At 42.1% G+C, this 126,142-nt stretch overlaps 2 protein-coding genes across 3 annotated transcripts; both read right to left on the reverse strand.

Annotated features, from left to right (window-relative positions):
- Nucleotides 1-18,430: 18,430 nt before the first annotated feature.
- On the reverse strand, nt 18,431-46,137 carry EDEM1 (ER degradation enhancing alpha-mannosidase like protein 1). Of its 2 annotated transcripts, XM_045808128.2 has the most exons (12): nt 45,522-46,134; nt 39,287-39,359; nt 36,271-36,374; nt 34,828-34,999; nt 33,653-33,836; nt 31,734-31,908; nt 30,147-30,267; nt 29,504-29,674; nt 27,619-27,692; nt 26,672-26,768; nt 24,943-25,146; nt 18,431-22,423 (listed from the first exon to the last, which is right to left on the reverse strand). In XM_045808128.2, the coding sequence occupies exons 1-12, from the start codon at nt 46,040-46,042 to the stop codon at nt 22,334-22,336; spliced, it is 1,986 nt and encodes a 661-aa protein (XP_045664084.1). In that variant the 5' UTR covers nt 46,043-46,134; the 3' UTR covers nt 18,431-22,333. The 2 variants fall into 2 exon arrangements, with proteins under 2 accessions (XP_045664084.1, XP_087722965.1); XM_087866839.1 differs by lacking the exons at nt 18,431-22,423; nt 27,619-27,692 and having other exon boundaries at nt 25,009-25,146; nt 45,522-46,137.
- Nucleotides 46,138-53,141: 7,004 nt separating this feature from the next.
- Nucleotides 53,142-102,286, reverse strand: ARL8B (ARF like GTPase 8B). Its single transcript, XM_045808127.2, has 7 exons — nt 101,974-102,286; nt 66,995-67,075; nt 65,393-65,466; nt 64,765-64,858; nt 61,695-61,762; nt 60,742-60,812; nt 53,142-55,254 (listed from the first exon to the last, which is right to left on the reverse strand). The coding sequence occupies exons 1-7, from the start codon at nt 102,094-102,096 to the stop codon at nt 55,205-55,207; spliced, it is 561 nt and encodes a 186-aa protein (XP_045664083.1). The 5' UTR covers nt 102,097-102,286; the 3' UTR covers nt 53,142-55,204.
- Nucleotides 102,287-126,142: the final 23,856 nt, after the last annotated feature.

The raw sequence follows: 126,142 nt of genomic DNA on the forward strand, positions 1-126,142 counted from the left end.
GGGAGTGAAGCCCAGCAATCTCTGCTTTAAGAAGCCTTCCAGGGGATTCTATGCACACTAAAGTTTGAGACCCACTGTACTTTTCTACCCACTTGGTCAGAAGTCACACACTGAAGAGTCGTGCTTGTACAGTGAGCCGTCACTCCTGGAAACAAACAGTCTTAAAATGAGGATCATCCAGCACTTAGAAATGCCTTCCCATCATTTCTTAATCCCTAAGTGGGCCCTGCTATGTGTCAAGCACTGAGCTAGATTCTGCATATCCAGAGACAAACATAGAGCCACCTTAGTCATACAGAACCAGAGAGTTTCAGTCTAGAATGAGCTGTCTAGATGCATTATCACATTCCATTGATAAGATTATGAAACGAGACCAGCCTTCTGGAGAGCAATCAGGCAATATAGACCAAGAACCATCAACATCTTTGTGCCCTATTAATTCAACTTCTAGAAATAAAAATTCCTGGGAAGCAAACAGTGATGTGAATCAAAGGTTATGTATAAGTCTTGGTAGCATTGTTCATCGTCGGAAATAATGAAGGCACTCGGAATAGCCGAGGTAATAGGAAAACAGCTAAATAAATTATGATCCATTCGTGAAAAATCACATTCATGACTAGTTTTTAATAGCTTCAAAAATGATTACCATATGATACTACCTTTCATAGAAGTACAATATTGGCTCTGCCTCAGTTTTTATTTCCCGGACTCTTTATATTAGTGAGCTCCTGCTGTGTAACAAATTGCCCACAAGCCTAATGCCTTAAAACAACACCACTGATCCTATCACAGTTTCCGTGTGTCAGGAAATTGAAAGTGGCTGAACAGGGTCCTCTGACTCTGGTTTCCTCACCAGGCTACAGTCATATTAAGACTCAAGTAGGGAAGGACCAGCTTCCAAGCTCACTCCAGTGGTTGCTGGCATGATTCAGCTGCTCATGGGCTGTGGGCTAATGCCTCCTTCAGTTTCTTATCACATAGGGCAATTCACACCATGGCAGCTTGCCTCATGAGAGCAAGCAAGAAAGACCGCCAGCAAGACAGAAGTCACAGTCCTTAATAACTTAAATGTGGAAGGCACATCCCATCACTTCTGCCATATTCTATTCATTAGAAGCCCGTGCTGACAGGTGACTACTCTGTGACAAAGTCTTGCAGGCAACGTCGCAGTCCCTTCCTGAGCTTGAGGGTGAACCCATCGTCCTCAGGAGTTGTACTAGCAGATTATGCTTAGGATCCCCGGGAGCTCAGGGAGACCCCTAAGTCCAGCCCACACACAAGATGGGAGGACTACACAAGGCCATGAATGCCAGTAGACCAGGATCGCTGGGGGCCTCGTAGAGCAGCCTGCTTCACCTTCAACAGTCAGCCAGAGGCCTGCAGCCTGAAGCTCGCCTCACCTTTCCCACCACCCTCATCAAGGTCAGGGGAACAGAGAAGATTCTAAGCACCTGACGGTTTGAGCCAGACACCAAGGAGAACATGGAAGCAGCAGATGCAAACAGGGAAGAATGAAACATTTGGAAAGATCATCGTGTGTAAATACAAGAACTTCAGATGACAAATAGGGGAAAAGCACAGATGAAGCAGTCAGAGGAGTCAGGTCTCTCATGGAAGTTTAGCCCCAGAACCAGGGCCTCGGCCAAGGTCAGAAGTGACTTTTTCAGAAGCAAAGCAGATACTTACCCAGGTGCACAGAGCCAGAGGCTCTGTGGCACCCCACCCAGATCTCCCTTCCCGGAAGGGGCGCTAACCGCCTTGTCCCCCACAGCACCCAGTGGGAATGGTGGCCACTAGAGGTTCAGTGCTCCCTTCTGTAGGAAGTCCCTTCCCCCAGGAAGTTGCGTGTATATCCCCCCACCCCAGGTGGCCCACTGCCTGGCAAGGAGATGGCACCATGCTGCCAGGGCCAGACTCCCTGGATCTCCAAACTTGCCCTGTTCTTTCCTCTTAACTACATGGCTTCCCTCCCTCCCTTTCATGCTTCCCCCCAACCACCCAAGGAATCCAAATTCCTATTTCAAGTTATGCTTCAGGGGACTGAACGAAAATAGTGATGAAAGATACAAGATGGCAGGCACTGTTGAAAGGGCTGGTCCCCCAGGACATGTGACAAGTGCTGGAACACTGCTGCAGCTGGAAAAACCCAAATATCCAAGCAACAGGGTTTGGGATGGAGGAAGTAAAAACAGTGGCCCTGAAAGGAGTATTTGCCGTGTTGGTGTTGGCATTACAAACTCAGGTACTTAAAAAAAGGAAGAGAATGTGGCTGCTATTCTCCTTAAGGGTCTCGAGCACTCGGTTAAGGTATTGATCCCAGGCCACCTTTGCACCATGGTCACCAAAAGCATCATGTAGACAAGGGTTCTGCTCCTCACCCCCAGATTGGTAAGAGAGAAGCATAATCAATTAGCGATAGTCGATCTCAACACAGGAGCTTAGCACCAACACTACATGCCTTGAACAAGCCTCCTCTGGACTGTGGAAGTGAGAATAGGCTTTTAACACAGGGAGGCCTGTGTTAAAACTCAGGAACAGCTTCCTATTAGCCCTGGCGCCTTAAGCAAACACTCAACTCCTCCTTCTCAATATATTAACTTCCTATGGCTGCTGTAACAAATTCCTACCAACTTGGACACTTAACACAACACACATATTCTCTTACCATTCTGGAGGCCACAAGTCCAGAACCAGTTACACAGAGCTAACATCAAAGTGTAGGCAGAACTCGTTCCTCTGGAGGAACCTCGTGGCCCCTTCCTCCATCTTCAAAGCCCCTCCTTCTTATCTCTGCTCACATTACCTCCTCCTCTTCTGAGCCAAATCTCCCTCCACTGCCCTCTCATACAGACACTTGTGATTACATTCAGGAGCAACTTGGACGATCCAGGATACTCCCCCAGCTTCAAGATCCTTAACTTAATCATATCTGCGAAATCCACTCTGCCGTATAAGGTAACGTTCAGAGACTCCAGGTATTAGGACTTGGATTTGGGGGAGCCTCCCACACTCAGTTTCTGTGAAGAAAGAAAATGCCTTTCTTCTCATGGTGTTGTTCTCATGATTATAACACTCAAATAATAGGCCTTTTCTCTTCCACAAGGATCCAAATTGTCTTTAAATCCCAGCCCCACCACTGCACAGTAAACAATTTGGCCTTACCCTAAGGGAGCTCTGGACTTTGTCTTCAGCTTCTGGAAGGTAATCCATGTTGCACCTGATAGGAGTGTCTTTGTGGAGGACAAGGACTGGCCATCCTGGATCTTGGAGGGGGGCTGGCCATGCCTGATAGTCAGGGGTGAGGGATGACCATGTCCAGAGAAACAAACCAGGTGATTTCTATTGGGGACTTTGGTCAAGCTTTATCAGTTGCCCTGGAGACTGAGTTGAACCACAGGAACAATTAGTCAATCAACCACTCATGCCTATGTAATGAGGCCCCAATAAAAACTGGACACCAGAGTTTGGGTGAACACTCCCCGGTTGGCAATACTCCATGAATATTGTCACACATTGATACCATGAGGGTAATGCACCCTGAGGACAAGAGATACTTCCCATTTGAAACCTCTCCACACCGTGCCCTATGCCTCTCCTCTTTGGGTTGATTCATCTGTATCCGTTCATCGTAATAAATCGTAACCATGAGTATACTAGCTTGCAGTGAGTTCTGTGAGTCCTTCAAGCTAATTATCAAACCTGTGGATGGTTTGAGAAGGGGACCACTCCCTTTCATTTTGTAGTTGCCCGAAACTCCTTATATCTGGTGTCAAAAATGAGGGACATCTTGCATGGAAACTGTTCCCTTAACCTTGATGTGGAGAACAAAGGCAGAAGAAAAAAATTAAACCTCTTTTCAACTTACAGCCCACTAACAGGTCCTTGAGAAAGGCAGAGGCAGAGTGACCTTCTTCTAGGAACTCAACTGCCTCAGTGTTAATACTTTGTTAAGGGCAAAGTCAATGTTAGCCTAACATTAACGGCAAAGGCAAAAGACAACCTTAGCTTAACATTAGCCCAACCCCCAGGATCCTATGTCTCCTTTAACATATAAAAATTCCTTTGGAAACTTCTTTTATCTCTACCCCCCAAAATAAAGGTTAGCAATCATCCACCAAGCATATGGCCCACTGATATACACCTGATGAGGGAACGGAGGGCAAGTTGAGGACAGGGCAGAAACTGACACCCTGCAACCCTCCCCCCCAAGGGATGTACATGACATTCCTCAGGCACTCCTGGCTGCCCTAAAGGACAAAGAAATTGTTAACCTATAGATACCACAATCCTGCAAGACTTAAGTCTCCCTCAGTTTACAAATGTGTTAGCAGTTTACAAGAATGAAGCATTTCTATCAATAACCTAGCTTCTGGAAGGGAATGTAGATACAATTAAATGTCCTTATAATCTGCAGCCTCCAGGAAGTTCCCAACCATCTTAATGTTAATAATGCCTTCCTAGAGGGAAAAACAACCTTAACTTGACAATGGCAAGGCCTCCTTACCCTGTGAGTCTTCTTTAACATATGAAAGTATTTCTCAACCTCCCTTTTTCCTTATCTCCCGGAACCCCATGGTATATAATCAGCCACCCCTCACAACCCCTGTGCCGCAGCTCTTTCTGCCCACGGGTCCTGTCCCCGTGCTTTAATAAACCACCAATTTTGCACCAAAGACGCCTCAAGAATCCTTTCTTGGTCGTCGGCTCTGGACTCCACCCCACTGAACCTCACCTATATCCCACAACCTCATCACACCTAAAGGGTCTCATGACTAAGGGTTTACTAGAGAGTAGTAAATGACCTTTTCCTAACAACAGCTAGCCCTTCAAGGTCCTGGAAACCTTTCTTCCAAATTCCTTAGAGATTTACGCTGTCCCTAATCCTCTCCCAACTTGAAAGTATATAATCAGTCACCCCTCACAACCCCAGTGCAGCTCTTTCTGCCCGTGAGTCCTGTCCCTGTGTTTCAATAAACCATCTCTTTGCACCAAAGACATCGCAAGAATTCTTTCTTGACCATTCACTCCCAAAGCCCAACATTTTCACATCAACATCAACCTTTGCAGTTTAGACTTGAAACAAACACCTATTAGTCCTATGACTTTAGGCATTTCTCTGTGCCTCACTCAGCACCCCAACTCCAAAATGGGGATACCTGGTAGGGTCACTGTGAGATCTGAATTAGTTAATATAAGTAAGCACTCAGAAGGGAGCCTGACACACACAGTAAACACGGAATCATGCACCCTTAATGGAAACAATATCACCAACAGGGCAAAAATGGTTCTTAGAGGTAAAGGAAAAGAAACTTACAATTTTTATGGATAAAAATTTATATCCAATACATAAACAGATAAATAGTATATCTATGGTATTAAAATTTCATAAGGGGGGATTAGAAAAACTCTAGGGGCGCCTGGGTGGCACAGCGGTTGAGCGTCTGCCTTCGGCTCAGGGCGTGATCCTGGCATTGTGGGATCGAGCCCCACATCGGGCTCCTCCGCTGTGAGCCTGCTTCTTCCTCTCCCACTCCCCCTGCTTGTGTTCCCTCTCTCACTGGCTGTCTCTATCTCTGTCGAGTAAATAAATAAAATCTTAAAAAAAAAAAGAAAAAAGAAAAGAAAAACTCTAAAAGGCTGCTTAAGAGGGGCAAAATGCAAAATGCAAAAAAAAAAAAAAAAAAAAGGCTGACGAACTCGGCCCTGCACAAGACCACCTACAGTGACAGTGATGACACAGCCCAGGCGCTCCAAATGGCCGAAACACAGAGATGGGCTCTTTCTGAAACATGGGTAGCTCCCCAGTCTAGGGACAGGTCAGTCCAGATTGTTTCTCCAAAACCCCCATTCCCTTCCCAGGCTGTTCCTGCTGCGATGGGTGAGGCTAGCTAGGCTGAGGAAATGCTTCCTGCCTCCCTCAGCTAGCAGCACCTTTATGGGATGCCAGCCTTCACCCCCATCCTTGTTTTGCATATTATTAAAGCCAAATCATGCGGATGTCTGAACTGAGAGAATTTTACTTTTTTCCCCTTTCAAATCTATTTTGAAACTGATGGATGTGTAAAAAAACACATGCAATGTAAATTAGCCTCAAAATGACTGATTTTTCAGTAATTCTGAGAAAGAAAAAAAAAGAAAGTGTTGCCCTCAGAAGGTGTCATCTATCTGCATACAATTTGGGTTAGAAAAAGAAAATCCTTATCAGTACTTTATTATATAGCTCTCAACCCAGCGCCAGGAAACAGTGTAATTTGAGACAATGAATATCATCAATGCCATGAATTCAATGTAATTGTATTTCATTGAGAAAAGGAAAAATGTGTCTCCTGGCATACTTGTGCGTTTGAGTGAGGAGAAAGGGAACGACGAGGAGCAAGAGCACTGTACCATCTGGACTGTCAGAATAAAGATGAAAAATAGAACAGCCACTCACCCCGGCATTGGGAATTCAGTCACACACTCCTGAAACACGAAATATGAACACCATTAAGCTAAGGTCAAAAGAAATCAGCTCGAGGCTGGTTTTTCTCTACAGTCCAGCCACCCCTTAGTGAACACCTCCCTTGCAGATTCTCTCCCCCTGCTGAAGCTTCAGCCCTTGTAACAGAAGAGGTGAAGACTCCACCCGTAACGGTCAGAGTTGGGGCTTGAACCCACCTTCCCTGAGTCTCATATTCTAACCCTCTGGCTTTCAACAGACTGAAGCGGGTTCCACTCAAAAAAGGAAAGGATTGGTGCACCATGCTAAACAGTCCAGGTGGAAAGGCTTCAGGCATGGCTGGATTTAGGGGTTCGAACAACATGGTCAGGGCTCTCTCCTGCCTTCTGCTCTACATAAGAGCTCAGCGCTGACGCCTCAGTTTGGGGGGTAGGGAGATGAAGGCTGATTGGCCCTAGGTCATGTGGCCGCCCCAACAGTGCGGGGAAAGAGAGTGAAACCTTCTGAACTGAATGGGCTCTCCCAGAACAAGGATTAAAGGACAAAATATAGTCCTCTCTATCATCCAGGGAAAAAAGAATAGCCCATGCCCCTCCCCATCCCCTCGTCCACCCAGCATGCCAGCCTTTCTCCCGGCTCTGCCCTCATGTTCTTGCCATGCTCTGACATGACAGCATAAACTGACTGATTTCTGGGAAAGCACAATCCTATCACCACACCCTAGTACCCAGAAGAGTCCCTGGCACCTAACGGCTGTAAAGTATTTGTTCACTTCAACGAATGAATGAATCAGAAACACCGAACCTGCCCTCAACTAGAAATGACACGGTTTAGGTGACAAGGCGTGCTCCAGGGGAGGAGAAATGACCAGCACTCTCAGTAGGCGCTTCATACACGCTCAGCAGCGGCACACTCGGCAAAGTGGAGAACGACCCCGTCTCCCACCTCTCCCAGCCCAAGAATGGCAGAAAGCGGATGGATTCCGGAATCTGTTCCACGTGGTTGGGACGAAGACCGATCCGCCCTCGCGGGTGGTCGCCTGCGATTCAAAATCCAGAAACGTTGGGGCGCCTGGGTGGCACAGCGGTTAAGTGTCTGCCTTCGGCTCAGGGCGTGATCCCCGCGTTATGGGATCGAGCCCCACATCGGGCTCCTCCGCTGTGAGCCTGCTTCTTCCTCTCCCACTCCCCCTGCTTGTGTTCCCTCTCTCACTGGCTGTCTCTATCTCTGTCGAATAAATAAATAAAATCTTTTAAAAAAAAAATCCAGAAACCTTGTCAAAGCGAATTGCCCAATGCCCCCCCCCCCACCCCGCCCTGGAAATCCTGGAGATTCCCATTCTCTAAGTCTTGGGTAGAGCCCATGAGTTTCTAACAAGTCCCCGGAGGTGCCGCGTGGCTGTGTTAGGAACCGCACTGTGAGAAGGAGCTTTCCCAACAAGACAGCGTTTTCCAGCTGTACTCCAGAGCGGCGGGCAGCTACCGGGTGGCAGGAGTCCTTGGAAGGGTACAGCAGGAAGCAGCCTCGATGCGCTGCATTTGCAAATGTTATTACATCCGTCCCAGAGGTAAGCCTTGAAATGCAGGCTGTGGCGCCGTTTCCCCCCAGCAAACTCCCAGGCCGTGCAGTATTCAAACGGTGGTCCTCTGACCACTAGCCTCAACCGCCTCCCCCGCCCTCGGCCCCAGCGTCTGTTGAAAGGCAGACTGTGACTCAGGGCCATCGGGGATGGTTTAGCAATCACACGAGGGTTTGTGTTTGTGTTTTTTTAGATATATAGAAGGATTTATTGTGAAGGATTGGACTCACCTGAGTATGGAGGCTAACTTCTCCCCGGCTCCCAATCTGCCGGCTGCAAGCTGCACGCCCAGGAAAGCCGCTGGTACAGTTTCAAGTTCAAGCCCAAAGCCTGAGAACGAGGGCAGCCAGTGAGGGAACTCCCAGTCAGAGTCCTGAGAGCCAGAAGTCCCGGTGTCTGAGGGCAGGAGGACATGGACGTCCCAGCTCGGCAGAGAACAGATTGCCCCTTCCTCTGCCTTTCTGTTCTGTTCAGGCCTTCAACAGACCGAGTTCTGCCCGCCGGGGTAGGGCCATCTTGTTTGCTCAGCCGCCTCCCAGTCGCGGAGGTGGCCGTGAGAGCCAGTGGCCCGCCATGCCTCCACGACGGCGACCGCCAGAGCCCCAGCCCGGTCAGCCATCTTAGATTGAACGGGGGATTCTCATTGAAATGTTAGAACCACTGCCCCACCCCAAGGGCTGCAGGGTTGCAGCAGAACGTAATTAGGTCTGTAATGAATATTCTGTGAGTCCTCTCCGAACCAGGGCTCACAACCACACACGCAGCCCATCTGAGGGTGAGGGAGGAAGAAAGGGAAGGATATCCCCACAAACCCCTGTGAGATGTGTATAACTAGCCGCATTTTACAGATGACTAAATTGGGATTCAGAGAGGCTTAATAACCCACCCAGCTAATAAGGAGCAGAGTCCAGATTTAAACCTACAGTGACGACTCAATATACCGCCTCTGTCTCCCAAATTGGACAACGGAAACCGAAGGCAGGACAATAACTGGAATGGAGGGCTCAACAGGACCCAGAAGTGTCTGACATCCAGAGTAAAAGTTCAAGGGGAGAAACTGTGAGGAAGGAGAGCCTAAGGAAGCCGTCATCTGGGAAACTCCCCATTGTGCAATGCACTGTGGGTGCCCAAGTTGCACCTAGCACTACTGGGTATCTCCCCAAATTCACAGCAAGCCGAAAGCAACCTCACAACATGAAAATTAAACCACCCACCGAACACCGAGAAGACTTGGTGCACTTCCCGTAGAGGAGGTCTACATTTTCCCTTTTCTTACCTACCCCTTGTTCTGAAACATCACCATCTAATAGGGCAGCTTGTGGTATTTTCCTAGTCTCACGCTCAGAAACCGAGACCCCAAGACACATGGCATTGCAAGTCTTCACTGAATAACTATATGAAAGAGTTTGCTCCCGGGAGGAAGACCCCATAGAGACACCCGATGCCATCATTGTCATCGTCACTTACTCATGTTTCAATTAGGAGCACACACCAAGAGTTCGATACAAGATTCCAAAAGACCATGAAATTACATTTTTGCACGCTGAGTTTAAAACATGCCAACACTGTTTATTTCTGTGCCGCTGGTTGTTAAAACTGTATTTTTTTAAAAGTTACCGCTAGAAAAAGTGAAGCAAGAGTGGCCTCTTGTGGAAGTGACGACACCTACAACAATTTGTCGAGCTGGAATGGCACAGGGTCTTTTGAAGCCCGCTGGAGGGAAATGGCCTATTTTCCGGGTGGTTTTTGAAAGGGCGTGCCTAAAACCTGAGGCCACGCCCAGCAGCCTTTCCTCCAGGCCATGAAAAGTTGCATCCCTCCCTCCTGTCCACCGCCGGCCTCCCCACTCCACGCTCCGCAATCGCCCAGGTGCGTCTCTAGCAGGTGTTCAAGAAACATGCTCTGAGATCCAGGGTTCGACTAGTTTTCCCGGCATTGTGTGGTGTGGACCACTGTTTTCTTCAAATATCACTCTCGGAGCGGGGGAGGGGGGAGGGGTGGGGGGGTTTGCGCATACAACTTAAAGACCTTCCCTCCTGGACTCCAATCCAAAACTGCCAACCCACTGACAAGCCCTCTTCTGGGTTTGTGTCCATGGAAGGAAAAGGAAGACTAAGGCTAGCATAGGTCAAACCAAACTAAAAGGGTTGAGGGGAGCCCAAAATCCTTGGTAGATTTCTCCACTAGATGTATATGATTTTATTTTTCCCCGTTTTGCCCAACATTTTGCCACTTTTCACACGGTAGCAGAACAAACTGAATTATGACTTCTTTTTCACAATTTGGGAGACCAGTTTCACCTACGATGTTAAAATTCTTGTATTACAAAATTTGATAAGCACACTGAAGAACATCTAAAACATAGGGACCATATAAAGAATAAAAATAAACAGCCAGCCAGCTAACAAGGAACCCAAGATAAAAATGGACGTTGCCAGCAGCCCTGTGTGCCTGTTCACCAACATATCCTCGTCACACTCATGGATGGCATGACCCCTCTGCTAACTTCCACGATCATCATTTGTTTTTTTTTTCTTTGTAATTTTCCGCATGTGTTTACACACCTAAGCGATAAATTCAGCTTGAGTTGCTTTTGACCGGTAAATAAATGGACCATTGTGCATTGCATCTCTGCTCTATGATCTCCCAATATACAGATCACTACTTTTGATGGACGTTTGGGTAGCCTCTCCGTTTTTTGCTTTGGCAAACCATGCTGCTACGAACCATCTCAGTAAGTGTCACCAGGTTCTCACATGCAGGGAATCCTCTAGACTAGATGCCAGCAAACATTTTCTGTTTGTCAGAGAGTGAATATTCGGGGTTTTGCGAAGCAGATGGTCTCTCACAACTATTCAACTGTCATCGTATAGGAAAAACGTGTGTGACCAAATGGAAACGAATGAGCCTGAATGTGCTCTAATAAAACTTTATTTAACCATACAAAACCAGACAAAAACTGGCGGCAGCTCGGATTTGGACCATGGTCCAATAGTTTGCTGACTCCTGTTAAAGATGACTTCCTTAGGCGTGACCTTGCCAGGGCCACCCCATGGCACAACTCCATGGCACCCCCACGAGGTGCGGTGCACAGCCCGGCACCACCAGAAGCTCGGCCACAGTGCGTGTTCCAATCAACTCTGCTGGGTAACACCAAGCTCCGCCCCCAACCAAGTTTGCATTCCCACGAGCAGTGTGGCAGTGTCCCCATCACTCACATCCTTACCAGTACCTGGTATCCTTAATTTCTGCCAAACCCCTGGGTGTGCAAGAATTTTGTGTTGCAGTTCACTGAAACATAGCTGAGTCTTGAGTTCATGTATTTCTGACAGAATGACTGCTTTCTGTTAAACTGAAGAGAAGACATTTCTCTTTGGGCCCTTAAGTGGCAGAAGAACATAGTTTTGTATCATCCTCTTGCCCCTTCCCCCAAATCCATGCTTATCCACTGCTGAGGCAACTGTTTGGGTCACTCAAATCATGCCTTTGAACTTGAAAAGATCCTCCTACTAATAAAAGACAGGCAACCAAGACTGGCGGTTGAGGCTGAGGCTGTTTTTGTGGAAGACTACAGACCATACTAAAACCTGAAAAATAAAAACCCTACTAATGAAGGAAGCAGAGTGAGTGGCTATCTCCGTGATTCTTGGGGACCCTTAGTTCTTGTAAAGCAGAGCTGGTTGGAGGAGGTGAGAAGTTCAGGGTCCCCATTCTTTCCCATACTTAACTGGAGCTACAAGTTTGCAGGGTTTGGTTTTGTTTTTTTCATCTGTTTTATAAATTCAGCCACTACATTATATTTTATTTGAAGAATTTTATAAGCTCTTTAAAAAGGCTACAAACCAGACTGATGAATCACAAACCTGTACCCCTGAAACAAATACATAATATGTTAATAATTAAAATTAAATTTTTAAAAATTTAAAAATTAAAAAAAAATTTTAAAAAGGCTACAAACCACTATTCAATGTTTATCAACTTACAGAGAGCTAACACGAAAACTGCCCCACATGGAACCTATATGATACGGCCAGAGGCTCATACCCTGGGTTCCGATTCTGACTCTGCCACTTCCTGGCAGGGTGACGCTGGGCTGATGCTACACTTCTCTGAATCTGTTTCCTCACGTGCAAAATGGGAGTAATGACTAAAACTCCCACCTCAGCTTAGTCCAAGTGTTAACTGAGATAATGACTGGGAAAAGCTTGCTATGGTACAGGCATGAAATTTAAGAAATGAACACTAGCTATGGCGATCTTAGTTTTTAAAAAATGTAATCGGGAATATAGTGGAATGTCCCTTCTCCAATTCTCCATAAACTCTTCAGGCTCAGAACCACTTGTCTTCTAGTGAAGAAGTAGGTTTCGTGTGGCTAGACAATGAGAGGCCAAGGATCCAATTACTTTCTTTGCTTTCACTGCCAGGAAGCTGAGGGTCTATAACCAGGGGGTTGAGGGTTTATGTTAGAGAAGGGTTATACAAATGTGAGACACAAAATATATACAGATTGATATAAGTATAAATACAAAGAATAATCAAAACGTATATAACCAAAAAGTGTAGGAAAAGAGGTAAATCGGGTAATTTTCATTAAACCATTATAATTCGTATGGAATGTTATTGTATTTGCCAACTTTTTAATATTTGTGATTTGTTGTGATTTTTTCTCATCCTACATACATATTTACTTTTGCATTTCTAATTTTAAGTTCATAATTCTGTTTTTTTTTTTTGTAAAGACATCCCTCCAAAACCCAGATCACCCTCCTGTAAAACATGGAAAAGTTCCTTTGTACTGGAGGATGCTCCAAGGGGAAAGCTTTAAGCAGGATTCTCAAACAGTGGTCCCCAGATTGGCGGTAATCAGGCTCACCCATTTTTGATGGCTGAGTAATATTCCTGTGTGTGTGTGTGTGTGTGTGTGTGTGTGTGTGTGTGTACCACATCTTCTTTATCCATTCATCTGTTGATGGGCATCTGGGCTCTTCCCACAGTTTGGCTATTGCGGACGTTGCTGCTATAAACTTTGGGGTGCAGGTGCTCCTTCGGATCACTACATTTGTATCTTTGTGGTAAATCCCTAGGAGTGCAATTGCTGGGTTGTAGGGCAGCTCTATATTCAACTTTTTGAGGAGCCTCCATACTGTTTTCCCAGCTTACATTCCCACCAGCAGTGTGGGAGGGTTCCCCTTTCTCTGCATCCTCACCAACATCTTGCCATTTGTGACCACATGGATGGAAGTAGAGGGTATTACACTAAGCAAAATAAGTCAATCAGAGAAAGACAAGTATCATTTGATCTGACTCATACATGGAATTTAAGAAACAATACAGAGGATCATAGGGGAAGGGAAGAAAAATAAAACAAGACAAAATCAGAGAAGGAGTCAAACCATAAGAGACTCTTAATCATAGGAAACAAACTGAGGGTTGCTGTAAGGGAGGGTGGCGGGGGAAGGGGTAACTGGGTGTTGGGCATTAAGGAGGGCACGTAATGGGGCACCCAGGTAGCTCAGTCAGTTAAGCATCTGCCTTTGGCTCAGGTCATGAGCCCATGGTCCTGGGATCGAGCCCTGAGTCGGCTCCCTGCTCAGCGTGGAGCCTGCTGCTCCCTCTCCCGCCTCCCCCCCCCCCTCCCGCCACTCATGCTCTCTCTCGCTGTTTGTCTCTCTCTCAAATAAAATTAAAAAAAAAAAAAAAAAAGGAGGGCATGTGATGTAATGAGCACTGGGTGTTATATAAGACTGATGAATCACTTACCTCTACCTCTGAAACTAATAATACACTATATGTTAATTGAATTTAAGTTTTAAAAAAAACATGCCTCCCCCCCCCAAAAAAATCAGGCTCACCCAGGAGCTGATTAGCCATGCAGATTCTCAGGCCCTGCCCCAGACCTACTAAGTCAGAAGCGCTGCGGCGGCGCCCAGCCATCAGTGTCTCTGCAACCACTCCAAGGGACTCCAAGGAACTCTGAAGTCTGACAACTGCTGTCTTTAAAGGAGTTTCCAAATCCTCACCACACACAACATAAAAGTACGCGTGTGTACTTTCACCAAAATGGCTCGGCTTGAGGCTTGACCTGTGACCTGCCGGCTCTCAGCCCCCAGGATCCCTCTCCAACGTGGTGGGCGGGCCTGCCTCTCACAGACCCAGAATCTCAGCGCTCTGTGCGCACAGCCCTGGCGTGTAGAAACCTCTGGAGCACCAAAGGGTCCGCGGGAAATATTCCTCAGGAAACAAGCTGCCTCGTGCCTTCCTGGCTTGTTGGCAGCAGGGCCTCGATCGGAGGCTCGAGTGCCTCCTTCTGTTCCTGTAGCAAACACAGCAAAACTTTGCACCACCGCGCTCCATGCTAGGATGCAGACGGTAGAGGGCTCGCGGGTTAATGAACACGTTTAGCAGGACCGAAAAATGAAATCAGACTTTTCCCGTCAGCAAATAAGCCCGCTAGGGCCAAATAGCTTGAAAACAAGGACTGGCTTAGCCAATTAGGTTACATGGTGGTTATTTCCTCTGAACTGTGTTAAGACTACAGCTCCAGGGTTTGATGTAAATATATTTAAGGGAGGTGACAAGATGAAGGCATTTATATTTTAAATGTATTATCGAGATATGTCAAAGCTAATACTAATTTTCTAGCACTTTTGAGTATTTCAGGTTCTGTAAGATGCCTCTACATTTAAAAATAGCAGGTACATGGGAACGCACGCTGGTGCAGCCACTCTGGAAAATAGTATGGAGGGTCCTCAAAAAGTTGAATATAGAGCTACCCTATGACCCAGCAATTGCACTCCTAGGGATTTACCCCAAAGATACAGATGTAGTGATCCGAAGGGGCACCTGCACCCCAATGTGTATAGCAGCAATGTCCACAATAGCCAAACTGTGGAAGGAGCCCAGATGTCCATTGACAGATGAATGGATAAAGAAGATGTGGTCTATATATACAATGGAATATTACTCAGCCATCAGAAAAACTGAAATCTTGCCATTCGCAACAACATGGATAGAACTAGAGGGTATAATGCTAAGCAAAATAAGTCAATCAGAGAAGGCAATTATCATATGATCTCACTGGTATGTGGAATTTAAGAAACAAAATAGAGGATCATAGGGGAAGAGAGGAAAAAATGAAACAAGACAAAACCAGAGAGGGAGACAAACCATAAGAAACTCTTAATCATAGGAAACAAACAGGGTTGCTGGAGGGGAGGGGGTAGGGGGATGGGGTGGCTGGGTGGTGGATAGTGGGGAGGGTATGTGCTATGGTGAGTGCTGTGAATTGTGTAAGACTGATGAATCATAGACCTGTACCCCTGAAACAAATAATACATTTTATGTTAATATAAATAAATAAATAAATAAATAAATAAATAAATAAATAAATAAAGCAGGTACAATGAATAATCATTTGATAAATCTTGAAAGACCTTTCTGGGATATATTTTATCTAAGAGAATGACTCTAATAACATAATAACAAATCCTTTTTGCAAAGGGGCTTTCTGTTGGTTGGAGGGAGGGCGGGCTCACTGCCTCTTGCACCCCCCATGCTGGCACAGAAAATATTCTGATTTGTGGAATGCAGTGCAGCTTCTGGACGTCTTGATTCTCAGAAGCGGGGAGGGCCACGGTGCCTCAGGCTGGGGTCCCAAGAATCCAGAAGCAGGTTTGCTGCCCTATCCCGACCTCCACCTTCCCCCTCCATGGGAGGGGCCACTGGGGTCTCAGAACAAGGATTGAGCAATATCCCTCTGGAAAGGGCCCAAGGTAGCCCCCACAGTAAAGACCCCCTTCTCTCCATCCTGGGACTAGAGCCAAACTATTTATCTAGTACTTAAGAGAACTTGAAGTCACGGGTTCAGGGTGGTTCCACTGTGACCTAGGGCAGGGTTGCTTACCTTCCAGTGGCCTCAGCTGTAAAAATGGAACAATAGAACTTACCTCCCAGGATTTTGGTGATGCTTGAATATGGTAGGCTTTAAGCCACATGTACACACACACACACACACACACATACACGTTGGAGGCCTATTTGTTTGATGTGCCAGTGAGGAGCTGACTGTGCCAGGCACTTGCCCACAATTCCCTGGGGAGTGTGGGGCACAGGTATCACTCCTAACCACCCTGCACCTCATGTTCTGGCATTGTAAGATGGACAGGACGGCAGTGTATTCTGTTGGTGGGAACGCACGCTGGTGCAGCCACTCCGGAAAACAGCATGGAGGTTCCTCAAAAAGTTGAATACAGAGCTACCCTACGACCCAGCACTACTAGGTATTTACCCCAAAGATACAAATGTAGTGATCCAAAGGGGCACCTGCACCCCAATGTGTATAGCAGCAATGTCCACAAGGGCGAAACTGTGGAAGGAGCCCAGATGTCCATCGACAGATGAATGGATATAGAAGGTGTGGTTTATATATTCAATGGAATACTACTCAGCCATCAGAAAAACTGAAATCTTGCCATTCGCAACAACATGGATAGAACTAGAGGGTATAATGCTAAGCAAAATAAGTCAACCAGAGAAGGCAATTATCATATGATCTCACTGGTATGTGGAATTTAAGAAACAAAACAGAGGATCATAGAGGAAGAGAGGAAAAAATGAAACAAGACAAAACCAGAGAGGGAGACAAACCATAAGAGACTCTTAATCATAGGAAACAAACAGGGTTGCTGGAGGGGAGGGGGGTGGGGGGATGGGGTAACTGGGGGATGGACACTAAGAGGGCACGTGCTATACTGAGCACTGGCTGTTGTATGCAACTGATGAACCACTGACCTCTACCTCTGAAACTAATATTATCTGTTAATTGATATTAATTTTTAAAAAATTTTTAAAAAACAACCAAAAAAGGTAACATACTATTTTTAAAAAGGAGAAGAGAAAAAGCACAGCCGTGCATTTTCCTGATTAAACTGACATGAAGATGGTAGCTGCTGGCAGCTCACCGGCTCTGACAAAACGTAGCTCGTCCTGCTCTCACAAGAACCTGCGAGTTAAGGTGCTAGTGTCCGGCTTTGCAAAAGAGGAAATAGTGTGAAACCCTGATCCAAGCTGCTGACCCAGAAGGACAAGCCTGGGGTTCCAGCCCAGGCCTCTTGGTGCCAGTCCACGTTCTTATCCCTCCTCAGCGTCCCTGTGTAAAAATCCTGCAGCTTATCCTGGGAATCAAATCCAACTTGACCCTAATTGTAGGAAACGCACACACACAGCTACTATGTGCCAGGGGCCATTCGAAGTACACTACACGGCTTAATCCACCCAATCTACCTTTTTTGTGTAAGGACGCTGCTGTCAGTGCATGTAATAGACGGGGAAACTGAGGCCCACGAGATTATTTACCTTGGACAACTTGGCGCAAGGCTCACCGGTAGAGGTAGGACTGTACCTCACACAGTGTGGGTCCGGAGTCCCCCTCTCAGCCCTGGCGCTCCCCTGCAAAGTCAGGAGAGGATGCTCCAGGACACTCGCCACGGCCCCTCTCAAGGCTCTTCCGCTGCCCCCTTGGCATTGGGGCCCTGCCTAGCCTTGTCAGGTGGTTATAAACCCATGAGACTTCATAGACACAACTACCACCGACCCTTACAAAGCAGCAGGGTGTTTTCTTTTTTTTTAAGTAGGCTCCACACCCAGCGTGGAGCCCAGTGTGGGACTTGAACTCACAACCCTGAGATCAAGACCTGAGCTGAGATCAAGGGTCAGACCCTTCACCAACTGAGCCATGCAGATGCCCCCAGCCAGTGTGCTTTACGACCAGCAATGTACTTCTGATCCCAGGGCTCCCTTCCTCTCCTTGCCGCAATTCAGTTTTTTAAAAGCCCCATCAGAATTGCCTAGAACACAAAGGTGGGACACCAAGGTGTCACAGGGGCAGAATCAGCCATCTCTTCCAGACCTCATCGCAACTCAGGTAGCAGTAGGGAGGGAGCTATCCCGCTGAAACCCTCCTGGCTCATGCCTCCCCCAGACCATGCACCCCACGCTGACCCCATGTGCCATTACCCCCACTTAGCCTCCAAGAGGTCAGGAGAAATGAATCACCTTGCTTAAGATAGTGGAGAATGGGTTCCAGAACCTAGAGAGACTCAGATAAAAGGCAACAAGAACTGAGAATGAGTTGGGGCCTGGGATAAAGGAAGTAGTTGCAGAGAGGAGGGGAGGGACAGGATGAAAATCGTTACACGAGGCTCTAAGCCACATGGCAAGGACAGTTCAACAGAAGGTGTGACGGACAAAAATGGAGCAGTATTACTCAGGGCTCAGCTATAAAACACACATACGCACACAAAATAAAGTTTTTATTTGTCTAGTTTTATAGTTTCCCTTAAAGGGTTTTCCCCCTTTTTTGTCCTGCATGTAATGTATATGTGTGAGTATATAAAGAAGAAACAAAATGACAATTCAAAAAAAAAAAGAATCTTTTAATAAAAATTACTCATAAAAATCCTAATAAATTTCAAAGAACAAGATATTTCTTAGTACATTTATAAAAGAACATTTGGTCCTTTTACAAAAAATCTCCCTCTTAATTTAAATACATTTCTTATTTACAGATTAAACATAAAATATCATCTATAGTTGCAAAGCATATTGCACATTACAGAGAGAGAAGCATGTGTATATCTCAACAGGTTTTCCCAGAGTTTCCAACTCCAGATTTTTTTGTAAAAACAGATTTACCTTTCTTGTGCATAATAAATAAAAATGCAGCTTGTGTTTTGCTATTTAAAACTAAAACAAAATACCTTTTAAAAATATTATTTCTCTGCCTCTCAGAAAGAGGGAAAGGGGGTATGAATTAGGAAGGTCCACAGGTACATTTTCCCGGATTCACATCCAAACTCCAGCAGGAACAGAACCCTGAGCCCTGCAAAACCTGGGGATACACAGCCCAGCCAGCCCACCTTCCCTCTTTCACAAGGGTCCCTGCCCTGCAGGGAAGAGGCACTAGAGACGGAGCTGGATGTCTGGGAATGGAAAAGGAAAGACCAAGATTTTCTTCAAAAGTCCCTGCTCAGGTACTCTAGTTAGAGCAATCATTCAGCCCTACCTTTTCACCAGCATTAAATTTGAAAGCATCAAGAGAAAGACCTCTGGAGCCCTCCAGAGAGAAGAAAAGGACGTCTGATGTTCAGTCCACAAGATCTGAAGCAAAGGATCACAGTTTGCAAACATTCGGTGAACTGAGCTAAGGAAATAGCTAAGAGGGTACTTTTCTTTGGTGGGGGAGGGGAGGGAAGGAGGCGGAGCCACGTTCAGGCCCTTGGATTGCACAAAGAGCCTCCTCTAAAATTCACCTGCACAGACACACCCTGATGCAGAAACACACAATGACTTTAGTGACATGTGCGTGCCCCCCCGATCCAGGACAACCTGGGAACCTGGGATTTGGAGGCACAGACAGAATTCGGGTACAAGAGCTGGAACGAACGGTAGGAAAAGATGTGAACATTGGAAGCTGGTTCTTCACAAAGGCCAGCACAGCTGGAAGCCAGCCAACACTTCGTCTGTCACCTCCCATTCCGGAAATGAGTTCCTCGGTCACATCACCGAAAGCAGCAAAGTCTGCCCTGTATGGACTGAGAACTCTGTGGTAGGAGATTGAGACGGCCCAGCCTAACTACAGGGCAGCTTTCTACGAGAGTTTTGCAAAACCGTATTCCTCGCGTCGACCAAAGCCGACTCCAGACGCTAGCTACACAGGGGAACTTGAGGATGGTGCAGGCTCACGGCTGTTCCAAAGGATGACCTCTGTTCAGAATCAGGCCAGGCCTGGGGCACAGCACTGAGCGAGGGAATCTCTTCGACACTCCCCTCCCTGGCCCTTCCCTATCTGATACCCTGCAACACAGAATGGAAGAAAACAGCAAAAGCCCTGCAAAATATAACACAGTTGTTGACATCCTGATTTCCAAAAAGAAAACAAGCTTTGAACTTGTCTCAAAGAACCTTCGTTTCATGACTGGCACTAGACAGTATTCTGCCTCCAGCCCCACAGATCACGGGCAGCATCAAACTTTAGACCGGCTAGTCTGGAAGCTCAACCACCAGGATTCGTCTGTAGTAACACCCTCACCCTCCGTCTCGCCAACTGGTACAAGTCAGTGCCCAGAAGTCAAGGGGGTTTGAGACTTCACACAAAACACATATCATGGCAGCCGGTGGCCCCTGGCGTGCGTCAGTGGCCCTGAGGCACAGGTCCCTTTCCTGAGCATGAGGGGGATGGAATGCCAGAGCGGGACACAGGTTAAGGGCCTGGATGAGAGGGTGGTGTTGCAATGCTACACATCGATGTTGCCCCAGAAGCTGGAGAGGGCACCCGGCAGGGCCACGAGAGACAGAACTGATGCCCAGAGGACAGACTTCCTTCCCTGACATGCCCCATCCCCCCAGACGGGACATTTATAGTCCTGCCTCGGTTTGCCTGGAGTAAAGGTAGGGGGACGCTGTGCCTGGGTGTACCTGCGTATGTCAAATGAACATTTTGATTTTACTGAGTCAACGAAAACTCCTAAAATATACAGTGTTCTCAAAGAAAATGTTCTATTCAGGAGATGAGACAAGGTCGATTAAGAGAATGCTTCCAAAATGAAGAGAAAAGGTAAAACAGAAGCTTTTGATTTTGTTTACTTTACAACAATCTGCATAGTAAATACTTAAAAGACAGAGGTCATGCATTTATTACTGAAAATCCCTTTTGCAAAAATCTCCAAGAACTGAATTCTGTATCTATTTAAAAAAAAAAAAACAGTAACACTGAAATTTCAAGAAGGAATAAAACTTCTCCCTTTGATTGGTATATGGAATGGCTCAGACCACACTTCTGGTTTTAAAAAAATGAACAGGAAATCATTTGAAGCGTGCAAGCAGACAGGTGAGCAACATGACAGGTAAGGTTGGAGGTTAAGAGACTCTACCAGGATGTACCAGGATGCATCTCAACCTCAGACGTTATACGGAAGCCAGGCTGAGGGTTCAAATCCACCTCTGCTCTGTAGGAGCATTCAGCCTAAGGTCAAAGAGAGATGCTTCTGTTCTGGCTAAGGAAACAATAACAAAGAAAGAAGGCAGTGTAGCACAACTTCCTCCTAAAGTCGGTTTGCTTAAAATACCAGGCTGAAAGGCAAGGACTGGCCAAGAATTTTCCAGACTCTTACTAATACTCATCCCTTCCCCTTTTTCACTGTGGTCCCACCCCGTGACAATACAAAACGAGGCCGCTAAAACCAGAGCAGCAGTGGCCCCAACCCAAATCCTGTAAGGCACTAAGCTAAAGCCCGCAGTACAGAGAAACGGCTCAGGGATGCCAGAGAGCCGTCTGACCATTTCTTTCTCCCTGACGAGAAACGGCTCAGGGATGCCAGAGAGCCGTCTGACCATTTCTTTCTCCCTGACGAGAAACGGCTCAGGGATGCCAGAGAGCCGTCTGACCATTTCTTTCTCCCTGACTTAGCTAATTGGCACTAGACACAGAAAACAAAAACAAAACAAAATTCTAACCCAAAACGGTCAGAATTGAGAATCCTTGGTTAGTAAATATGAGATAGATGGAAGCTCAGACATTCTTGGGTATTTTTCTCTCCCTAAAAGGCACCTGGTCCTGGAACTATGGGAGTTCTTCAGGTAAGGTCAAATTAAATGTAATATACCGTCCCAAAGATCTAGCTGTGTGACAACTTAAGAGACTGCCTTTTGAAATTCAGATAAAAGTTATTCATAAGCAATTAACTTGTAACATTGTGAAGATTATGTGGGGTGCAAATGAAAAACTGAATGATTTTCCTCCCTGTGATCCAAAATTGTGGGTGGAAGCAGAGCCAATTATCTAATGAGAGAGAGAAAGGATAACAAAATGCAATAAATAGGGACGAACTTCAGGCCCTTTGCACGGAAATGTCGTCCACAGTCCTCTAACAGAGAGGTAGCAGGTACTGCAGTCACGGCAAGTGCCAGGGGCAGGGACGCGCTTGTTGGATCCCAAAGTGGGAAGCTGCGAAGCCCCATCCAGAGATGCCCCATCCACACTGTGCTTATAAAGTCAGCATGTCCTAAGAAGCCAACTCCTACGTACCTTCTTACTTCAAATTATACCCTTAAGAAAAACGGGGCATTTTATTGAACAGAAGAGAAACACTAATGTATGCAAGAGTCTGCTAGATGTGTGTGAGGAGCTGGACAGAAATCCCTACACCATCACAGACGGCCAGACTTCCATCCTCTTCCGCTTCAGACTGGATCTCTGCACAGCGTGGGTCGGGCTGCTTCCATCCGGGTTCAGATGAGGCCCCACGGAGGAGAGCAGATCAAATCAAGCCAACCATCTGGTCAATCTGCCGCATGTAGATGCTCTTTAAGGGCAGGGAGTATCTCCTCTCGTCAGGAACACGATTGCACTAGAAAGGAAACAACAAAGAGGAAATATGTCAACTTTGCATTAAAAATCCAAGTATTGATTGCTCAGAGAATAAACGGGTTTCTCCACCTGGGCACTGCTGACACGTGGGGCCCTCTCGCGTACTGCAGGATGCTTACCAGCATCCCTGGTCTCTCCCGCTAGATGCCCCTCACCCCTACCCCCGAGTCATGACAACCCAGACTGTCTCCAGACATTGCTCGCTGTTCTCTGAGGAGCAAACCACCCCCAGTTGAGGATGACTAACATCATTTAATACCTTCACAGGGGAAGAAATGGAGACCAAGGAGGCTAAAAGACACCCACCCAAGGGCAGAGTGACCATGAGAAGCTCATCCCTTGCGTCCTTAACTTAATCCACCCAGAATTTCAGAAAACACCGTAGCTGTTTGGAAACACAGCTGGCCTTTGAACAATGCAGGGTTCAGAGCACTGACCCCAGTGCAGCTGAAAACCCACATGTAACCTTTGACTCCCTAAAAACTATTGACGGCCTGCGGCTGACCGGAAGCCCTGCTGGTAACTTAATCAGCAGATGCTACACTTCGTATTTTGTATGCTGCGTGTATTACACACGATAGTCTCACAATACAGGCAGCTAGAGAAAAGAAAATGCTATTAAGAAAGTCAAGGAAGAGAAAATACATTGACAGGACTGCAATGTACTTATCAAAAACATCCGCATGCAGTTCGGACCTGCATTGTTCAAGTGTCAACTGTACTGTGGCTTTTCCCAGCCACAGCTAAAACCTAAGTGCTTGACAGAGGTTTTTTTTTTTTTTTGTTAAGGAAAAGCCCCTTTCCCCCCTCAAAGGAGATGCGAATTTGAGAACCAAACACGTTTATCTGCCGACAGTTTCCACATACATTCATGACACACTCGCCTAGGAGGAAGCACGTTCCCACTGCTCTGTGCCACCACCGAACTCACTACCCCCTCCCCCACCCCGCATCCCCTGAGATCAAGGCCGCAGGTCCTTCAGCTCGTCCCAGCCGCTCCCCAGCCGCGCACTTGCAGGTGCCATCCCTGCTGCCCGAACAGCCCTTCCTGCGAAGCTCCTCCGCATCCCTCACGGATCTTCTGAAAGGAGACCTGGCCCTTATTTCCCCCGGCAGACTGACTCCTCCGACTCCTCCCTCCTCTGTGTTTCAGCAGCACTTCCTGCGGCGCCTTACTGACAAACACCGGGGAGGAGCCGGTCTCCCCACGAGCCCCCTCTGACGGACCCACATCGCCAGAGCCAGGCACAGGATCAGGTCTAAGACGAGTGTCTCCTTCCAGTCCACCTCCTGGCTCCAATGTGCGACCAGAAGCTCTCTGTGCCTCCCTTTCTCCACGTGTAAAATGGGAGGCCAACGGCACCTACCCTTGAGGGGCCGCAGTGAGACGTTAATGGGCAAGACCAGCTGGAAAAGGGGCCTGGGCTGTGGGAGGCGTTATACACGAATGCTGTTGTTACTATTTCCCTCCCCCCAGCTCTCCTCCTTCTCTTTCCTTCTCAATTGGGCTGTGTTTGCCTAGTCTACACCCCATGGCCTTCTGGAGATTTGGGGGACCAATCTCTGCTCTGGTCCGTCAACGTAGTTCACAGACTGATGGTAAAGACCTTCAATGAGACGCTGAAGGCCAAGTTCAGAAGCAGAGTCTGGGACCAAGGGGTGTCCCCGAACCAAGGCAGTTTGGAAGTAGGTGGCAGGCCTCTTGACAACAGAGGCTTTTTCTGAGCAGAGATGCGGCACCCAGGGCACGGTGGGATAACCCAGTTTGATATTTCAACTGATACGGGGTCTCCCACTTCCAAACCATTCTGACTCAAATCAGTACCACTACCTAGGACTCCTACCAGGAACTGCAGGACTGGTTTCCAAACCTTTCCCCGTGTTCATCAGGACGGTGGAGGCATGCTCAATGAAACCTTGCTTTAAACGAAACTGAGTTCCTCTGCACTTCCAAGAGCATTACATTAAAAATCACAATGACGCATGACTGCTCCTTCCCCCTCTCTGCTGGTGGGTGATTTGGCTGATCTCTTCCATTTGTCCTTCCAGATCCACTCTCTGCCCTTCCCCATTCTGCTCTGGCCCCAGAGGCCAACCTGATAGATTATACCAAAAGTCCCTGTGGCCTCTGACGTCTGGTGAGCATTGGCACTGAGAAGCTCCCACAGAGGAAAAGGCAGAAGGATGGTCAAGTGTTCACTCTGCTGGCTCCCTTCCTGCAAGGTCGCTGGAGTCAGCTCAGAACGAGGCTTCTGCCAGGAGCCCCCTGCCCCAGCACGCCTCTCTCCACCCAGGTTCCGGGGACCACGAGCCCCTGCAGCTAGGATGGACAGCAGCGCCAGTCCCAGGGGTCCCCACTGTCAACGGTCTTTTGTGAAACTCTTCCCCAGTGACCCAGTCTATGTGTGCCACCAATTTTCTGTCAGGGACTCTGGATGACAAGTTTGTATTATTTTCTCCTCCTCCACATGCCAACCACCCCTGGAGAAAGCAACTTACGTTGGAGCTGGAGTTGATGACTTTTAAGTCCGGTGATTTAGGCCTGTGCACAGACTTCCCCTCTTGGTCCTGCCCTCCCTCTTCAGAAAAGAATTCCTTCCAGGGTGATTCCCGAAGATGTTTATCCACAGATACAATGTGTCCCTCAGTTGTAAACATGTATTTGGTTCCGGATTTGTGGACTGGATTCTCCTCATCAAATAGCTAGTGGGAAAGGAAAAAGAAAGAAAAAAAAAAGATACAACTGGTAATTGTAGCACATTTGGAACAAACTCAGTTGAGTGTGTCCCAGACTACATGGGGAGCAGAATTTGCTGGGTCCTCGGGCTTTTCAGTGACAAATGGGTGAAAAGGTGGCTCCCAACTCTGGATGCAAATCAGAATCACCAGTTTTATTTAAACCCAAATGCCTGAATTTCCCCCATTCCATCCCACCCTGCTCGGACCCAAAGATTCAGAAATCCCAGGGCTGAGACCCGAACTTGCATAGTCTATAAAAGCTCTCTGGATGACCCCATTCACTCCCCTGACAGTTGTGGCACTAGAATTCTAGAACTAACCCCACCTCACATACACCTAGGCCCTCAACTAGAAAATGCCGGAAGGGAAGAAGCACACGCTCTATCCTTCACCATATCCCAGGGCCTGGCCATAGAGCCTGACCCCTGTGCCACCACCCGACTGACTCCTGTCAGAATACGGGCCGGGCTCTAAGGACAGAGGGCAGTGCCTTCCTTCCACAGGAGGCATGAGGCAGGAGCGTCCAGAAAGAACACCGAGCTGAATACAGGACAGGTCAGTGGGTGGAGAAGGCAGGTGTCCAGTAAATGTTAAATGAGTGAACATTTAGGACAGAAATCTCAGTGATAGAAGAAACCTTACAGTCACCTGAAGTATTGTACAGATGAGGAAAAACGAGACTTGGCACAACCTGTCTGTCTTTCCACAGCTAACAGAAGAATGGGGTAGGCCGAGGTTTTCTGGTCCCAGACCCTATGTTCCTTCCTCTAGAACAGCCTAGGAGGTCTCCTTTATTCGCTCTAGAACTCGCCCGCGACCACCCCAGGCACCAAGGGCTGCTGAACAGGATGCACGCAGGGCTCCTATCAGCCTGCAGAGGGCGGCCAGCCTGGCCCGGAGACATGCACTGAGAGGGAGGCCTAGGCCCCCGGGGGGACCTGACTGAGGCGTCAGCTCTGCCATGCAGCCACCCCGAAAACCCACACAAGTCACCTGACGTCAGCTTCCATAAGGGGAAGAATGAATGTTGACAATGATCCCTTAGAGGTTTCCTCCAGGTCCCGTGACTCTGTCTCTCTCCACACACCTGAGAACGTGTGTGTGGACAGAGAGCCAAACGGGCTGGGGTCTCAGCCAAACTCACACGCATCAAAAGACGTAAGGGCGGGAGACACTGCTCTCTTCCTCAGAGACGACCTCCCCGACCATCCCAACTCACGTGCGCAGGTCCTCTAGGAACCGTGACCAGCACTTCATACCGGCTGTAATCGGAAGTTCCTTTGTTTACTTGACGATGCCTCCCCCACAAGGTTAGAAACCACGGCAGATGACAGCAATACGCTCTTGTTTTGATAGCACTGGGTCCCCGGGCCAGCACACGCCCAGCACAGAGCCGTGCCCGGTGAATGTATGCTACATGGAAGACCGGATGAACGCATGCTCCGAGCATTAATAAACATTTCTTGGGTTAACCTTCTAACACACATACCAGATACAAGTATTTACAGGTCTCACTGAGAAAGAAGCTCTCCATCCGGTCCTCTTTGGATTTGTCTATGACGTGATGCAATGTCGCATACCCACACCTATAAAACAAGTTTCCAGTTAGTCCTGCCTCTGCTCCTTCCTACCTGCTTATTAATTTAAGAAGCGGAAATAGTCTCTTAACAGAATAATCAGCCAAATTATCAAATGCCATATGAAACACAAATTAGGTTAGGTTTAAGAACTATGTTTTTTGAGCCTAGATTATTTGCAAATTTATGAAAAAGTGGTGTGGCTGCTAAATCATCAGGTTAGTCATAGGGGGAAGAAGGTGGGACTGGTGGAGGGTACTTGCCAAGCACTTAACATGACACCAAGAAAATGACTGGCAACAAATTTAGGACTGATTGAAATTTTTTGTCCCAGTATCTGTAGAACTGACTTATCATTGGATAGCCTAAAATATTTTGTAAGAGAATACTTAAGATATACTGCTAAGTGAAAAAAGCAGGTCACGAAATTGAAATATAGTTTTTGTTAATATATACGTATATACACACGTTATATGTACAACTACATGAAAATGTTGGCTGTGGTTACCTACACATGGAGATTACAATGACAAGATTCTACCTCCACATCTTCTGTACTCCCTCAACTTGTTAGTACATGTATTATTTGTACAACTAGGAAAAATAAGTTATTTAAAAAGAACATACACAGTCTGCTGGAACCTTACAGAAAAAAAAGGTGAAAAAATAAAAAATAAAAAGCAATTCCCACTGTAATGGACTGGTCCTGCTACACAAGAAGTAAGCAATTTTCCTACAGGATTAACATTAATTGACCTGTTCTATAAATTAAAGTGCAAAATAATTCTATTTTCCCCGGAACAACTGAAAATAAATCAAAAGTGGCCAACGGAAAAAGGAAGGAACTTAGGAAACTAACTTGACTCTTGTGTACTTTTCCAGACTCTGCAGAATATCCATTCCTACATGGAGGTAGAAGGGATTCTTGGTTGCCTAGAGAGAACATGAGAGAACGTGATCCGGCGAGGGCCTGGGAAACAAGCCATCAACAAGTATCATGGTGACTGCAGCAATCTCCCGAGAGGCGAGTCACTGGCCAAAGGCAGGCACAGCGCCCAGCTCACGTTACCTTGAAGGGTCACACGTGTCAAAGAACTAAGGTGTTCTGCTGGTTCACGTCAAAGTACATCTACAGTCTGTTTAACCGCAACGTCGGCTGAGACAATCCGCTCCAGGGCAGAACGATGCCCTGCTCTGGCTCTCCCGGTCCCCATCATGATCAGAAATGAAAGAATGCCTTGTTGATGGTACCGTATGTGAGCCCAAATCTAGTTTCCCTCTTGCCTCCAAACTCTCAAACTTAAGATGCAGGCCCAAGGACGCAGGACTTTGCCCCCATTCCACTTACAGCATTCTGAGGAAAAGCTAAGAGGAACAAGAAGACTTTCACACAGGAGGCCCCCACACTTTCCTCTCGAGCCGCCCTACGAACTCAGTCCTGAGGGTTGCTTACTCTGCTGTCACATGCTCTTTCACGGCTTCACTAGGAAACCAATTCTCTGAGAAGATGAGACCTGTACCCCACACACAGTGTAAGAGCTGGGGCTCATCTTGAATCCACGCCTAGTGCCCGCCTGCAGCGGCAAATGCAAACTACCGTGGCTGAGGGCAGCGGTCTGTGTGGGAAGAGGGCACAGGGAGAGGCCTCAGAAGGCGGAGCCAGGAAGCTGAAGGGTTCTCTGACTTCGAAGAAAAGAGTCAACGGGAGGAAGAAGCTGAAAACAGGAAAGAAGAAGTGACGAGAAATGAAGAGGTATAAACCCAAAGGCAACAGACCGAAGCTTAAGAGGAGAACTTGGGCAGCACCAGGCACAGCATCCTCGGGGCGCACGGAGCCGGGCTGACCACCCAGCTCAGAGAAGCAAACTCGGAGGCTATCCGTGCCCTCCTCTGAGAGGTTATCTAGATCTCATGAACTCTCTCTTTCATGTGAGGCCTAGGACCAGTTTCATAGGATTTCTCCCTTTTTCGTCTAGAAGCAAATGGCACGATTCAGCATTAATTTTTTCTTCAATAAATCCAAACCACAGTACTAATCCTACTACCAGAACTCAAAAATGTGCGGGCTTGCCCCTGCAGGCGTTTGTCCCCGGTCGGCTGAGGTGCACTGCAGGCTGGCTTTGCAGAAAGCTGCTGTATCTGTGAATGGATGCAGACTCTCCGTGTGTATAGATGGACGGTACGCTCAGAGGTATAAATACCTGCCTTCGACTGCGGGGGAGACTTCACAGCTAAAGTGACAATCCCTCTGGCATGAAATTTCATGGAAAAACGAACACTATACTTTTTTTTAACTATTAAACAAAAATAGACATTCAGATGAATCCCAGATGATTTCCTTTATCCAGAAAAAGAATTCCTTTGGTCTGAATAATGATTACACAGACCAGGGTCTCACAGTGCATGAGTACAGAACTGTATCTCAAAAAAGAGTTCTTTGGCCAAATAAATCTGGAAAACACAGAGTATTAAGTCCTCTTTCATGTATAAGGATGTGAGAGAAAAGCCCTATGGTACAGGCTCAATGGGCTTTGCGGAAGGTTAGGTTCAACAGCTCCGTGTGGGACCGCAGACGCCTTCTCTGTCCTGTAGAACCAGGAATCCCACTCGATATCAAGCCTACGGTTAGGCGGCAACCGTATCGGAGTCACAAAGAAACAGCACAGTTCTACACCAATCAGCCACTGTCTGCTAAAAACCACCTGCTACAGGCCCTGCTAGCGCTGAAACACAGAGTCTAGTACCTGGTAGAGGAGATACGTAGACTCCACTAACTCCGGTCTCAGCGGGTAGAAGAGCACGTCGGGGGCCTGGAGCTGCCAGTTATACCTCTCAGGGAGGGCCCCGTAGCGTTTCCAGATGGCGTAGTAAAAGGCATGGAGGCAGATGGCATCTTCCACATCGCCTATCAGAACCTAAGGAGAAGACGCTTTTCTCAGAGTGGCAAGATGTGACACGCAGGCCCTGGGCGCTCCCTCTGCCCCCCACTTCTTATCTGACCTGGTTGGAGACAAAACCAACCCAAAAGTAGCAACTCAGGGGAAAGGGTGCCCTCCCTAACAGACTGTCAATGCCAAACTGATGTGAACTGCATAGGGCAAGATGTTAACTGTACTTAGGAGCAAAGAATAAACAACTGAGAGACAGATGACCCAAAAATCACGTACGGTCACTCTCCAGCCATGGTTTTACACTTACTTAGTATGGCTCTGTTCCAGATCCTGACGACTAATCTCACAAACAGAATAATCAAGACATATTGTGCTACTAATCTCCCAAATCCGGACGAGCCCGAGAATGCTCTGGTGTCACAAAAAGAAAAGAGAACACACAGAAACCCGTGGTGGTAATGGCCACGTCTTCTCGGCAAACGCGGTGGCTACCTACCTGCAGTCCAGGGAAGAAGGCCTGCAGCGAGTCAATCCAAGTGTTCATCAGCTGCCCGCTGAACATGTTCACGTTCACGTACAGCGGCGGGTCTCCTTCTCCTTCGTTACAGGCTTCCCGGCTGGCGGGCCAAGCAGAGCAGGCAACGGTGAGAAGGCTCGCTGACGGCCCTCCAGCCCTCCTCCTCCCGCAGCCGCGGGTGGTTTCACTTCAATGGCATCAACATTAACGTTTTCTCCTAACTCGTTCTTTCAAACCTCTACCTGTGGATACCAGACTCTAGCGTCAGGTAACATCTACCGTGGAATAAAAGCTCTGAACTTAGCCATTGTAACTTATCAGGGACTTCACTGTATTTTGCAGAAAGCACTTGGACTTTCTGGCTTACGAGTACTGCCACGTAATAAGGTATCTAGCGTGGGTCTTTGTTGGTTTTGACCTGAGTGGAAAAGAGTCTCTTCTCTAATAAGGTCCTACACCAGGGGCCTGAAGGAACGCATCAGAGCAAGATGCTCAGGGATTACTACTCAATTTAGGTTGGGACTTTAAAAAGCAAAAATGACTGAACTCTGGCCAAACGGCCTCTTACTAAAACACAGCACTCACATAAGGGGTTCCTACAACAGCTAACGTAATGGGTCCAAGAAAATCTCAACATGCAGAAACTCAGTACCTATCACCTGCACTGGACACTTAACCTACAAAGGCAGACAAAGACCTAAGGAAGTGAGGCGACCTCGGGGTAGAAGCCACTGTCACTCTGAATGGCACTTCTCTCCTGCCCTCCTGACGGAACACTGGGTAGCAAATAATGCTGTTTTAAACAACAGAGGGGGAAATGTGGTAATTGTCCTTTCTCTCATTAGGTATAAAGACCAATCCGAACAATTCATCAGTAATGGTCCGAATTACAGCTCTGTCTGCTATTAAAGCAACAGCGAAACACAGGCACGTGTCACTCCTTGCGGCAGCCAGTCTCCACCATGGCCCCCCAAGATCCCTGACTCCTGGCAGTCACAGAGGGTGGGCCTTGTACAGCCCTCTCCCACACTGTACCAGGTTTGGTCTGCGGGGTCTACAGAGCAGGGCAGCAGGGCTGGTTTGTCATTCCAAACGTAGGTCACAAAAGCACACCTCTGACCTCTCTTTCTACCTCTGTCAGATCACTCACTCTGGGGGAAGCCGGCTGCCATCACCTGCCTACAAAGAGGTCCACGTGGCGAGCAACTGAAGCCTGCCAACCACCACAGGAGTGAGCCTAGAGGTGGGTCCTCCGGCCCTGACCCACCCTTGACACGGCTGTAGTCCCTGCCAGTAGCCTGGTGACAACCTTGCGAGACCCTGGGTGCGCTCAGCAGCTCTTGGCTTCCTGACCCTCAGGAACTGTGTGACATAATGTTTGCCGTGTAAGCCACTAAGTGCTGGGGTAATTTGCGACGCCACAGCAGAAGGCTAATACAGCTCTTCACCCCAAATGCCTGCCCAGCAACCAGGAAGCGGGAAGATGACTGCGGAGACCACAAGACGCTGTGGAGTCAGGTGGAGAACACACCCTGGCTGTTCTACAGGGCAAGGGAGGAGACACACCCTCTTCTTAAGTAGTTCTGAATACTCCGGTACGCAGCATTAAACATCTCGAGGTCTTCCTTTTCTCCAAAGAGAATGTAAGATTTCAAGAGGTATTCATAGAAGGAGTCCAGGCCAGCGCCCAAGCCGCTCTGCTTTCCAACCCAGCGGCCCGTCTGAATGTTCACCACGTTGCCTGCAAAAACAGATAAAGCCCGTCAGGCCCCAGGTATCTGGAGACGGCTCCTCCTCCAGGGTGCCCTCCTACTCTGGCCCCACCACTCTCCCGCACCCTCAGCCTTGGCAGAAAAGAAGGAATGAACGCTTCGCCCTCACATTTTTATCAGTCCCATCAGCGGCACAGCCAGCCAGGAAATCTTTCTCAATATACGGTGTTTAAACAGTGGGACAAAACTGGGGAAAACACTTCAGGCAAGAGAAAAGTAAATTTGTCATTTTGCCTTTCCAGATTAAGTGCATTTCAAACGCCAAAGGAGTGTTCAAATCTTTGACTCGGTAATGCCATTCCTAGGAATTTATCCTTTGTGAAAAAAAAATGTTTTTAAGAACAAGTATTGTGTTGTTCATCAAGAATTATGAACTCTATGATTTATATTACCTGTAAAATGAGGGGGGAAAAGAAAAAACAGAAATATTCCAAGTGTCCCACAGTGGAAGAGTTAAAGGACTCTATGTAGATTTTAAAGACAGTAGCTATGAAAGCAAGATAACAACCTGAACAACCTGAACTGCCAAATGTAAAAATGTCATGGTGACACTGGCAAACCATTTGGTGGTGGGGTGGCGATCTGGGCAACTTGTTTATTTCTACCATTGTTGCCAAACACAACAAATATGTAAATAAACTTAAAAACTTAAGGAATAATCAAAAATCACTTGTAGGGCACCTGGCTGGCTCAGTCAGAGGAGCACGCAACTCTTGATCTCAGGGTCGAGAGTTCGAGCCTCACACTTGGCATAGAGATTACTTAAAAAAAAAAAAGTCATTTTTAAAAAGGCAGCGCTCTTGCAATGAAGCTCTATGGCCCTCCAACAACTAATCAAGGTACTTCTTGATGACAAAATAAATTTTTCTGGGGCGCCTGGGTGGCTCAGTCGGTTAAGCATCTGCCTTTGGCTCAGGTCATGATCCCAGGGTCCTGGAATCGAGCCCCACATTGGGCTCCCTGCTCAGTGGGGAGCCTGCTTCTCCCTCTCCCTCTGCCCCTCCCCCCTGCTTGTGCTCTCACTCTCTCTCGAATGAATAAATTTTTAAAATTTTTAAAAATTTTTCTCAGTGTAAAACCCCTTAAAACTAGTATTTTGAATTAGCAAAAACTAGTAATTACTGGAGATGAATGATGAGTACACAGGGATTCATTATTCATTATACTTTCTTCCTACTTTTGTAGGTTTGAAATGTTCCATAATAAAAATTTTTTAAATAACATCTTGACCAAATATTTTCGAGAGGGAAAAAAAAGAACCCACCTAATGTAGGTTTAATCTGGCCTTTCAACCTACTACCACATGCCTAGATTTTTTAAAGGAGAAAGCTACTCCACCAGTAACTCCAAATGCCTATATTTAGAGCCTTATGCTGAAACAATACAATCTGCCTCAGAGGCAGTTCTTTTTATAACATTTCCATTAATAATTATTTTCAAGTGGAATATGCTAAGGGATTCAAATCAGAAGGGAACCCTCAAACAGCAAAAGCATTCTTCTTTCCCATCAAACCTTACAGCCTCACTCAAAGCAGAAAGTCCCACAGAGAAACTGGACATGGCAGACACGAAGGGCCATTCTCTCTGAGGTGTCCACTGTCAGTTCGGTGGTAGAGACAGAAGGAGTGGACAGTGAGGAGAGCCCCAGAGAAGAGGAAAGGAAAGGGGGCCACATGTACCCAGTCCCAACGGCCTGAGAAGGTGCCACCACACCTAATAATCCTGTGTCATTGCTCCGCAGGTTCCAAAGGGCTTTCACAGCACGTCTGGCCACCCACTCAAATGTAGAATCCCCCAGGAGTCGGCTCAGAATCCCAAATTCCACCAGGAGGGAACCGGCGCCCGCTGTGCAAGTCTCATTATTGCTGTCAGGGGGGACGCCTGTCTTTAGATTCACCTGGGGACAGGAAGAGACAAAGGATTTGTGGCAAGACTTGTGAGGAACCCTCAGGGCTAGAAGGCCAGGTCACAGCCACTAGACTCAACTACTAAACCAAACTTACTGCAGTATGACGCAGCTCACCGCCTCCCATGTCACACCTGAGACAGGGGAGTTAAGCTTCGAAGACACAAACAAGACAATCAGAACACCACGGCCTTGTTTTAATAAGAGCAAGTCTTAGGGGAATGGTTACAATGCTATGCACTAATCCACGTCTTTCCATAACCGGGCTTTGGCATTAGAAACAAAGGCCAGCTGTGGGATCCCTTATCAATTTTAAGTGAGCTACTAGGAACTCACCCCTGCTCAGTGAACAGAAATCACAAACCGGCAGACAAGGGAGACACTGGAAGAATGTGACAGCCTGTTTCATCACTGAGGCTCCGTGGGCTGGCAATTCTCTTCTGGTTACCTAAAAGGCTGACTCAATTCCCAAGGGAGTTCTGAGCTCAGCAAATTGGGTGCCACAAAGATATAATCGCATTCCAAATCTTGCATTTAAATCAGCAGCTCACTGGCTGGGCTGGGCAGGCTTTTATTTGAAAGATCCAGGTGAAGCACTCCCAAGAACATTCGCCAGGACCCTACAGTGCACACATGAGGGTCTCTGGGGAAACGTACTCGAGTCAGAAATAAAGACAAATTCCCCATGCTGTTTTGTGGCAGGGGACATAACTCTCACACGCAGAAGAACTTCAGAATACTGAGTACAGGAACATAAGTTCCTTAAGGGGAAGAATCACGTATGTCAACCGTATGCCTAGTATGCAGTAGGTGCTCGGTAAATGCTGACTGAATTAAAAACATTTACATCACATTTAGGGACAAATTCTCTCAAGGACACAGCTTTCCTCTTTCACATCACTTCTCTCCTCCCCCCAAATATATCAATCAAAAAAGAGTTTTAATTCAGGAAGATGCTGAAACGTCCAACTACTCTACATACCCGAGGATAGGGGATCCCTGTCTTGGTGTTTTCAAAGGCCGGCAGGAGCCGCACGGCCAGGTCATGAGCCATGTGCAACAATTCGTTATCATAATCCTTAATTGTCATGTCACCAAAGGGCTGCTTGGAGTCAGTTATTATTCTGTGGGCAGAAAGGAGGCTTCCTAGGACCCTAAAAGACAGGATGACAAGAAGAACACAAAAACAATACAATCACGTGGCTTGTCAATGCGCACAATCCAGTTCAGACTGAAAGCAGCAGCCTCAAACCCCTTGAACTCAGAGCTGCCTGGAATCCCAGGGACTGACCTTAATGGCTTCTTGAAGTTCTTTCCAGCCCTGATAAATGACCGATTCTTAATTACCCACATTACTGGGTAATGGGGGGACAGAGAACCATTCACCTGAGGCCACCAAGAATAATCTCACTTAAAGTAATAACTAATGGCCAGCAGTCTCAATCATCTCATCTGAAGGGAGGGTACCAGCCATTCTCAGAATAAACATTACCTTTCAGTATTAATAAAGGACTCGGTTTCTCTCATATGGGGAAAACACTTAACCATATGGGAAACAGGAGAGGGCAAGACAGCAAATACTAAGTAGCTCTCCTAGTTCAGGCTGCCAAAGTGCTGAGAAATTCTCCACCTTCTGGTGAGGAGGCAAGGTGAGGAAGAGGAGGAAAAGACCCGCTCAGAGGCAGACGGCCACCAGCTCAGGCTCAGGTCTATGTCCCTACAGAGCCAGGAATCCTGCATCACCCCAATGATCTCAAGCTGATCGTGATGTTTGCTGGTACGATTGTTGTTTGAAGTTATGTTTTCATAACTTTCATTTTAAATAAATGACACATCTGAAATGCTATGTAGTAACACAGTTTTCAAAAAGTTTAAGTAGTAAAATAGTCACAATACATCAGCCTAGAGATGAAAGATACAAAACTGAGTATGGAACATACGCCCAACTACCTTGGTGGGGGGAGGGGGGGCAGCGGGCACGGGGTGGGGGGTGGGGAGAGAAGTTAGAGTGGCCCATGAGAGGGAAATACACCCAAATGGTAAGCAGTGGTCCTCTGTGGGTGGTAGGTAAGATGGGAAACTTTCATTTCCTTCAGAAATGTTGTAGGGGTTTTCCTAGGACACAGTGAAGGAAGGAAATGAGACCAGACACCAAGTGACAGTGAAAATCTGCATTAAAAGGACATCCGTCTCCCACCTACATTAAAGCTTAAGTGAGTCTTTCTTTTCAGACCCCAATGTAATTACTTTGAAATGTCAATTGTTCCACTGATGATGAAGCCCAAAAGGGAGAGGAAGAACGACACGGCGCCCATAAGGTCCCCGGTGGACTCTCTACCTGGATCTCGCAGCAGGGAGAGCCTCAGGAATTTTGCTGCTCACACCCAGAAAAGAAGCCTTCCATCCATTTCATGTACTATTTTACCTTATCGTGGCCTCAAAGACTTGGACGGTGGAATCTTTGTCAAATGAAACTGTGTCGATCACTAACTTGACTGCTTTCTGGAACTCAGACGAATTTCCCATTATCTTTAAAAAGAGGAACACAAACCCTTAAAACAGCTTGAAATGACACGGAGGGGCCACTTCATCTAAATGTCTGTCCGCGGTTTTGCCACCCATGGAAGGAGCGTAAACACAATACGTAGAAACACAGTTATCTCTTAGAATATATTCCAGGACAGAAGGCAAGCCCATTTCCCGCAACTCAAGAATCCTATCTCCTAATGGTCAAACTGTGAAATAATTCCTCATGAACCATTAGTACCCCTCACCTTCCCACTAGACTCTCCCTCAAACTTCGTCTGATTTAGCATGCAAGGCGCTAGAGTTCCTAAAACTCTTGAAATGAGTAAAAATAAATCCAAAAACCGAAGAAACAAAAATATAACTTCCCCTATGCTCTTCAAATAAATCGACAGCTTGGGTGCTTGGCTCCCAGGAGACCGAAACATCTGGAAAGTGGACTTGTTGCTGCTTATCCAGATGTCCAAACACTTTAAGAAATAGCAGCATTATCTTTTGGAGCACAGCATAAACCCAGAGGCACTCGAAACAAACAAAACATACAAATAATCTGCTCCGTGTCCTTTTTAAAGAGTGATCTAAAATTACGATTCCTATTTTGGGTGCCTGAATATGATCTCATGCTAAGCCACTCTCTCCTATATGAAGTGCAAATTGGGAATAAAATTTTACAGATTAACTCAACCAAAATGCTTTCATTCTGTTCGAAAATTTAGGACAATCCTGGGACTTTAAGGACATCATAATGATACACACACAAAGGAAAAACAAATAATTTCATCCAGACACTATTTCTTTCAAGCGTGCCTGAATTCCTAGTATTTATTGGGCTAGCACATCTTTTTATCTCCCTCTTTGTTGTTATTATGCCATAAACACCCAGAGCAAGTACAGACGTTTCTTTCCTGGCCTTTAGTTCTTTCTTTTTAAAAGATTATGCAATAATGCTACACGTTGCAGCCAATGGTCAGGGGACTGTTATCTTCCGAGTGTTTCTACAGCACATCTGTTAGAGCCTGTTTAAAACGTTAGCAAGAGAACAAGAAAACCTCAGCTGAAGTAACACCTGAAAAATAAGCCCGAAGTGCTAGCACAGTGAAGACCGGATATTCTACAATGAAAAACCACACAAGTGGCTTTGTTTCCTTACAGATGCTCACCAGTGACAATATCTGTTAGCAGCTGCAGAGGCTGATATGATCTCAGATCGAGTGGAGGATGGTGAAGGAAGCCAGCAACTTTCAATTACATAGTCCGATTTACCGTTTTAGTCACACAGCTACAGAGTAAGCAGGCTGTGAAATCATTTGCTCAGGCTTAAGAAAACCTGGACTGGACAAAGGAGTTAAATCGGGTTCTTTACTGCAGGACTTCTCAGAGCCTTTGAAATGCTGGCATACATTGTAGCTCTCCAATAATGGGACAGCCATGCAGAAATTCTCAAGGCTCACTTGGAAATGGAATTCCTCTTTTGGGGAATATACCCTTGGAAACAGTGTTGGGAAATGCTGAATTTGGAGAAGTTCATTTTTTCAACACATATTTGCAGTCCTACTATGTATCAGACACCATTAGGTGGAGAGTACAGTGAATAATACAGATGAGGTCTCTGTACTTAATGAGCATGGCAGAGGGATAAAAAGACACAATGAGGGCCAAAAAAGAGAGGTCAGGGACGAGAGGCACTCCTTCATAAGGTACGTGAGTTTTGGGAGACCCTCCAAGCAACACCTACAAGGCTGAGTCAGCCTCCGGTATCTTCAACAAGATAACTCTAATTAGGCTGAGCAGACTTGTCCCGGCACATTGTGATCGCCGAGGATGGATGACTGAAGCGGAGCAGCAAAAAGCCCAGAAGGAGAAACTGGGCCACTAACATGCTGTGCAACCACAGGCTGGCAGAATGAAAGCCCAGAGGCCCCGCAGACCCTGGGCCCAGGAGGGCACAGAGACCGCTCGAGCTCCTCCCAAGTCCTAGCGAGTCTCCCGCCAGCGAGCTCCTGGGCAGCTGTAATACTAACTTAGCTAGCATTACCCACTTCCAACCCCTGACAGCTTTAAACTCTTCTCAGGGAAGTTAAAACAGACAAGACTACATTAGTAAATGCAGGATTTGGGCTCGAAGACGGGAAGAATTCTCTAATGGTAAAGGCGTGCTGGACAATGAAGCGGAGCAAAGAGGTTTGCGACAGCTTCACGAAGGAGGATTTAACATGCTACGCTGAAGTACAGTCCCGTGGAAGCAAAGCGCCGAGAGGCAGACCGCGCACACGGCCCGCACGGAGTGATGGCAAGTACCAAGCCAGCGGCGTCCTGCTTGCAGCGAGCGTCTTCCTATCTGCTCAGGCGTCTCCAGCTCCCGGACTCCACGAGGAAACCATGGGATGTTGGGGGAAAAGGCAGCGCCCATATTGGCAGCCTCGGTGTGGACAAGACACGGAGCGGCACGCAGAGAAGAGCGTTTCTAGAGAAGGTCTTGCGCAGGGGCCCGGGGCCAGGGCTCAGGACACACTCCCGGGGAGCAAGCAGCCAGATGCTACTTCAGGGGCCCACTGACCCGGAGCTTGTCTTTACTTCTCAAATCTTAACTACAGTAACTGTCAACTTGAATGGAATGCTCTATTGATTCCTTTATCGAATAAAATAGTGGGAAACTGGAAGAAAAATAGGTTCCCCCAAAACAATCATTTCTTCTCCATTTTTTTTTTTTAGGGGAATCACATTTCCACTCCTTTAACCTTGAATGCCTTTCTCACCCTCAGCATTAAGGTCATTAAAATAAACAATGGCTATCAAAGCTATGAATACATTTTGAGTATCAGGTTTCCTGGAATTCCCATCCCTGGTAGAAACTAGAGATAATCAATCCCGAAATATCTTAATTAATGAAAAAAATAATAAGGCTAAACACTTACCGCAAGTGTATCCAATGCATCAACAAGAGTCAATGAATAATTCCCTAGGACATCATTGATGTTCAGATTTGAACTGAAAAAGAAATAAAATTAAAATTAAAGAAAGGTACTTTATTTTAAAAGAAAAAAGGGACAATAACACTAAACACCCATCAGAAACTGAAACTGTTGGCAACTCTCACTGATTCAGGGACCATTATAGGTGAGTCAGTTTGGCAGTGGTCTTTCTGTCTCATAAGTGACTATTTCTAGAGTGTTTGCAAGTGGACTCAAGTCACACAACAACAGAGACACACCAATCACACTACTGTGGGAAGAACATGCAACAGGAAGTCCAGAGGTGGTGAACCAGAGTCGTGTGCCCTCTCTGAGGTACAGTTTTATCACCACAAATCAAGCTCTCTGGCCAGCTTCAAAGAGCTCTGATTTCAAAAACATTAGGAATGGAAAAAGAAAGACCCTGTCGTGTGACCTGCCCATGACTCTTCATTTTTTTTTTTAAGATTTTATTTATTTGTTTGAGAGAGAGAGAGAGAGAGAGAGCGCACAAGCAGGGAGAGAGGGCCAGAGGGAGAGGGAGAAGCAGGCTCCCTGCTAAGCAGGACTCGATCCCAGGACCCTGAGATCATGACCTGAGCTGAAGGCAGATGCTTAACCAACTGGGCCATCCAGATGCCCACCCCCATGACCCTTTAATACAGAACTCAGCCGCTCCAGCAGGTTACCCACAAAAAGAAGCAAATACCTTCCATGACAGCCTGATTACCACTCAGCTGTGCTTTGGTTGGGGAATAAATTAACCTCTTGATCTCATTTTCTCATTCACATCTCAATGAAAGAATCCCATCACCTCCACCAACTCTGAGGAGCTGAGCCAAGGCAGGACTTCTCTGCGCTGGAGCTGCACCCACGTTTCTGCCCATACCTCCTGTCTCCACAATCAACACCGATTTCCCTTTCTGAAGCAATCTTAAGACACCGACTTCAGGCCTGCAGTGAGGGTAAAGCTCCCAGTCACTCAGAAGTAAGGAGAGAAGTAGGATACCTGCTTACTTTCACTAAAGACCAAAGTCAAAAAGCCCTGGCTTTATCTTTGACAGCAGATTCACTGAAATTATGGCATCTTCCAGCACATCCCCAGACCACTGTGGCTAGTCCTTCAGTCACTTGAATGGGACTGGTCTCGCTTCCCTGTTCTGGATGGCCTGCTCTGCTCTCTGAAAGCGTCCCCCCGCAATGTGCCTGGGTTGGGTGAATGGCCTTACATGACGCAGGCAAACAGAACTTCAACATGTCACAGCTGATCTTACCTGAGGCTTCCTTCCTGTTGCTTTGTTGTGTGCTGTGTTACCCCACTAAATCTAGGACAAAGAATTAAGAGGTAACTTTTACATACATTGTTTCAAACAGGCTACATAGAAGGGGCTATCTGGGAACCAGGTTATCTCGCCCCTCACAAACCATGAGGCCAGCACACTGCACAGCTCAAACACAGCACCTGCTTCTTCGATCTGTAGATTCTTTCTAAATAAAGTTATATAATTGCAAAAGGTCCTCTAGCCGAGAGCTGTGGGTTAAAATAAGCACTTCAAGGGCACTGCCAGCCAGAAAGGATACAGGAAATGCAGAAAGTTGGAGGAGAAGGTCAGAGTAGACAGGGAGATCCTTGTGCTCAATTCTGCCAACTCCAGAATATTCTGTTGGGTTTAAATATTTAACTGCATTGCTCTGTGGCTCAGAAACAGAGTGGGTTCCCAGGACCCACCTCATTAGAAAATGGCTCCCTTGGGAGGCCTGGGTGGCTCAGTCGGTTAAGCATCTGCCTTTCGCTTGGGTCATGACCCCAGGGTCCTGGGATCGAGCCCCACATTGGGATCCCTGCTCAGTAGAGCCTGCTTCTCCCTCTCCCTCTGCCTGCTGCTCCCTCTGCTTGTGCTCTCTCTCTGTCAAATAAATAAATAAAATCTTAAAAAAAAAAAAATGAAAAGAAAGAAAATGGCAACCTCACCACTTAGCAACACCCCAACTGCCCTCTCCTGAGCTGTACCCTCGTCTGGGCCAAGGTCACCCACTCCACCTGCACAGGCCCGTGGAAGGTAGTACGAATTTTGACTGCTAAACTGCTTCACATGTTTTATAGTACTTTTCCTTTTAGGCCATCACTAAAAAGGACACAACTTTACAATACCTCTCAATACAGTGCCCAAGCAGTTACTCACAATGAACAGTTATAAGCAACGCTGCGGTAAAAAAATAAAAATTTGGAATAACTGGGTGGGTTCCTTCTCTTCACTAAGACCAATCACCTGAAAAATCTAAGGTGTGCATTAAAACACTTTTAACTATTTCCTACCAAGTAATTGCTATACACTCTTTCAAAATGTGCCAAAATAGAAGAAAAGAAAAAGGGGTGTGAAGTGGAACGTAGATTCCATAAAACCCTCTTGGCCTAACAGCACCATACTACTGTGATTCCATTTACACCAGCTCACGATGTAGGTATAAGACTGTGGCCTTGTTCTTTGTAGATATTCTTGATCGATGGCCAGCCTGACTTATCTGCTAAGTGCCTCAAGCCAAGAACTAAATCTTCTAGTACGGGGCTAGGCTCCCAAGTACACATCTTTTCACATCACCAGCTGGCTGAACCACGATGACCCAGAATTAAACTCTCCACTTAATTTACCACGTGTGACTGTTCATGACATTCACCCCAGTGTGAATTTGTAAGGTTATCACCCCAAAACAGAGCTGGAAAAAACTACAACCTTTGACAGACAATTTTTGATTATGTAACTAACAAAATCAAACATACAGTAAAAAAAAAAAAAGTCTCCCACATATATTTAACCTGTACCAGCTGTTCGGAAATCTACCTGCTGCTGGGTAGCACTGAGGTAATATAGGAAACAGTCTCTGTGCCAAGGGATTGACAATCTGGAGAGACAAGACAAAGGGAAAGGAAGGTGAACACACAACAGCACTCAATTCTCAAATGATGTTGAAATGTGGGAGAGCAGCTCAAACGGAAGAAACTGAAAGGAGAACCAAGTAAAGCAAGGAAAATTGTTTTCAAAAGTTCAATGGCATCGTAGAAAAAGACTTAGGTCTGACTGTGAAGTGAGACAGGACATTAGAAAGAAAGAAGAATGCACAGGAGGCCACCTTATACTAGCGGTGCCTCGGAACGGGTCGGTTTGGGGCCAGTATCAGTCGGGGTTGTTCACAGGTTTGCTTTTTTACTTGAACAGCAATATGGCCATGCAGGAAGCAAAGAAGGATCATGCGCCCAAGGCCTGAATTATCGTTATCATTCACAAGATGACAAGAAATAGAATATCCAAATTTATCTGAAGAAACTTTTGAATTCGGATCCTCCAACCCAAATTGGGGATATGAGAGTAACTGACTTTGCACAGTAATCTGTAGCTGGGCCAAAAGATTAGCTATTTTAAAGTGTTCAGGTTTCATTTACTTCACGTTAACTCCTCACCCTAACCTACAGTCAAACAAGACATGCAAGACAAGCCTCAAGTAAATGTGACTAAAAGGAAAAGAAACACAGATTGAGCACCCATATTTTGTTTCTGTACTTTCTACATACAATGGTTATGTCACTCTATATTTTAAATGCATCATTAGAATATGCTTGACAACTATCATTAGAATACATTTGATTTTTTTAAATCTGAAAAACTTTGGGGCACCTGGGTGGCTCAGTCGGTTAAGCATCTGCCTTCGGCTCAGTCATGATCTCGGGATCATGGGATGGACCCCTCATCGGGCTCCCTGCTCAGCTCCCTCTCCCTCTGTGCCCTCTCACTCTCACTCTTGCTGTCTCTCAAATAAATAAATAAAATCTTTACCCCCCACCAAAAAAAAAAAGATATTAAAGAAATAAAAGAAAATCTGAAAAGTTTTTATTGCAGGTTATCTATTTTGGGGATGTAAATGTATCCTATTGTTTCAGAGCCAGAATGACAAAGCTCTCGTTCTAAACGTTTCTTTGAAAATCCTAGTCTGAAAGGAATTAAGTTAAAGAAAGGAGAGTAAAAAAAAAAATTAGCCTTTCCACTCTTTGGAAGCAGCCAGTGTGAGGGTCTATTCAAAGCCACCATTACCCAGAGTTCTTTCACCTCCTCAAAGACACCAAAGGTTTATCAACCGAAAGGTTTATTAACCTCTGGGAACAACCCTTCCCAAATGGCATCTGCTCAATATTTCAAACTCCATCTTTCCAACAACAATACATCTGTCTCAAAGCAACCTGACTTCAGTTTACCCACACCGCCACTGTACAATCAAACCAAGACACTCATCAGCAGACTTCATCCTGAAACAAAGCCTATGCCACCTGGAACTACCACAGGGACCAGCAAGTTAATCAACTGCCACGTCACCTTGCTGGAGAAGGGCTCCAACTCTCCAAAGGGTTCCTAACGGTCTTTAAGAAAAGCATCAAAATGTCATCAACTCACTCTCCTGACCATCATATTCCAATTGAAAGCGTTATCACAAGTCCTCATTAAACTATTTTCCTTAGGTCCACACCATAAAAGGAAATCTGAGGAAAAAGTGAGAGAGAATAAGGGCACTTACTCAAAGTATCCTCTCCCTCCTTGTAATACCATGAGCATTAGTGAGAAAATACAAGATCCAAAATATGTACACACACTTTGGTTTCAACTATGTAAAATATGTGTAGGCATATGGGCAGGAGCTGCCAGGAAAAATAAATTAAAAATAACTGTCTGGTGGGGTTTTAGGCTTTTTTAGTTTTTTTCAAATTTTAATCTTTTTTTCCTCCAACAACAAACAACAAAAAATGAGATCCAAAGAAAATACATAGGTATAAAGTCTGGTACAGTTAAGGACTAACAATTAGCTCACTAATTTCCTAATATCTGGAAAGGCCCCAGTAATTTTTATCAAAACTTAAAAATTTTTCTCAAAAAAAAAAAAAAACTGAGATAGAAAATATTCATACCCATAAAGCCTGATACAGTGAAGCAAGAAAAATAACTCATCAGTTTCCTACAAATTTAAAAAGGCCCAGTCCTTTGAAACTAGCTTGGACTGTGCCCCTCGCTTCACTGAAACTCATGCTCCTCAAATTGTCATTTAGGATATGACTTTGTAGATAACCAAACCATTTCTTTAAATTCTTTAAACCCCTTTAGTATATGGGCTTCCTTTTCAGAACTTAAGGACTGGACTCTTCCTTTCACCAGGTGAAGGAAGATATATCCCTCAAAAGTCCAAAAGCACCCATAGGATGTGGGGCCAAGGCAATGGGCAGCCCATCTCCTCTACTCCCATCACCCAGAGGAAGGTAGTCACCTATCCGGTCTAACAGGGTCAGTGGCAAAGCACACCCATTCTCTCCAGCTGGAAGGTCCTTAGCTGGGTGTGCTGTCCTCCTGGACTCTGATGTCAACACCAGTGACCCTGGAAGCTTGGCCTCCACAGACAAGGCTGGTGGAAGGGGAGGACTGGCTGACCTTACTGGACAGTCCGGCCACCAGAGTGGAGGAATTTATGGGGCAGATAAAGGTGACAGTCAATTCAGCGGCCAAGGAATCAAACCCTGAGTATCAAGACCCCAAATCTTGGCCAGACAGCCAAGACAGAGTCTCTCCCTTTCCTGTAAGTTTCCTCAGCCTAAGAAGCAGTCCCCATAAATGAAGGAGAAAGGTTGGAGACCCGCTCTGCGTCACTATCACTGGCTGGCTTTGGAAAAGTCCTTTCCTGGAATCAACCCCTGAATTTTTATATGGTGATAAATCGGGGGGGGGGGGATGAGAGACTGTTTTGAAGCTCCGTTTACAAGGGATTTCATTTTGATTATATATATGTTCATCTGGAGAGGGGTTATTGGAGATGAGAGTCTAAAGCCCCCGAAGCTCTCCCCTTGGTACCTGCTACCGTCCCTTCCAGTCTGAGCCTCAGTTTCCCCATCTGTAAAAGAGACTGCGCTGAACAGTTGTCCTGTAACTCAAGAGATTCCGGAAGAGGACAGCCACCGGCCCATCCACACCACCCCCCCAAGTCCAGGGGGACGCCCGGGGCGGGGGGCGGGCCAAGGCACTGGGCGGGCGGGTGTGGCCCCAGGCCCTTAAACGCCGCGGCAGCCCTTGGGGAATCCGGAGGTCAGAAGGCTGCACCCTGACCCGGAGGACGGAAGGAAGCGCGTGGGGCGCGCGGCTGGGGCGTCGGGCCAGCGCCGACTACTTACGGGTCCCCGCGGTCAGGCCCTCGGCCGCGGCAGTGGATGGGGTTGAGCTCGTCCTGGGGAAAGGCGTGCGCCATGTAGTTGTCGTAGCCGAAGACGAACATGCCCCGCGCCAGGTCGCGCATCTGGGCGCGCAGCTGCGGCGGGAAGGCGCCGCTGTAGCGCTTCTCGTACTCGTCCGGGCCGCGGCCCCGGCCGCCCAGCACGTAGCCCCAGTGGGCCGGGCCGCACACGCCCGGCTCCGGCCGCCGCGGAGCCCGCCGTCGTCCCGCCGCCGCAGCCCCAGGGAGCGGCGGCTGCATCCACGACGGCCCCGACGGCCCCCCGGGCGTCCCGGGCCGGCCCGCGGGCCCCAAGGCAGGAGACTCGGGGCCGTCGGGGGCCCTCAGGCGCTGGAAGCCGAAGCTGAGCGGAAAACGCTGGTAGAAGCCCATGCTGGGCCCCAGCCCGAAGACGAGCCACAGCACTCCATGGAGGCCAAGCCGGAGGAGCACCAGCCCCAGGACAAGCGCTCGCCATTGCATGGTCGCGCGGGCGCCGCGGGCATTATTTTAAAGCGCGGGGGACCTCCCCCGCGGACCACCGCACCCCGCACCCGCCCCGTAGCCCCGCTCACTTCCCCTTTAAGGAACTCCCCCGTGACGCACCAGGAACCGGCCCATTGTCCCCCACCCCCAGTTCCTCGGGCCGGCCGGCCCGGCCCCGCGTTCGCCCGCCCAGTCGCCCGGGATTGGCCCGGCCCGGCCCGGCCTCGTGGGGCGCGGCCGGGGACTCCCTCCCGCGCCATAGGCCGCCCGGACTTCCGCAGCGCCGTGAGGCCCCGCCCCATCCTCCCGCCCCGCCCTCGGGGCCCCGCCCCATCCTCCCGTCCCGCCCCCTGGGCGGTCGGAGTCCAGATGGGCTGGCGTGGCGAGTAGGGGCCGCTCGGGCTACTGGCGAGAAAACTTCCAGCCAATGGGAGCGCTGCACGGGAGCACCAGTCGGACGCCGGACAGAGACTTGGCCCCCAGCCCGCCGGGCTTTGGGTAGAGCTTGTCTCCCGCCTGGCTGGGACCGGAGAAAGCCACTCCAGCCCTAGGTTAGGGATGGTGCCAGTTAAAAGACGTAAGGAAGAGGAGGGAAAGGGACATTTCCTTATAAAAGGAGCTACTTTTGCATTGCACGGACACGGTTTTTAAGAAGATGGTTGTTTACGGTGGGGGTGGGATACTCCTAGTAGCTCCCGACGACACAAAAAGGTATCCTGAATTCTCTTATCAGAACACCCTAATTTGTAAGAATCGCGCACTGTAATTGTAAAACACATATTCCCAGATCTTATACTAGACCTAGCAAATGCCAATGGGGAGGGTCCTGGGAATTGTGTGTAACAAGTGCTCTTGGGCGATTCTTAGCATCTGGCAATTTCAGGAAATGCTGAATTAGGTTATATTGCCTTTGTCTCGGAAATAGGAGCTTTAAAAAAAAAAAAAAGGAAAAGTCAAGGCCGCCGGTAACACCGAATTATTTTTGCCTAATCTATTTAACCAGGTCCCCTCCCGCCTCTGCTACTCCCACCATCTCTCCTGTGCACCACAGTACGGACCTAACCTTTGGGTTCCTAGAATAGATTCCTGGTCAAATCACTTTACCCATTACCACATACCCATGTATCTACTTATAATTAAGAAGGTTGAGAATATCAGCTCTGAAGGGCTATGGCTCTCATATAACAATTCAACAGTTTAGGGGTTTTGTTTTGTTTGCTGCATTTGTAGATGTCTGTTAAGATGTTCCCTCAAAGTTAGACCATGTGCTTGTTACACCAAGGTTTCTGAAAAGCACAGGAAGCAAAAACTGATGAATGGCCCAAATCAGAGACTGGCTGAGTGACCAAGGAGTGATTAAGAGGATGATGAAGTTGTCATGTAGCACAATCATCACATTCTGAGTCAGGGGGCTTTTTGCAACATTGAGGAGGTGTATGTAATGGGGACTCAGGAGCCCAGAGAAACATTTTATTACAACACAAGGTAACTGGCACCTACTAAGCCCCTCTTTTTTGGCTGAGCCTTATTCTTCCCCCCAAATCCTGAGAGATAGGCCTGCCCAAGCATCAAAGAGTATAAAGAGAGCTTGAACCGAGGTCTTTTGCCTATGAAGATTCTTTTACTCCTCTGTGAAAGGCAGCTAGGAACCATGCTAGAAATCCAATCTTGATTGGGCTTGATCCTGGACTTCGCGGTCTGCCTTCCAGGAACCTGAAAACTGAATGTGAACATTAGGGTATGTGTTGTTGCCTTCGTTAGCTATTTTATTGCAAATTTAAAAAGTTTTAAATTTGATCTTGCTCCATGGTCAAGTGCACTCCACATTAATGACAGCTCCTGTCCTCACATTTGGAGACAAGCTCCAGTAAAAACAAAACCAAATTTCTTTTCATAGGCAGAGAAAACCATCTAACTTTTGAAAGATGCTTTTCCTGGTAAAACTGACAGTAGCTGCCAGTTATGTATGTCTTATGGTCTTCAAAACGTGTTGTCGTTTAATCTTCACAGAAAGCGTTGTTAGGCCTATTCCACAAGCCATAAGGGAAGAAATCAGGTTGGAAGGCTTAAGTTCTCTGAGCTACTTACTGTAGGCAGAAAAAGAGCTACCACCCAGGTCTCCTGAACTTTAGCAGAATTTACCAAAACTAGCTGGCCGTCAAAGCAAATGAAGACTGGTTTTTCTACTCTTCCCAAGTCACCCACTGGCAACATTGTTGACATTAGTGCCCTGCAAGGTGCAGCCAAAGATTTAGGGGCCAGGTTCAGAAAGTGTTTTGCCTCGAATTAAGCTGAATCAAAAGAACACGGAATATCTCATGATAGCCTTTTAGATTAGCCTAGGACTCCCCTTAAGGTAAATGTGGCTGTTAAGATTGGGACAACACCCCTATCAGAAAACCTCAACCTTAAAAATCAACTCTTTATGAAAGGCTTTTCTGTACAGTCTCACAAGAGCATCAGGGGACTGATTAAAAAAAAAAGAAAGAAAGAAAGAAAAGAAAAAAGAAACGTACTATGGTAAAAATGGCTTCGCTCTGGGGGACGCCAAAGAGACAACAGCTAAGAACCCAGACTCAGAAGCCCCATTGCCAGATGTTCAAATCATAGCTCTCGCCTCTTGAGTGACCTTGGGAAGTTACTTTTCTGTACCTGGTTTTCCCATCTGTAAAATGAGGGTAGTAAGAATAGTACTTAGAGCATATGGCAGTTTTGAGACCTAAAGTATTGAATGTATATAGTGTACCTACAACGGTGTTCTGTAGTGAGCCCTGTTACTACTCATGAACTCTATGAACTGACCAGCATTTAGTAGAAGTACCTGGTACATATAAACCTGAGGTCTGCTGGATGAATTAAACAAGCCCTATCCTATTTTCAAAGCACTATTTTAGGAGAAAAATGTGTCTAAGGAAACCAAATACGAGACTGGACAAGGACTAAAACTCACCACAGTCCAATATCGGCTCAAAGAGCTGTGAATCCTCACGTCTACTTAACATGTTCCAGCTTCTATACCTCGTGGCCCTAAATCTCTGTGATTTGGAATTATACCCCACAAGGTGATCCAAATTCAATCTCCCTCGTACTTTGAATGTTGAAGGGAAGTGACCTAGGAGGTATATTTTGGTGCCTTTAAGATATCCTCCATTGTAAACAAACAGGCAGACATTCCAGTTTTCAGAATCAACCTTGTGAGTCTGAGTGAATCACCGCACTAGGTTCCTAAAACTGCAAAGCCAGAAAATGACCTCAAAATGTACAAGGATACTTGCAGAGATTCCTATGTTAAATATCAGGGTTAATATAGTCTCATAAAAGGAGGATTTTTCTGCTCTAAAAAAACTATAAGGGATTTATTATCCAAAGCAATAATGTAAAACGAAACAAGTGATGTAATGATGACTTTTAAAACTGAGTACTGCTTCTTTCTGAAGCAATATATACTTGCTTTGTAAAAGGCAGGGTGGGGGGGGAACTTAAGAAAAAAAAGGGGGAATGAGGAGGAAATTACGTATAATCACATTAATTTGGTGGAGATCCAACTGCAGAATTAAGGTAATATCATCTCCTCAGCTGGGTAAGAAAAGCTAAATTTCACTTGTTTAAAATTGTATTTAATTATCATTCCCACTTATCTGATGGGCCGAAATCCTGAAGTCTGTCAGCACACTCTGCTAAGACATGGGGGACAGGAACTAGTAGAAACAAAAACTGGCATATCGTCTGTGAAGGGCAGTTTGGCAACTCCTGGCCAAAGTACAAACCCATTTACCCTTTGACACAGATATGCTTCTGTGAATTGCTGCACACATACGTACTTCACTGCAGTAATGGTTACAAAAGCAAAGGGTTATAAACAACCCAAATGTCTACCAACAGGGGACCAGTTAGGTGAACTACGGAATCTGGAAGTGAAAAACACATACACAATGAAATGAGAACTATGCTGCTATGAAGGAGAATGAGAAACTCTCTATACTTTGATATGGAAAGATCACTAGGACAGAGTAATTGGATAAAGTCATGTTCAAATCAGTATGCTACTTTCTATGTAAGAAAGTGATTAAAAAATATATATGTATTTCTATTTGCTTTTTGTATTTTGTATAAAGAAAACACTAGAAAAATAAATAAGAAAGTGATATAAGGATTACCTGTAAGGCCAGAGTGGTGGTGGGAAGGGTGGTTACTCAGTCATGGATCAAACCGACTGTTCATGTTTCTTTGGATATTTTCAATTTTTGAATCATGTGACTTACCTATTAAAAACCATTCAAAAAATAAGTGGAACCTAGAAAAAAAAGTGGTAAGCTTCCTTTCCTCAGCTGTTCTAACTACTAAACCACTAAATCAAATGCAGTGATTATCCATCAAGAATTTATATTCACCATTCATATGCCATGCCCCACCCTTTAGGTTATTGATGTTTCCAGAGAAAGTAGATAACAATTGTTAACCTTCTTTGAAGGATGAGAGCTTGTGCTTTCATAAATCAGTTAGTGGTATGATAAATATTAATTTTTTTCCTTAGAAAATGATACAAATAGAAAAAGGAGTTATTTAATTCAAATATTGGGTAACTGGTAGACAGAAATGGTGGACTTTTAATATGTAGAAACAAGAGAGCACATTGTGTGATAGACTGTACAAAACTGAGGTTAGGCCAAAGCTGTATATAAAAGCTGGTTGGAGGAGATGCCATAATTGGCAATCTATTTATGTTCTATTTCCCATGTTCAAAAGGGATTACATTGACTTTGTTGGGGTATTCTCCCTCCTCTCATTACTTTGAAAAGAAGTATTTTCTAACTGTTCCACTGTTCCAGTATTCTCTAAGCTCCAAATAAATTCTAGCTGAACCCAGTAACAGGGCAGTTATAAAGCGTTAAACATTGGCTCTAAAATAGTTTGCCCCCAAATTGGTAGTAGGTATGTATTTTTCCACATTGTATAGCAGAATAAACATATTTCTCTAGTCTGGGAGAAATACTTTAAATTTTTTAAATGATTTCAAATTATAAGCCTGTATATTTTATAGCATTTCCAAGTTATTGTATCATTCTGTAAAATGTGACCTCCAGCTCTTGTGTTAAAGTGATAAAATGTAAATATTTGTGCTTTTGGATTATTTCCAAGATGAAAAACATGCAAAGTTAACATATTCACTAGGCTGAGTGGGCCTTTTCATCTATCTTCTCTGCTGTTTTAGCATCATCCACATCTCTTGGCTGCTAGAACGGTAGTCTGTTAGGAGAAATAGTATTAGAGATCCTCTACTCTTCAGTTTACAGATAGAAAACTACAGGGCCAGAGGGAATTCAGCAACTCACCACACAATCAGTTAATAGCAAAGAAAGGAACCTATTTTCTCCAAATGTCAATCCAGCACTCTTGACAGAGCCAAACTACATTAGCATTTTAAACTGACAAATTATTTTCCTACCACATCCCTTCCTTTTATAAATTCAAGACCTGCAAGCCCCAGTAAAATGAAGTTAAAGTATCTTTCCCCCTCTGATTCCTGTTAGGAAATCTGCATTACCTAAGTTACCAGCTGCCTTGCAGTTTTAAAATAGAAATTACCTTACTGAAGAGAGGGCTTGTTAATGAAATGGAATAATGAATGACAACTGCTATTGCTTAGATTAAGAAACTTCCCATTGCAATCTATCTAGCATGTCAATGACTTGCTTCTGTTTCCTAAAAACAGCAAGAAGCAACAATTACAAAAGCACCCACTTTTATTAATAGCTGAGTTTTAAACAGAAATTATGTGGAGGCTATTTACTAATCAACAGGAAACACCTGCAGTGAGCCACACATTGTAGAACTGCAAGCTTAAGGGAAGTTGGCAAGGCTAGTGTTTGCTTTACTGTTTTCCTTTTCAAGCACCTTCACAGGCATATATGTTCTTGAGGGCTCAACAGTTCAAGTTTTTAGTAAAGAATTTCAAACACAACATGGTGGTTTCCCCACGATGGCATTTTTAAAGTATTTGGCCAAGTGGATGTTACATTGTAATGCTGGCTACAGTAAATTCAGACTTCCACTCCAGTTCTCAATCTACCAGACCATGAGGCTGGAATTACCAAATCAAGAGGATTTCAGTGTAACTGGATCCTGTACGGATAGAATTACACAAGGCAATTAGTTCCTCAGTCAAAACAATGAATACTGAAGGAGCCACAGTTCCAACACATCCAATTTACTTGACAGAATCAAAGGAAACAATTTTAGAAGTCTCAATTTTTGAAAGCAGTTATAAACTTAAAATCAAGGATTCAGTAAGCTAACCTTATATCCTCCCCACCCCTCTCCCAAATATCACATTCCTCCTTCAAAAATCGCTTTGGTAGAAGGGTGACAAGAAGAGGATCAAGTTAACTCCTTGACTAAATATCTCCACCAACCCCATACAAGAAATGAAACTGGATATCCTAGAGACTTCTGTCCTAGAAATGCTAAATCACACATCCAATTGGCCAACAAGGTTTGGCTGTACAGAATAACAGTACGGATATAGAGAAAAAGCCAAGTTGAACTTTTCTTCAGTAAAACTACATAAAATCATTTCTGCAATAGCTTTGATGAGATAAATGTTCACTTTTATAATGCAAAAGATAACTCACTAGCAAAGCAGGCCAAATGGCTTTATTTTAAAAATGTGCTTCTGTGGGAAAACCACGTTTGATATTTAAAATCTTTTCATTCTGGAACTGAATTAAGTAGACCGGCCCTGCAATTTCAGCTTATTAGACGACTTTTGTTAAAATTTTTAAAACGAATAGATTATAAAATGCCTAACCAACTACCTCCTGCCACTTCTAAAAGTCCTAAATTTGATATATCAGGACAGTTTACAAGTAATAGCATTTCCTCCATCGTCCCCCCCCCCCCAAAAATCGCAATATCAATCCTGTGGATATTTTAAAAGTTTATTTCTATTTTAACTAGCCCACAGACCCAATTCTTTGAGAAATGAGCTGATTTCTTTCTAACACATTGTCTGTGGACCTTGCTCGTGGTAACTTTCCTCCCATCCCCTTCCCAAAAAGTCAGCACCTTCCATCATGATGCACATTTTAAGTTAAAATTGTCAATACAACCCTCAAAATGCAAGTTTATTGAATAAAGCTGAGAAGAGCAGTAAACAGACAAAAAATGCATCACCTAAATAAAAAAATTCACGTATTTACAAAGTTCAGTAACTGTTAAGTTTTCACATGCAGAAGTTAATGCACAGGAAAATGTTGGTAGTAGAGTTTGGATGTCTTGAAATGCTGAAAGCAATGAACAGACACACAAACACGTTAAGTTTTAGCTATAGGTCAATTAACGAACCTATGCAGTCCCCACACAGTCACACACTTTAGTTCCAATTCCTCCTTTTAGGCACAAGCAAATTGCCACATTCTTTGTAATGGTTCAGAGTAACCATTAATGGTGTTGAGCTACTGTAACAAGTTTAAATATCCCTTCATTTACAGAACCATCCATCCCATCAGGGAAGTATGCAACATGCTTCAAAGAGTAAGAACAGAATTTTAAAAGCTGAGATTCTACTCACAAAAACGTGAATGGAGGAAAACAAGTAGTATCTGTGCAACACAGTGCAGTATTTTGTACAGAATATTGTTAAGGCCATGGCAGTCTATAAATTAAAACTGGTATTCATTAAAACAACTGTTGACTGCACTCTGAGTGCTCAACATGTATGGAAATGCACTGTCTACATGAGTGCTGCTTAACAAAAGAAACACAATCACACACAGTGTGAGGCAACACAGAAGCGGGTGTAGCATAAAGTTTTATCTACTACAGTGGTTTTATGTGAGTAACAATTTACAAGTGAACCAGTATTAATGTGTCCCTTTATGTATATGGACGTCACTAAACTACAAACATGTTCGTTTTAAGTTTCTATACATCTCCGTGTTGTAGAAGCAAACAATACACAGCATCAGCTCCTCAGTTCTCTGTGTGATGGATCATGAAACAACCTGTAGACGCTGCGCATGATTACCTTAGATAGAGCAGGCAGGTCTAGAGTTGTCACAATAATCGAGATGTCTAATGGCACCAGACAAAAGAGTGCCGAACCTTACATCAATAAGAGAGAAAAATAAGAATTTTTATTTGTTTCTAAGTATCTATTGTGCTGAAAGTCTATGACTGGATATAAAAAGTCGAGAGTTAGAGTGTCATGCAGCAGCACTGATTTAATGACTAGAGATAGAAAGAACAAACAGGTGTTTGAACAAAGTCTGACATTCTTAACACATTTTATTATATTGGCTGGAATGCTCTAAATTCATGAAAGCCTTTGAGAAAATCTTCAATTCCCAACCCTTTAAAAAATTGTGTTGAACCACTCCCCCCCCCCAAAAAAAAAGAGAAAAAGAAAAAGAAGAAAAAATAGAGAAGTAATGATCTGGACAGATACACAACAGCATGCCTTAGTTCCTCCCATATCCCCAGCTGCTATCTGGTGATGAAGAATTCTCAGAAAGCAGATGTTTTTAAAATTCATGTACGATCTCACCAGTGTAAAGAACCAATAACAACACTGATCTGGTGCCTCTGCTCACTCTTTGCAGACCATTTTTTAAATTCCTAAGGTGTAATTATACATTTCACATGCATTTGTGAGATATGTAAACATTATGTTTATATCCCACATGAGTCAGACTAAAGGTTTTCTAAATACTGTATGTGGCACTAGAAACTTCATGCTGTACCAAGTCAGTATCAGTATTAAGCTAATGGACTCTATAATGAAATATCATAAACATTTACTGAAAACCAATATAAAAATCTGGCCCAGAAAGACCAGAACAGAAATATGCAATTTTCTTGATTTAAGATGGTCAAGTGTGTGTTTAAAAAAAAAAAAAAAAAAAAAAGCTCTATACACTGTTTAAGACAAGTATGTATAAGAAGCTTTTTTTGTGTGTGCTGACTTTATCATGACAACTCTAGCTGATTCTTTATGAAGAAGTAGGGATACACATCTTCAGCAGTGCACAAGAGAAATAAACTCTGAAAAAGGCAATTTCTTGGGTTTAGGAAGGACCGTATTCTGGGAAGTACTTCAGAGGAACGGACAATAATTCTAGGATTATAGCCAGGAAGGACTGGAAGACTTCAGGAGATGCTTCAGCTTCTTCTAGATTTTGAATGTTGAATAAGCCACTGAAGTGTGATATCTAAAGATGGAGGGAAAAAAATTGAAGGCATTAAGATATCAAAGTTAAGACACTAAACATGAGAGACAGTATTTAAAATGCAGCTAATTCAAAGTACATGCTGGGCCTGCCTGCTTCTGCTTTTTGCATCTGTACTATTCTCCATTACCTAAACTTCACGAGGACATTCTAAGGAATTAATTCAAGACTCAGCAGTCTCTGATTTAAAAGTTAAATGATCCTCAGGACAGCCTGTGCCATCTTTTATTCATTCAAAAATTTACTGACTGCCTGTTAAGATAAGTACTGTATGTGAAGTGCCAGGAATGCAAAGATATGGGAGAACCCCACTATCCCCTGAAGGAGCTTTTAGTATCAAGTCAGAAAACATAGAAGAACTCATGTGGGACTGGGAGAAGGGCTGCCCCACAGAATTCCAGGCAAAGGAAACAACAAAAGCAAAAGAATAAACAAAGGTATGCACAGTGTGGAGATGTGGATGGATTGTATGTGATAAGATGTGGATGAAGCACAGGATTAGGGGAAGGGGCCACCACTCATCGCTAAGGCTACAGCAGGGGTTCTCAACTTCACCGTTTTGAGCTTTTGGACTGGATAATTCTTTGCTGGGACAGGACAAAGGCCTTTCCTGTGCATGGCAGACTATTTTGTGGCATCCGTGACCTCTACGCCTAGATGCCATTATCACTCCCCCTACACACCCACAACTATGACAACCAATAACGTCTTTAGGGATTGCCAAATGTCTCCTGAGGAGGAAAAATGTCCTCAACTGAGAACCACGGGCTAGAGGGAGCCAGATAACCTTGTATACCACTCGAACATGCTACTAAGTTTGGGTTTTAGTCTCAAGTCAACTGGAAGTTACTGGAGAATTTTAAGCAAGAAAATTATATTAGTTTATTTTAGGATGATCAACAATGGCAACAGAGGAGGACAATTTGGAGTTGTCGGTATAGACGCTATCACAGCAAGAATAGGAAATGTGAAGGCCTGTAGCAAACAAATGTTGTAGGGATGGAAGAAGGAAAATGTGGAGTTGACCAAGACACGAACAGAGAATCTTCTGGCCTCAGTGAGTTGTGTTTGTCATGGAGCTGTTGACAAACACGGTGGTTAAGAAAGAACAGACTTGAGAAAAAAAAGATAAAGAATTTAGCTACAGAGCATATCAGATTTGAGGTGCAGAAGGTAACAAGCATGGAGATGTCCAGCAGATAGTTTTAGCTATATCGATATCGATCTCAGAGAGGGATGGGAACTGGTAAGATGTCACCACAGAGGTGGCAGCTGAAGCTATCATAGCTGAGATCAGCCAAAAAAAGCACTTAGATTGACAAGAGAAGGCAGCTAAGTTGAAACAGTGAATTACTGTCCTTGAGTTCTTTAAAAATGTGTCATCCATATAAACAGTATGTGAGCATCTATCAGAAGCAGCACTCAGGGGCGCCTGGGTGGCACGGCGGTTAAGCGTCTGCCTTTGGCTCAGGGCGTGATCCCGGCGTTATGGGATCGAGCCCCACGTCAGGCTCGTCCGCTGTGAGCCTGCTTCTTCCTCTCCCACTCCCCCTGCTTGTGTTCCCTCTCTCGCTGGCTGTCTCTATCTCTTTCAAATAAATAAATAAAATCTTAAAAAAAAAAAAAAAAAGAAGCAGCACTCAATTCTCCAAACCTGAAGGATGAGTGCAAATTCAGTTTACAAGCTAATATGTGTTACGGAACCTGTAAGCCACATACATGTAAAGAATAGCCTAGAGCTGAGATCTGAATAAATGCAACCTGTTCAGAGTTGTGGAAACAATGATTTAACCTGACTGTTGAACCAGATCATGTGCACTTTAAGAGGAGGACAGCAGTGTGTAGTAAGAGCAAAGCCACATTCATTAGGATTGAATGGGGAGAAAGGTAAATCTGAGAGTGAAATGCCCAGGTTTAAATATTTAAGAAATCCACTTAAAAAAAAAAAATAAACAAAGCTTATGGACACTGGGCAGAAGTTATATCCTAAGACAAATGGATCCTTAAGACTAGATAAAAAAGCAGAAAAGAAATAAGATACTCAAATGAAGGAGTCATCTTCCATGACAAAAAGGGCCACAAGTATGAGTCATCTTTGCAAAGATCATGTTCACAGAAGTAATCTGTTCTATGTGTGGTCTGAGGACACATTACTGAAGTATTTCATATTCCACACTGGGAAGCTGGAAGGAGAATATACAACCGATGTGCACTGAGATACTTCTGGAATAATTGAGTAAATTCATAAATTTGGTTCTAAAATATGTTGTAAAAGGTGAAATTAAAGAGGATGTTCTGATTAGACTACCCAAGAAGTCTAATCTACTTGGCCGTTAGTTGTATTTCTTGCTCCATCCAAATAAACAGGCATTCTGATTTACAAACCACTTGTTTTGAATCTAGTTAGAGTGGATCCATTTCCTTGGGCTTGCTAGTAAGTGAAGCGGCAGTTCTACAATCACAAACTGCTGACTATGGAGCTCTATGACAGACTATGAGGTCAGCCTCAAATAACAAAAGAAGTTCTCACCAACTCTCGGGCATTTACTTCTTTTTTTTTTTTGAAAGATTTTATTTATTTGATAGAACAGGAAAGCACAAGCAGAGGGAGTAGCAAAGGGAGAAGGAGAAGCAGGTTCCCCACTGAGCAGGGAGCCTGATGCGGGGCTTGATCCAGGACCCTGGGATCATGACCTGAGCCGAAGGCAGCCACTTAACCAACTGAGCCACCCAGGTGCCCCTCGGGCATTTACTTCTGAATGAGCTTACAAGATTTTTTCGGGAAAAGTATTCGGCTAGTTTCTCAAGGAAGTAAAACAAAGGATTTTTTTTTTCTCATTTCAATAACTTTTCCCCCCTATTTTATGAAATACCAGAGAAAATATAAGGGAGTGAAATGGATTTACAGAATAGCACAATGTCCTAAAATTATGGTTAGTGTATGCAGAACACAGTTTTTCAACCTCACCACTACTAACATTTTAGGCTGGACAATTCTCAGCTGTGGGGGATGGTAGCATGTTTAGAATATCCCTGGTCTCTACCCACTAAGTGCCAGCATCACACTCTTCATTATGACAACCAAGTGTCTCCAAACATTGCCAAATGTATCCTGGGGGCAAATCCTTCAATGAGAACCAGTGGTGTGTAAGTAAATGCTCTCTTGGGGACACAACTTAAAACTTAACATGAATTCCTCCTAACATGGGGGTGGGGGGTTTAATAAACTCTAAGTAACCCTAAGTGCTTGAAGAATCTGTCCTCAAATTAACTAAATGCTCACAATATAGCATATCACTTATTCTACCCATTTAACAGAGGACAGTTTGTGTCCATCAGCAAAGTATTAGGCTCAGATTGCTTTTGGGTGCTCTTTAAAGGAAGCCCAGGGGCGCAAGGCTGGTTCAGTGGGCAGAGCACATGACTCCTGATCTCTGGGTTGTTAAGTTCAAGCCCCATGTTGGGTGTAGAGTTACTTAAAAATAAAATCTTAAAAAAATAATAAAAATAAAAAATAAATAAAGGAAGCCCAGAATTAGCAAGAAAACTATCAACACTTTGAGCTCATCAGAGCATGTTTGAGGAGGGGTGAGGAATGAGCTGATGCACTAGAACTGACTTGGGAAAAAAGTTAACTATGATGAGAACCAATACATACTGAATGAAGGCTAAAGGGAAAAAAAATAGAATACCTTCTAAACACACTGTGTTGGCACTATGTGTTACACTCTACTCCAATACAAGGTTTGTTTGTTTGTTTTTAATTGGAGGTGTGACTATGGTAGAATGGTCAGAGATACAATGTTTTTGGCTTTGAAGATGGAGGAAAGAGCCATGAGCCAAGAATGCAGGCAATTACCTAAAAGCTGAAAAACAGAAGGAAATGGGAGTCTCTCCTAGAGTCTCCAAAAAGAGCACAACCTGTCATTTTAGTCCTTGATTTCTAGCTCAGTGAGAACTATGACAGGCTTCTAACTGACAGCAGCAACAGAAAACTAACACACCCACGTGACATCCACCATATGTCAAATGCTGAAATGCATTTTCACATTCCCTCTCACCCACCATTATCACCATTTTATAGATGAGTAAAATTGGAGATCAGGGAGGTTAAGTGCTTTGTCCAAGGCCAGTCAGAGAGTAACTTAGGACCAAGTGTTCTGGCCTGAGGCTGCCTAACTCCAAAGCCCATGCTGTTTGCAGCCCATTAAAAGGCAATGATGGACAGCCTCATTTTTCTGTAGTAGCCCACAGAGTGATTTTTTTCACCAGTGACCACATACCCAGCTGCTTCAAGGTACATGAATTAAACTCTTCTCTCGCATTTTGTTTGGTTGAACCTGTCACGTCAGACAATAACCATGTGACTTAGTCTGAGTAGCTTTTCGTCATGAAGGTACACTTTACCAGTGAGTATATTGTATTGCACTGTCATAGGTCTTTTCACTCATATAGCTAACAGGTTGACTAGCCTTTTCATTTTGTCAAACGTTTCTATTCATCTTTCCTTTTGACCTTGTGATCCTTCTCAGACATTCCAATCCACTTTTATTAAATAACCTCTCACAAATTAGTTAAGAAACTAAAGTTCAGCCAGATATATTTAAATTCTTTAAGGACACTGTACTGGATTGAATAGTGTCCCCTAAAAATTCACACCTACCTAGAAACTCAGAATTTATTAAAAAATCGTGTTTACAGATATGAGGTCATACTGAATGAAGGTAGGCCCTAATCCAATGATATGTATCTTTATAAAAAGAGAAAATAATACACACAGAGAGACAAACAGAGAAGGCTATGTGAAACCAGAGGCAGAAACTGGAGTGAAGCCTTGATACGTCAAAGAATGCCAAAGGGGGCCTACAACCACAAGCTAAGAAAAGGAAAGGAAGGATATTCCCCAACAGCCTTCATGGCCCTGCTTAACACCTTGATTTTGGACGCCTAGCCTCCTGAACTTGAGAAAATAAATTTCTGCTATTTTAAACCACCCAGTTTGTGGTACTTTGCTATGGCAGTTCTAGGAAATTAATACAGACATTAAATAGATGAAGGGTACTTTTGGGTAATACTTCCAACAGAGTACTAACATTACGGTAATATACTGGTTCAAAAAATGAACAATTGTTTAAGTGCTTATAGAACAATTTTTGTGAAGTCTTATTTCAAAAACATTTTGTTATAAAGCACAGCTGGATACTAGCTCTGCCAAAATTAATACAATAAATTGATATCACATAATGTTTAACTTCATGTCTATTTCATTTACTTCTTTAAATAGCATAGAGCACATTCAGGATGTTGTATTTGCTGTCAAAAGATACAATGTCTATTATTTTTCCTAAGGCAAAAACAACAGTCCTCTTATAGAGGAAGTCACTTAAACAGAAATGGGGATAATAAAGAATAAGAAGCTCTAAGACAGCCCTTCCAGTGATACCCATTTCTTCCACAGTTATTTCTTACCTATATTATCCTTTTCTTTGCAAGAAATTGAATAGCAGCAAATTTCTCTATCCTGAATAGCAGACAGGTTCCTGTAAGAAGCAGAATTAAGAGAATAAGTCTGTGCTTAAAATAACTATCAGACCTATCACTCTTTGTTCAATTTTCTTATCTTTTTATACTGAAGAAATTATTTTACTACTACTAAAATTTTTAGGAATTCACCTCTCTGGTAGGCCAAATTTACCATGTTTACCTAAAAACATGGCTATAATCATTACTAAATAATGGGAGGGCCTGGCTGGCTCAACTGGAAAAGCGTATGACTCTTGATCTCGGGGTTATAAATTCAAGCCCCATGTTGGGTGTAGAGATTACTTAAAAATAAAATCTTTAAATAATAATAATAATAATAATGATAATATAATGATGCTAAACAAAGCAGTGGGCAAAATAGTATAATTTAGAACCAATTTTTTTTGTATGACTTGAGAACTTATTTCCCCCCAATTTTTTTTTTTTTTTAAAGATTTTATTCATTTATTCGACAGAGATAGAGACAGCCAGGGAGAGAGGGAACACAAGCAGGGGGAGTGGGAGAGGAAGGAGCAGGCTCATAGCGGAAGAGCCTGATGTGGGGCTCGATCCCACAACGCCGGGATCACGCCCTGAGCCGAAGGCAGACGCTCAACCGCTGTGCCACCCAGGCGCCCCTCCCCAAAATTTTTTTTAAAATTATTAACATATAATATATTATTTGTTTCAGGGGTACGGGTCTGTAATTCATCAGTCTTACACAATACACAGTGCTCACCACAACACATACCCTCCCCAATATCCACCACCCAGCCACCCCATCCCTCCCACCCTCCTCCACTCCAGCAACCCTCAGTTTATTTCTTGAGATTAAGAGTCTCTTAGGCAGAACAATTTTTTTTTTAAAAAAAACACCATCACTCATTCTTAAGACATACATTTTTTCAATTAGCTGTTTCTCATCCAAGGCATTAGGAAGATCTCTCTTGTTTCCAAGTACTAGCACCTTTAAAAAGAAAAGATATTAACAATAAACTTTTATGTAAGAAAAGGTCACAGAAGCATGAGATAGTCATATTTGTAGACATTAAAATTAGAATGCTACCACATGCCATAATATTGAGGTATATTTGTATAACTGGTGGCCTATCTCATTTATTTAATCTTTCAAATTAGCATTCATTTCAACTTCTACCACATGGATGCCCCTAATTCAGTATGTGGCTGCTAACTTCTACTTAAAATATTCTTAAATTCTTACCATATTCTTAAATATGGTATGTATTCTGCAATTTCTAAATAAATCTCTACCAAAATGTGAATATGATCTTAACACAACCAAGAGTGGGGGAACAATTTTTAACCACTTTTATGTTAGCCATTAATCATACAAACATATAAATATGCTTTTAAAATTCCTGATCCATCCTATAGAATATCATGTAGAAATATTCTAAGACAATGGTTAAGTCTGGAAATCAGGATAAATATAGCAGTCCTAAGCTCTAGGAATAAATGGTATTATCTGGTTGCTAGATGTGCTTTGAAAAGGAAAGGAGAGACAGGCTTCCCAATCACCACTCTATCTTCTCAGATAAGTCCTTTCTGCCTCAGAGAAGGAAAGAATAGGAGTAGATATGACATATTTGAGAATATCCATACTCTGAATCAGTGTTCTCTAAGAACATGTAATCTCTGACCCATCTGAACGAAGTACATGCCATGTCTACCTTGCCATACCTATTTCTTTCACTTAAAACACCCCCACCCTACTCCACACATTCTGACCATTTCTACTCATAGGACCTAGACTCTTACTTTGCACAAAGGACAAAGAGACAAGGACAGAGGCACAGAGAGTCAGGGACACTGGGAGCTCACAGGACAATGTTAAACCACAGCCTGTCTCCCCTTCCCCAACTTTCACCCCTCTCCATACTCTCATTTAAGTCACACTAAGTTCTCAAGCTGGACCTGCCTGAATTTCTGAAAATAATATCATGGCCATTTGTGACCAGCAGTCAGTTTGAGGGTTACCTGGCATTTTAGTCCTCTTACTACATTTAAGAACTCTCCTCCTACCTTATGAACCTGCCTCCCAATAAAGCTACTTGCTTCAATGGATAATTTTTGCCCCAGCTTTCCTTTCTGCTAGAGCGTGGACACATAATCTAGGATGAACCAAACCTTTCAATGCAGAGGCCGTGATGCAAGAAAGCAGGATAGAGAACCCATTCTGATAGGGAAAGGGAATCAGCTAGACGACCTTCCAATCAGAACAATTTTGTCTAGTGTTCAGAAACTGCATATGGTCACCACACTTACTCCGTGGTGAGTTTGGATATGATCCTGGCAGCTGCTCAGCTTCCTCGTTCCAGCCTATTTCCTGAGCCTGCTTATGCGCAGCCTTCTGAGAAACACTGTGAGCTACCCGATATACTTTCAATGAATTCCTTTCTACTTAAGTCCTTTCTATTGCTTGCAGCTAAGAAGACTTTTGGTGACCTTAAGGTAAGACTGACTTTTACTTACAGTAGGTACACAGAACCAGGTTTTAACACAGCAGAAAAAGAACAGGCTTTGAAGTCAGATAGACATGAATTCAAAACCTGGCTGCACAACATACTAACGCTGCCATGTAACCCTGAAGAACAATGGTTATAAAGGAGGGATAACCATGACCCTCATTATGTTTTAAGGATTACCTGAGAAAATATACCTCAGTATTTAATATTCATGAACTTGTCATGAGGCTAAAGCGTGGTCCTTTTGCAACATTCTTCAGCTAAACAAATGGCACCCCCTTCCATCTAACTTCATGAACCAGAAACTAGGAATTATTTTTTATATCTCCTTTTCCAATCCATTACCAAGTCTGGTGGACAGCATTCCTAAATATCCCTAAGATCAGTTTCCTTCTCACCAACTTGTCTACTACCACCCTAACCCATGGTACTGTAATTTGCCAAGACAACTTAAACAGCTTCCTCAAACTGCCCTCCTTAGAGTCCCCCTTGCCACTTTAATCCATTCTTAAACTGAAATCAGAATGACTTAAATAACATTCTGACATTTAAAACAGTCCAACAGTGAGTGCTTAGGTGGCTCAGTCGGTTGAGCAGCTGAACGTCCGATTCTTGATTTTCGGCTCAGGTCATCGTTTCAGGGTCATGGGGTTGATTACCACCACCCCACCCCCCACCCCCGCGTGGATCTCTGCACTCAGGGCAGAGTCTGCTTCTCCTCCTCCCTCTCCCTCTGCTCCTCCCCCTCCCCCCACCCCTACCTGCTCTAATAAATAAAATCTTGAAAAAAAAGAAAAAGAAACACTTCAGGAAAAAAGTTTTAAAACACTAGCAACAGCTTCACACACAGTCTAGTCCAGCCTCCTCTAGTATCCTAGCTCCCACATGGCTCACCACACTCTCCCCACCCTCTCACTTTGCTTTTGCTCTAGGGAGACTGGGCTCCTCTCAGTGTCTTGCTTCCTCCTACCAAAAGGCCTTTTGTCTACAGTTCTCTTTTCTTCCAATCGCCCCATTCCTCACATGTCTACATATCCCTCACAATTCAGCTCAAGCAACACTTCCGCAGGGAATCCTTTCTTCCCTCAAACTAGATCAAATCTCCCCTCTAATTTTAACTCATGGCTCCTGGTACCTCTCCTTCATAGCACTTATCGGAGCTGTATTATTCAAGTGATTTCATGGCATCTACCTTTCCTACTAAACCACAAACTCCATGATGGCAGGGAGCATGCTTCTATTCACTTCTGTTCATCACTGTCTTCCCCAGGACTGAGCACTGCTCCTATTATATATAGTTTAATAAATAGCTGGTTAAGAAATGAATAAATAGCACAGAGCCCGGTATATGGCTAGTATTCAGTAGAGATAAGCCTTTTAAGACTTTAAGACATTTAACTGATTTCAAAAACAATAAATCATGCATTTATAATTTTAATAATTATAATCATATAACATAAAATAACAAGAACTCCATACTTACTGGAATTCCTTGTAACTGTGGTTTATCTAGAAGATTATGTAGTTCATTTCGAGAGGCTTCTATCTTTTCACGATCAGCAGCATCTATCATGTAACTTAAAAAAAAAAAAAAAAACGATTTCAAAATCTCATCTCCAAATTCTCTGATGGTCAAAATTAGGGATAAAGATTTTTAATTTTCATATTTATACTACCAAGGGACTCCTGGCTGGCTCAGTCAGAAGAGCATGTAACTCTTGATCTTGGGGTCCTGAGTTTGGGCCCCACATTGAGTGCAGAGATTACTTAAATAAACAAACTTTTAAAAAAAGAGTTACATTACTGAAATTGTTAATCAAAATAAAGACCTAGATAAAGAAAATCTCAGTACCCAAAAATACTTTTAAGAAGACTATACTTAGATGCTAATACATGATAGTAAAACATTTATATCTCTTAGTTCTTAGATCCATGAACAAAAAAAAATAACTAAAATTCTCATTTATGATTAAATTTGTTAAAGTTTCATTATTAATGGGATTACACTAAGAAAGACTGTTATGGTATGAAATAAAAATTGAGCCTTCGGAAGTATTAAAAATAACCTTTTTTCCTGGAAACCTAAACTGACTTTTTAAAAAAGTGCTTACACAATGGCATTGACTCCTCTGCAGTACCGTTCCCACATGCTCCGGAATCGGGGTTGTCCTCCTATGTCCCAAATCTTTAAATCAAGACAGACAATTCTTAATTAAGATATATTTTTTTAAGATTTTATTTATTTATTTGACAGAGATAGAGACAGCCAGTGAGAGAGGGAACACAAGCAGGGGGAGTGAGAGAGGAAGAAGCAGGCTCATAGCGGAGGAGCCTGATGTGGGGCTCGATCCCATAACGCTGGGATCACACCCTGAGCCGAAGGCAGACGCTTAACCGCTGTGCCACCCAGGCGCCCCTTAATTAAGATATTTTAAGTAATACAATGAAAGAAAAAGTAGCAGAAGAAGGAAAGAAAGATCAGGCAGATATGCCCATTTCCACAATGCTAGAGCCAAATTACTCCTGAAAAACCTGAGCTGAAACAAGTTCTTAATCTAGAAGCTCTTGGGTCCGCTTCTAAACTTGAAGCTCATATTTAATATGTTTACACTGGATCTAGTAAGTTCTACTAAAGAAGATTTTGTGCAATACTTTCTTTGCTTGTTAACCAATACATTTCCGTATTGAAAATGTATCTTTAAGAGAACATTTTCAGCATGTACCAAATCACGCATCATCCAGATTTGAATGCCAAAAGAGAAAATAACAGTTCATTCAGAATCTATTAAGATTTAATTGTCTGATTGGGTATGCATTAATGCCTAATCATTTACAAAATTATTGTATCCACACAAAAGCTACTACCCACAATAATTTCATAATTATGCCTACTCAGTAGGTACTATTCTGGACACTGGCCTACATAAACATCTTAAGTCATGGTATGTATCTTCAAGAGGCTTCCAGTTTAACTATAGAACCTACAATATGCATAAAGAGACCCATACATGAAAAATGAGAAACTTCATTAGATTAGCTCCAGGAAGAATTTAGTAAGCAGCTTCTGTGAGCCACAGGAATTGGGTGAAATGGCTGTAAGGGCTCAGACAATTAGACAATTGTTTAATTAGACAATTAAATGGCCATGAACTACAGAACACACACAAAAAAACTAAAATATGGCCCCTGATAAAGAGTCCAACAGTCCACGATTTAAACCTGTCAAATTCATTCTAAAAACAAAATTATGTTCAACTAGTTAGCTTTCTTATTATATAGTTTTAATTTTAGGGCTTAGTAGCAAAGAAAGAGAAAACTGGGTTACCATATATGTACCACAAATATAATACTAAATTACCAGTATTATAAATAATAAATTATCTTTCAATATAAAATACTGTCCATGAAATAATGTAATTCCACTCTCCAAATACAGAATCTCAAACATGGGATTTTTATTTCCTAGGAACATCTACATCGCAATTATTATTCTGCCAAGCCATATGTTAAGTTTTTTATGACACTTAATAACATTTCAACTTACACATTTTAATTTATGAGAGAAGAAAAAAACAACTGATTTACATTCTTTTGGAATATACCCATTCATGAGTTAAGAAGTACAAATAAGCATGCAAAAAACAAAGAAAAAGAAAACTTTGTAGCTGTATATGCTGACAATTTAAATCAAGTATGGCAAGAAGATCACGTACCTTTATTGTGACGTTACCTTTAGTTACTTTCCTCATGTTGAAGCCCACTGTGGGTATCATATCTTCACTGAATTGACCTGACTGAACAAAAGAAAACATCTGAAGTTAAGATTAATCAGTATTTATTGAGACATAACACGGCATAAGCTTTAAACATCAACAATGCTTCTATAACCATTTTAGTATATAACTAATTTTTTAGTGGTGGTAACAATATGTCTTAAGAAAACATTCTTTATAGGTGCACCTGGGTGGCTCAGTCTGTTAAGCGTCCAATTCTTGATTTCATTTCAGGTCAGGATCTCAGGGTTGTGAGATCAAGCCCCTCTGCGGTGGGTGTGGAGCCTGCTAAGATTCTCTCTTTCCCTCCCCTTGCTCCTACCCACCCTCCCTAAAAGAGAAAAGAAAAAAGAAAAGAAAAGAAAAGAAAAGAAAAGAAAAGAAAAGAAAAGAGAAGAGAAGATTCCTTTTACCTGCAATTCTTGAAGAGATACATTATTTTATTCATGCAAACACATATTCCATTTTAAAAAAGATACTTTTAGTAAGATAAGAACTTTTTACAAATTTCCTTAAGTTTAAAAAAGAAATATTATGTATCACAACTACAAATGAAAATTTATTAATTCCCCACCTACACATAAATGTTAACACACAAAGTAGGAAATCAGAAATAAAACTTCAAAGTTCTCCATTTTTAGCATTTAAATTATTTTGACAATTTACAACTCACTGCTAAATAGCTTTCCCAAGTTTGTCTTTTAACGAGGCTTATAAAATATTTTGTCATTGTATAGGTTTTCCTTTTATGTAATCAATTCTGTTCTCTTTTTGGCTTCTGACCTTCTTCTCATAAGACTAAAATATTTTCTAATAGTATTTGAATATGTGGTCCATATATACAACGGAATATTACTCAGCCATCAAAAGAACGATTTCTCAACATTTGCTGCAACATGGACGGGATTGGAGGAGATAATGCTAAGCGAAATAAGTCAAGTAGAAAAAGACAATTATCATATGGTTTCACTCATTTACGGAACATAAGAAGTAGGAAGATCGGTAGAAGAAGAAAGGGAAGAAGAAAGGGGGGTAAATAGAAGGAGGAATGAACCATGAGAGACTATGGACTCTGGGAAACAAACTGAGGGCTTCAGAGGGGAGGGGGATGGGGGAATGGGATAGGCTGGTGATGGGTATTAAGGAGGGCACGTATTGCATGGTGCACTGGGTGTTATACACAAATAATGAATCATGGAACTTTACATCAAAAACTAGGGATGTACTGTATGGTGACTAACATAATAAATTATTATAAAAAATTTTTAAAAATAAAATTTAAAATGTTCATCCATCTGGAATTTGATTTTACGGGGCAAGAAAGTTCCTTTTTCAATCACCTCACTCCTCATTTAAAAATCCACACATTCCTAACTAATTTGAAGTGATATGCCAAATGCCATACAGAGACACTTCTACATCTGAGTCAATACTTTTCCATTAGTCTGTTTATTCCTAAATTAGGATTAAATGAGTTACTGCAGCTTGTATAATTTCATATTCTATACAGAAGATCGAGAATTTGGAATGTTTTCAAAATTGTCTTGGTTCATCACTCACATTCCAAATAAACTTTAGAAACTCATATTTCAGTTAAAATATTGACTGGAATTATATTAACTATATTAATTTGAGAAGGATTGCCCTGTATCAATTCTTGATATTTAACCGTGATCAAGTTTCTCCATCCAGGCACATGGTTTGTTCATTTAAACGTTCAAATCTTTTATATCTTTCACTAAAGTATAATTCTCCTAACAGCCTTCACATTTCTTATATTCCTTATTTTTTTAAAGATTTACTTGAGAGAGAGAAAGACAGTGCAATCGGGGGGCATGGGAGAGGGGCATAGGGAGGAGGGACAGAATCTCAAGCAGACTCCTTGCTAAGCACAGAATCCAATGCAGGGCTCAACCCCATGACCCTGAGATCATGATGTGAGCAGAAACCAAGAGTCGGATGTCCAACCGACTCAGCCACCCAGGTGCCCCTCATAGACTCTACTTTGACTACAATTACGAAGTACATCTAATGAGTCACAGCTAATACTGACTTTATACATTTACATATTTATAAATTTTATTTACCAAATATTAATTTCTCAATTGACCTGACTCACTTTTTAGGTAAACAGCCCACGATTATGAAATCTCTCTCAACAAAGGAATGGTTAAACAAATACGACTATTTTCAACGCCCTAACACTGGTTGATTGTTTGCTGTGACCTTATGCTAGCCACACATGATTCTAAAACTGTCTACAAGTCCTGAGCACAATGAATTCCAATTTTACAAATTAATTTCCTCTACATAACTCCAAAGTTCTATGTTCCCCCCACCCCGCCCTATTCAGTGGAGTTCAGGCTGATTTCAGAAAAACGATGTTAACCACAATCACTACTTTCATTTATATTAAACATTATAATTCTCAGAACTTTCACATATGATTTATATGTGAAAATCTAGTCGTGACATCAAAACTACATATATCAAAACTAGTAATAATACAACAACAAAAATAGAACCTGATTAAAAGGGGAGCAAAGGCAACACCAAAGGCACTATCCATGAAAGCAACCATAAGGTGGACTTCATTAAAATTAAAAACTGCTATGTGAACAAGGTTTCTAAGAGTTACAATGTTAAGAAAAGACGCACAGAGTAGGAGAAACTATTTGTAAAAAAAGATACATCCAATAAAGGACTATTATCCAAAATATACAAAGAACTCTTTAAACCTCAACAATATGAAAAAAAAAAAAAAAAACAACCCGATTAAAAAATGAGCCAAAGACCTCAACCAATACTTTACCAAAGAAGGCAAATAAGCATACCACACATCATATGTCATCAGGAAAATACAAATTAAAATCAGATACCACTGGTACACTTATCAGAGTGGCCAAAATCTGGTGCACCAATAATACCAAGGACGTGGAACAACAGCAACTCTCACTCATTACTGGTGGTAATGCAAAATGGTACAGCCACTATTGAAGACAGTTTGGTGGTTTCTTACAAAACTAAATATACTCTTACCATTCAATCAAGCAATCATGCTCCTTCATATTTATCCAAAGATGCTGAAAACTTAAGACTGCACAAAAACCTACACATTAATGTTTACAGCATCTTTATGCATAACTGCTAAAACTTGGAAGTAACCAAAGTGTCCTTCAGTAAGTTAATGCATAAATAAACTGTGTCATATCCAGGAAATGGAATATTATTCAATACTAAAAAGAAATGAGCTACCAAGCCACAAAAAGACATGAAGGAATCCTAAAAACATATCTAAATGAAGGACTCAATTTGGAAGGACTACATACCATTCCAACAAAATGACTGAAAACATGACTCCAGCAATATTCTGAAAAAGGCAAAACTATGGAAACAGTAAGAAGATTAGTGGTTGATAGGTGGTGAAGGGGTGGGGAGGAAATGAATAGGCAGAGCACAGAGGATTTTTAGACAATAAAAAGAAAAACTCTGCATGACACCATAATGATGGACACATGTCATTATACTTTTGTCCAAACCTATACAATGTACAACAAAGAGTGAAAAATAATGTAAACTATGGACTTTGGGTGATTGTGATGTGTCAACGTAAGTGCATCAATTGTAACAAATGTACCACTCTGGTGTGGGATGCTGATAATGGGGGAAGCTGTGAGTGTAGGGGCAGGAGCTACATGGAAACTCTGTACCTTCCCCTCCTCGATTACGTTGTGAACCTAAAACTGCTCTAAAAAAAATCCTTTTTTTCTTTTTTCCTAAGAGAGAGAAGCAGGCTCCCCGATTAGCAGGGAGCCCAATGTGGGGCTTGATCCCAAGACCCTGGGTTTCTGACCTGAGTCGAAGGCAGACGCTTAACCGACTGAGCCACCCAGGTGCCCCGCTCTAAAAAAACCTTAACAATAACTGTTTTTTAAATGGGCAAAGGACTTGAAGAGACATTTCTCCAAAGGAAATATACAAACAGCTAATAAGAACATGAAAAGATGCTCACCATCACTAATCGTTAGGGAAATGCAAATCAAAACCACAAAAGATACCACCCTCATGCCCATTAAGATGGCTATGATGAAAAACAAAAACAACAAAATACAAATTAACAAGTTATAGTGAGGATATGGAAAAATTGCAACCCTGGTGCATGGTTGCAGGAATGTAAAATGGTGCAGCTGCTAAGAAAAACAGTATAGAAGTTCCTGAAAAGGTTAAAAATAGAATTACCACATGATCCAGCAATTCTACTTCCAATATGTACCCAAATGCACTGAAAGCAGGGACTCAAAAAGATATCTGTATACCCATGTTCACAGCAGCATTATCCAAAACAGCCAAAAGGTGGAAGAAACCCAAAGGCCACTCACAGATGAATGTGGTTTATTCCTACAATGTAATACTATTCAGCCTTAAAAAAAAGTTTATTCATGCTAAAACACAGATGAGCATTTTGAAGACAGTATAATAATATAAATAAGCCAGATACAAAAAGACAAATACTATATAGTTCTATTCACATGAGAAACTTAAAATAGTTAAATTCATAAAGACAGAAAGTAGAATGGTATTTGCCAAAGGCTAGGGAGAAGGGGGAAATAGAGAGTAACTGCTTAGTGGGTATGGAATTTGTTTGAAGCAATTAAAAAGTTCCAGGGGCCCCTGGGTGGCTGTCAGTTAGCCTTCAACTTTGTTCCAGCTCAGGTCGTGATCTCTGAGTCGTGGGATGGAGCACTGTGTCAGGCTCAGCACTCTGCTCGGCATGGAGTCAGCTTGAGATTCTCTCCCTCTCCCTCTACCCATCCTCCTGCTCGCTCGCTCTCTAAATGAATGAATAAAATCTTTTTTTTTTTTAAAGATTTTATTTATTTATTCGACAGAGATAGAGACAGCCAGCGAGAGAGGGAACACAAGCAGGGGGAGTGGGAGAGGAAGAAGCAGGCTCATAGCAGAGGAGCCTGACGTGGGGCTCGATCCCAGAACACCGGGATCACGCCCTGAGCCGAAGGCAGACGCTTAACCGCTGTGCCACCCAGGTGCCCCTGAATGAATAAAATCTTTAATAAAAAAAAGTTCTATAGATGTATGGTGATATACTTAATACTACTGAACTAACTGTATACTTAAGAATAGTTAATATGTGGAATACTCCTCAGCCATCAAAAAAACCAAAATCTTGCCATCTGCAACAAACTACAAGGTGGAACTATAGGGTGTTATGCTAAGCGAAGTTAAGTCAATCAGAGAAAGACAATTATCCTATGATCTCGCTGATACGTGGAATTTAAGAAACAAAACAGAGGATCATAGGGAAAGAGAGGAAAAAAACAAAACAAGACCAAATCAGAGAGGAAGACAAACCATCAGAGACTCTTAAGCATAGTAAACAAACTGATGGTTGCTGAAGGGGAGACGTGTGGGGGGATGGGGTAACTGGGTGATGGACATTAAGGAGGGCACCTGATGTACTGAGCACTGGGTATTAGACTGATGAATCACTGACCTCTACCTCTGAAACCAATATTACGTTATATGTTAACTGAATTTAAATAAAAATAAATAAACGTAAAAAAAAAAAAACAATAGTTAAGAGGGTGGGGTACGTGGGTGCTGCAGTCAACTCAGTGAATGACTCTTGATTTGGGCTGGGGTCATGATCTCAGGATTGTGAGACGAGCTCTGCATTGGGCTCCACACTCAGCACAGAGTCTGCTTAAGACCCCCTCTCCCCCCTGCACGTGCTCGCTCTCTCGAATAAATAAATAAATCTTTTTTAAAAAGTCGAGGGACACCTGGGTGGCTCAGTCATTAAGCATCTGCCTTTGGCTGGGGTCATGGTCCCAGGGTTCTGGGATCGAGCCCCGCATCAGGCTCCCTGCTCAGGGGAAGCCTGCTTCTCCCTTTCCCACTCCCCCTGCTTGTGTTCCCTCTCTCTCTGTCAAATAAATAAATAAAATATTTTTTATAAATAAATAAAGTCGAGATGTTAAATTTTGTTTTGTGTACTTTAGCACAATTTAAAAACTAATATGCTGTAAGAAGAGGTGATTATTATTTTATAGAACAGGAAATAAATTCCCAAGGTCACATAGCTCAATAGTGGTTGATTCTGTTTTTCTTAAAGATTTCCACTGTAATTATATGTATTGTAGTAAGTTTTAATTGATGTCTGAAGTGAGGTCCATGTGAGATAATGCCTCATTTGTTTGGTATCATTAGGAAATAGGTGTTTTACACAATGAAGCAGCCAGAAATGCTAAACTTTTTAAATGCCAAAACTTTTAAACTAGCTTACACAGGAAGCTTTCTGAAATGCATTACATACTTAAGGTGCCAGGGTGGCTCACTCTCTCTCAAATAAATAAAATCATTAAAAAAAAACCTAAAAAATAATAAATGCAATACATACTTAGCTAACTTCTCACACATAATTTATGGAACATGATTTAATGTGCTCTTGGTATTTCAAAGTTACTTAATCAATTGTAAAACAAGAAAACAAAGATAACCCTTACAGGCCCTTCTGGCAAAAAATTTAATGATTGTCAACATCTATTATAGTACCATCCCATGATAAAATGATGTAGGGGTCTGCAGTATAGTGGGGTGTTGACCCTAAAATTTCTTTGATGTTCCTTCATCTCCTTTGTCCATACTTCTTACTGGTGGCAGAAGCTAACTATAACTTTCTTTAATTCAGTTGCTAGTGCTAATCTGCAATGACTGAAAATTAGGTAATCAAGTTCTTGGGTTTTTAATCCAAAAACATCTTGAGCACAGAAATATGTTTAATAAATACTTAACTGTGATGCATGGATTTTGTGGTATAACTACTTTATAAACTTGGAAGCATTTCTACTGCTTTCCTAGTATCAAATCTTAATCCTCACTTTTCAAAGCTTGTGCTGAATGACTAAACCACTGAGTTGGCAGTTGTTCTCTAGGTAACAGAGAATTTATTTCTGTGCTGTCAAAATGCCACTAAACTGAGACAAGCAATTTGGGAAGCAAATAGAGGCTTGAAAAAAAATACTACTTAATTGTGTATCATCCTACTTACTTAAACAAATTTAACACTTAAATAATACCAGACACTGTTCTTAGCACTTAACAAATATTGATACAAGTAGCACTCACTGATTTTGTGATGATGGATAGAACTGTAGTCATCTACACACACCCTATAAGCCAAAGTCTCAAGGCAATATTTCCAGAGTTTGTTAATTTAGGCAAAATAAATCTGAAGCAAAATAGGTGGTAAAAAGAAGACTATCCTCTAAGCCTGGGAATCTTATTACCAATTTTTGCTACTTACTAACCACACGCAAATGATTTTACCTTTTTTTTTTTTTTAAAAGATTATTTATTTATTTATTCATTTGTCAGAGAGAGCGTGCACAAGCAGGGGGAGGGCAGGCAGAGAGAGAAGCAGGTTCCCTGCTGAGCAAGGAGCCTGATGCCTGGACTCGATCCTAGGATCCTAGGATCATGACCTGGGCCAAAGGCAGACGCTTAACCAGCTGAGCCACCCAGGCATCCCTGATTTCACCTTTAAAAGGAAGCTACCTTATATAGAAGAAGAGGGAATTGGAAGAGTATGTCCAAAGCCACTTCCAGCTCTAACATTTACGGTTTTGTATTTTATTTACTGGCCTCTCATTTAAAATATAGTTAAGCAAGAGATAAATGCCTACAACAGTACAAAAATGTGGCTCTCTCTTTCCAAAATTCTTTGGTATATGAAAGGCTAAAAGCAAACCTTGTCCCAGAAAGGTTTCCTTTACTGCTAACTCACATGTAGATCTGGGGAGAACACAGTGAAATACTCACACATTTCAGTGCTTTAAAGGAGGGATTCTAAATTAATTAAGTTAGATTTTACAGTTGCTCATTACTGGTGGTAATGCAAAATGGTACAGCCACTATTGAAGACAGTTTGGTGGTTTCTTACAAAACCAAATATACTCTTACCATTCAATCAAGCAATCATGCTCCTTCATATTTATCCAAAGATGCTGGAAACTTAAGACCGCACAAAAACCTACACGTTAATGTTTACAGCATCTTTATGCATAACTGCTAAAATGTTAATAGTCTGATCTTGGTAAAGGGTATATGGATGTTCTTTGCAATGCTTTTATTCCTACAACTTTTCTGTAAATTTGAAATTATTTGCAAACAATACATTTTTTAAATGACAAATTTTAAATGGGGATCATCAAATACCACCTTCTCCTATATTCCACCAATGACAACTGGAATTAGAAGATATATCAGCCATGCCACTACTACCTATTCCCTACTACAATAGTAAAACTCATGAATACACCCAATTATAAGGAATTCCAACAAGTTCAGGAACAAGTCATTGCTAACCTTGTTCTATCTATCCTTTAATATTCTAAAAGGACACTCATTTATAGATATCTTCTAATAGAAAAATCCATGTTTTGTATTTCATAGTTTTGGTATAAAGTTGAACCTTCTGGGCTTTAAAACTGGCATTTTAAAATCTACTCCAGTGTTTCAATATTTATTTACAACCTGGGAAATGCATTAAGATAGTGTGTTCTACACCTAGGCTTCTCTTGGTTTTTGGAACTAAACATATTTTCCTTTTCTTTCAAACCACTTAATTGTTACCACTGTGAACACAATCATCATGTCTGAGGCAATCTCCCTTACAACACTCTTTTTAAGGGGCTAGAAAAGATAATCATTCACTATAGTAGCACTTCAAGAATCATTAATATAATGTTCAATTTTCTCCCAATTTTAGAACACTATGGACAATCTCTTCTTTAATAATTTCCCAAAAGACAACAATTTGTTCTCAGTTTTATGTGCAAATCTGGACTTAACTTCCAACTACAGACATAACTCATTCCCAACGAACATCAGTTTGAAAGCACACATTAAAAAATCTGTTTGGCTAACTGAATCTTAATAACCAAAGAATAACTTCTCTCAAAATTCCAGTGCATTTGTTTGTGGTTTGTTTGTGGGTTTTGCTTGTTTGGGGGTTCTCTGTAGTACTTATTACAGAGAATTAAGAACCACATTAAAATTTTAAATTTCAGTTTCCTCAGGGACATAATCAAGTAAGGCCTCTTTTCTTCAAATGGCCCAAATTCTCAAAATGGGCCACTGTTCTAAATAAACTAAGCTTAGAAATTATTTCTCTGAAGCAAATCAAATAATAGAAACTTTCTACAAAGTCATAAAATTCCAAGATTATCCTTCAAAAAAATGATGCAACTTGCAACACCGACTCAAAAAAACTTTTAACTCTTCAAGAAATACTAGCTAAAGGAGTAACAGCATCCTTAGGTTCTTGCAAAGACAGGCCCCCTATGTAGACTGTGGTCTGGATGCCAATGTTTTTCATCTGGTCTCGAAATTCAAATCCACCTGGGCTCAGTGAGGATGTGCTCTTCCATCTGTGCTGTCTACACAGATGAGGAAAAAGTGGTTACAGCTTTCAGGCTTGGCATTCGTGAACTCTGGCTTAGGGGTGCTGCCGTAGGCAAGCCAATTACAAAAGCCTGTTTCACACATGACCCAATCATTGGCAGCACACGGAGACAATAAATGTGTGTTGTACTGATTCATGAACACCATTTCCTCTATGGTCATAAACCCACAAAGCTACTTTGCCTCCACTTTTACTCATTCATTTATTCACTCACTTATTCAAACAACAGAAGGAAAGAAAAGAAACTAGGAAACAAATATAAAATATCGCACTAATATACACCATTTAAAACAAAGGAGTAACATGGGATGACTGGGTATCCAGAAGCCCTCTCTGAAGTAGTGACATTTAAGCATCTAAAGATAATTTAAAATCTACAAAGGATAATAGGCCAGCTTCTGCACATAACCTACCTGTTGTGCTACTTGAATACTGGTAAGGAAATCTAAATTTCAGTTCCAGCTATGCCACTTTCGACTGCATATAAACACAACTTTGAACACTCTTGCTCAGAATGCAAAGGTTCTACGTCCTCTGTCCTTATAGCTGCTTCTCAAAGTGTCTATAGCTACTTCACTTCCTCCATTTCCTCAAGTGCTTCTACTCCCTTCCCTTTGCTTTTCTTCTTTCCTGAGTCTCAAAAGCTACTGTAGATAGGAGTTTCTGCTGCCAAACAGGCCTTTAATAAGAAGGGCATTCCTTTCATCTCTGAGGCAAACAGACCCACTCCAACCCACAAGTTGTAATATTTAACTCCTAACTGCTGTCCTGGTCCTCACAAACCACTCAAGCATCACCTCTCTGCCCACAAAGGCATTCTTGATTGATAAAGGCTTTTCTTCCTAGGACCATACCTGAATCTAAGGGTCCAGAAAGCCAAGTCTCCAGGTTTTAGTGTTAAAGTTGCCAGTATCTGGTTTGTTTTGTTTTGTCCTTTATTAATGTTTTTAAATTTATGGTAATTTGGCAAGCAATCAAGTTTGCCCTGGAAGGACTGGAGGTGAATAGCTTATTTTTCAAGTGAACTATTAGTAGGTTTTTTACATTGTTAGGATATATATAACACCCCAAACAGTAGCAACATGGATTTTAAAATAGCTCTTTTTGGGTGGCACCATTAAAACTGAGTGAAAGACATTATGTTTTCTTTGACACTAGGGTATGAAAACTAAATATAACAGACAAAAATTCTCCAAATAAGAACTTTTTTAAAGCATAATGGCAAAGGGAATGCTCTAACTACTAATTAAATGCCTGTCATTCCAATTCAACTCATTTTAAACAACTAATTAATCCTTACTTCTTGCTAATACCAACAGGGCTACTTTGAGGCAATCTCCTTTACAAAGATAACTCTTGAGGATTAAAATGTTCTCAAAACCACAGTTTCAATTAGGAGCCTGAAAATTCTCATCTCTGCTAACCTCTATTCCTGAAGAAAATTCATTTCAAAAGGTCTCTAATGACTATTTCCTATGTTCACTATACCTTTCATTAATGGCATTTTAATAATGGTTTTACTAAATCTATATCCAAAGAACTGCTTAAGGAAAACTCAACTTGCTTGTCTGTAAAATAATTTGCTGGTGAGCATCCCTAGTCAAACACTCAGAGACCACATCACAATGCATTTTCACGAAGATACACAGAAATTATCACAATGCAGTAATAATGTGAAGATGGATCCCAAAAGAAATCAGTGCTACAGACCTTTAGCAAATATAGTTTTGTTAACCTGTCAAGTCACTAATATGTCTGGATGTATTTCCCATAAGCATCAAGGTTCCACCATAAATCTTTAATAAACACCTGTGTCTTTACATAAAAAGACTACTACTTATCTTCACATGTGAGCTAAAGAAGGTTCTAAAGTCAGAAGCATGAGACTGGGAAAAATTAGCATACAGTCACATCTTCAGGCCTTGATACTATTCTACTGGTTGGTCTCTACTTTTTTTTTCTTCTTTTCTTTCTAACTTAAACACTGTTTCATAAAGAAAGTGATTTTCTATATTTAAAAGTTTCTTTCCTTTTTTCTGGGAAAACGGGGTACTTAAGAACTAGAATGAGAAGGAGACCTCTTTTCTTGCTGCATGTCCGCTGCCTGTGTGCATGTTTAGCTTGTTCAAAAAGATATTACAAAACATGTCCGTCAAATCCCAAAATAGGCTTCTACTAGTAAATTAAAAGGGGGATTCCTAGAACCACCCAATGCTCGAAGTCAGTAAGTTATATATGTAACAAAAGTCCTTTAGTCATAAGGAAAACTGCTTTATGGCAAGGCTTCATCATATATAACAAATATTTAACCTGCAAACAGTACACTGAATTTCACTCTTCAAAACAAAGTAACAGGTCTATCAAACTCTATTAAAGCCAGAATCAGAAGAAAAATAATAATTTTAATGTAATTAATAAAGCCCATCCTACAAAAGTAAAATGGATGATAGTCATTTCAGGACAGTTTAGTAACTGTGGAGTTACTGTAAGAGTCTGTGGAGTTATTATAAGAGGTGCTGTTCATTTTCTCACATAATAGATGTTAAAACACAAGGAAATAGAAATAGTGTTAGTTTGGTGGTTATGACTGAGACTCTGGAGACGGGTTATCCTAGGTTGTAACTCTGGTCTTACCACTTGCCTAGCTTTGTGTCCCCCTTGCATGCTCCTTAATTTTGCAATGCCTCACTTTTCCCAAATATAAAATTGAGATAACAGTCACTATCTCACAGAGTTGTTTAAAAATTAAATCAATTTTAAAAATTAAATCAAGTAAAACACATACAGCATTTACAACAATGCCTCTTCAGAAACAGGTACAGAGAAAGCATTTAATATTTGCTATCATCATCATTACAGTCCATTAAATGTGATGTAATGTTAAAAAGCAATGCACAGGGTTCTGGTTAAGATTAGTTAAGCACACTCTACCCTATCCACTGAGTGTAACTAAAAACCCTCGACAGAATGCATGCAGCACCTGAGGGCTCTGAAAAGTATGTGGAAACAGGTAGAATAGAAAAGGAAGTCAGAACTCAAAGCACAAGCAATCTGGTGCTATTTCCTAGTTGTTTTCTTTCCTCCCAACCTCCCAGCCTGGATCAAAGGCAGCCCAAATGCCAGAAATGTATACCAGGCATGAAAAGAAAAGGCTCCAAGAAAAGCACCTTCTCTTTTGAGTCTGAGGACTGTGCGTGTGTGTTGGGGGTGAGGGGAAGGGGATGATGGCAGGACAGGACAGAGAGTGGGAAAAGTCCCCTGCATTTTTTCCCCTCTCCCCTGCCATGGCCTCCAGACAAAACCAAGCCTGAAAGCTATGAGCATCTATGGCAGCGATGGTCAGGCAGGCATTCCTTAGAAAAGGATCCTCTCTAACCATAGGAACCCTGGTCCAAAAAGTGCTTGTAGTGGGGGCAGGATGGGGCGTGGATACAGAGAGGACTCCCTGTTGATTATTTTCTGTCTATTCTCTTGGCCCGTGAGATAGATTCAGTTGAGGGAAGGACACAGCAAAGGAGGGATAACAAAGCCCCAAGTTTGTAGACAGAGGATCAGGAAAGTGGGGAAAGGGCTGTGAGCAACAGTAGGGGGAAATATGCAAAGGGAAGATCTAGAGAAATAGGCCCCACAGAGTTGTACATGAACTCCTGGGCTCATCTCTAAACTGGTATATGGATCTGACCCTAAAGAATACATCAAAGGCCTTGAGAACTAAACTACTAAGTAGACTACTTGCCAGGTTTCTGGTTAATGCCCGACACAGTATATAGCCAGGAATAATCCAAATGTTACTACCGAGGTTTTGAAAACCGGACATTAGAAACAAAGCCTACAGAAGAAGGCAGGTTGGATCTTTTGGCCTGAACTGAACTGGGTCAAATGCATACTAAAACAAAACAAGTCATTCTCCATAGGATGTAAACAAAACCCAGACTTGCAATATTCAAAGTGTCCACAATAACTGAAAATATGAAGAATCAAGAAAATTCAACAACTACCAAAGGAAAAAATCACAGACTAGAAGCCAACATCAAGATGACCCCAATGTTGGAAATATGAGACAAAGACTATCATAACCACGCTCCAAGGATGAAATGAATGTAACAGGGAGTTTCAGCAGGTAAATAAAAGTTATAAAATAGAACCAAATGAAAAATCTTAGAACTAAAAAATACAGTAAGAAAACAAAACCAGGGGCGTCTGGGTAGCGCAGTTGTTAGGCGGCTGCCTTCGGCTCAGGGCGTGATCCCGGCGTTCCGGGATCGAGTCCCACATCGGGCTCCTCCGCTGGCAGCCTGCTTCTTCCTCTCCCACTCCCCCTGCCTGTGTTCCCTCTCTCGCTGGCTGTTTATCTCTGTCAAATAAATAAATAAAAAATCTTTAAAAAAAAAAAAAAAAAAAGAAAGAAAGAAAACAAAACCAAAACAAACCTCACCAGATGGGCTCAACAGAGGAATGGAGATGACAGAGGAGAAAGTCAATGAACTTAAAGATAAAGCAACAAAAATTACCCAACCTGGAAAAAAAAGGAAAAAGAAACAGCCAAGCCTCAAGGATCTGTAGGACAATATAAAAAGGTCTAACATTCATGTCACTGAAATCCCAGAATAAGAGAAAGAAAATGAAATCACAAAATACCCAGAAAAGTCAAAGCAATCTTGAGAAAGAAGGCCTTTTACTCCCTGACTTCAAATTCTAGTACAAACTATAGTAATCAAACCAGTATGTTATTGGCTTAGAAAGAGACCCATCCATCAATGAAAAGAATAGTGAACCAGAAATAAACCCACACATATGTGGTCAATTAATTTATGACAAGGGAACCTAGAATATACAACAGGGAAAGGACAGTTTCTTTAATAAATGATGTTGGGAAAACTGCCACTATCTTACACCACACACAAAAATTAACTCCATAAATTAAAGACTTGAATATAAGACCCATAACCATAAAACTTCTAGAAGAAAATATAGGCGGTAGGCTCCTTGACACAGGTCTTGAGAATGTTTTTGTGCATCTTGACACCAAAAGCAAAAATAAAAAATTGACAGTATTGAACTAAAATGCTTCTGCACAGCAGAGAAAACCAACATCAAAATGAAAAGACAACTTACCGAATGGTAGAAAATATTTGCAAATCATGTCTGAAAAAAGGGCTGATAACCAAAATACGAAGAACTTATACAACTAAATAACGATCTACTTTAAAAAAATGGCAGAAGACCTGAAAAGATATTTTTCCAAAGAAGATATACAGATGGCCACCTGAAACATGAAAAGGAGCTCAACATCACTAATCATCAGGGAAATGCAAAGCAAAACCAAGTGCAAATCAAAACCTCAGGCCTGTTAAAATGGCCATTATCAAAAAGATAAGAAATAGTAAGTGCTGGCAAAGATGTGGAGAAAAGGGAACCCTTCCTTGTTGATGGGAACGTAAACTGGTACTACTGGCCTCTATGGTAAACAGTATGGAGGTTCCTCAGAATTAAAGACAGAACTACTATATGATCCAGCAATTCCACTTCTGGGTTTACCTGAAGAAATTGAAAATACTAAAGATACATGTCCCCCACTTTCATTGTAGCATTATTTACAATAGACAAGATATGAAAACACACCTAAGTGACCAACAATGGACGAATAATGAAAACATGATATATATGTATATTCATATCAGTTCACATATATATTCATATATATATTATTCAACCAATAAAAAATAATGAAATCTGGATGCCTGGGTGGCTCGGTCAGTCAAGCGTCTGTCTTTGGCTCAGGTCATGATCTGGTCCTGGGACTGAGCCCGACATCAGGCTCCTTGCTCAGGAAGGAGACTGCTTCTCCCTCTGCCTGCTGCTCCCCCTGCTTATACTCTCTCTCTCTGACAAAAAATGTAAATAAAATCTTTAAAAGATAATGAAATCTTGCCATTTGTGACAACATGAATGGACCTCAAGAGCACTATACTAAGTGAAATAAGTCAGACAGAGAAAGACAAATACCGTATGATTTCACATGCGAAATCTAAAAATAAAAAAAAAAAAACCCAAGCTCATAGATAAAGAAAACAGACTGGTGGTTCCCAGAGGCAGGCGATGGAAGTGGGGGAGGGGGAGACGACATGGGGGACAGGTGAGAGAGAAATGGGTAAAGGGAGTCAAAAGGTACAAATTTTCAGTTTTAATAAATAAGTCAATGGTGACTATAGCTAATAATACTGTATTCCATATGTGAAAGCTGCTAAGGGAGTAAACCTCATCACAAGAAAAAAGATTTATTTTGTTAACTATGTACTAAGGTGATAGATGTTAACTAGATTTATTGTGGTGACTATTTCATAATGTATGCAAATAAAAAAAATCATTATATTGGGGGCGCCTGGGTGGCTCAGTCATTAAGCATCTGCCTTCGGCTCAGGTCATGATCCCAGAGTCCTGGGATCTGGCCCACGGGCTCCCTGCTCAGCAGGAAGCCTGCTTCTCCCTCTCCCTCTCCCTCTGCTTGTGTTCCCTCTCTCACTGTCTCTCTCTCTGTCAAATAAATAAAATATCTTTAAAAAAAATCATTATATTGTACACCTGAAACTAATATTTTATATGAGAATTATACCTCCATTTAAAAACAGAGAATAACAAAATGTCCAAAATTTGGTGAAAGACAAACTTAGATTCAAGAACAACAAGCTCAAAGCAGCATAAGCTCAAAAGAAATCCACACCTGGGTACATCATAATTAAACTGCTGATAAGAAAAACAAAAAAATCTTGAAAGCAGCCAGAAACAACACATGACCTACGAGAATAACAACTTGAATGACTATGAATTTCTAATCAGAAACCTTTACAAAAGCTTTTACAAATCTGCTGGGGGGGAAAATGACTGTCAACTTAGAATTCTGTATCCAGCAAAACATTCTTTAAGAATGAAGACAATAAAGACATTCTCCAACAAAGGAAAACTAAAAGAATTTGTACATATCTGCAGATATGTACTAGCAGATATACTCGAAAAGGAAGGCTAAAAGAAGTTCTGCAGGCATAAGATAAATACGGAAACTTAGAGGGGCGCCTGGATAGCGCAGTCGTTAAGCGTCTCCCTTCGGCTAGGGGCGTGGTCCCGGCGTTCTAGGATCGAGTCCCATGTCAGGCTCCTCCGCTGGGAGCCTGCTTTTTCCTCTCCCACTCCCCCCGCTTGTGTTCCCTCTCTCACTGGCTGTCTCTATCTCTGTCAAACAAAATAAATAAAATCTTCAAAAAAAAAAAAAAATAGGGAAACCTAGAACTTCAGGAATTAAGGGAAAGCAATAGAAATGGTAACATCTGGGTAAATGTAAAGTAACTATTGTCTTCCTTTCGAATACTTAAAATGTTTGATGGTTACAAACAAAAATTATAACATTATCTGGTGCTGTTTTCAATGTATGTAGATATAATATGACAATAGCACCATATAGACAAGAAGGTAAAAGGACCTATATGGTGGTAAGGTTTCTACATTCCACATGAAGTGATAACATATTAATTCTAAGTAAACTAGGTAAAGTATGTATACTGTAATAGCTAGGACAATCACTAAAGAAGCCATACAAAGAGAATAGTCAAAACTGCAATAAATTAGTGAAAAATAATCCAACTGAAAAGAAAGCAAGAAAGAAGAAACAAAGGAATAAAAAACAAAGGAGACAAACAGAAAACAAATCATAGAACTAAATCCGAACATGTCAATAATTACAATTATATACAAAAGTAAATGCTTATCTAAACACACCAATTAAAAGACAGAGATTGTCAGAATATTTTTTTAATAAAAAGACCCAACTATACACTGTCTATAAGAAACTTACTCTAAGTATAATGATAGAGGAAGGTTAAAAGTAAAAGGATAGAAAGAGTAATACCATACTGGCACTAACCAAAAGAAAGCTGGAGTAGCTATACTAATATCAAACAAACTAGACTTGAGAAAATGATAAAAGAACCAATTCACCAAGAGCATATAACATCCTAAATGTGTATGCACCTAACAACAAAGCTTCAAAATACATAAAATTAAAACTGATGAAATTGAAAGGAGAAATAAATCCACAATTACAGACTCAGAATTCCTCTCATGTTGACAGAATGAACAGCCAGAAAGCCAGCAAAGATAGAGAATATAACATCACTAACAATCAAGTGGATCTGACATTTATAGAAGTTTAAAGAATGCTCCATTCAAAAAGAGAATACACATTTTCTTCAAGTGAACATGGAACATTCATTCACGATAAACCATATCCTGACCATAAAATGAAGCTTAAGAAATTTAAAAAGATTTGAGTCATACAAACATGTTTTCTGACTATAATAGAATTAAGCTAGAAATAACTAATACAATAGTATCTGGAAATAACCAAATATTTGGTTATATATAATCTATGGGTCAAAAAGGAAGTCTTAAAGAAAATTAGAAAATATTTTAAACTAAGTGAAAAACACATTAAATTTGTGAGCTGTAGCTAAAGTAGTGTTTAGAAGGAAACTAAGACACTCAAATGTTTATATTAGAAAATTCTCAAATTAAAACTTAAAGAATTAAAAAGCAAATATGTACAACATTATTACTATAATTAACACTGCTGTATGCTATTTTGAAAGCTGTTAAAAAAATAAATCTTAAGAGTTCCATCACAAAGAAGTTTTTCTTTTTTGGTACCTGTAGATGATAGGCACTAACTATTGTTATAGTTATTAACTTGTGATAATCATTTCACAATATATGAAAGTCATTATGTCATATACCTTAAACCACACAGTGCCATATTTCAATTTTATATCAATAAAATGGGGGGGGGGGCAAAATAAATCCAAAACAAACAGAAAACACTAAGAGTAGTAATCAATAATACTAAACAGAAAATCCACAGAAGTCAATGAAACCAATAGCTGATTCTCTAAAAAGACAAAACTGATAAACTGACAGAAGAAAACAGGGGAAACAAAAATTACCAATATCAATAATGAAGGAAGGGATATCCCTAAATTCTACAGATATTAAATGTATTATAAGAAATACTATAAACTCTATGCACATAAATTCAACACCACCACTGAAATGGACAAATTCTTAAAAGTCAATCTATCAAAACTAAGCAGGAAGGAAAAAACTGAGTAGTCCTCTGTCAATTAAAGAAATGTAATTAATGATTTTTCAATCCCTTTTGGGGGGGAATTTTTTAATGTTTTGTATAATCTCTACCATCAATGTGGGGCTCAGACTCACAACCCCGAGATCAAGAGTCACACGCTCTACCAACTGAGCCAGTCAGGCACCCCATTTTAAATCTCTAAATAATATCCAGACCCAAATGGTTTCATGGGTGAATTCTACCGAACTTTTTTTTTTTTTTTAAAGATTTTATTTATTTATTTGTCAGAGAGAGTGTAAGCAGGGAAAGAGAAAGGCAGAGGGAGAAGCAGGCTCCCTGCTGAGGAGGAGTCTGATGTGGGACTTTATCCCAGGACCCTGGGATCATGACCTGAGCCGAAGGCAGATGACTGACTGACTGGGCCACCCAGGTGTTCCTTACCAAACATTTAAATAAAAAATAACACCAATTCTACAAAATCTCTTCCCCAAAAATACAAGAGGCAGGAATATTTTCCAACTCATTTTATGAGTCAAGCATTACCCTGATACCAAAAAGTAGTTTACAATATTCAAAAAAAAGTGGATACACTGTCCTAAAACAAGTATACTGACATATAAGAGATAGCAAGAGGGATAGCTAGAAAATTCACACCCATCTACAGCAAAGTTCTATAAACTAATGGATTTGTTTGTGATTTGGGGACAACAACCCTTAACTAAGGGAGATATCATTTGCTGAATGATTTAGATCAATTTTGTTCAACCAAATGCTGGTGTGTGGAAGTAGGGGAGTGGGGGCATACGAACCCCCACCCCCATCAGGATGTTACTGGTGGTAACCAATGTTCTCCCGTAACCCTGGAATCATTTATTCTAACCTAAAATTTTCAGAATACAACAAACCATTGTTCCACACATACAGCTGCATCCCTCAGGCTGTCTTTTCTTACTGTACCCTTGGATTAGTTTTAAGCAGTCTGGAAACCTGTTCCAATACTCACTAAATAGAGAATTAAGGACAAGATTAGAAGATTAGTCTGTGTTGGAATTTAGCCATGAGGCTTAGTTCCTTCCTGACGAACCAACCAGAGAACATTATTTTTAAAACAGCTTGCGCATAGTCCCCAAAGTGAAGAAGACAAGCTAATCACATCTTATATGGGAAGATGCCATGACCACTGCTACCTCTGAAAGAATACAACTGGGAAGGCCACTGGGAACCCTGCAAGCTTTACATCACATATTGCCCTAATTTTTTTAAGACAGGACACCCTGTAGGAATTGAATTGACTCATTCAGAATTCCCAGGTCCAACATCATCCATTAACTATTTTTGCTTCCCGTTCAGCTCCATTTCTTTAAAAGAATTTTACAGAGGTTTTTCTGGGCTATTAAGAAATCTAACTGGTGATGAACATTTTATGTAATTTTCTGAGTCTACTTCATTCTACTTCCGAGACAATAAACTTCAATGCTCACTGAAACTGTAACATCCATTAGTGGCTATTTAGATCTGCAATTAAACAAATGTCAGAGACATCACTGAGAAGTCACCCAGGAAGTGTCTCCTAGTTTAGAATTTAACCCATAACTTCTACTGCTACTCAGAACCTTTAAATATGAGAAAGAAAAAGCCTCTAAATGTAACCAAAGATTACAGCATATCATGCCAGATGACAGCATATGCATGACCTCTTATCAGATCTCTTTTCTAACTAGAAGATAACCGAAGCTGTTGAAACCCTGCTCCACAGGTATATGATAAAAGAGAGGCAGTAGTCCCTTCCTTATCTTTTAAAGACTAGCCCAGGCATCCTTGACAGCAGTAGTGGAAGCAAGAAAATGTTTATAAATACAACTCTAATGTCAGACTCTGGACAAAATTAACTTTGGCACCTATTATTAGGATACATTAAAATCTGGATTTTAATTTTTTAGTCCTTTATCTCCAACTTGTAACCTTTTCCTGCCTTGTAGATTCGCAACCTTATCTCCTCCACTAATAACATCATGTGGACTACTTCGCGCTTTTCCCCACTGTAAAACCTTTAGTAACACTGCTTAGATTCCAAAATATTAAAGTTACTAATTCCCTAAAAACATTTTAAACCAGATAACACGTCGAGTCTTTTAGCTATCTGTTTATTTATGTATCAATAGAGACATCTCTGTTTCTACATTTATCAGTTTGGCAGTACAGTGTGTGGCTGCAGAAGGTGCCATAGTCTGAATACATTTCTCTTTCAGTAGCTGTTTTTCAGCCTCTGGCTCTCTCTGGGTGTCCCTGAAAAAACACTAAACATTGTAAAGCTACTCCATTAGCTCAGTCAGTGTTATCAGCATTGCTTCATACTGAAACGCAGCTCTTAAATGATGGGCAGTCATGAAATACTGAGTCATTGTACAGTGCTCAGGTTCCAAACTGCTGCGTCTTCTAAATGCTAAAATCATTATTTATTCAGTAGCTGTCTACAAACCCACTTACTACCATCCAGGTGGGGAGCTTGGCAGGGAATTAGAAGTGCAGGAAGAGGCTGGAGTGACAAGAATGTTTTCCACTTATATGTGGTTCCTGCATCAAGAATACATCATTGGGGGTGCCTGGGTGGCTCAGTCGTTAAGCATCTGCCTTCGGCTCAGGGCGTGATCCTGGCGTTCTGGGATTGAGCCCCACATCAGGCTCCTCCGCTGGGAGCCTGCTTCCTCCTCTCCCACTCCCCCTGCTTGTGTTACCTCGCTCACTACCCGTGTCTCTCTCTCTCTCTGTCATATAAATAAATAAAATCTTAAAAAAAAAAAAAGAATACATCATTGTTTTTAGTTAGGTCATATGTCGCTGACTTACACTATTAATAACAATAGTAATAATGATAATAGCAACATGATACCATTCACCTTACCTGTACTTATTTGAGGGGTAGGAGGAGATCCATTTCATCTGTCATCTAACTGGAACATATACTCCTGCCCTAATCCCCAAATATTATATCAACCACACTGGTAATTATCAACTATGGAGCATTTATGCCAGGCACTATGCTGATTTATCTTACCTCATACCATGAGACCATGGGACAACTATTCTCATTCCCAAATCATCAATGAAGAAACTGAAACTTTCAGGGGGTCTCAGAGCTCTGACAAATCTAGAATTCAAATTTAGGCATGTCTGACCCAATATACTTAAACGATACCCTACACTGCTTCAATAAGTCAATAATTATGAGCACCTCCTGAGTCAGGCACAGAGTTATGTTTACGGGATACAAATAAGAAAGTTTGCAGTCTGGAAGTGAAGACAGATAAATAGATGATAATAGACCCAAATAAATACAATTTTGATCCAAGTGCTATGAAAAGAGAGCAGAGGGCAATTAACTTCACCTTAGAGAAGAGTTAAGGCAAGGCTCCACAATCCAGGATCTAAACAATATGTAAGACAGTGCCATCTAAGGGAAAAGGAGTACCAGGAGGTAATGTATTACAGACAAAGGAAAATGGCTTGGTTATCTGGGGTGTCTCATTTTCTATCATAACACAGTCTAACATGTATTTCACGGCCTGCTTCCTCCTTCTCCCCAAAACCATCTTGCTAATTTTCACTGGCAAATTTAAGCCCAACTCCAAAGTCTGCCAAAAAACAACAACAACAACAACAACAACAAAAACACAAAAACCACACATACTCTAAAATTTACAAATATTCCTAGGAAGGATAATATAGACAAATATTAAAACAACCAGTAAAGTAGACTTAAAGTATCTGGCAACAAATTGCTAAAGAAAGCTAAAAACGGCTAAGGAACACCACAAGAGGTGATGTCCAATTTCCAAACTAGTCTCAGTCACAGGACTTGGAAGAGCTGTACTATATCAAGTGGCAAAGCAAGGTCCTAAAGGATTTGTCTGTAAACAAGGATTCATCATAGCTCACCTTTTTAATGCAACAGAACATTCAGGCTGAGTTACAGCTGCATTCCAGACCTATCTCAAAACTGTGTCACTTAACCTCTTTTTTCCTTTTGTAAGCCAGTATCTACTTAACAAGGGGGCTAAAAGAATCATATAATGCTTTGTATGTGAATGCACTTCATAAAACAGTCAACCGTTTCATTAAAAAAAATAAAAAGATTTTCACTGAATACTCCTTGTGTGTTGGAGAGAGTAGAAAAGGATGATGAAGAAATAGCAGGATATCTAGGAATATTCTTTGTGTTAACTATCCTTAAAAACGACAGTATAGGAGCGCCTGGGTGGCTCAGTTGGTTAAGCATCCAACTCCTGATTTCAGCTTGGGTTATGATCTCAGGGTTGTGAGATCCAGCCCCGTGTCAGGCTCCGTACTTGGCATGGAGTCTGCTTGTCCTTCTCCCTCTGCTCCAAAATGAATCTCTTAGCAAATATCAAACAGCCTAACTGGGATAAGGGGATTGAGGATCACACTTTCTTTTCAATCACACAGTAAAATAATCAGTAATGTAACCCAGTAAGAGAGGAAAATGATATTCTGAGTCTAGTACTATCCACGTGTTTGCCCAGCACCTAAGAAAAATCACAACTTAAATCCCAAGAGATCAAATATCCTTTATGTTTAAAGCACAACAAATTACACACACCAACTATTCTCTTCAGTAGAAAGACAGTATACAAAACTAAACCAGATGCTTTCCAGGGACAGAAACATTCCTCTCCAAATTAAATAGTGAAGGCTTCCAAGCCTACAAGAGTCTGAACCACTTTGAATATACAGCCTTCATTCAGCTGCTTGAAGGGCCTGTGGATTAAGACCTCTTCTGGGCAGCCTGCAATCTGGGCACAGACTCATGTACGCAGGCACCAAAAACAAATCAAGATAGCCCAATTGCAATTCTGGAAGAGTGGAGAACATTCTGTTTATTCCTTGCTTATAAAATGTTTGCAAAGTAAATAATCGGCAGGGTAGGATAACTGACACAAATCACAAGAAAAAGTATTCTACAACATTCTTTTGAAGAGAAACCAGAACTGGATTCTCAACTACTTCCTAAGTTTCTTACTACTAAGATATGAATTGATGAAATTTTAATTCTCAGTTTTAGTCCCACCATATCTAAAAATAGCATGAATGCCCTTCCCAAATATAAATTCCCTTTATATCATTAATCATATAATACATTTTATATTCAATCCATACCTATCTCTTCTAAACGCATTCCCCCTTCTCCACCCCATATCCACTACTTGATCACACAATCATATTCCCCAACATTCACTCAACTCCTTAAAAAAGTCTTTGACAACGGGGCGACAGGGTAGCACAGTCGTTAGGCGTCTGCCTTCAGCTCAGGGCATGATCCCGGCGTTCCGGGATCGAGTCCTACATCGGGCTCCTCCGCTGGGAGCCTGCTTCTTCCTCTCCCACTCCCCCTGCTTGTGTTCCCTCTCGCTGGCTGTCTATCTCTGTCAAAAACAAAAAACAAAAAAAAAAAACAAAACTTAAAAAAAAAAAAAAAAGCCTTTGACAACAAATTCCCCTTTGCCCTACACATCTGATTCTACCACTAAATTGCACCCATTCTACTTCCAAAATAAAGTTATCTTTTCCTTACTCCTTAACTCTCCCCCTCAGTATCTCTCAATCAGATCTTCGTAATAACCCTGTGACCAAGCTCCTTTTCACTGGTCTCTGTATTGCTACTAAATTCATCCTTTGGAAAACAGGTCTTACTTCATTCCCCCCAAAAAAATCTTCAATGGTTCCCCATGCACACTGATCTATGTTTCCAGTCTTTTATTTTCTCCCTCATCCAAGTTAAACTTAATGCAACAAAATTTCTTCCCCTCAGTTGTGTCCTTGCTACTCCCACTGTTCCTTCTTGAACATCTTTTCTTCCCTCCGTAATAGTGGAGTTGCACAAGGAACCATGTCTGTTTTGTTCCTCATTGTATCTACACCACCTAGAACACTGTTTGAAATACTCGCTGAATAAATGAAAACCACTCAACTCTCAAAGTTCATGGCGCCTGGGTGGCTCAGTCGGTTAAGCATCTGCCTTGGCTCAGGTCATGATCTCGGGGTCCTAGGATCAATCCCATGTTAGGCTCTCTGCTCAGGAGGGAGTCTGCTTCACCCTCTCACTCTCCCTTCGTGCTCTCCCTCTCTCTCTCTCTCTCAAATAAATAAAATCTTTTAAAAAAAAGTTCACTTCAGTGGCCATTCCCAAGGTCCCACTAAACCACCTTTCTAAAATACTCCCAATGTCTTAGTGAAGTGAGGGGTAGCATTTTGTGCCAATCTTAAGGCACTTAGTATTTCTATCCTATACATACATGACTAGTATGAGGCACATAATCTACCACAAATAACCTTGTCTGGTACATTTATGAATCATCTATCACAATAGCTTGTACACAGTTTAAGTATACATAAAATAGATACACTTTGTGGTTATATTCATTCATTCACTCAGTATTTACAGAGCTTATTTATTATAAGCGGGGCATAGTGCTTTGCACTGGGATACAGTACTGAAAAAAGGACAAAGCTCTGCCCTTATGGAACTTACATTCATTAAAAAAAAAAGACAAAGATAATAAACAAGCTAATTTCTTAAGGTAGCAAGTGTGGTGAAAATTACAATGGAGGTGATACTATCAATCCTAATTTGGGAAGATACATGCAATAGGATGAAAGGAGTATGTGAAGGTTAAAACGGGTCAAACTGTCTGGCCCACCTTCACGCACCCTGAAGAAAATCACAAAAACAAAGTTTTAGGCACAAACATTTCAATCACTGAATAATGGAAAATAATGCCTGCAACGAAAAGATACATATGCAGATTAAAGACTATTAACATCCGTTTCATTTAACATTTTTTAGAAAAGGATAGACATTGGTTCCCTGGATTGAGGCAGAAGGGGATCAAAAGTTCCACCTTGGGGCACCCAGATGGCTCAGTCGATTCAATGTCTGCCTTCAGCTTGGATCATGATCCCAGGGTCCTGGAATCAAGTCCCGCATCGGGCTCCCTGCTCAGTCTGCTTCTCCCTCTGCTCCTCCCCTGCTCCCTGCTCATGCACTCTCTCAAATGAATAAAATCTAAATAAATAAATAAAATTAAAAAAAATAAAAGTTCTATCTTGAACTGACTGAACTTGGGCTGCCTTTTAGCCATCAAAAGGTATGTCATACAGATTACATGAAATCACTTAGAATGTACAACATAATCCCGCCGTGGTTATCAAGAAAGCATATACTGGACATTATGCTAAGTGAAATAAGTCAAAGAAAAACACTTATATGTGGAATCTTAAGAAAAATAGTACTCACAGAGAAGAGATTGGTGGCTGCCAGAGGCAGGAGGTACATGATGGTGGTGGAGGAAACAGGTAAAGGGAGCCAAAGGTACAAACTTCCAGTTATAAAATAAGTAGGAGGTAATGTACAGCATGGTGACTACAATTAATAATACTACTAATAATAACTAAATAATACTTTATATTATTAATATTTAATAATTATTTAATAATACTGTATAATAATAATACTGTATATTTCAAAGTCGCTAAGAAGTAAATCTTAAAAGTACTCATTGCAAGATTAAAAAAAATTAAAAAAATCATTAACTATGCATGGTGACAGACGTTAACTAGACTTACTGTGATGATCATTTTGCAATATATACAAATATGCAATCATTATGTTATACACCTAAAATTAATATATGTTAATTTTATCTCAATAACAAAAAAAGCATATATTTGTGTATATATAAAAGGACAGGAAGAAAATGGGAAGGATACACAGCTTAATATTAATAGTCATTAAATCTTAATGGTATTAAAAATGATTTTTGCTTGCATATTTATACTTTTTTAAATATAGATTATGTGTATTCTTTTTAAGAAAAAAATGTTTTAAGTTTTTAAATTCAGCCACTGAATGAAGACAATATTAAGATCAAAATAAGTCAAAATCCAAAAGTGAAACAGCTAGATTTTGGAGGCAGAAAAAGTGGGTTTCTTCCATTTCCTAGTTTTTCCTCTGAGAAGAACTATTTTAAAATAATGAAGTCCATATATTTGCATTCAAACTTTCTCCATACAGAACAAGCTGTCAAGAAAAAGTAGGTCTAGGGGCGTCTGGGTGGCTCAGTCGTTAAGCGTCTGCCTTCGGCTCAGGGCATGATCCTGGCGTTCTGGGATCGAGCCCCACATCGGGCTCCTCCGCTGGAAGCCTGCTTCTTCCTCTCCCACTCCCCCTGCTTGTGTTCCCTCTCTCACTGGCTGTCTCTCTCTGTCAAATAAATAAAATCTTGAAAAAAAAAAAAGAAAGAAAGAAAAAGTAGGTCTAGTGATCAATGTTTAAACCACCTTAACCTACCTTCACAGAGGAAACTCTGCCAAAAACTCTTTCTGGTCCAGCCTACATACAATCTCAAGAGCCCACTTCTCATCTAGGAGAAGATGGGCTACTACCAACACAGTAAACTGCCTCTTGGGGCTTAAAAATTTATGGCTGTCAACAGTGATTAAACCTACTCTAATCTTAAGTCCTGTTTTAAAAATTAAAACACATGAAAATGGATACCGATATTATGGTCTTATCTAAATTTAAAATTACAATCTAAGCATACACTTGTATGCTTAAATTCTAGAGGGCAGATAGTACCGCCAAGGGCCACTCTTCTCTGCCTGTAGGGATGAGTCTACCTCTCTACCTTTTCCATAAAGTTGCATTCTTAACTTTCATTCTTAACACTATGCTACACTTTGCATACTGAAATATCAAAATGGAAATGTGGGTTCATAAAGACAGTTTTCTTAATTTTATATTTTGAATGTAACACATCTATTCAAAAATATATTTGAGCACCTAGTATGTGCCAGGCGCTGTTTCAGGGAATTAGACTATATCAGTGAACAAAAGCAACACAAATCCCTGCTCTCAAGGAGAGCACATTACAGTAATCGAGCAGCTAACATTTTTGAAGCACTTCCATATTATTTGCCTTGTTTTGAACACTGTTCAAAATGTTTTACAAGTATTAACTCATAACAACTCTATGAGGTAGAAACTACTATTATTCCCATTTTACATGTAAGGAAACAGACACTGAGGAGTTAAATAACTTGCCAAAAATAAGACAAGTCAAAGAAGAGTCAAGAGCTGAACCTTAATAGTCTGGCTCTCAGTTCCTAACCTCTATGCCATCCTAACTCATGCAGCCACTTAAACATATTCCAAATAAACTCATTCATACCACATTTATATGCCAACAAATTTAGGCTCAAAATATATTCTTACAGTAATACTACTTAGGTAGATCTAAAGTAATTGTTACCAACGAAATTAGTAAAAAAGACATTTTTAGGATCATTTTGCCAATCATTATCCAAGTTTTTTTAAAATAACAAATGATTGTTTTTCTAACCCAGCTTAGAAGGAAAAGCTTCAATTTTCAACCAGAAATGTCACTACTTAGATACCTGAAACCTAAAATTATTTTGTCAGTATTACAATTTTTTAAAAGTACAGTGTTCGTAGAGACAATTTAAAAATGAATCCTAAAGCTTTCATTTTTTAAATGTAAAAAAATTTCCTTTTGGAATATGAAATAAGAATGTTATTCTACTGTGTAAAACTAGACAAACTATGAAATCAGATCCAAATACAAGACCCAATGTCTAATTTAAGAAACACTGTAACCTTTAAAAAAAATAGCACAATAGAATGTAAGCCTTGTGTTTTGACTTTGAAGAAAGAAATTAACTCAAATTATTCCATCAGAGATTCCAATTTTGGTTTGTCACACCATAGAAAAACTAAATGCCTTAAATTATCATTTAATTTTGACCAGCAAACAGGTTAATATTTTTCTTAGTTTTTTTTTCATATATGAGCACAAAAGACATGAATCAACTTTTGTAATTATAAATGATACTCAAGTTATTATTTAAAAAATTCATATGCTATAGCCTCCAAAAATGGTCTACTTGGCAAACTTTCTTTTCTCTCTCTCTCTCTAAGAAAGACAGGTAGGGGGGGCAGAAGGGCAGATGGAGAGAGAGAGAATCTTAAGCAGGCTCCACACCCAGTGCAGAGCCAACACGGAGCTGGTTCTCATGACCCTGAGATTATGACCCGAGTAAAAATCAAAAGTCGGACATTTAACCAACTGAGCTATCCAGGCACCCCTACTTGGCAAACTTCCTTAGATTCTGATTTAGAAAAGAAAATTTTTAAATACCACCCCCCCTCCGAAGAAAAGCAGCATCACACTGTAACAGAACAAGATTAGGTAAGGACTGCATGGAAATATGCCAGATTCCTAGAATACAACTCCTAATGCAATCCACCATTAAGTTTAAAACAAATTAGATCCAGATAGCTAAAGGGAATGAGCTGTATTTATATAACTTGCCCACAAAATTCAATAAAAAAGAAAATTGAAAAAGGAATTATGTTCTCTATAGTCTTAGTCTTTAGTAGTTGCTGAAACATAGATAAGTCTTTAAACCTTAAACACAGAAGCAGAGCAATTACCTAATAGAATAGTTTAAAAATACTGCTGGTTTACTTTACTTATCAACAAAACTAAGTATGTTTTGCCCTAAAAATAATAAATATGTTTTGCCCTAAAAATAACAAGGGACAAGTACTTAGCTGATGTCCGACTTTATATATGGAATCTGTTCAGAGGACATTCTCAGTAAGAGTACATACTTTACCTTCTGGAAAGCAGTTTGGCCATTTGACATGAAATATGTTTGTATCTTGTGACCCAGGGATGTAACTCTGGACCTCAATCCTTAGGAAATGCAGAACACACTGATGTACAACAGCAAAACTCTGGAAATTACTCAAATGTCCAATAACGAGGAAATGATCAAATATATTATGGGACAGCCACAAGATACGCCATAAAAGAATAAATTATAAAGGCATTAAAATGGTTTTACATACAGAAAAATGCATACACCATAATTAAAACAAACTAGATAGCATCTCAAAACTTTTTAAAAAGGTGTCTGATATATTCATTTAAAAAAGACAAAAAGGAGAAAAAACCAAATAAATAAATAGGGGCGCCTGGGTGACTCTGGCTCAGGTGGTGATGTCAGGGTCCTGGGATTGAGCCTCCTGTCGGGCTCCCTGCCTCCCCCTTGGCCTCTGCCTCTCCACCCCCCCACACCCTGCTCGTACTCTCAAAATAAATTTAAAAATCTTTTTAAAAAAATAATAATAAAAGGAAAAAAGGAAATACTCTGAAATGTTGACAGTAGTTAACCTTGGATGGTGAAGACAACAATGTTTTCTTCTACTTTATACTATTCTTTTCAAATTTCTACTAATGAGCCTGTCTTATTTTGATAAACAGAAAAAATTCTAAAAATAATATTTAAGTAACTAGTTTTTATGGGTTCAATGCATTTTGTACCCATGTTCAGTGACCACCCACTTTATCTTTGAGAAGGTTTAAAAAGCACTTTAAGTTGTGAGATATATTCTAAGTCAGGAATTTAAAATGGATTATTGCACTATAACAACTTCTTAATGAGAACATTTGGCTTTTGATATTCTAGGTCTGCAGAGCAAAAATAATGGGAATGGGGATGAGGGTAAAGAACCTGGAAGAGAAGCTCCTTGGCAGGATGCCTCATGTGCTACAATTCCTAATGTGAATTTGAACACCACCTCACTGGAAGGCTCATTTCTATAGTAAAATTACAAATTTACTAACCTGTAGACTTGAGCCACATTATAGTTTCTTTAAAAACTATCTTCCCCATTCTTACTCCAGAGTAATTAAGTAATAAACACTCTGATCAAATCCAGAATTATTTTTTTAAGGAAAATAAACATAGCTCAGTAACCCAACAATGCCTGTTAGCCAGTTATTTATATGTCCAAACATAATATTATAATATTCAACTACTCCTACTTTACAAAGATTATCATTCCTTCCCCTAATTCATGTCCTCAAACATAAGTATATGCGCACACATACACACAAACAGTCCTCAAACGTTAATCAACATGCTTAAGATGCTTGGGTTTAAAATGTCATTCAGATTCGTAACTAGAGTATATTTATGAACAAATACATTTAAAAGATTTTTAAAGGATTAAGATCTCCTAATCCACAGCTCTATGATTCTAATCTCAGCTGGACTTTACAGAGGTAGACCAGAAAAGTAGAAAGGGAACAAGCCCTAGGTTCTAATTTTATCTCTGCTACTAGTTAGCTGCCTTAAGAATTTCACTTAACTTTTCTGGATCTTCTAGCTACATCTATAAAATGAGAGTAAAATTAGACCACTAATTAAAGTTTCTACAAACTCTTAAAAAAAAGATTCTGGGGTGCCTGGGTGGCTCAATCGGTTGAGCACCTGACTCTTGGTTTTGGTTCAGGTCATGATCTCAGGGTCCTGGGACCCAGCCCCCGGTGAGCTCCACACTCAGCAGGGAGTCTGCTTTAAGTGCTCTTCCTTTGCTCCTCCCCCATGCACACGCTAAAGAGCACGTGCTCTCTCCCTCCCTCCCTAAATAAATAAATAAATCTTAAAATAACAACAACAAAAAAAAGATTCTAGGTTCAAATTTCTCCAATCGTTCCAAATATCTCCTTTTCCTAATTCTTAGCAGTAATAAACTTCTTGGATTAACCAATTTAGTATCACTACTTCATAAAAATGTAGACAAACTTTTATACTACTCATTTCTAACACACACTGTATCTCTAAGCCCATTAACAATTTGGTAAATCCTATTAAACATTTCTTAGTAATTCCTGTAAGCCATCCATGTAAGAGTCTCCGTTAAAAATAAAGATTACTCAACATACATTACACATATAGGACACATGATTTATTATGCAATAACTGCTGAATACTTAGCAATGGGCAATATTTCATTCCCTAACGCTAATGAGAAAAGACTAGAGAGGTTTTTTTTTTAACATCCAAAACAGAGAGAACACTGTGTATGTTGAGGGTCTCTATGTAAAAATATTAGATAAAATGAAGTATCATTCCATTTTCAAAACCACAAGAATATGAATTTTTAGGAATGAATCTTTCTGCAAATAAAACGCCTAATTTCAGAATGAGCCAAACCCTACATATAAATAATTCAGCTTCACAAACCTTTTGAGTTAAGTTAAATGACATTTCTGAAATTTTTCTTAACTTTTAAGGCAGAAGATAAAGAAAGCCACATTTTATGCAAAAAGTTGATTTTTACCAAAAGAAAATTGGCTTCCCCTGAAGATTTTCATACCTCACAAGTTACTTTCTAAAGTGACACAAAGTACTCAACCCATCTGTATTTGAGTCTACAAATCAAACATTTTATACAAAATACAAACAACAGTTCAGTTAATTTTTTTTAATGTAAGGCTAAATTTACTATTCTGGAAACACTGTTTTTATCTAAAAGTCTGTAAAAATCATCTTTAATTACTAACCTTTTCCTCACCCTCAATATATTCTTAATAACCACAGACTAAGTTAGAGTCTGAGATTTTTTTTAAAAGGCGTGAAATTGGGGCGCCTGGGTGGCACAGCAGTTAAGTGTCTGCCTTCGGCTCAGGGCGTGATCCCGGCGTTATGGGATCGAGCCCCACATCAGGCTCCTCCGCTGTGAGCCTGTTTCTTTCTCTCCCACTCCCCCCGCTTGTGTTCCCTCTCTCTCTGGCTGTCTCTATCTCTGTCAAATAAATAAATAAAATCTTAAAAAAAAAAAAAAAGGTGTGAAATTTACCAAGGTCTCTTCTTTCTCAGCATCTTAAAGGCTGTAACCAACTACAGTCCAGAGTTTTCTAAGCCAAACCTACCCACATCATTATAATACAAAAAGAATTGTCTAATGTAAAAAAAAAATAGTGGAACCACTAGTTCACTTTGAGTTCAACAGGGTTCCAGAAGCTCTCCTGTTAAAATAATCTAATACAATTTTTTTAATGGGGGGTGGGGGGGTGCATGATGTGATTATTTGCTACAATCCATAAATCCACTACTGGAGCCCACGTTTGGATAAATCAGATTCAAGGAAGGAAATGACCCCAGCTAATTCCCTTCTGAATATTTTTCAAAACACTGTTTCTGCATTAAAGAAGTGTATCCACTAGAAATAACAACAGCTACCACTTACCTACCCCCTTCTACATACGGGCAGCATGGTGCTAGTCACTTAACATCTGTCATTTCATTTACTCCCCAGAACAACTCTTTAAGAAACCTATTATTATCTCTATTTAATGCTATTTAATAGATGAGAAAGCAAGGACTGAAAGAGGATACAAGGCTGCTAAGTGGCAGAGCCAGATTGCAAACCCAGAGTTCCTTGACTTCAAAGTTCTTGCTCATTATATTAAGCTACACCATCTATGAAAAACATAATAAGCATGATTTTCATGCTTATGCCTTCAGAAGTTCTTCAAAGATTTACTAGACTTTTTCAGGTTTCCCAAGCATAACTACTCTGCAACAAATACAACAATTGTAGTAATACACCTACCTCTCCACGATATATTAATTCAGTCTTGTCAAAAGGATAGGGTTTACAAGGAGACTCCAATTCTTATCTCAAAGGAAAACCAAAAAATTTACAGTTAACTAAGGTCTTATCTTTTCCATATCATATAAAAGCTCGAGTATGGGGTGCCTGGGTGGCTCAGTCGGTTAAGCGCCTGCCTTTGTCTCGGGATGGAGTCCCACAGTGGGCTCCCTGCTCAGCAGGGAGTCTGCTTCTCCCTCTCCCCCTTCTCCCTGCTTGTGCTCGCTCTCTCTCATGCTCTCTCTCTCTCTCTCAAATAAACAAAGTATTTAAAATAAATAAGTACATAAAAGCTCTAGTATGGATATTTAGTCCAAAATTTTTAAATTAATTTTAGTGCTATCATATACACTTTCCACTCTACTTGTTGCAAAGATAATCTTGTCATCTCAAGTCAAAAACAAACAAACAAACAAAAACGTATCACAAAAGGAGCCAAACAAGAAGGTAAATTTTCTTTTATACTTATACACAATGTTCCTCAAAGAAAGTCTGGATCTCTGCTAATCTTTTTCTTCAACTCTTACTCACTCTGTTGCTCCATTACTGCAGGACTAAGAGTCACACCTTGCATATTTTCTCCCACAAGGGAGCTGTGTTTCAATCATTCCTGTAACCAAACCAGTTGGGCAGCTAGTACATGAAATAAGGATTTCAACCATCATCGAAAAGATGGAAGAACTGCTGCCATCTCTCTTTAGAATAGTTCTAAAGCTTATCCCTGACAAGTACAAGCACCTATCAGCTAAAAGTGAGTCACATCAACTCCTAGCCTCTAAATTAAAATTGAAGAGAATCTTTCTGTCTTATTCCTTCCCCAACTAACCACCCAAGCAAAATTTAATAATCATCCTTCCACTCAATCACTGCTGAATAAACACCACATTGTATACAGGTTCCCAGGGCAACTTCCCTCCTAGACACCCATTTCCTGGGCCTGGAATAAACTATGTTCCTGCCCAGTCTCTTCCCCTCCCTTTCAAGCAAGAAACACCCTCATAAAAGATCAACCCCTCCTTTTTCAAGGAAGTTGAGTGACTACAGATCCATCTTTTCCGACTACTGGCTCTTGGAAAAGCAGAAACCCCTAACTGCCTGGCTAAATAAATGCTGCGGACTACAGTGGACCGGACGGGCTGGAAGGGTTTCTCCCCAGTTTCTACCAGCGAGCCCAGCAGCCACGAACTTGATCTCCGCCCCTAGGGGAACGACTGAAAACCAATAACTAAATTACAGGGAACATACTGCCCACGGAATTCGGGCAGGAGCCCACACGGGTCTCCTGCTTTCCTCACGACGGGGCTCTCCGTCCCGAGTGGCTACTTGAGGGACGCCCTGGAGTCTCACGCTTTCTCCCGGGACTGACAGCTCGCCAAATCCCACCCTTCGGGGAAGTGACAGGCTGGAGTTAAGCCTGCAGGTGCCCCCACAGAGCAAACCCGAAGGGAACCCAACCCTTAAAAACTCGAAAAGGTCGATTTTACCCTTCCCAAGTCCCGGCCGCACTGAGGACCTAGCCTTCAGTAGAAGGTGACTAAATGGAATTAAACCTTCGGCTGCCCATCTCAGCGCTACCCCTCAGGCACCAACACGCGGGAACTCCAAACCCCGGTCCCCGCGGAGGTGACAGGAATGGCTTGCCTCCTCTCCTCGTCCCAGTCGCCCCATCGCGCGGAGGGCAGCCCCAACCCGGGCCTTCGGGCAAGCACCGGGCCGGACTCGCGGGCTGCGGCAGCCCGGGCGGGTGAGCGGGCGGCACTCACCGCGATGACATTGACGAAGGTGGTCTTGCCCGAGTACTGCAGTCCCACCAGCGTCAGCTCCATCTCCTCCTTCCAGAAGAGCGAGCGAAACCAGTCCAGCAGGCGGGAGATGAGCGCCAGCATGATGGCGGCCGGGAGGGTGAACGGACGGGCGGGCGGGAGGACAGCAGCAGCGAAGGCTCCCACACGAGCGGGCCTCAGCCCGGACCCCTCAACGGCTCCTCGGGGCCGCGGCGCACCACTGGCGGACACGGGCGGGCGGCGGCGGCCGAAGCCAGGAAGCCGAGCGGGTCATATGACTCGCCCTACCCCACACGCTCGTCCCCGCGCCACCGTCGGCGCCCACGGCAAGAGCGACGTGGCCCGTCCGGCCAGGCGCGTCTACCGCCTGCAGCGCCACCTGCTGGAGCCTCCCTGCAGCACCGCGTACCTGGGAGCTGCCCTTGGGCTCCCTACCACCCCTCCTTCACTCATTAACGTTGGTTAACTCATCATTCTTTCTACAATTGTTTATTGGCAATCGGCTCTATGCAGAAAGCCTTCACGACTCTAGGAGATTCAGCATGGAATAAAAATCCTTTCCTACATTTTTGGTAATAGCAAAAGATGGGAAGCCACAAGTGTTTATCAAGAGGGAACTGATTTAAAAAACTATAGTATGGCCCCAAAAGGGAATATTATGCAGCTATAAAAACAAATGAGGAAATTCTCTATGAACTGATATAGAATGATGTCTAGGAAATATTTTCAAGGACTGTAAATGCAAAGTATGTATGTATATACAAGTATGTATTGTATTTGCATAAAGAAATCCTGGAAGACCAATAAAAACGGTTTCTTATGGGACAGAAGAAAATGGATGGCCAGAGACAGGAATGGGAATGAGACTTCTCTAGGTATCTTTTTGTATCATTTTGACTTTCAATCATGGAAATGAGTTGCCCGTTCAAAAGTTTCACTTAATAAAAAATAAATTTAAATATCTGCAAGCCTTTCCATATTTAAAAAAATCCTTGCCCTCATGGAGCTTACATTCTAGTGAGGAGATATGTAACATAATAAACAAATAAATATAAGATATAATGCCATGCAGTACTGAGCATTATAAAGAAAACTGAACAAGAGAAGGACACAAGAGTAGCAGTGTTCTAGTTAGGATCAGAGTAGACTTCTCAGAGGGGCTAGCCCTGGATGGAAAGACTTGGAGGAAGTGAGAAAGAGATCCAGGCACAGATCTGATGGGAACACATTCCAGACAGAAGGAACAGCAAAGACCCTGAGGGGGAAGGAGCATGGAATGCTCTGGGATCAGAAAAACAATCAGCGTGGCTAACTCATTAATAAGGCAGGAAGTAGAAAGAGATGTGGACGGAGAAAGAGGCAGGGACCAGAGGAAATAGGACATGGTGTCCCTAGTTCAGATTTTACTCTTGGTGAGGGAACCAACTCATACTTTTAAAAAAGTGAACTCTAGGGGCGCCATGGCTCACTCAGTTAAGCGTCTGCCTTTGGTTTCTGGAGTCCTGAGATCAAGCCCCATGTCCCTGCTCAGTGGAGTCTGCTTCTCCCTCTCCCTCTGCTCCTCCCCCCACTCATGCTCTTGTGCTGTCTCTCTGTGTCTCTCTCACTCTCAAATAAACAAATAAAATCTAAAAAAATATTTTGTTTTAAGTGAATTCTGGTAGCTCCATGGAGAATTGGCTATGGGAAGGCATTATGGGTTGAATTGTGTCCCTCCAGAAGATACGTTGGAGTCCTAACCCCCAATACCTCAGAATATGACCTTGTTTGGAAATGGGGCAATTGCAGACATGATCAGTGAAGATAGTCATACTGGAGTATGACCATCCAAAACAACTGGTTTCCTTATAAGAATAGCAGAAGATACACAGTCACAGGCGAGAAGACCATGTGACGACAGAGGCAGACACTGAAGCCTTACAGCTGCAAGCCAGGGAACACCAAGGACTGGCCAGCAAGCCACCAGGAGTTAGTGATGAGGGAGCAGAAGGCTAGCTGAAGACCAAGCACAAGCTGACACCCTGCAACCTCCCCCCATCACTCCCCCACTCCTGGGTGGGACATGTGTGATATTATTCCAGGGAACTCCCAACTAAATGTCTATACCTTGCTAGAGGGGAAAGCAACCTTAACTTGACAATGGCAAGACCCCTGGTATCTTGTAGGTATCTTGTAGGTCCATCCTCTTTAGTATATGAAAGTTCTTTTGAAACCTCCCTTTTCCTTACTTCCCCCAACTCCCTAGTATGTAATCAACCACTCCTCAAGACCCCGGGGCAGCAGCTCTTTCTGCTCCCAGGTCCTGTCCCCATACTTCAATAAAACCACCATTTTGCACCAAAGACGTCTCAAGAATTCTTTCTTGGTCATCAGCTCCAGACCTCACCCCACCGAAACTCACGTATATTCCAAAACCACATCACTAGGGAAGAGGCATGGGACAGATTCTCTCTTACAGCTTCGGAAAGAACCAACCTGGCCACCATCTTGATCTTGGACTTGCAGCCTCCAGAACTGTGAGACAAACTGTGGTTTTTAGCCAGCCAGTCTGTGGTTCTTTCTTATGGCCACCCTAGTAAACTAGTACAGAAGGAAAGAACAGAAGCAGTGAGATGGTTAGGAAGCTGTTGTATTAGTTTAAGGGAGCCGATGATGGTGGCTAGAACCATGACTTTGTAGGTACTTAAGTGCTGGCCATCACAGAGCTTTCATTCTGGTAGGAAGGACAATGAACCAATAAACACACTAATTTTAAAATGAGAATTCGAACATTCCTCAACCTTTGCAATTGTTGTAATTCTCTTCACCTCTAAGACCATTTAATGAAAAAGTCACTTTTACCTTCCAATTCTAGTTTCCCATAAAAGAAACTAGGGATTATTTTTATCATATAAGCTGTAAAATATCAAATAATACAGAGATGTGACAAGAAAAAGGTAATCTATCTCTTGGCATTCTCAATCCCCTCATCTTTGAAGTAACCCATTTTAACAGTTTATTTTTTCTATCAGATAAACACATATACATGTATGTGTGATAGTTTTCTCTTATATACAAAAATGGAAACATGTCGTAGGCACTACTCTATAGCTTCTTTTGTTCACTTATAGTTAAGCACGTTTTGTTAAAAATAAAGGCAATAAATACTCAAAACAAGTGTTCCCTAATATTTTACTACAGTTTACTATTATCTATTTCTTGAAGCTATTTACATGTGTCCTATCCATACAGTGGAAATACCATGTAGTAGAGAATTACTGTACATGTCTTCCCAATTCTGAGTTCATTCATGTTATAGTGGTAGCTTGAAATTGGCCCTAGCAGGAATATTCACACCATGAAAATTGGCAAACACCACAAATCAGGATTCCACCCTTCCTTAGAAAACCAGTTGTTAGACATTTACCAGTACATGGTTGATAATACCTAAAAGATAGCATTAGAATGAGGATGAAAATAATATTAAGTTAGACTAAGTAAGATAGTAAAAGGCAGGCTGATATACTTATCACATATAGCCTACGCAGTTAGAATGGCTGATTGTGCTATCCTCTCCTCTACCCATGCGCTGTGTGAACTGTCAAAGTTGTTTAACCTCTCTGTGCCTCTATTTATTAACATTTGCTAAATGCTAGTTGTTATTTCCAGGACATAGTGTCTCGGGACATTTTGTTAACAATTCTGAGGCTTGGTTTTCTTATCCGTAAAACAGGGATAAAAATAAAGGATACCACCCTTATGCGTTGTTTTAATTGAAGAGGCATTTTCTGCTGCACTGTCTAGTAGTGTACTAAATTCCATGGGTGCCTTTGAACTTTGTCTCAAATTAAGCCAAAAGAAGGAGAATGCAGGATCACATGCTCAGACCCATTCAAAAGTCATGTGTAAAGGTCAGGAATCCCAGTGTCCTGTGAGTGTGGATGGTGAGGGCAGAGTAAGAGGTAAGATGGACCGATATGTTTGCCTTATGGCTGTTGTAATAACATACAATTCTAGGCCTTCAGAGCTGAATGCATCCTTGAAGACCATTCTAGTTTTCGCTATCAGAAAACTGAGGCACAAATGAGGTAATATCACAGTTAGGGACAGGATATTAAATTGTAATCTCCTTAAGGACAGGGACCATTTCTACTTCAATCAATAAAGTCATTTTGAGAAAATAAGCCAGTGACTATGGGGATTCTGAAGTCTAGTCTCTGAGGCATCTGTTTTGTTAGCTTCACACTTGTCTAACAGGATAATAGTTTTGGCCAAAGAATAAAATGGGTGCGATACATTCCATATGTTCCCACTGGCCTGATTATCAGCCTCAGAGCATCTTAAAATGACAGCAGCTGGGCCTCATCCACAGGACATTTCTGCATGTTGGCCAAGTCGGTCAAGGAGCCAGGATTTTTCATTACCCATGGATGTCATTCCAGGTCATATAGCTAGCCCCCTGAATCTGCAAGGGGCAGAAGGTCAGCTCTGCCATTTAAAAGGAGACTGTTGACTTTAGGTAAAGGAAAGCAAGAAGCTGGGAGTTCTCTTTAGAAATGTCAGGGAGGAAGAAGTCCTGTTCTCTCACAAGTCCCTCTAGCTGGACTCAGAATTAAATTGACATGAGACAGATTCACTGGAGAAAAATAAAATTTATTAGTGTACAGACAGGGAATCCACACAGACATGGAATTTCCAGACAGTCAGGCAGAGTGAGGTCTGTATGTCATCCTGAACTAAGGAGAAGGGGACAGGGGTCTGGGACTTCAAAGGAAAGGAATGCACTTCATAGGGTAATATGAAGAGCAGATATTTGGTAATTTTTTTTAAAGATTTCTTTCTTTCTTTTTTTTTTTTTAAGTAATCTCTACACCCAACTTGGGGCTCAAACTCACAACTCCGAGACCAAGAGTCGAGGGCATTCCAGAAGTTTGGTAATTAGATGTTAGCCCTGTGATACAGATGGGTCACTCAGATAAAATATATCTCTGCTAATAATCCTTATTCTGGGCAAGACCCCCAATTTAGATTCTTCTAGGTAGGTAAAGGAGGAGCAAAATTTCTCCTGAGCCTGTGGGATCCCAATTGCCTTCAGCTCAGAATCAATGTCATGCCAAAGTGGTCCATCTTGGGTCAGTCTGCCCTTATCCCTACAGAAGGAACGCTCTTCATTATTTTAAAACTGAGCTAGTTAACCCCAGGTTAAGAAAAGCCAATCATATGAGAATTTCATAGGTAGAAAACATACGTCATGCAGTGTGGGGTGGTGCAAAGAGCACTCTGCTAGGAAGGACAAGGCTTACGTTGAATAAAAAAGTTCTTATTTTGGCCAGTCTAGGGCAAGTTACCTCTCCTTTCTGGGCTTCAGCTTCCTTATGTATGAAGTAAAGGTTTGGGATAAGATAAAATTTAAGAAGCTCTTACCTCTAAAATCTTATGATTTCATAGCATCTTAATTGAAATGTTCAGGAAGGGATTCCTACATGAAAGAAGAAATAATTCTTTTTTTTTAAATAGCTTTTATGTGGGGGACAGTTTTAGGTTTACAGAGAATTGAGCAAATAGTGCTGAGAGTTCCCATAACCTTCTTCCCCCTTCATACCGTCCCCAATTACATTTGTTAAATTTATTACAGTAGTTAACTATTGATGAACCAATATAGAAACCTTATTAACTAGAGTCCATAGGGTAATTAAGATTGTTTAAAAAAGAAAAAGTGGGAACAATAGGCCTAAAATGGAATCCCTTACCACCATTTTGGCAAACCAAGACTTAACTGCAGGAATGAGACCTTTAACCGGTCAATCTGGAATTTCCTGATCAGTGCTAGTGAAGTAGACCCTGGCCCTGGCCCAAAGGAAGGTGACCTTACCTGGAACAATCCTTCCTTTGCTTTTACTAATAACTTCCTTGCCCTGCCCCTGTTTCTACCTATAAAAGCCTTCCATTTTGCACAGCTCATTTCTACCTTCTAGTTGGGATGCTTCCGGATTCACAAGTTCTTGAATAAAGCCAAATAGATCTTTACATTTACTCAGCTGAGTTTTGATTTTAACACATTTGGTGGCAGCAGTAGGATCCAAAGTGGACTTCTGATGGCGTTTGGAAACAAGGAGAAACAGAGGCATAGCACCAGTGGAACACCGTGAGTTCTCTGTCTCACTGTTTCTCAGGGTAAGAGCTCTCGGTTCTCAGCTCTGCTCTTAATGTTGAGCTCCCTGTCTTACTGGCTTTCCAGTTCCAGTTTCCTGTTCCCTATTTGGTTGGAAATTCCAGCCCTGGCTTTTGTCCCCAGATTCCCGGATTTCACATCGGATACTGCTGGTGGCAGCTGTGGTTCCCCACTTGTTTTTTTTTGTTGTTGTTTAAATCAGACTACAGTCTTCATTCTTTGGAGTTTGCTGGTTCAGTTCTTTTCCCAGCCCCCAGATTCTACATGGAGAGCTTGGTGGTTCCTGGCTGAAGATGGACTGGGTTGAATATGGGTACCAGAGCCAGACTGGGTTGGGATCAAACAAGTCTGACTTAAGCTGGGTCCAGTGGGTATAGGCTATTGCTAATGGGAATCTCAGAAGTCAAAAGAGCCACAAAATTGGTGGTCGTGAGTCGAACATTTAAAACCTGTTAGAGTGCTGGCCACCTAACCTAAATAGTCCTGTGTTATGATAAGTTGGTCATGGGATGGGTTAGATTGATATTAGGTCACCTGCCAAACTCAAGAAAATTTCCACGCAATGAGGTACGCTGAAACACCACACAATCCCCAACCCAGAGGCACAACCGTTTTAAGTATTAATCTGGCTTCAAGAGACACAGAAAATTTTAGCTAAAAGAAATGGGATTTTTTTAAATCTGAAGAGTTAAGCACGGGGCGCCTGGGTGGCTCAGTCGGATGAGCATCTGCCTTCAGCTTAGGTCATGATCCCGGGGTCCTGGGATTGAGCCCCACATCAGGCTTCCTGCTGAGTGGGGGGAGTTGGCTGGCTTATCCCTCTCTCTCTCTCCCCCTGCTTGTGCTTTTTCTCTATCTCAAATAAATTAATTAAATAGTTAAGCACACTATTTCCAGCACACCTGCTCATTTTATGTCTAGATATGATAGTCCCAGAAAGCTGTAGATATCTACAAAAATGGCAAAATCTTATTTAAAAACCTAGAATTACAATGGCCATTATGGGGAACTTGGCAGTTGGACAAGATTGAGAAGTGCATTTGAAAGGAAGAGCTCCTGAATTAAACTGAATGGAATACCTATTTTAACTGGTATGCAGAAGCTTCCAACAGGCTTCAAGATTTCAAAATTGGTTCATTGAAAGAGTCATTACAAAAGATCAATGAAAAATTAAAGACACAAGGGTTACCAGAGACAGAAGACTGAGACTCATGTGACTCCTCCTACTCCCTCTATCCTTTACCAGAGTGCTCCCAGGCCCTCATCCTCTCTCTGAATTGCCTTTCCACTCTTAAAGAGACTATGAGATATTTACCTTTTAAAATAAAACCCCCTGAGGTTACAGGAGGGCCTCCTTCGGCACCTTTCACTCTTTGGTCAAAGCTGAAACTTAGGGCTGTAGGCAAAACATTTTCTAAACCTAGGGAGGATCCCGGAAGTTTTTGTAAGAATTTCAAGTCGTTATCAGGACTTATGCTCCCAGGCTGCCAGATGTTTATCAGCGCATGTACACATCGGTAGGACCTGAAGAAGCCCCAAAATGGATGCAGGAAGCAAAAATGGCAAAACCCCAGGGATGACATTAGAGATCCTTGATCTTCAATAGGTTTCCCTCAAGGACCAGCAAAAGCTGGCAGAAGTGCAAGCGATCTTTTACAAGCCATTCAGAGAGTCTTCCTTGACTGCATTGATTTGTCTAATAGCCACACATGCAAACAAAAGAAAGATGAATCTGGCAGACTTTAAGCCCTGTTTGGAAGCTCTCTTCCAATGGCATTCTGGGTTCCGTGCAACAAAGAAGGTCACGCAATCCACTCTAGCTTCCCTACTTATAACACTCCTGAGATGAGTGGATTGGTAAAAGGGCAGAAAATGAGATGGGAGGCCAGCAGCCTGACTCAACTCATGGCCATAGCTGAGTACTTCGAAAGGACTTTGGAACAGCAATGTAAAACAAAGGTCTGCCAGCTATTTGCTTCAGAGCCACGCCAGCTCCAAGGTGATGTAGGAAAGATGCTAGGGTTCAATGCCGACGGCCAAGAAAGAAATCTTGAGATGTCTTTGGTGCAAAATGTGATTTTATTAAAGCACAGGGACGAACCCGTGGGCAGAAAGAGCTGCACTGGGGTCATGAGGAGTGGCCCTTATATACTTTCAAGTTGGGAGGGGGGTAGAGATAGCGCAAGTCTCTAAGGAATTTGGAAGCAAGGTTTCCAGGACCTTGAGGGGTCTAGCTATTGTTGGGTAAAGGTCATTTATTACTGGCTCATAAAACCTGAGTCATGAGACCCTTCAGATGTATATCGGTGGGTCATATGCTTGGGAGGATGATTGCCAACATGTATCTTGTGGGACAGAGATAAAGGAAGATTCCAAAAGACTTTTTATATGTTGACGTAGACTTACAGGATTCTGGGGGTTGGGCTAAGATTGCCTTTTGCCCTTAGCAAAGCATTAACCTCGAGGCAGTTGGGTCCCTAGAGGAATGTCACTGTGCCTGTTTCAAGGATTTGTCAATGGACTGTAGATAGTAAGAAAATTCAATAATTTTTCTTCTGCCTTTGTTTCTCACATCACAAAGCACTTAGAATGACACCCGCGCCTCCCTCATTGCACCCTCCTAGGTCTCCTTCATCAAAATGCTGGTCCAAGGATCAATATCCCAGCTGTAATCAACTGGGACACTGGAAAAGAGATGTTCTCAAAGGTCCTATGAAAATTCTTTAAAACCCACTTCAATACCCCCATATCTATGCTGGAAGGAGGGCACGTCCCAAAGTTGATGCGACTCTGAGGGGTTTTTCTGATCAGCTGATAACTTATTTCCTTAAACAGCCAAGGGGAAACAAACTAAAATTAATGGCTATGCAGCACTGCCAGAAATATTGACTGTTTGTGCCAGCTGAAAACTGACAAGATATTTGGAGAGATTTAATAACTCTATGATCAGAAATGTGGCCAAATCAGAAGCTGATATACACAGCCTGATAGGAATTTTTCTAAGGCCTTCTCCCATAAGCTAAATGTATCCAGCGGGCAAGGAAAACATTCTAACATAGGTGAGTGGGCATGTTAGTCATTGATATCCTTTAGGTAGCAACATGATTCTTTGAGGAATTAAAGACAGCTGGCTTTTTTTTTTTTTTTTTTTTTTTTTACAAATCTAGTCTTTGCAGGACCAGAGATAGCAGCTCCAGAAACAATTCAAAGTCTATCAGTCCTTTTTACTAAACCCCAAAACTCCCCTATTTTGTCAGAAGGTGTGTAGGAACTTTTTTTTTCCTGTGCCTTTGTGATGTAAATGTTCTCCTGGGATCTTATCGAGAACTCTTATCTAGACCATCTCTTTGATACCCAAACTTCTGGGAGGTAATTCTTATCAAAAGAAAAAACAAAAAGGGGAAAGGTCATTTGGAACTTGACTTGTTGAGGACAAATCCTAAGTGTCTTCTCCACAAATATTAATACAAAAAGCTTTAATCATCTGAGCAGATAAATTTAATGTGGTCTATCTACCAAAAAAACAACTTAGATCAACTTCTTTTTTAACTAATGAGTTTTGTATTATTTTACTTAATTCATGGCGGTAATTTTGAGATGGGAGCTAAAAGGCCTCTGTCTACATCTGTTTGTGGGTGTCTATGTATATATGTGTTGTAGATATATATATTGTATATATGTGCTGTACAAATATAGTATTTTCTACCTCCAGATGGTAATTAATTTGTAAAAGAGCTCTATTTAATTAGCTTAAAGAAAATTAAGTTCTTATATAAACTGAATTCTCAAAAATATGGTAGAAAGTAACCCTAATGAATTTCAGATTCGCATGATCTAGGAAAATATTCAATATTAAAGCTAGTTCTGTTTTATTGGTTTAATTAAAACAGGTGTGTCTTTTTAAAAAAATATTTATTTAGGGACACCTTGGCATCTGCCTTTGACTCAAGTCTCAATCCCAGGACCCTCAGCTCGAGATGATGGCTTACCTTATCTAGCATCTCATGAAGTTTTTGTGAGTAGTCTAAACTTAATTGTTGGGAGCAAATGATTTAGACAGATGTCAGTCGTCAAGCTCTATTACAAAGCTGTAATCATTAAGACAGTATGGTACTGGCACAAAAAAAGACACACAGATAGATGGAACAGAATAGAAAACCCAGAAATGGATCCTCAACTCTATGGTCAACTGATCTTCAACAAGCAGAAAAGAATATCCAATGGAAAAAAGACAGTCTCTTCAACAAATGGTGCTGGGAAAGTTGGACAGCCACATCAAAAGAATGAAACTGGACCATTTTCTTACCCATTAACAAAAATAGACTCAAAATGGATCAACGACCTAAATGTGAGGCAGGAATCCATCAAAATCCTAGAGCAGAACACAAGCAGCAACCTCTTCGACCTGGGCGGCAGTAGCATCTTGCTAGACAGGTCTCCAAAGGCAAGGGAAACAAAGGCAAAAATGAACTATTGGGACTTCATCAAGATAAAATTCTTTTACACAGCAAAGGAAACAGTTGAAAAAACTAAAAGACAACCAACAGAATGGGAGAAGATATTTGCAAATGATAGATCAGATAAAGGGCTGGTATCCAAGATCTGTAAAGGACTTCTCAAACTCAACACCCAAAAAACAAATAGTCCAATCAAGAAATGGGCAGAAGACATGAACAGACATTTCTTCAAAGAAGACATACAAATGGCCGACAGACACATGAAAAATGCTCAAAATCACTCAGCATTAGGGAAATACAAATGAAAAACACAATGAGATACCATCTCACACCAGTCAGAACAGCTAAAACTAACAAATCAGAAAACAGCAGTTGTTGGCGAGGATGCAGAGAATGGGGAACCCTCCTATACTACTGGTGGGAATGCAAGCTGGTGCAGCCACTCTGGAAAACAGTATGGAGGTTCCTCAGAAAGTTGAAAATAGAGCTGCCCTACAACCCAGCAATTGCACTACTAGGTATTTACCCCAAAGATACAAATGTAGTGATCCAAAGGGGCACCTGCACCCCAATATAAATAGCAGCAATGTCCACAAGAGCCAGATGTCCATTGGCAGATGAATGGATAAAGAAGATGTGGCATGCAACACAATGGAGTATTATGGAGCCATCAAAAAATGACATCTTTTTGCAACAACGTGGGTGGAACTAGAGGGAATTATGCTAAGTCAAATAAGTCAATCAGAGAAAGACAATTATCATATGATCTCACTGGTATGTGGAATTTAAGAAACAAAACAGAGGATCATAGGGAAAGAGGAAAAAATAAAACAAGATGAAACCAGAGACAGGAAACGATAAGAGACTCTAATGACAGGAAACAAACTGAGGGTTGCTGGAGGGAAGGAGGACATTAAGGAGGGCATGTGATGTAGTGAGCTCTGGGTATAATATAAGACTGATGAATCACAGGCCTGTACCTCTGAAACCAATAATACATTATATGTTAATTAATTAAATTTAAATTTAAAAAGTTTTTAAAAAGCACTAGTACTTTTAAGACTAAATATAAACAACATGAGAGAAACAGTAGTGATACAACAAAGTTTTCCCTGGTGTTAATATTCTCTTACAGCATATTATAGTAGTAATAACCATGAGGTTGTATTAATAACTTCATGCTTATGTTAATAACCTCTTGGTTATTAATATGTCTCAATTTTCTTTTTTTTTTAAGATTTTATTTATTTATTTGTCAGATGGGGGGGGTGGCGCACAGGCAGGAGGAGTGGCAGGCAGAAGGAGGAGCAGGCTCCCCACGGAACAAGGGGCCAGATGTGGGACTCAATCCCAGGACCCTGGGATCATGACCTGAGCTGAAGGCAGACACTTAACCAACTGAGCCACCCAGGCATTCCTCATTTTTCTTAAAAACCTGAGTTTCAAGAGGTTTATTTTATTATTAAGATGGATTTTTTTTTCTGGAGGAACAATATCCCCCCTTCCCCACTGGGTCCATCTATGATTTGCATGTGTATGTGAGCGCATGCATAGGGGTAGTTGAGGTAGGAATATCACTAATTAAAATTCACTTTGTAAAAAAAATATATATATATACTTATTAAGGGTATTTAATAGTGGGGGAAATACAACATAACATTAAATGATAGGAGCTGGTTATAAACTTGAAAAAAAAATATGTCAATGGGATAAGAGTTTTTAGGTACAGTAATTATGGTTATGGTAGATGTCTTTAAAAATAGCTTCCAGGGCGCCTGGGTGGCACAGCGGTTAAGCGTCTGCCTTCGGCTCAGGGCGTGATCCCGGCATTATGGGATCGAGCCCCACATCAGGCTCCTCTGCTATGACCCTGCTTCTTCCTCTCCCACTCCCCCTGCTTGTGTTCCCTCTCTCGCTGGCTGTCTCTATCTCTGTCAAATAAATAAATAAAATCTTTAAAAAAAAAATAGCTTCCAAAAATCTTTTTGTATGGGGTGTCCCGATCAGATGGGGGGGCCACCAAATGTGGGGCATCCCAATTGGGTGGAGGCCGACGGTGTGAGCAGTGAAGAATTCACTGAAGGCAGAACAAAGGAGGTAGAAGTTTATTGAATACACAGGAGGGAGCAAGGTGGGCAGGACAGCAAAGGAGAGGCTGCCACAAGGTGGTGGTAAGAGGCTGCAGTTATAGGGCAGAGTGAGGCAGTATGGGAACATATGGAATTTGCCCTTTTTTGGTTATCTTAGGAATCTTAAACCCACCTAAGTTGCCTGGTTGTAATTGGTCACTTCGGGCCTCTGGCTATTTTGAAGTGGGTCGCTTACTGAGCCTGCATTCAGCTTGGTGTCCACTGTGGGTCCTTTTACCTTACTCAGGTTTTCAGTGCTCAGCCTGTTGCCTAAACACGGCCTCTACATTCTGGTAACTTGAAACCTTTGAGTTTTGGTAAGTTAAGTTAAATGATGTAAAGTCTCTGAATATCTAGATCATTTCCAAATCGAACATGAATTACTAAGCATAGATTTACCTACTTTTGTCTTACTACACAGAAACTGAAGATAAATTTGACTGTTAGTAAACTGCCTTGTGCCCTTGTTAAGATGATGAAGCAGCATGTTTCCAGGGGCGCCTGGGTGGTACAGTTGGTTAAGTGTTCAACTCTTGGTTTTGGCTTAGGTTCTGATCTCAGGGTTTAGAGATCGAGCTCTGTGTGGTGCTCTGCACTCAGCTCGGAGTCTGCTTGAGTTTCTCTCTTCCTCTGTGCCTCCCCATTGCACTCTCTCTCTCATTCTCTCTCAAACAAATCTTAAAAAAAAAAAAAAAGAAACATATGCTTCTAGAAATTATAAAATGTATTCACAAATTTGCCAATCTAAAAAATATTGGTGTAACAGACAGTTCACAATAGCTTGCTTCTTTTGCAGGGGGTGGGGGAGGGGTTGGAGAGGGAGGGAGAGAGAATCTTAAGCTGACTCCACACCCAGTGCAGAGACCGAGGCAGGGCTTAATCTAAGCAAGACCCTGAGATCATGACCTGAGCAGAAATCAAGAGTTAAATGCTTAACTGTCCGGGCCACCCAGGCACCCCAACACCATAGCTTTCTTCTTAGTTTTCGGTAGAGAGTAAGGTTTCCAAGGGTTAAGAGTTCTAATTAACATACATAATTAAAGCTATCAGAAATAATAAAGGAAGCAACTCCGTACACAAGGAAGGTAGAATATGTTTTGGGGTAAGAAGAAAATATGAGATGTGATGATGCATTTTTGTTAAGAGAAAAGAAAGTAAATTTGGTTAGTTTTTTTTTTTAAGACTTTATTGATTTGAGAGAGAGCAAAAGCAAGAGAGATCACAGAGGGAGAGGGAGGAGCAGACTCCCCGCTGAGCAGACAGCCTGATGGGGGGCTCCATCCCAGGACCCGAGATCATGACCTGAGCCAAAGGCAGACACTTCACCGACTGAGCCACCCAGGTGCCCCAAGAAAGTAAATTTGTTATCTAAGTCATCGTTACTTTTTGGTGGATTTGATTACTAGTCAGTATTATGATTTCAGGGATAAAAGTATGCATTTTGGAGTCATGCAGGGATGGATTTTCATCCTCATTCTCTCACTTCCGACTTTTGGCAAATTACTTCACCTCTCTGAGCCTAAAATGGCAATAATATCTAGCTCTCAGGGTTGTCATGAGAGTCAAATGCAATAATGCAATAATGTAATAAAATCTCTTAGCATAGCGCTCTGCCCATAGAAAGCACTCATGAAATGCCACTATTCTTACTTCTCACATTCGAGATTCCAATGCCTGATGTGGAAATTCCCTCCTGGGGGTTCCTGTGCCAGGCACGCTACCCAGAATATGATCGACATAATCCCCTCCTTCCAAGAGTTCCCATTCTGTAACGGCATGCCCTGGGAGTCCTCGCTGGGCTGTTCTCACAAACACTTCGGGAACACTTTAGTATGCACATCTTGTGGCTGCTGTGTTAAGGCCAGAGTTTCTCAACCTCTAGTACTACTGGCATTTGGGACCCACTAATTCTGTGTTTGGGGCAGCCATCCTGTGCTCTGTAGAATCTTTAGCATCGGCCCTGGCCTCCATCCACTAGGGGCCAGTAGTGCACACTGCCCCCCCCCCCCAAGGTGTGACAACTAAAAATGTCTCCCGACTTTACCAGATATCCTGGAAGGGCAAAATTGCCTCCAGTTGAAAACCACTGGATTCCACAATTGTTTTGTTTTGTTTTCCCTATTTCTCGATGTCTTGTCCTTTATATCCACCCTAGGGCAACCGCATACCGAGAGGTGGGAGAGGTCCCCCACCTCCAGCAAAGGAGTGTTTTATCACTGACATTGTTCAATTTTGCCAGCACAGGGATAATAAAAAGCAGGTAAACTGTTGTTTATTATTGTGTTTACCTTCTTTGTAGACAATGCACTCCTTTATTGTAGCACCCAGGGTCCCCTTGGTATGCCATTGTTCTCTGTGCCCCTTCTTCCCCTGCCCGTCACTGTTATGTAACAAAAACATACTGCTGTCCCTTTAAATCACTGCACATAATCCAATATGTCAAGTCTTAAGAAGTTGAAAAAAAAATTATTTCAGTTTGAGCCAGCTGCAGACTAGGACCTTTGGGAAGGGACATAGGGCAAGATACGCTACTTCGATTTCCTGGTGTATTTGCTTCCTAGAACTGTTTTAACCAAGCACCACAGACTGCGCGGCTGCGAAGAAATGTATAGCTCAGAGCTTGGAGACTAGAAGTGTCGACAGGCGGGTTCCTTCTGAGGGCTGTGAGGGAGACTCCGTGCCAGGCCTCTCCCCCAGCTTCTGGGCATTCGCTGGCCATTTCTGGTGTTGCTTGGCCTGTGGATGCACTACCCCATCTTTGCTTTCATCTTCACATGGCTTCATTCTCCCTGTGTATGTGTCTGTCTCTGTGTCCAAATTCCCCCTTTTTACAAGGACCCCGCCCTAATAACTGCATCTTAATTTGATCACATCTGTAAATATCTTATTTCCAAATATGGTTACATTCTGCAGCACTGGAGATTAGAGCTTTAACATGTCATTTTGTGGGGGCAGGTGCAACGGACACAATTCAATCCATAACACCTGCCTACGCGGCTATTCTTCCATCAGTACGATGAAAATGTAATTTATTATCCAAAATGAGACCCTTTTGAAAGTGAAAGAGGGTGCCGTTGATAATTATACCAGGACCTCAGATGTAAATCAGAACTGTCCTGGTCAAACTGGGCCACGTGGTCTCCCGACCCATGAAGTAGCAGAACTGGTAGAGGTGGAGAGTGGGGTATGTGAGCCAGAAAGTGGCGACTTGACCATCGTTGCCATGATAGATGCTGGCACTTTCTGGGTGTGGCAGATGTTTCATGCTGACTCTTACTCTCATGGACCACTGGCAATATCTCACCAATTCACTGAATTGGGGCCAAGGCATCTCTATTCCAGCAGGTGGCCTGAGGATTCCTTCCACTAGAATCAGAGCATCCAGGAATCTATTACAGCCTGCTGAGGTCCCCTCATACCACCAGGAAGCCTCCAAGGATGAAACCTAAGACAGTCCCACTCCAGTTCTCTCCACAGATGATCCACATCTGGTTCCCTAGAACAGCTAGCCAACCCATGCCACGTGTTTTAGATTACACAAGCAGGAGTCCCCCGCATCGCCCAGCCTCTCTGAGGGGTTCATTTAAAGCCCCTTTCCCCAGCTTTAAGGTGACAGGTACCCCCACAAACCCCCTCACTGGAGGTTAGGGTGGAGGAAGGGCTCAACTCACCAACAGCTGTCTCCAAACACTGTCCTTTCCTTAAATGTCCCCGTCTGGGCCCGCTTCCCACCCTCTTTGGGGTGAAGGGCTCAGCATCTCAAAGCCATCCCTGCCAGGCGACCCCACGCTTCACTTTCAGATGTGACATCTATCATCTTGGCGCTCCAGCCAAAAGCAGAACAAAATGGTTTCGTCGTAACCATCTTGTACCCAATTATTATTGACCAGACCGAGGCTGGGATTACCTTACTCAACTTGGCATCCCAGCGTCTAGCTCCGGGTCTGACATCTGATTAGGGAGGTCTGTAAGTGTTTCTCAGTGAGAGAAGTTAACAGCCAGTTTCCGGTCCGCTCAACACCGTGATCTCTCTTCCTTGACAAGGTTTCAATCTGGTTTTATTAAACTCCTAAATCAACCTTTGATAATGGAATGAAGAGACAAGGGTAGAAAAGCAAGATGTACGTGAACTGCCCAGCTTCGGAAAGGACGCCTCTCGCTTCCGCAGGTTGGCGCCGCCCGCGGCGAGTGGGGCGGGAGGGATGCGCCCCCGCGGCGAGGCTTTCCACGGTCTCCGCGCCGGCGCCGCAGCCTTTTAGCTCCAGCTGGCGGCTGCGGGGCGCACTGCAGGGGCTCCTCCTGGCTGCGAGAAGCAGGAGCAATGTTCTGACGCGCAGCGGGATCGTCTGGGAGGCTGGGGAAGGTTTTCATCCGCTGCCAAACCAAGTTCAAAGGCGGCCTGCAAGCTTTCAGGATAGACACGTCCGTCCAAAATACCCCAGGCGTTGACCAGGCCTAGGCAGGTGGTCTGCTCTGCCGATGTTCTGGGGGAGGACTGAATGAAGGCATCCAAAGAAAACTTTGTTAATAACATCGCGTTGTGCAAACTGTTCTGGGGCCAAAAATATGCTATGGAACAGAAGCATTTAAATAGACCTCTAAGATTAAAAAAAAAAAAGAGTTCGTTATTATTTTACTGGTTGCTTGTAGGGGGAGATAAAGGCAGTTGGGAAAATAAATTTTAGCATGAGAGGTATTTTCTATAAAATAATTTACATAGTATACATTAGCAGTAGTGTCTGATTGGTGTAAAATACTTTCAACAACTCAGATGTGTGTGATGTGAAGTAGAAAATACAATCACCATCCCCTCCCTCACCCCTTAGCTTCACTTCCTAGAGGTAATCGCTCTTGACAGTTTGGTTAGGTTTCTTTAGTAATAGTAGTAGTAGTATCAATAGCAATAATAATAGTTTTCTTTAGTAATAGTAGTAGTATCAATAATAATAATAATAATAGTAATAATAATAATAATAATAGCAAAAAATGGGCCAAGGACTCATTTCTGTGTCAGTCACAAGCTAAATGCTTCATATAGACTGTTTAATTTAATCCTCATATCCTTTCTATGTCAGAGATACTTTTAGTACGCCTGCTTTATAAACGTAAAAACCAAGGGTAAGAGAAGGTAGGTAACTTACCCAAGATTGTGCAGCTTTCTGCATGTTTTTAGCATGTGTTTACAAACATCTATTATGTGAGTGTATATATGGGCTTATTATATTTTCTATTAATGAGATTAAGTATAACATACTTTTATGAATCTTGCCTTTTTGCACTGAACATATCATAGACAATTTTATATCAGGATTTATGATTCTGCCTCCTTCCACTGAGCAAGACAATCTCCCTAAACCTCAGTTTCCCTGTTATTATCAACCCAAAAGTTAACTTATGTATGTATAATACCTAGTTGGCACATAATAGGTACCCAAGAAATTACAACTATAAATATAATGGTTCACATTACTAGTCAACTTTCAGGTGGACACCCATTATAGGAGGTGTTTTTTGTTTGTTTTAATTTAATGTGATCATCCTAATGCAACTAAAATCTACTGAATTTAAATGACCTGCCAGTTCTGAGTGTTTTGTTTTGAGGACTTAGTTGTCGTGGGCTCAGAAAGAAAAGGGGAAAAATATAAACAGCTGAGAATGAATGTTTAAGGAACTGTTTAATGAGGCTCAGAGAAGCAAACAAAAAATGCAAAACAAGCAAAATCCCAAGAAAACACTCTGACAACAGGAGATCAAGGCTGAAGTCTCTTCCCTCAGCTATAAATCCCTCTGGCCACTTGAGATAAGTTCCTGGGTCTAGAAGAGGTCTGCTCAGAGTGCATCACCAAGTGAGCTTTTAATTGAAACCTCCCTCACAGATCTCAATTACCAATCAAGAATAATATGGACATGGCTTATGTTTTTATCCTATCTTTAGTGTACTATTCCTTCATGAAATTGGAAAGTGCAGTTGGCCTCGAGTGGGGGTTGCAAATCACACTCACTGATTTTTAAGTTTCCGTGGAGGTTCCCACTGTTGCAAGGGGTAGGGATTCTGGATGCTGCCGCTTCCATGTAGGAAATAAATTTGATACCTCCCGGTAATTTCTTCTTGCCTCTGCTGAAATAAAACAACAAACTGAGAATCCTTTGAAATTGTAGTCTCATGCAACAAACATTTATTGAGCACCTACTATGTTCTAGGCACTGTTCTAGGCAAGGAGACATCAGTGAACAAAACAGAAAAAAGAAAAGAAGAGAAAAGAAAACCTTCTTGGAGTGTCCATTCTAGTGGTCTGAATTTCAAATGGGCCAGGAAAACCACACTTCTTGATGATCTGTTTTCAGTAACACAACAATCCATCTGTGGCATACATAGTAATTTAATAAAAACAGAAATTCTTTAGGCTTATTTAACCAACATGGACTGCCTCGTGATCCCTGGGTTAGTAGTGATTTCATGTCTTTATTTTTGAAATTGAATTAGGACCGGCTCACAGCCTTATGTATCAAGATTATAAGGGGTTCTGGTATCTGTCTCTTGGGATGTTCTCTCTACCTTGGCATGTCAGGATTCCAGAAGGGACTTCAGAGTTGAAGAAGGAGGTCTGCTGGAATTCCAATAAAAAGCACCCTGAATTCTCAGTCTAGAGTTTACCCAGGCTGCTACTGTTCCAAACTACCATTCGGTATTATTGTCAGAAAAAAGTCATCCACTACAGATGTGACCTGAAATATTAAACCGTCTGTAGAACATGGGCACAAACCAATCAGAAGACAAGCCAGCTATAGTGCCAGTGTGGGGTGCTAGACCCCCACCATGCCTGGCATGAGCCTTTGATCACTAGATTATGGACACCGGAGGGAGCCAGTTGAGAGTGGTCAGGTAGAGGGAATGCTTGAGGGGAGGGGGATTGAGGCAATGGCTACTGAGCAACCATTATAAAATATTTCAGTGCATTGATGACTCATATAGCCATACCTGTGCAGATAGTTAAATAGCCTGCCCACAGCTTGTCTGGTAAGTGGGGCTGCTTACTGTGGAAGTGGGTTGTTCTTGCCCAATTTCATTTTGTACACAGTGGGTCCTTTGAAGAAAGGTGAATCATGTCTGTTCTTTTCCTTTGATGCCAACCAACCTTGACCCAAGGAGCTCTCCACTACACTCAACAATATTTGAACCCAGTTCTTACAGACATCCTCCTCAAAAGGGCTGCCTCTGTGTGGCGTCAGCAGGAATTTGCTGATCTCACTCTCCTTTCTTGGCAATATCATTGCCCCCACCACAAAAACCCTTGACACACAGGTTGTGCATGTGCCCTACACACACACACACACACACACACACACACACACACACACACCCATATTACAGGGGTTCTCAAACTTCAGTGTGCATAGCAGTACTTAAGGAAACTTAAAATGCAGATTTCCAGGGATTTCTCTCCGACATCCCCAGAGTTTCTAGCTAATTGGGTATTGAGTGGTAGATCTAACGCAGATGGTCAGACAGAAACAAATACCAGCTGGTCATTAGCAAGGACTTCAGCTCCATTTATAAATCACTTTGTTTTTTGCAAAGTAATGACAGATGTGCTGCCCTTTCCAAAGCACTAATGCTGAACAGAGAAGTAAATTACAAACTCTGACTTTGGTTCTTATGTTTCATGCTATTAGTCTGTTTCCTTTTCAGTCATCTGTGGCAAATATGCCCAGAGATTTATTTTGAGATTGGAAGTTAGTGCAAGGATACAACAGAACTAGAAGTAGCATGGTACTTTTCCCCAGTCATATCTACCTCATGCTTCTTCGATCAATGTCCATGGAGACTTCAGGCTATCAGGAGATAGCCTGAGTCAAGTACCCATCCTTATGTTTGTTCATTTAGGATATATATTTCTTATGAAAGAGGTTATGCTTGGTCAACCTCCACCACACAAAGAGGAATGCCTCTTCTGAACAGTTTCATGCCCCGTATAGCCTCAGAGGGTTGAGCTGCTTATCTTCAGACAGTTTGGCACCATCTCTGATCTGGTAAGACATGGGCTGAGATGTGAGTTGGTTTTTGAAATAACAGCTCTTGGAAGAAAGCCTCTCATGGGAATACCTTCCTCAGAAGGAGCTAAGAACAAGGAAGTCTTTTGAAAATTCATGGAGGCCTCTTGACTTCTCCATGTGTTCTCCCATTGACTGGTGGCATGTGGCATATCCATGCAATGGAATGCTATTCGACCTTAATTTTAAGTTTATTTACTTACTTAAGTAGTCTCTATACCCAACATGGGGCGCAAACTCATGACCCTGAGATCAAGAGTCGAATGCTCTTCCAACTGAGCCAGGCAGGTGCCCCCTATTCAACCATTAAAGAGAAGGAGATTCTGCCATATGTGACAACATGGATGAACTGGAGGACACTATATGTGAAATAACCGGTCACAGACAGACAAGTGTTACATGATCCCACAGTCAAATTCAGAAAATCAGAGACTGGAATAGTGGTTCCCAAGGGATGGGGGACAGGGAAATGGGGAGTTATTTCTCAATAGTCATAAAGTCACAGTTAAGTAAGATGAATAAACTCTAAAGATCTATAGGACAACATTGTACCGATAATCAACAATAATGCATTGTTGACTTAAAATTTGCTAAGAGAATAGAGCTCATGTTAAGTGTTCCTAACAGAATCAAGGAGGTTTTTCATACCTGAATCTTGCTTTCCATCATGTTAATTGTTCACTTCCCTCAATTCTCAATCCACAACTTCAAAATTCATTACTCATGATTGATCAAAAAACTTATCTTCATTAAATTATTTCATTCCTCTTCTTCCACTCAGATTTTTTTTGTTCCATTTTGAAAATACATGTATATATGTGTGTGTGTGTGTGTGCATGCGTGCGTGTGTGCACATTACTTTTTCAAGACTCTGGTCAAGTGAGCACAGGATTTGGTCTTCCAAGGCCTATTGAGAAGACAAAAAAAGATTTTTTTTTTGAAACTGAAACTATAACTATAATAGAAAACAAAATAAGGGAGCCAGGAGCAGAACTAAAATTTGGGAGAAATTCTAAAAGGTAGAAGGGAAATGGAGTTTGATGAATGGAGAAAAGAGTGGAGGGAAAGCATTTGAATAAAGAGCAATCCTTCCCAAGGTGAAAGAGAGAGGCTTGAGAGCGGGAGTCTACAGGAAAAGGTAGATTGGAGACCATGACTGGGATTGAGAACAGTGTTCTGGTTATCTATTGCTTGCTACAGACTACCAAAAACTTAAAACATGACTATTTATTTGGCTTACAAATCTGCAGTTTAGGCTGAATTCAGCAGGACAGCTTGTGTCTGTTCCTCTCAGCACTAGAGCAGTTTGAAGGTGGGGGCTGGACCCCCAAGGTCTTACTGGGCATCTCCATCTCCCTGTGGTTTCTCTAGAAGTCCCTCCAGGGTGGTGGCTTCAGGACCATGGGGCTTGTTACATGGCAGCTCAGAGCTCCAAAAGGGTCCTGAGAGAGAGCCAGACAGAAAATGTATTGCCTCTATGATTAGCTTCAGAAGTCAGGTAGCATCACTTCCGCTGTAGACAGGCCCTCTCCAGCTCAAGGGGAGGGAACATAGATCCCACCTGTTGTTGTTGTTTTTAATAAAAATATTTATTTATTTATTTGACAGAGAGAGAGAGAGCACAAGCAGGGGGAGCGGCAGGCAGAGGGAGAGGGAGAAGCAGGCTCCCCACTGAGCAGGAAGCCCGATGTGATGTGGGGGCTCGATTCTAGGACCCTGGGATCATAACCTGAAGACAGACGCTTAACTGACTGAGCCACCCAGGAGCCCCTAGATCCCTCCTCTTGATGGAACAACGTCAGCATCATGTTATAAGAAGAGTACACGAGATGGGATATATTTGTGTGGCCATCTTTGAATAATACAAACTGCCACAAATTATATTTAGACCAGCTGGACCAGATGATTAAGGGAAACCAAAAACAGTGAAGAGAAGGATCAAAATGGATATGCAACTGACCTGAGAAAAAAGAAAAAAAATCCAGGGAACACAGATTCGATTTTTTAATAAGAACTAATCGGTATCATCAAAATTATTTGAGAATATTTTATATCCATAAAATAATTTGGGTTGATATGAAAAAGAAATAAGTAGAATAAAAGAATCTGACCCCCCCAAAAGAATCTGACCAAAATAGCCAAAATTAAATATTTAATCGACTGACTGAATACTAGAACAGATGAGGTGAGGACTGAGACGCTAACCTAAAAGATAAACTTGAGTAAATCCCCTATGATGTAGAGCAAAAGCAAAGAGGTGAAAAATACTTTCTTAAAGTTAAAGTTGGTATTTACCCAAAGGAATTAAAAGCTTATATCTGTGGGGCCCTTGGGTGGCTCAGTCGGTTGAGCATCAGACTCGATTTCAGCTCAGGTCATGATCCCAGGGTTGTGCGATTGAGTCCCACGTTGGACTCCACATTGGGTGTGGAGTCTGCTTAAGATTCTCTTTCTCCCTCTCCTTCTGCCCCTTCCCCTGTTCCCTCCCTGTCTCTTTCTCTTAAAAAAGGGGAGTTACATTCTGGTGAGTGATGTTGATAATGGAGGAGGCTGTGCAAAAAAAAAAAAAAAAAAGTAACACGCAAGGTAAGTTCACAGGGTCCCAACTTGTTGTAATAGGAGTATCAGAAACAGAAAGCAGAAACAACAGAGAGGAGGAAATCATCTCCCCAAATAGAAGAAAATGTTCTCAGCATGAAGAAGGGTGGGGCCCTTTGAGAGTCCAAAAGATCTCTGAGTGCTAAATTGGTTGAATAAACACAGGCTCATGAATAGAAAGATACTGTTGAACTTTCAGAATTCTGATGATAAAATAAAAAGAAAAAAATATTCAAGAAACATCCATTTGTACCAGAAAGGTTAAATCAGTTACCTACAAAGCAAAGAACCACACTGGCATTAAACTTCTGTACATCAAATATGGATTCTAGAAGTCAGTAATGTTTTCTAACTATGAATGAAAACGTTTTCGACCTTTGATTTCTATACACCAGCCAACATGAATCAGACAACATGAAGATATATCCATATATGCTCACATGCTTGTGTTCCCAATTTTAAAGTAAAATTATAAAAGAAGTATTCAACTACAATAAGATACTACTATACACATACCAGAATGACCACAATGAAAAAGACTAAAACTCTCGAGTGTTGGTGAAGATGTGGATCAGTTGGAACTCTCACACACTGCTAACGAGGGTACAAAATGGTACAGCACAACAGAAAAGCTGTATGGCATCTTTTTCTAAAGCCCAACATGCACTTACCCTATAACTTAACAAATAGCACTCTTAGGTACATACGCACAAGAAATAAAAGCATAGGTCCACCAAAAGATTTGTACACAAATGTTTATA

Source organism: Ursus americanus, chromosome 14, assembly GCF_024610735.1.
Source record: "Ursus americanus isolate L20-20 chromosome 14, mUrsAme1.1.p, whole genome shotgun sequence".
Lineage (NCBI taxonomy): Eukaryota > Metazoa > Chordata > Mammalia > Carnivora > Ursidae > Ursus > Ursus americanus.

Bases quoted from the DNA above. Each gene is read 5' to 3' on its own strand.
- EDEM1 (XM_045808128.2), bottom strand. From the start codon at position 46,042: ATGCAATGGCGAGCGCTTGTCCTGGGGCTGGTGCTCCTCCGGCTTGGC. The intron at 30,268-31,733 runs GTGTGTCTCCTC...TTGGCCCGCCAG, and splicing joins CAGAACTACTTAAGAAGAGG to CCGGGAAGCCTGTAACGAAG. The intron at 29,675-30,146 runs GTAGGTAGCCAC...TCTTCTCCTTAG, and splicing joins CCTTCTTCCCTGGACTGCAG to GTTCTGATAGGCGATGTGGA.
- ARL8B (XM_045808127.2), bottom strand. From the start codon at position 102,096: ATGCTGGCGCTCATCTCCCGCCTGCTGGACTGGTTTCGCTCGCTCTTC. The intron at 67,076-101,973 runs GTGAGTGCCGCC...TCTTTTGTTCAG, and splicing joins CCTTCGTCAATGTCATCGCG to TCAGGTCAATTCAGTGAAGA. The intron at 61,763-64,764 runs GTAAGTATGGAG...TTCTTTTTAAAG, and splicing joins CACAGTTACAAGGAATTCCA to GTGCTAGTACTTGGAAACAA.